Source organism: Cnephaeus nilssonii (genome assembly GCF_951640355.1).
Source record: "Cnephaeus nilssonii genome assembly, chromosome: 21".
In the NCBI taxonomy this organism is placed as follows: Eukaryota; Metazoa; Chordata; class Mammalia; order Chiroptera; family Vespertilionidae; genus Cnephaeus; species Cnephaeus nilssonii.
The window spans coordinates 257,983-398,192 of NC_137092.1; the positions used below are offsets into that span (position 1 = coordinate 257,983).

At 47.9% G+C, this 140,210-nt stretch overlaps 10 protein-coding genes and 1 long non-coding RNA gene across 13 annotated transcripts; 6 read left to right on the forward strand and 5 right to left on the reverse strand.

The window, feature by feature from the left end:
• The first annotated feature begins 22,003 nt into the window (after window positions 1-22,003).
• ZNF184 (zinc finger protein 184) lies at window positions 22,004-37,815 on the forward strand. 3 transcript variants are annotated; one of them, XM_079762145.1, is made up of 6 exons: window positions 22,004-22,386; window positions 22,562-22,777; window positions 27,330-27,397; window positions 28,229-28,355; window positions 28,720-28,815; window positions 33,418-37,815. In XM_079762145.1, exons 2-6 carry the CDS (start codon window positions 22,771-22,773, stop codon window positions 35,355-35,357), a joined length of 2,238 nt encoding a protein of 745 aa, XP_079618271.1. In that variant the 5' UTR covers window positions 22,004-22,386; window positions 22,562-22,770; the 3' UTR covers window positions 35,358-37,815. The 3 variants fall into 3 exon arrangements, with proteins under 3 accessions (XP_079618271.1, XP_079618272.1, XP_079618270.1); XM_079762146.1 differs by having other exon boundaries at window positions 22,635-22,777; XM_079762144.1 differs by lacking the exons at window positions 22,004-22,386; window positions 22,562-22,777 and having other exon boundaries at window positions 26,854-27,397.
• Window positions 37,816-41,130: 3,315 nt separating this feature from the next.
• Window positions 41,131-44,187, forward strand: POM121L2 (POM121 transmembrane nucleoporin like 2; the record flags this gene model as incomplete). The annotated part of the gene is made up of 1 exon (XM_079761833.1): window positions 41,131-44,187. One exon carries the CDS (start codon window positions 41,131-41,133, stop codon window positions 44,185-44,187), a length of 3,057 nt encoding a protein of 1,018 aa, XP_079617959.1.
• An 8,120-nt stretch (window positions 44,188-52,307) lies between these two features.
• Window positions 52,308-58,187, reverse strand: PRSS16 (serine protease 16; the record flags this gene model as incomplete). Its single annotated transcript, XM_079761871.1, has 12 exons — window positions 52,308-52,376; window positions 52,498-52,643; window positions 52,722-52,901; window positions 53,357-53,498; window positions 54,493-54,783; window positions 55,120-55,167; window positions 55,257-55,334; window positions 55,562-55,685; window positions 56,888-57,017; window positions 57,113-57,212; window positions 57,843-58,003; window positions 58,079-58,187. 12 exons carry the CDS (start codon window positions 58,185-58,187, stop codon window positions 52,308-52,310), a joined length of 1,578 nt encoding a protein of 525 aa, XP_079617997.1.
• A 15,156-nt stretch (window positions 58,188-73,343) lies between these two features.
• On the reverse strand, window positions 73,344-73,765 carry LOC307092837 (histone H2A type 1-D-like). The gene has a single exon (XM_079760333.1). The coding sequence runs from the start codon at window positions 73,745-73,747 to the stop codon at window positions 73,361-73,363; it is 387 nt and encodes a 128-aa protein (XP_079616459.1). The 5' UTR covers window positions 73,748-73,765; the 3' UTR covers window positions 73,344-73,360.
• Window positions 73,766-74,045: 280 nt separating this feature from the next.
• Window positions 74,046-74,487, forward strand: LOC307092882 (histone H2B type 1-C/E/F/G/I). Its single transcript, XM_079760435.1, has one exon. The coding sequence runs from the start codon at window positions 74,066-74,068 to the stop codon at window positions 74,444-74,446; it is 381 nt and encodes a 126-aa protein (XP_079616561.1). The 5' UTR covers window positions 74,046-74,065; the 3' UTR covers window positions 74,447-74,487.
• Window positions 74,488-76,298: 1,811 nt separating this feature from the next.
• Window positions 76,299-76,687, reverse strand: H4C9 (H4 clustered histone 9). The gene has a single exon (XM_079761683.1). The coding sequence runs from the start codon at window positions 76,659-76,661 to the stop codon at window positions 76,350-76,352; it is 312 nt and encodes a 103-aa protein (XP_079617809.1). The 5' UTR covers window positions 76,662-76,687; the 3' UTR covers window positions 76,299-76,349.
• Window positions 76,688-82,327: 5,640 nt separating this feature from the next.
• LOC307093495 (histone H2A type 1) lies at window positions 82,328-82,852 on the reverse strand. Its single transcript, XM_079761661.1, has one exon. It carries the CDS (start codon window positions 82,844-82,846, stop codon window positions 82,454-82,456), a length of 393 nt encoding a protein of 130 aa, XP_079617787.1. The 5' UTR covers window positions 82,847-82,852; the 3' UTR covers window positions 82,328-82,453.
• A 247-nt stretch (window positions 82,853-83,099) lies between these two features.
• On the forward strand, window positions 83,100-83,569 carry LOC307093537 (histone H2B type 1-C/E/F/G/I). Its single transcript, XM_079761707.1, has one exon. It carries the CDS (start codon window positions 83,168-83,170, stop codon window positions 83,546-83,548), a length of 381 nt encoding a protein of 126 aa, XP_079617833.1. The 5' UTR covers window positions 83,100-83,167; the 3' UTR covers window positions 83,549-83,569.
• Window positions 83,570-87,408: 3,839 nt separating this feature from the next.
• Window positions 87,409-95,132, forward strand: LOC307093113 (transmembrane protein 225B-like). Its single transcript, XM_079760868.1, has 6 exons — window positions 87,409-87,844; window positions 87,997-88,092; window positions 91,746-91,959; window positions 92,313-92,456; window positions 92,691-92,828; window positions 93,436-95,132. The coding sequence occupies exons 3-6, from the start codon at window positions 91,761-91,763 to the stop codon at window positions 93,576-93,578; spliced, it is 624 nt and encodes a 207-aa protein (XP_079616994.1). The 5' UTR covers window positions 87,409-87,844; window positions 87,997-88,092; window positions 91,746-91,760; the 3' UTR covers window positions 93,579-95,132.
• Window positions 95,133-108,361: 13,229 nt separating this feature from the next.
• LOC307092912 lies at window positions 108,362-119,027 on the forward strand. The gene is made up of 3 exons (XR_013812903.1): window positions 108,362-108,488; window positions 114,000-114,074; window positions 114,657-119,027. It is a non-coding gene; the product is annotated as an uncharacterized lncRNA (long non-coding RNA).
• A 1,617-nt stretch (window positions 119,028-120,644) lies between these two features.
• ABT1 (activator of basal transcription 1) lies at window positions 120,645-124,075 on the reverse strand. Its single transcript, XM_079761360.1, has 3 exons — window positions 123,829-124,075; window positions 122,410-122,615; window positions 120,645-122,261 (listed from the first exon to the last, which is right to left on the reverse strand). Exons 1-3 carry the CDS (start codon window positions 124,067-124,069, stop codon window positions 121,881-121,883), a joined length of 828 nt encoding a protein of 275 aa, XP_079617486.1. The 5' UTR covers window positions 124,070-124,075; the 3' UTR covers window positions 120,645-121,880.
• Between the last annotated feature and the right edge of the window lie 16,135 nt (window positions 124,076-140,210).

A 140,210-nucleotide genomic window follows, 5' to 3' on the forward strand; every position in this document is an offset into this window, starting at 1 on the left:
AACTAAAGGAAGATCAGCAGCAAAAAGTTCATGTAGAACAAGAGGAGAAGGGCGCCGATCTTGAAAATTTCACCCAGTGTGAAGTGGGCTGGAGCAGGAAGAATAATGAGAGAGTGTATATGTTCCTTCTTTGGGGGGCCACTCTGGTTTTCAGAGTCCCCAGCCCTGAGGTAGCACAGGAAATGTGTGTGGCCCAGAGGGAAATGGGGGTGAGCACTGAGGCTATGGCTCAGTGATAATTCACCCTTCCTTCCGGACCAGGACTTGCTCGACTTGTGTTTAAGCATCCAGCACAGCTTCCGTGCAGTCTGTGAAGAATGCACAGACGAGAACATTGGTGTCTCCAGGAGGTTCTATTTCTACTCAGGAAAAGAGGAGGAAAAATAACCCGACTAAGCTGGTGGGACAGAGTTTACTTATGAGGAGATGGTGAGAAGTAGGCTGATGGGGGAGAACGGAAAGAAAATTTTTCAATGTATCTGGGGTTTTTGGGTGTGTCTTTTTTAGTTCCTGCTTTTGGAAACTCATGAATGTATTAATTATGCAAAAAGGGTTTAAAATTTTTAAAAATTTAGTTATGTATTTTATTTTAGAATAAATGTGCAGAGTGTATAAAAGAAAGATCTTTGTCATTCTTACTATTTAAGTTTTAGAAATATTTTTCTTTCTTAGTTTTTAATCTTGTTTTCTCTTAGAGCGAGCTGGGGGATGCATGATATGACAGGTAAGTGATATGACATGTGAGCGATATATGATTAATACAATCTGTTTTCAGAAGAAGCAATAAAATAACTCGGGTTCTTTCTCCAAGAATGTTTCCTCAGAAGGGGGTGTGCAGAATGCAGCCAATCAATGATTCTCTTGCATCATTTGATGTTTCTATCTCTCTCTCTCTCTCTCCCTCTTCCTTCCTCTCTAATAAAGGTGAAGGGACTAAGAAGTACAAATTGGTAGTTACAAAATAGTCATGGGAATGTGAAGTACAACATAGGAAATCTACACTAAAAAAAGAGAAAGATGCAAATTGACAGACCATACCTTTGCAACGCCCACCAGCCAATCAGGAGTGGGCATGCAAATTAACCCAACAAAGATGGTGGGTTAATTTGCATACACAGGCACTGAGTGTGGGGGGCAGGTGGTGTCATCGCCATGGCAACAACACAGGCGTTCTGCACCACCCCAGCCACTCAGGGCCTCTGGGCAGCGTGGGAAGGCAGAAAGGTGGTGCAGCAGCCAGGGGAAGGAAGATTCATTCTTGCATGAATCTTCGTGCATCGGGCTTCTAGTATACTCAATAATATTGTAATAACTATGTATGGGGCCAGGCAGGTACTAGAAATATCAAGGAGGTCACTTTGTAAAGAATATGATTGTCTAACCACTATGCTGTACACCTGAAACTAATACAAAATAATATTTAATCTACACTATAATTGAAAAAATATATTAAAAGTTAAAACACTTGCCAAAACCAAGGGTTGAACCAGAGACCTTTAGACATGCAGTCTTACACGCTCCCAACTGAGCTATTTTCTTGTCAATAACTTTAAAAGTGTTTATTTTCTTCATTTCCCTTTTGGATGTCACATTTCAGAAAAAGTTAAATTATTTGTTGCTTGTTTCTGAAAATATAAAATTTTCCCAGGCATCTGTTTGTGGCAGCATGGTAAACAATTGATTTTGATGCTTGCTTTTTGAGTCTTTTAGTTTTGTTTTGTTGCTAGCTTTTGTTTAACCTTGGTATTATGAGTAACTCTAAATCTATACCTGAACCTCCTTCAAAAGCCCCCACCCTACCCCCATTAATGCTTTGGCACTGTGGTGACAATTCAGTTCATTACCTCCAAAAACAGCATAATTTAAACACTGGTACTATCTCTTTTAATCGTGTCCCTAATTTAAAATGGTTCCACCTGGCCGGTGTGCTCAGTGGTTGAGCATCAACATATAAATCAGGAGGTCACAGTTGGATTCCTGGTCAGGGCACATGCCCGGGTTCCAGGCTCTATCCCCAATAGGGGCCTACGGGAGACAACCAATCAATGATTCTCTCTCTCCCCCTTCCTCTCTGAAATCAATAAAAATACATTAAAGCCGTCCCACCTTAGAAACACTGTTTACTTTTTGAAATAGACTTATTTTCAGAGTATTTTTAGATTTACATAAACATTGTGCAGAAAGTACAGAGTTCCCATACACTTCCTTTCCCCCACTTTAGAATCTCTCCTATTATTAACATCTTGTATTAGTGTTGTGCCATGCTCAGCACTGTTAGGGATAAACCTGAGGGGGGATGGTGAAGGATTAAAGAAGACAGACAAGAGAATAAAGCTGGGGCTAGGTGGGACGCTGCTCTCTGATAGAGAGACAGTGCCATGGCCTATAAGCTGAGTCTTTATTTTATAGTAAGATTCCACAAGGCAAGGGGTATGGTCAAGATGTTTACAATGTTCTCATGTGTTTCGAATCTACAAATCTACTCAATTACATGCAACTGAACTCTATCAAGCTTTGTTGTGGCAGCACTTGCTGCACCTCCTGCAGCCCATATCATTCAGCCACGTGGGACCACAGGTTCGGACCATAAGGTCAAGCTTACAATATAGCCTTGGCCCTCCAAGCTGGGACTTGCACGTGGCTTTGCCACGAGAGGACTGTGCCCTGTCATTAGTCTGAGGCTTGAACCTGTCCAAACCCTGTAGCTGCTCTCCACATAGTGTGATACATTTTTCACAATGAATGAACCAATATTGGTGCATTATTGCTACCTAAAGTCCACATCAGGGTTCATTGTGCCACACAGGTTTATGGATTTAGACAAATGCATAATGTCATGTATCCGCCATTACAGTGCCTACAGTAGTGTCACTGCCCTAAAATCTCCTGTGCTCCATCTATTCGTCATCTATGCACCGCCCCAACCGTGGCAACCAGTGACTGTTTTACTGTCTGCATTTTTCATAATGTCAAGTCGTTGTAGACTTTTCAGAGGGGCTTCTTTCACATAGGAATCTAATCTAATAATAGACAAATATGCAAATTGACCACAACTTCGCTACGTCCAAGCCACGCCCACCAGCCAAGCCACGCCCACCAGCCAATCAGGACGAATATGCAAATTATCCGAACAAAGATGGTGGCTAATTTGCATATCGCGACAGCGTAGAAAGAAGCCAAGAGCTGCAGAAGGGAGCAAAGCTGCAGAGAAGCAAGCAAGCGGGGGGGGGGGGGGGGGGGGGGGGGGGGGAGGAGAAGGGAGGAGCAGAGGCGGGGCCGGGGGAGAAGGAAGGAGAGCGGGCTGGCGGAGAAGTTAGAAAAGCAGGGAGGCTGGCAGAGATCTCCGGGCGGGGGACAAGGGAGGAGAGCAGGCAGGGTGGGGTAGAGTGCAGCAGGAAACCCTATTGCAGGATTTTTCCTGCAGCGGGAACGCTAGTATGTATATAAAGTTCTTCCATGTTCTTTCATGGCTTGATAACTCATTTCTTTTTAGTGCTAAATAATACTTTATTGTCTGGATGTACCACAGTTTACTTATTCATTCTCCTATTGAAGGACATCTTGATTGGTTCCAAATTTTGACAATGATGAATAAAGCTTATGTAAACATCCAGGTGCAGGGTTTTGAGTAGACATAAGTTTTCATTTCATTTGGGCAAATACCAAAGCATGAAATTATTGAAGTACATGGTGAGACTACATTTAGCTTTGCAAAAAAACTGCAATATGTAAGGCCTGTATATAAACTATTTATAGATATATATATATACATATTTTTTAGCATGTGGATGTCTAGTTTCCCATACCAGTTGTTGAAAAAACTATTCTTTCTTTATTGAATTGCTTCCGCTCCTCGGTCAAAGATCAGTTGACTAGTGAAATTTCTCCTACCTCTTAATTTCCCCTTCTCTAACACACACTCGCTTCGTTCCCATTCTACTTCTTCAGTTTTATTCAATAAACCCTTCCTAACGATATTCTATTACTTTTTAATTTGAAAATATAACAACAGCCTTTAAGTTCCATTAGAGGGAGAAGGTCTGAACTTCCCGTTCTTAACTGTAGTGATCTTTGGTTGTTGGCTCAAACTGGAATGTTCACTCCGTGGGCGAGAGAATAAAATAGACTCCTGGCCCGTACGGGGGTCGAACCCGCGACCTTGGCGTTATTAGCACCACGCTCTAACCTACTGAGCTAACCGGCCACACGGTGGCACCATTGTCTTTCAATGAAATGATAACATTAAAAAGAAGTTTATGTTCTAAAACATAGGAATTTTTTTCTATACTTTCAACCCCATACTATTGAAATATGACTTTTTAGCCACTATTCCACGTTTACACATGACTGTTCATCAGCTCTCACGAAAAGGAGCAATAAATCTGCCGAAACCCGGGATCGAACCAGGGACCTTTAGATCTTCAGTCTAACGCTCTCCCAACTGAGCTATTTCGGCTCGTCCTGATGCTGATTTTCTTGTCAGTTACTTTTAAATAGTCTTTTTAATCTTAGGCTCCCTTTTGGATGCCACATCTCAGAAAACTTAAGGTTATTTTTTGCCTCGCTCCTGAAAATATAACGTTTTGCCCAGTAGAGTCAGAGAGATGGTGTAATCAAAGTAAATAATACAAAGAATGTGCATCTCCTTAGAGGAGAGGAAATCTGAGGACAAAGTGGGGGGAAATACACAAGATAGGATTAGACGCGGGAGGGACCGGGTGAAGACAGAGCAACAGACTTATTACTTCAGACACACAGAGTTCTCCAAACAAGGCCATTTATTTCTTTTCTGGTGAGATTAGGAAGAAATGCCCACCAGCTACCTATGCCTGGTGTTTCCCGGTCTGGTTTATGGGAAGCTGGCTGCGGAGCGCGCCCAGAGCTGGCTCAGACTTCCCAGGTGGCGCTAGCAATCTCCCTGCAGCCTGGAGGCCTCGAAGCGAGAACGCCTGGTGGCAGCTTCCGCGTGGCCGGGCACCCCGCGACCCCAGAGAGCAAGGTCCACTTTCCCGCTTCCTTACTCAGGCCCCAAGGAGCCAAGGAATCGTTTAAAGAAAACAACGGGAGCCAGGGAGGCAGGCTGACCTGCCCAGCCGCTGTGAGGTCTGCTGGTGGAGAAGCTGATCGCGGGGATCATTTCCATTGGCCACCTCTGGTTTGATTCCTTCCTGTTTGAAAACGACCAGACGTACTCCTTAATCCGGTGACTATCCGCGGTCTCACCATGGAAAATAGAAAAGCCGCTTTTTAGCCTTTTCTTTGGAGAGAAGGGAAAAAACGCATAAGAATGAGACGAGTTCCTGACACCGCAGAGGGAAGAAAACATGCTCCAGGTGAGGCTCGAACTCACAACCTCGGCATCACCCGCACGTATACCGCCGTATAAGTACCGCGCGCTAACCGATTGCGCCACTGGAGCATGCTTTCCCCGCGCGACCCGCGCGCGCTCTACGGAGCCGCAGACACACGCAGATGCTCGCTCCTCGGGAACCCGAGCGGGACGCCCACCATCCGCGGCCCCGCACAGGCACCTGCACCTGCACCTGCACCTGCACCTTCTCCTCCCGGGCCGGCCCGGCGGATACAACACGTTTGGGTCGCGGCGCTGTCAGCCCTCCGGGAAGATGCTTCCTCTGAGCCTCCGAGAAGCAGCATTTCCCAGGGATCCGGAGCGAGAGGCTGAGCGCGCCGCCCGCGCCTCCGGGCCGCCCTGCCCTGCCGCGCTCCGAGCCTCCGAGTCCTCCGGAGCCCCCGAATCCTCCCGAGCACCCGAGCCCTTCGGAGACCCCCGGAAAACGGCCTTCGAAGTCAGAGCCAGGCGGTCCGGCATCTCCTGCGGGAAAACGGCCAGAGCAGCGACCCCTCGCGCCTGACGTCACAGAGAAAGGCGGTGTCCCTCCACCCCGCACACCCACCCCGCCCCTGTCTGGGCTCCTGTAGCGGCTCATCGCAGAGTCTGCCTGTGGACAAAATGCCTCCCAACGTCCTCGCGTCCTCCCTGGCCTCTAATCATAGAGGTGTGTTGGTTGGTTAGCTTGCTTGCTTGTTTCTGGCCTGGGGACATGCCGCTACCAAACCGCACACAGGAGACATGCGCCTCCTGGGTTAGGGCATAACTCTGTGGGTGAGAGAGCGGAGCGAAGGGCCTATCTGAGCCTTGGGGGTCTGGGCCCCGGCAAGCCCAGGACTGCCCGTACTCCCCCCTGTCTCCAGTCTGGGGGGCAGGGGCTTCCCTGTGACCTCCCCTCTTATGGTTTCAGCAGAGTTGATGATGTTTTCAGTCTGTTCAGCTTTTTCATGATTGTTCAGGATGGAGAGGCGACTACCAAGCTCCCTACCTGAGGAACTTGAAATCCTGTGTTGCTTTTTTTTTAAAACATCACTGAACACAAGACCCTGGAATTAGCAGCTTTTTATCAACATGAGTTAAAAAGCACATTCCTGAATGCCAGTGGATGCACTGCAAATATTATAGACATTAACGCAGTAAACAGTGTTACAGAGATGGCTTTGGTTTCCCAGGTTGTTTTCTTCTGACCCCGGATTAAATAGCTTCCTGATCACCTCATCCTGCTGTGGAGCAGAGGCTTGGAAACGTGCGTTACCGAGCAGGGTCCCCTGCCGGATGGGCATGAAAGCCGGTCTATGGCACCTGGCTCTGAAAACACAGCTCTATTTTGAAATCCACTGTCAGGGAGACAAGCTGATAGCTGCCTTCCCATCCAGGGCTCCTAGCGAGGTGTGATGGGTTTCGGCACCAGGCCTTCCTGGACAGCGCACCCCTCGCCTCCTGCGTTCAGGCTCTGGTCACGTGGGGGCTTAATTTGCACTATTTGCTGCTCTGCACACCCTTTGGCTGCGTGGCTTGCAGTTTGGTTCTGCCTCTAAAAACAACTCAGTGTTTTGTAAGAGACAGGCTGGGGCCAGTCTGAAGCCGACTCTGCGGTGACAGGAGCATTCACTCATTTAAAAAAAAAAAAAAACATACTAATCACATATATTTGAATTCCGACTGGCTTGTGGTGATTCGGTCATTAGAAAAGCTTGGTTCCTGCTATGAAGTGTCATTTTAGCAAGAAAAAAGTGCATCGATTATTAGTTATCATGCAATCTCGGCTATAACATATCGGTGAACAAATGGTGTTCTTACCTAGACCGGAGATGAAGTGAAACACGAGCTGAATTCCGAGTGACCAGTGGGACTTCGTCAGAAGGACGGGGGGTATATTCTGAGCAGAGAGCAGCGTCGGTGAGGTCGTGACGCATAAAGAGAACCTGAAGACCCCGGGGACAGCCAGAGCCCCGGCTGAGTTCGGCGGGAGTGAATCACCTGTGACCACCGTAAGCCATCTTGAGTCTACCAACTTACAGTCAAATTTCAAACAAGGACAATGTGGAGTGTGTTGGGTTGTCAGGTATCTTTGGTTCAGGTGACACAGCAGAGAATTCATGTCAAGGGAACACTCCCCACAAAAACCAAGGGTCACAGGCTCCAGTGAGATTCGAACTCACGACCCCTGGTTTACGAGACCAGTGCTCTAACCCCTGAGCTATGGAGCCTTAGCTACTGCTCTGCTTCCTCCTTAAAGTGGGTCATTTGTTCAATTCTTCAGGTTTTTCTTGCTTTCCGGAAAATGTGACATTCTACCTTCAGCCCCTTTCCGATTCTCTGGGCTGTGGACAAAGAAGTCCTGTGTTCTCTGAGAGTCTCACCATCCCCCTCAGTTGTGAGGGTTTGGCTAGGATCAGGGCAGTGGCGGGGGCGGGGGCGGGGGGCGGGGGCTGGGGCTGGGGCTGGGGCTGGGGCTGGGGCCGGGGCCGGGGCTGGCGGTGCGGGAGGGAAGTGAGGAGGGAGGTGGGTCGCTTCCCTCTCCACCCGCCTGGTCGAGTCCAGACAGAGGAGCTCTGCTCTCGGGAGCCCTGGCAAAGACACCAGAAAACGGCCGCGATTCACCAGGTAAAGGGGCCGTTTGAAGACGGAGCTCGAAAACGCAGCAACCACAACGTGCGGAGATGGGGTACGGAGAACCAACCTCACTTATTCTCTCTCGCAGGCTTGTTGGTCAGGAATCTGGGGGAAGCGCATGGGTTCTGGAGAGTCCACTGGGAGACTCTGGGGCTGGGGCCGGAAACCCTCTGAAGGACCCTTGACTGTCGGACCTCAGCCGTCTAGGTGGGTCGAGAACAAGGGATAGGACCCTCTCGTCCAGATCAGTGGGTCACCCAGCTATTCACTGAGAGTCTCCCCGGACCCTGGAGCAGCATTGAGCTGGACCTGCCGGACCAGGGTTGGGTTACAAAGACCATAGTGACCCTGAAGTCCGGGTCACAGGTGGGGTCGGGGCAAGGGGCCTGGGCCGGGGGTGCTGTGGGCGGGGAGGCGAGGAGGGCGTCCCTCTGGGCCCAACATCCCGTCTTGGGACTGTTGACATTATCTAGGTCCTCACTGACACGCCTACTTTCCTGTCTTCCCGTTTCTTGGTGGGTTCAGAGTTCCATCCAGGTCGGACAAATTCCAAAAATAATTCCCCACCCTCTTCTTCTAGGATGCATCTGGGCGTTGACTGTCCGAGTCTATAGTTTAGCGCTTTGAAAAGCTCATATGTATGTGTCAGGATGGCCGAGTGGTCTAAGGCGCCAGACTCAAGCTTAGCTTCTCGCCTTTGGGGGTTCTGGTCTCCGCATGGAGGCGTGGGTTCGAATCCCACTTCTGACACGTCGTTATTTTACTTCTCGGAATTCCCTTTATAACACCTTGTGCTATTTTCCTTAGTAATCCAATTAGTATTTCCCTTAGTAATTCAATTAACCGGTCCTCTACACTTGTATCCTGTGTTTTGTGGGGGTTTTTTTCCTTGTAGAGAAAATTACTGAAATCTTCACTGCTTTTCCCACACATGGAAAGAATCTGTTACAAAGTTCTATAAAAAATTTGCCAGGTGCTCGCTTTGGCAGCATATATACTAAAATTGAAATGATACAGAGAAAATTAGCATGGCCTCTGCACAAGGATGACATGCAAATTCGTGAAGCATTCCATATTTTTTTTAAAAAATTGCCAGTTACCTTCCTGTGTCACCTCTAAACTCTAAGGAAAGCCCTTCGAGATTATGACACTGCTGAAAACATTTTAAAGTCATCGATAGCAAAGAAATGCTCCTGCTGTTAAGATAACTTAATCGCTCCCTCTGAGATTTCTCCTCAGAATGATGAAGGTAAAAAATGCAGTCTATGACATTCTACATAGACTAAGATCTTGGCCTTAAAATTAGGATCTTAAAATATCTGCAGCTTTGACATTAAATGAGTTTTTCTTCCTGTAGAACTTTTAAATTACTAGGCAGCAATTTCTCTCTTAGTAAGGCACCTCAGTGAAATTCCAACCCAGCTCCATGGTTGGTTTTGCCTGGTGCAGTCATTAGCATTTGGAGTACCAGGTTGTAGGAGGCAGCCTGCCTATGCACCAGTTGTATGTAGTGGCTGCATATGAATTTTGTGCCATGCAGCAGCTGCATATAGAAACAAATGTAAATATTGCAAGACAATAGATTTTTAAAACTGTCCAGTAGAAAAAACCAAAATCACGATCAATAGTGCCAACATTCCTGGGGGATGTGGCCAACATTCCTGGAAGACTCTAGTGGTTTCTAGAATAGCAGTATCCTGGGTAGGCCAATTGGTAGAGCATCAGATTTTTAATCTGAGGGTCCAGGGTTCAAGTAGTTTGTTTGTTTTATTTTAGTTAATAAGGCCTGGGTAACAGAGCACAATCAGGAATATCTCTAAGTGGGGAAACAATAACAGGCAAAGCCACTGCCCTGAAATAGTTTAAGTTCTAGCCCTTCATGAATTATCCTTTCCCACTATTAAGTGAAACACTTCCCCAAGTTTCTAAGAGAAATTGAAAAGGGGCACCATATAGAAATAAACTAGTGATAGCATTGTTGAGAAGTGTGCCACATGGAAATGTGGGTTCGAATCCCATTTCTGACAAGATGTTTTGTTCTTGCCCTGTTCACCGCAATTTATCTGATTGATTCAAATCCAGAGGGTGTTTTGGCCTGGTAAGATACTAAGCAAATCTTATCCTCCTCCCATTACCACCCATATTTCACCCTTAGGCCAGTACTGGCATCTGGTGGGAAGACGAGGAGATGCTGCTAAAAGGTCTACAATGCACAGGATAGACAACCTTTGCAACCAAGAATTATCTGGCCTGAAAAGTCAACGAGAGTCTGTCCTACTGTAAATTCCCAGGCTTAGCAGAAAACCATCTCACCCCAGAGCGTAATAACGCGTTCAGGAAGCCCCCCTCACCCACACCCCAGTGTGTAATGACAGTGCTTGAAAGGAACGTCTCCGGCCTCGACCTCTCAAGTCCACGTCGCATCCAGAAAGGACAATAATTCTGAAACCTGCAGGACAAAACACGACCTCTGAACCGACTGCAAAAACAGTTTGTTTTCTCCACTTTACCCCCCACCCCAGTGTGAGTCGTCATCACCCAAGTTTTTCTAATCAAAGAGAAACATTTCTTTTACTTGGCATGAGAGAAATGAATTCTCTAAATGTAGACTTTGATGTTGTTGAACTTTTCCTCAGCAACTTTTCCTTGATTTGGGCAACTGTCTTTTCCAATGCCTTTCACAATCATATGAGCCTTGGGTTTGTTCTTGACTAATTGATGCTAGTTAGAGGTTTGCGGAATCCATGGAGGCTTCTCTACCCCTCTCATCTGCTGACATTTAATTAGACCTTAAAAATTACTTTTGGTAAGTAACTATTTTATGGACTTTTATATTCATAACAACTTTTAAACAAATACATGTTTTAGGAGCTCTCATGACTGAGGTCTGCCCAAAAGATATTCTTACAGGAACAGGCAGAAAATAAAGATTTAAAATATGTTGGAAGATCTTTTAAAGTCAATGGTTTTGAATTTCCCAAAGACTGCCAATGGAAAAGCACATTAGAAATGCTCTGAACGTATGAATCACAGGGTGAGCGATGTGCTCTGACCTCCCATGACAACATTTCTTCTGCTCATCAGTCAGGGAACAGTTCATCTTTTCTGGATATAGACAAAAGGAAGTTGTTTTATTTTTAATTAGGATTCCCCCTGCAAAACGTTGCTACTTCTGGTTAAACATAATGTATTAAGTACAAGCAATTATCTAGGCTTTCTCAAGGTGCATCATGTTCACTAACTCTGGCCTCTCACCCATTAACAGTTTATTGGTCATAAAATGGGGCCTATCTTTGCATCCTAGAATCTGGCGTCCACATTTAACCATATTGTTCTGAATTATTTCTGTTCACCTGTCAGGGACCAGCCTGACAGGTTGAACCTGGCTGAGGTAGGGAGGTGGGAATTGAGAAAAGAAAGAAAGACAGGACAGCGGGATCGGGAGGAGTCTGCAGGTAGTCATCGATCGACTGCACCTCTGCAAGCCGTCGAGCTACTGCAGCTACTTTTATTGACTATGCAATGCCTTTTATACACAAATACTGAATAGGAGGTCAACAAAGAGGAATGTACTCTCTGTTCTTCTTAATCTCTAAGATAAAGCAGAAGGCCAAGTTCTCGGTAAATATTTACAGACTTTTGATAAACTATGAAAGGTCTCTCTATTCTGCTCATCTGCTGACAATAGGAATGTGCCATCAAAACAAGTTAGATCAAAACAAGTCAGGGGACACTGCATGGGAAGGGACTAATTCTTGTCGGTCCCTTCGGGTGCAAGGACTCTGTCAGCTTACACCCGGTGTCCAACATTCACCATCTGGGAATTCTGAGGAAAGAACCAGTGAGTTACAAACGTAAAAGGGGGAGTGAGGATTGTGCTCTGTATCTAAATTTAGAGAAAATGAGCCCAAAATTAAACCAGGCAATCTATTTTTTTTTTTTTTTTTAGAAAGAGAGAGGGTCTCACAGGAAATGAAACTCGCGGACCGGCAATACCTTCAAGTTTCTTCTTAGCACAATGAGATGAATACACTCGGTGTGAGCCCAGGTGCCTAGGGACGCAGGTAGGAGGTACAGGCACGGTTTTCCTCATCCTCATCATCTCTCTCCCTCCTCCTTGGACACTTGAATCCGCGGGAGCACTTCCTTCCCTGGAGCCCATGAAGCGCAGTGCTGTTCAGCCAGGGTCTGTCCTCTTGCGAGTCCTAGCAGAAGGGTTGGTCCCGTCCGTCCGCGCCTGAAACCAGGGCCACCCTCATTCCACTTCGGTGCTCAGTGAATTCGGCTCCATTTCGGAGAGTCCAGCACCCAGCAGAGCCCAGTTCACCCGCGAGGGGTCAGGCGCTGGTGGATGAACTGACCTGAACTCTGCCCCTGTGCGCTCAGCCTAGTGCCCCTAATGTCGGAGAGTGTGACCTCCCACCCCACATCTTATTCACCCGAGGACTTACCCAACTTGCTAACACTTGTCCACACAGAAGTCTTATCATCTCACGTATCGTATTCCCCTTCATAATATGAGCACATCTTTCTGCTACCATGGTTGTGCACCTGTAGTCGTGGCCGAGTGGTTAAGGCGATGGACTAGAAATCCATTGGGGTTTCCCCGCGCAGGTTCGAATCCTGCCGACTACGTCTGAGGGTCTACTTTATGCTCCACTACCCCTTAGCCAACCACGGCGACCAGTGGTCGCTTACCTTAAACGTGTCCAGTCGCGCAGCCCAAACCCCACACTCCCTTCCCTCCCACAAGACAGATGAGCAGGGTTGTTTCTTCAAAGTTTGCTCGAGGGGCAGGGTTTAGCAGGGGTCAAAGCTGTCTCCAAGTTTCTCTCTCCCAAACCTTGCTCAAATCAAACTAATTTATTTCAAAAAGAGACAGTTTGGTGGAGCATAGTAACTCTGTCCCAAAATGGGAGCTATTTATTTTAAAATGTATCATAGTGTTAAATTGGGAATAGGAACTTGGGAATTTTTTTTAATGATGATGAAGAGACCAAGATCTCTCAGAAGTAAAGAATATGATGAAGGAAAAAGCAGTTAATACATTATTGAAAGATAAAGTTTAGAGAAAAAAAAAAACACCTAGAAACACATCAAAGGTGGAAAATAGTAGTGAAAAGAAAGGCGAACCACTAGTTCAGGAGATTCAATGTCTTCTGCTGACTGGCAGTTCCAGAAGGAGACAGGAGAAAACCTGGAGGGGCATTTTATTTTTTCTAAATATATTTTATTGATTTTTTACAGAGAGGAAGGGAGAGGGATAGAGACTTAGAAATATCAATGAGAGAGAAACATGGATCAGCTGCCTCCTGCACACCCCCTACTGGGAATGTGCCCGCAACCAAGGTACATGCCCTTGACCAGAATCAACCTGGGACCCTTCAGTCCGAAGGCCGACACTCTATCCACTGAGCCAAACCAGTTAGGGCGGGCATTTTATTTTTTTAAAATACAAGAAAAATTCAGGACTGCAGGATTTGATGATCCAGATGGAAAGGAGACCCTTAGACATATTAGAAAATATTTCCCTACTTCAAAGTCATGAAGATATCCCCATGTGTTGTTTCTAGAAGCTTGCTTTATTTATCTATCTGTCTATCTTTCTATTTATCTAACTTCTACATTCAGATCCACAGACTATATGGAAGTGGCTTTGTAGATAATGTCGAAAGGGTCAATTTAATTTTCTGCATGGCTATACTCATTTGATCATTTCCCCACACCTTATATTCACAGTTTATGCAAATACTATTCATTCTCACTATTTCTAAAGTGCTCCCTTGGTCATAAGTTAGGGTATGGAGTGTAGGGGTCTCCGTCCAAATTCTATTTAGTGGCATTGTCTGTCCATGGACCATGGACCATTGTCTTAATTACGCTACATTTATGTCTTTAGTGTTTGGTAAAGTAAGTCCTCTAATTTTGCTTTCCTTTTTAAAGGTAACTTGGGCTACTTTGGCCCTTTTCACTTTAATATTATATTTTAGTCAATTTATAAATTTTTTTTAAAAAAAAGACACCTGATGGTATTGTTACTAAAAATGCACTGACTCTATAGACCAATGTGGGGTAGAGTTGAGATCTTTACAGTACGGAGTGCTCCAATCTAGGTTATTTCTAGGAACTTTATGTTTAATATAACATTTACTGGCATATTTATTTGAATTTTCTTACTGCATGTGGCTGCTTTAATTATATTTTTTACATTGATGGGAATGTAAAATGGCTTAAAGTAGAACCTGGTTGAATCCACTGGACCTGGCCTAGACCTGTCTAACTCTGGTCTCTCCAAACTGCCTGGTCAGGAACCCACATCTCATAACCACTTGGAGATGAGAGAGACAAGGACAACTGGTTTGACTGGAACCTCAGCTTCAGGTGTGGGTGCAACTTTGCCTCCGAATAGACAATATCAAGGTTAATGAATCATGCAGCCTGGATGTAAAGAGCATGCTTCTGTAGCAGCGTCATGCCTGATTTACCCGAGTGATTTCATCTCTTATTATCACTACAACTAGGCTACATGACAGAAGGAAGAAACGCAAACGTGGGGGGTTCTTTGGCTGCGGCAGAGCCTTCAATGAGTTTAAGAATTCCCTGGAATTGTTTGCTACCCCTGGGTTTATCTTGGGTAAGAGAGTGCATAAGTTTCCAGTCCATACGCCAGGGGGTGGTAAACCCACACAGGTTGTAGAAATCTACCCCAGCACCTTCACAGTCCATTAAAGGGACAAGGGAGAAATGGCCAGCTTTGTTTTCTTGTTTTGAGAAATGCCTAAAATGCCTTCCCATGGCCATGAGGCCCAGGCGCGTTCTTTTTAACTAGTGCAAGCAGCTTCCCTACGTGGGCTCAGCAGCTCACGACAGCCAGGGGTCGCCCCCATATTGAGGGCAGCCCCACCACAGGGCCTTTGTGGTGTTTTTTGTGTTCACTCGCCAACGCTGGCACACACCCCTTGAAGTCAATGCACAGATGCTTGTCTCATCCACAACTCTAAGTCCCTTCAGAACTTGCTCTTCGCTGAGTGGCGGGGTCGCTCCCACGGGGTTAAAGTCGTTACGCAGCCCAGAGAGATGCCTGCACACCCGCCGTGAACCCCACCAGCACAGACTCACACGCGCGGCTGTGGGCTGAGAGTTGCGCCGCGGAGTGTCCTGAGTGCGCACGGGAGCGGAGATCTGGGCGAAGGGGGCACTCTGCAGGGCTGGGGTCGCATGGACCCCGAAAATCCCGCCCCGGAAACTTGTTCTGTACCTGGGTCCAGGGGAAAGTCTCTGCGCAACAGCCGTGAGGACGGCTTCAGGGCCGGTGGGAGCGTGCACTGGGCACCTGCCTGCCGGTGGAGGTCCGCAGGATGACCTGGAAATGCCGCGGCTTGGTCACGCTCCTCACCCAGCGCTACAGGTGACACAATTCAGACTCTTTCAAGCACAGTTCTCTCATTTTCTCTCAAACACGCTCCTTTTGCAAGTTTTCCTCGGTGGATTTGCCAGAAACCGACCCATGAATGCTTGTTTTCTCACAGGAGACGGGCCTGATAAGTACGTAATCTAGGTGGAGAAAAATAGCTCAGGGCTGAAATCCAGCAGAGTTGCAGATAAGAGGTGTGAAACCTCTAAGTTATACTAGTTTATTTGTCTATTTAGGAACTAAAAATACGAATTTCACCAAGTTTTCAAGCATTAAATCATATAATCAACATAGCACCCCCGGTTTCACCACTCAGGGGTGCTATAGCTAAGAAATGCGCACGCATTTTTTCTTAATGAAGAAAGCAAGGACTAGGACCACCAAGTTTCCCAGTTAATTATGGGGGGAGGGTAGACTTCATTGTTCGGGTACTCAGCAAAAAATAAGATAAATAAAATCTCATGATTTTCTTTGAAAGAGCGTCGTGAGTGGATGTAGACAAAAAAAAACTTTAACAGATAATGCAGTCTGTAGAATGACGTGTCTCATCATAGACAATTACAGGAAAGGGAGATACAGGAGAGGTTCCATGGTGTAATGGTTAGCACTCTGGACTCTGAATCCAGCGATCCGAGTTCAAATCTCGGTGGAACCTGTCTACCATTTTTCTTTTTTTCCTCCAAGGAAAACACCACCTAAATGACCAAATTCAGGTTTGACCCTGACATAACCTGTGACTTCGTGAAGTCTCAACACATCTTGCATCTGTGAGAATACAGGAGCAGAATTCCACTCTGGGTTAATAAATTTTACTTTATAAGGAAAACGCATCATGACATCTGAATAAGAAACGTTGACAGCAAATACACTTTCTGGTAGAATATCTGGCCTCTTTTGAGGAGAGCTGAAGCTCAGTGCGGCTTCTTGAGCTTATGAGCCAGAGATCTTACGTGTCGTTGTGGCCGACTGGTTAAAACTACGAACTAGAACCCATTGGGGTCTCCCCGCACAGGTGTGAATCCTGCTGACGATAGAAGAGAAAACATCTCAATGTGTTACATATATGAGAACCAGCTGTCTGTGTCTCCCTGAAAGGAAAACTCACCAATCTGGTTCTTCCTGATGCTAGTGACTCATTACTTTTTTAAAAAGGAGTTAGACCACAATCCTAATGGTGTTTCCTTTCCCCCAAGGGAGCCCAGGCTTTGGTGATGCCTTCATGATTCCTGCAGTCTAAACCCTGCGTTGAAGGCAGCCTTTCCTAAAAAAAGCAGTGTTTGCTCTCCAAGGAGTCGGCCCCTGCGACAAGCACGTAGAAAAGAAAACCCCAGGAAATCTTGGACCATCTACGGTGAAAACCGAGACTCAGAGCTGTGGTCCCCAAGTTGTGAATCCAAACTGGTATTCATAAGCAAATCACTACACAATTCAGGAAGTAGGGAAAGGCACTTTACTTGTTTGTCATCCAAAAAGAGTCCATGAAGTCCTGCCAGGCTGGCTTTTCTTGGGGTCCAGGACGGTGGTGGAGAGGGACCAAAAATGAGGTGAGGTTTTTTACTTACTCTGGGCACAGAGTTCAGTCCCCAAACCCTACTGCATGATTAACAAGTATGGGTTAATGTGTTAAAGGAATACTAACCCCGGCGAGTTTCTTCCTAGGAATTCCCGGGAGGATTCGGTCTCTCTGCTGTGGCAGCTTGGCATTCAGCCTCTTCCTTTTCATGTTTGAAGTCTGCTAGGCACGTCATTCTCCTCCCCATTTCTGAGAGCAGCTGCATGCCTTCTTCCTTTATTAACGTGATCAGTTTGCCCAAGGGCTTAGACATTTAACTTTTTCCCACATAAAATTTCATCTTTGTAAGCAATCTCTATTTTATGTGTCTATTCTAAAGTATTAAACCAGCCATTTTCTTCACTCTTTCCTTCCCTAAGATTTTTTGGGGTAATATTTGCTGACCTTCCCCTGTCTCCTTCTTCCCCTCCCATCCTCTCCCTCCCCTCTCTGCTCCTCTTCCAGCATCTCCCAGTGGAACACTTTCTCCTCCGTTTTCCTTGCTCCAGGACAAGGTGAAATCACATCAGTCCACTATCTGCCTCCACCCGCACACGGAGATTTCCTTTATTCCAGGTTCTTCTCGGACCGCCCCCTTCACAGTGGACCCGGACTTTGTCCGCTTTAAGGACCAGACCGCCCAGCAGCGGAGGAATATGCCCGACCATGGCCATGGTCATTCACGGTCATGTTTCTCTGATTCATTCAGCAAACAGGCAGTTGAGACAGAAGATAGAGACTGGGGAGCATCTTCCTTTATTCTGTGAACTTTGAACTCAGTTGGAGGCCCCAAAACGAGGTCACCTTGTCTCCTTCCCTTTGACTGGGTCTCCGCGGGTCTTGGAAAAGCGTGGGGAGAAAAACCCAGCAGATGATGGTTTTGATCCATTGACCTCTGGGCTATGGGCCCAGCGCGCTTCTGCTGCACTGACTCTGCTCACACCTGCAAAACAGCTAGAATTTTACATCCTGATTCCTTCCAGTCTGATGGCCTCTGACCTCACGTTCGGAGAGGCCTCCCTTTCAGGTGGCCTTTGTCCGTGTCTCTGATTCTCCCTCTCCTTATAAGGACACTGTCACTAGATTTATAGACCAACCTAACCCAGCAGGACTTCACCTTGATTACGTAGGCAAAGACTTTTCAAATAAACTCACATCCAGTTTGAGTCATGATAAACAGTGCTGTCAAAACTATTCTTGTACATCATCCTAGGGTGTGACGTCTAGGAGGTTGGATGACTTCAACACCTACATGGGCTTCTTGACCTTGACCTTCTTGACATTTTGCCCAGTAGCTCTTTGTGCAAGTGCAAATGAGAGGCAGGTGCCAGACAACCAAATTCTAACTAATTCCCAATGCGTCTGCTAAGTCTCCTGCCTTTTATTTATTTTTTAAAAATATTTCAGAGAGGAGGAGAGAGAGAAACATCAATGATGCAAATCACTGATCAACTGCCTCCTGCAAGCCCCCCACTGCGGATTGAGCCCATAACCGTGTGCCCTTGACCAGAATCGTACCTGGGACCCTTCAGTCCACAGGCGGATACTCTTATCCATTGAGCCAAACCGGCCAAGGCGTATTCTGCCTTTTAAACCCAAGTTCTCCTCTGAGTCTTAACGGTTAAAGAAAGGTGGAATACAGTACTTGATCCTAAGGGGCATGATTGCTGGCAAGTGTGAAACCGTGACTGAACACACAAAACAGGTCCTGGGGGACGGAGCGGAGTCGCCTGCCTAGGGAAAAGGACCACGTAGTCGGCAGGATTCGAACCTGCGCGGGGAGACCCCAATGGATTTCTAGTCCATCGCCTTAACCACTCGGCCACGACTACAAGACTTTGAAAGCTTTTCTTCAGATAATAGACAACAAAGAACACAAACAAGAGTAACCACGTGCTTTTGTCGATTTTCATCCCATATACAAACAGGCTTTGTAAGATGAACGCAAACCTTTAGATGAAATGATTGTTGTCCATCATTTATACATATCAGTTTTTTGTTTTTGTTTTTAGTGCACACGTTTTTGTCAAACATAAATGATCCCCTTCCCCCAAGTCATTTGGAAACTTAGCTTTGCTTGAAGTTAGATACCAAAAAAATAAATAAAACTTTTGTATTTAATAAAACCTGCAAAATAGAAAGCAATTCGTGATGTGTTGGAACTAAAACTATTAACTGGTTGTTTGTTTTAGGGTAACAATTAACAAGGACTGGACATAGCTGCAACTCTGTTTTACTGGATGGGGAAATAAACATGGCAGAATGGATTTTGGTAAAGGAAGAGAGTCAGGCTTGAGTTTCAGGAAACAAAAATTAGTTATTATTTTAGCCCTAAACTGGAAACAAACCAAATGTCCATCAACAGTAGGGAAAATTGTGGGTTGGTTTTTTGTTTTTTTCATACAGTGGAATACACACCTCAAAGAGTGAAGAAACTATAAGTATACACAACCATATGGATGAAATCTCAAAAACTGATAAAAAGCCAGACACAGAAGAATACATACTATAGTGCATTCCATTTTTTGAAAGCTTGAAAACAGGTGAAACTAACCTATGGTATTAGAAATCAGAAGAATTATTACCCTTATAAGGTACAGACTGAGAGGCCCCACTACCCTTGGGATTCTGGTAACGATTTTGGTTCGCACATTGGGTGCCAGGTAGAAGGGTGTGTTTGCTTTGTGTAAATATATTGTCATTCACCTTCATATGCTTTTCTTTGTGTATCTGTTATACTTCAGTAAATATTTTCCTTTTTAAAAAATCCATCAGTAGGATGTAATACTTTTGCTGTCACTGAAAGGTACATTATACATGAACTAGAGGCCCGGTGCATGACATTCGTGCACTGGGGGGTGGTCCCTCAGCCTGGCCTGTGCCCTTTTCAGTCCAGGAGCCCTCAGGGGATGTCCAACTGATGGCTTAGGCCTGCTCCCACCACTGCTGCTGTGCTCCCCAGCCTTGAGCAGGCTTCTGGCTGAGCGGAGCTTCCCCTGTGGGAGCACACTGATCACCAGGGGCAGCTCCTGTGTTAAGCGTCTGCCCCCTGGTGGTCAGTGCACATCATAATGACTGGTCGTTCTGCTGTTAGGTTGATTTGCATATTACCCTTTAATTATATAGGATATCATATAAGATATTCATTATGCAATTTCAAGTTAAAAATTACTAAAATCTTACTCATTATGGAAATAACTAAGACAGGGTTAGATCTTAAATTATTAATTTATACATATTCTATAAATTTCCATCCTTTTCTTTTTAGTTTTGTAAGAAATTACCAAGCTGTCTTCCAAAGTGGCTATACCACTTTGCACGCCCACCAGCAAAGAATAAGAGATGTATTCTTTCTTCTTTATTTATTAATTTTAAAAAGAGAAACATCAATTTGTTGTTCCACTTATTTATGCATTCATTCATTGGTTGATTGATGTTTCTTAAACTCAGAAAATTGCTTACCTCTTTACGAGGGAGTCTAGTGTTAGAGACTGAAAGTGAGAGTTTGGGACCAAATTACTAAATTGAAGTCCTCCCTTCCCCATTTACTGGCTATGCGACCTTGGGCAGGTTATTCAACTTACCTGTGCCTCCATTTCCTTTGTTGTGAAGTAGAAACAATAATACAGAAATAACTTCATTAGGTTGTTTCGGGAATTAAATAAATAGATGGAATGCACTAAAACTCTGCCTGGCACACACAGAGAGTTAAATGATAGCTGACCTCACGTGGTCTCTTCCTGGTGGCCAGTTTCCACACCTTGACGTTCCTTCCTGTCCTTTATCATCCATCTTTTTCTTTCCAATCATGGAAGAGCTTTAAAAGACTATCCTACACACAACTGATTCACTTTGCCACAGCATCAGTTCTTCTCCAGTATAACTTTAATTATGTTGCTGCATTTTAAATGTTTGCTATATGTCTGTATTCCTTTTCACTTCGTGTCTTTTTATTTCAAGTGTTCTCTCACAGCTTTCTTTCGAGTTTCATTTATGCCATGTTTTCTTGCAATTTATTGAGAATACCAAATTGTTTCTTTACATTTTCTAGTTTCTACAGGTCCCCCCTTCCCCGGAGCTGGGCCCCGCCCCGCTGGGCCACCTTCCAGCTTTCTGTCCCCGCCCGGAAATCTACTCTTAAGAGACTTCTAGATACTGTTTCCTTTCCTTGACTGCAACTTTGTGTCCATTTACTATTAGGGTTTCCGAGTTAAGTTCTGTCAACCAACAGGTTGAGTCACTTGATTTTGGCCCCTGTCCAAGTGCTGTGAATACAAGAAATACACACTTTCACGCATATACTTTTAAAAAGCAAACATTTCGCCATGCATTAAGCACTGTTATGACCTGTCCTGCCCTCTATTCAGTGTTCTATTCCTTTGTTTAAAAATTCTGGTCCTGACCCACTCTTGCTTTTATGACTCCCAAATGTGTCGTAACCCATATTTTGTATTTTTCAACACGTGGCCTACTCATTTTACTGCGCGTGTCTGTAAAGCGCGTGTCTGTAAAGCAGACACGCGCAGTAAAATGAGTAGGCCACGTGTTGAAAAATACAAAAACCCACCGACGTCCCACTGCACTACAGTCGGGCAAAACATGGTGACGCCACCTCACGATTCCTTCAGCATTTAAAAAAATATGGATTACGACACATTTGGGAGTCATAAAAGCAAGAGTGGGTCAGGACCAGAATTTTTAAACAAAGGAATAGAACACTGAATAGAGGGCAGGACAGGTCATAACAGTGCTTAATGCATGGCGAAATGTTTGCTTTTTAAAAGTATATGCGTGAAAATGTGTATTTCTTATGAGCTGTTCGATCCACAAACTCGAGAGTCCGCGCTCCAATGCACACCTCCACCTGAGCGGTTCAGGGCAAATGATAGGCAGGCCCGCGGGACAGGGTCTTAACGGCGAGGCCACAGGGAAATGGGTCAGCGCGCGGAGCATCCTGGGAATCGTAGTCCTGCGCCAGCGCGTGGAGCATTCTGGAAATCGTAGTCCTGTGTGTCCACCAGCGCTTTAACGCACCCTCGATCGGGGGCGGGCTCTCTCCAGACGACCGGAAGTGGCCGTTGAAGCCCCTGTAGACCGGGACGGAGGTAGGCGCTGGGCAAATCTAGCCGCTCTGGGTTTGGGAATCCTCCCGGCGCTTCCGAACCAGCGATCGGAGCTTGTGGGATCGCTTTGGAGGAAAGCGCAGGTATCACCATGGCAACCGCCAGCTCTCCGGACGCGTGACGTCACCCTGCTCGCCCTGCTTGGAAAGGCCTCTGCGGAGGGAGCTGGGGAGTCCTGGAAGGGGGCGCCCCACGCCGCCTTCAGCTTCAGCGCGGGCGGTTCCGCCCGGATCCCGCGGACGGCTTTGTTCTTTTGTTCCGCCCCGGGAGGAAGCACGGAGCTGGGCCCCGCCCCGCTGGGCCACCTTCCAGCTTTCTGCCCCCGCAACAGGTGTGTGTCCCGAATCCCAGCCCGCGGGGCCCGAAGGGAAGGGGAAGTCCTGCGGGCGCCCCTGGCCCGACTCCAGGGGAGGCGCCGAGGGGTTTCTCAGTCCTGGGCTGAACCCGGAGCCGAGCTCCCTGCTTTGCTCAGCGGGAGTGCCGCTGCCGGCGCTTCTCTCTCCAAGGACCTCCTGGCCACTACGCAAAACTCGGAGGTTTGGCTGTGACGCCTGCTGCGGACCCACCCGTGTCCCCTAGGCCAGCCATGCTGAGCGCGTGTGAAGGTTCAGAGTTCTGTCTGGATATCTGAGCCCCAGACGGAGGACCCACTGGAGGGACGCTGCTTGGGAAACCCTGGCGACCGGGCTGCAGAGGAACGGGATGAGCTCCTGAGATGGAAGGTAGTGGGGACCACGGAGGTGGGGGCGGGGGGGGGCGTGATGATGGAGGCAAAAGAACAGTCATAACTTGAAGAGCAAATACTCGTACAGCACTTGTCAGCTGGAAGAGGTGGAAGGAGGAAACCTTATATTTAAGAATCAAGGGAAGAGACCGATTTACATTGCAGGGAGAGACTTAGAGGAAGAGTTGGGGATTGGGTAAGGTGACCAGATTTTAACATTGGTAAAGCGGGACACCATTGACCGGGGGGGAGGGGGGGTTCTTGATTAAAAATTTGGTCTATATGGAGCAACAAAAATTTTCATAGAACGCAAAAATAGTATTGTAATATATTTTTTAAAATTTCAACATACGTACAATTTACAAATATAATAAATAAATAAAATTATGTATAGTATTATTTTATTCTTTGGCATATTTCTAATTTGAGTGAATTTTTTTTAGTAGATTGCTGTCATTGTTTACATGGTCTCGCTCCAAATTCTTTTTCACAAGAATTTGTTAAATTATATTTCACACATAAAATGACTTTCAAAGTCTCAACACTTAATTGTGATTTTTCTGATGTCCACACTTTACCGTAGGAAAAACGCGTTCAGTCGCAGCATTAGTTCCTGGTAAGGACAGCGCGTATTCCACAATTTTTAGTGCATTATTTATCCTGGCTAAATAGCCACATGGCCGCCGAAAACCGTATATTCCCTTCCCGTTCTCCCGCCGTTCCCTAGCTTGTCGTGCATTCTTTCCAAAAATCGGGACTTTTTTAAAACGCCGCGGGACACGGGACAAATTATTAAAAATCGGGACTGTCCCGCCAAAAGCGGGACGTCTGGTCACCTTAGGATTGGGGAATGACAAGGAGGAATGATGCAGAATGTCTGTGATCCTCATATGACATATTTATTAAATACTGGAGGCCCGATGCACGAAATTTGTGTGAGAGTAGGCCTTCTCCCCCCCCCCCCCCCCCCGCCCCCCCCTTCCCTCGCAGTCCAGGCTTTGTCCAGAAAGTCCTCCGGAAGGACGTCAGGTCTAATTAGCATATTACGCTTTTATTATTATAGGTCAGAATGGTAATCTTGAAGTCAGAAAAAAAAAATCCTGGCAATCATTCTTTCAGTGCAAGAAACCATTTTTTTTTCCTTTTTTTTTTTTTTTTAAGGAGGAGAGGGGAGAGAGAGAGAGAGAGAGAGAGAGAGAGAGACATCAATTGGCTGCCTCGCATACATGCCCTAATCAGGGATTGAATTTGCTACCAAGTTTTGTGCCCTGACTGGGAATCGAACCCACAACCTTTTGGTGTATGGAACGATGCTCTAACTAACTGAGCCACACTGGCCAGGGCAAGAAACCATTTTTTAACATATGGTTGGGAGATGGCCATCCGGGCCGATACCTGTAGGAGTGTGGCATTAAACTCTCCATTTTGTGTGGACTTTATCCTCCTCTCTCTTTTTCAATCCCTTATGTTAGACAGAAGTGCCTATTCCTTCACTTCTGCATTCATCTTAGTTCTTGGAGTCCCCAAAGCAAAACTGTTTTCACTCTCATACTGCTGTCCTTCTCATATGTCAAATCAGCTATTAATTACAACTCCTATTCACAAATTATTTTCTAAGCAGAATAGCCTTCATTCCTTTGATGCTTGTTCATGTGGTACTAGAGGCCTGGTGCACAAAATTCGTGCACTGGGTGGGGGGGGGATATTGCCCCTCAGCCCAGCCTGCACCCTCTCCAATCTGGGACTCCTCGGGGGATGTCCGACTGCCAGTTTAGGCCTGATTCCAGGGATCGAGCCTAAACCGGCAGTCGGACATCCCTCTCACAATCTGGGACTGCTGGCTCCCAACTGCTCGCCTGCCTGCCAGCCTGATCACCCCTAACCACTCCCTTGCCGGCCTGATTGCCCCCGACTGCCCTCCCCTGCTGGCCTGATCACCCACAACTACCCTCCCCTACTGGCCATCTTGTGGCAGCCATCTTTGACCACAGGGGGTGGCCATCTTGTGTGATAGCGTGAGGGTCAATTTGCATGTTACCTTTTTATTATATAGGATATCGAGACCTCTTCTCTGAAACTCTACTGCAATGACAGCATGCTTCTTAAAAATGAAACATAGTTCAGTGGATGTGCTTTCAAAAATACTAAAAGTATAATGTACTACTTTCAATTTGAATTACACTTCTGTGGTTTAGTATCAGATTGTATTTGGATTTTAAAAATTAGCAATATTATGCTGTAAACCCTAGATTATTTTTATATAACTTGCAATGAACTTTGTGTAATAGAATTGTTTTTTTATCCCTAATGCCAGGACTTCACATTTATGATTATTTAATATTTTGGCCAACTGCTCCAGCTTGTCCAAATAGTTATAAGAATCTTAATGTAGTTACTTATTGTTTTAACTCTTTTTTCCAACTTTATGTAACTAGCAGATTTATTACATATTCCTTCTATTTCTTGCTACATGTCACCAAACAGGTCAGGGTAAGCAAAGAGCTCTGTGACATGTCCCTTTAGACTTCCCTCTGCATTGTCACTGTCTACATTCTTTAGGTATGGCTATGCAGTCAGGTTTGGTTTAACCCAGTGGTCGGCAAACTGCAACTCGCTAGTCACATGCGGCTCATGAGCTGTGGTTTGCCGCTCTGTTGACTAATGATTTGGCCGATCACTGATCTAGACTCTCGATTCCAATAATTACAGGCTGTTGTTGTTCCTTGTGATTAAGCCCCTATCTCAGTGGTGGGCAAACTCATTAGTCAACAGAGCGGCAAACCGCGGCTCGCGAGCTGCAGTTTGCCGACCACTGGTTTAACCTAACTATAATTATACAGTCATTTTCTTGATTTCTTTAATATCATTAGAAGTCTTAACATTAGTTATTTATGTAGGTTGAGCTATACCTTATATTTGTCTTAATTCTATATATATAATTTCAGAGAGGAAGGGAGAAGGAGAGAGAGAAACATCAATGATGAAAATCATTGAGCAGCTGCCTCCTGCACGCCCCCTACATAGAGCTGCTATGTCTCTCCGACTTGGCAGAGTGGCCTTGGTAGTAGGTGTCCTATAAGGGCCAGTAGTTCAGCCTCCTCAGTCACCTGAGCTGGGCACTCTAGGTGCTCCCCTGTGTGGGCTGTGTGTACAGTCTTGTAGTTGAGCCTTGATTGCTGTTGGTGTCACTGGGAGGAATTGACCTCCAGGCCAATTGGCTGTGAGGACCAGCTGTGACTACAGTGGGAGAGCTGCTGTGCAGGAAACACCCCTATGGAGCAGGACTTGCTTCAGTGGGGCTTTGGTGCTCACCGAGTCTGCCCCTTGAGGGTGTCGCTTGTGGACTTGTAGAGTTGTAATCTGCTATGGTCTGAAGCTGTCCACTGGCTCTGGGGCCGCCCTGGAGGTGCAAAGTCAGTCACTGCCTGGGGCCACCCAGCAGGAGCCACAAAGAGTTCACCAGGTGGGCTTGGAAGTGCCCAGGTGAGGCCCAGCTGTGAAGCAAGGCAGGCTGGTGCTTAGGCCTCTTATTGCTAGATTTGGGGCATGCTCATGCCAGCTGCTGCTTAAGAGATTTTTTAAAAGTCTGAAGCCTGAGCCAGGACAGGCCATTCATATGGAAAAGCCACTGCAAACAGCTTGGGTGGGACTGCAAATAGGATGGGGCAGGGTCTCAGGGAATCACCCGGGTAGAGTGAACAGTGTGCACCATGCTGATGGAAACTCAGATATGGCTGCCAGTCGCTCTGCAAAGGGGGAGGTCCCAGCACAGGAACAGTGACCCTGCGAGCACTGCCATCTGGGAGAAAGCCGCCCCCGAATTCCTGCCCTGATACAAGCAGTTGTATTGACCACGTCCATTTAACTTGAGACATTCTTGTAAGGAGTATAAGTAGTATACACTGCTCTGACATTTAATTTGCATTAATAGCAAAGTTTCAAAAGGCCTGTGAAGACTTTTGGAAAGTAGTCTGATATATTCATATATATATATATATTTTTAATATATATTTTATTGATTTTTTACAGAGAGGAAGGGAGAAGGATAGAGAGTTAGAAACATCGATGAGAGAGAAACATTGATCAGCTGCCTCCTGCACACCCCCTACTGGGGATGTGCCCGCAACCAAGGTACATGCCCTTGACCAGAATCGAACCCGGGACCCTTCAGTCCGCAGGCCGATGCTCTATCCACTGAGCCAAACCAGTCAGGGCTATTCATATTTTTTATGTAACAGAGGAAGCAGCAGAAATATTTTGTCTTACTTAATAGGAACATAGATTGAGTTGTATGATCCATGTGGCTGTAAGTATCTAGAGACAAAATTGTTAATCTTAAAGTAATGATTTACCTTCTCATGCTACCAATGAGAGTATCAGGTCCCTAGTCAGCAATTATATTGATTCTTCTTTGGATTCTGTGAATTTGAATTAAAGGAAATGGCATAATTCCTGTTATTTTCAAATAGAAAAATAAGTGGACTTTACAGATTGCTGGGGGCAGGCAGCTATGATGGACAGGATTCACTGGTTTCTTCTTCCTCACCTAGATCTGCCCTCTCCAGTATCTGCCCTTGTCCAAGGGGGACATACTATACTCCCATCAGCCAGTTTTCAGGTAAGTTGGGATTTCCTGAAATGCCATTTCAGCCCTTAGAGTGGGATCGTATATTCTTTTGCTGTGGGGGTATATTTATCCAAAAACAATTGTTGTTTTGGGCTCCCATCTGATGTTCTTCCTAGTTCTGCCTCTCCAGCTTATCTAATGCATTTACCACTTACTTCTTGTTTGTTAGTAGTTTGGCATGCTTCAATGTGGCAAGTAAGTATTTAAAAGGCAAAGTGAATGCTGTGGAAAATAGAGAATGAACAAGATGTAGGATGGATATTTGGACAAATAAGGTCGGAGAGTTGAGGTAGATTGTGAGTATGGATAAAGATTATGAACAAAAGTTAACAAATAAGAATTAGCTGGTGTTATACAGGATTCATAAAAAATTGGAGGAGATGATTTATTTTGGCAAACAGTAAGAGGTTGAACAAGGTTGGAATATGAAAGGTCGTGAATGTCTAGATAAGAAGTTGAAAGCTTTATTTTATAGATCATTTGTGAACCATTAGTTGTTGTTGTTGTTTTACCCTCACCAGAGGATATATTTTACTGATTTTAGGGAGAAAAAGAGGAACATCTATGTGAGAGAAACATCAATTGGTTCCTTCCGTACATGCCCCTACCAGGGATGGAATCTGCAATGTGGTTATGTGTCCTGACCGGGAATAAAACCCCAACCTTTTGGTTTATGTTTTCATATTCATTTTACAAAGGAGGAAATATCAGAATCATTTTTCAGATAGCCCATGGCTTGCCTTACTCTGTCAGTATTGCTAACTTTACCCCTTTCCTAGGTAAATGCTTTGTGGTCCAGCAGAAATGTGTTTGGTATTTCAGGAATCAGTGACCTTCAAGGATGTGGTGGTGGACTTTACCCAGGAAGAATGGAAACAGCTGGATCCTGTACAGAGAGATTTATTCAGGGATGTGACATTGGAAAATTACACACACCTGGTCTCTATAGGTAAGGATGATGTCTCTGAGTTAATATCTGGGGGTATAAAGGAGGAAGGGGGTTATCTTGTACTTAGGTGAATTTTGCCTTTAAGTTAAGGAACCAAGGATTCCTAATTTTGAAAGGCTTTAAACAGGTTTCTCTCTCCTAGCAAGTAGGACAGACTAATAATTTTTCTGAACCCAGATCAGTTCCCAAATTATACCATGTCAGGGAATTTGTAACACTGACGCTTGATATACTATTCATTCCCACTGGATCAGTCCTACACGTCCTTTCCTCTTGACACAAAGTGGTGAAAAGGAATTCTGACCTGGCACTTTGCCTTTACTGCAGACAGGTACCTGTCTTTTGTTTTCTTCCTCATGAGCAGGACTCCAAGTTTCCAAACCTGATGTGATTTCCCAGTTAGAGCAAGGGACAGAGCCGTGGAGTGTGGAGCCAGGCATTCCAGTGGGTGGCTTTGGAGGTAAGTAATGGGTCCCAGAGATGAATGTCATTAACCCAACCACCAGCCTGACAAGAGGATTTCATGTCTGAAATGTGGATGTACTTGCTTCTTGTGGAGAAATGGGATGCCACCTGGACTCCTTTATGCTTTGTCAAAACACTATCTCAACACATATTCTATTTTTATACTCCTCAGAGAAGGTACCCTTCCTGCCTTTTGTAACTAGTTCTGGATTCCATCTTTTCCCACCTCTTTTGGGAACCTCAGTTCATGATTATCACTTCACTTTTCAGCCCTTACAGATTTCTTTTGGGTTACTGGCTGTATCATTAGTACCTTCAAACAGAAGTAGGTAACCTTAATTTCCAAGTACTTTCATTCAACATGATTAATCTATTTGGCTACCATCCAGTCTGCCCCCCTGCTTTCCCATCCACACACTGCAATAGTGATTGCATACCTTTCTTAATATCAGTGTGATTCTTTTTTTTTTTTTGAATTTTAGTGAGTTTATTTGAGCCAAACTCTCGACATATGCCGGGAAGCAGAACCTCAATGAATTGAGATAATGCTCCCAGTGTGATTCTTAATATCAGCTTCTGATTCTGTCACTTTACCAGACTATCCTTGAAATTATACTTTGCAAAGCATTAATTCCCAAACTGCACAGAGACACCTCTTCAAAGACCAGATCCTGGAAAACGTACAAACTTAGTCACTCTAGGTAAGGGAGAACACTCCAGAGAGAATGAGGTGGGAGTGGGGGTTCTTTTTGTTGTTGTTGTTAATCTTTATTATTGAAAGTATTACAAATGTCCTCTTTCCCCTCATTCACTTGTCCCCCACCCCAGGCCTTTCCCACACTATTGTCTGTGTCCATGGGTTGTGCATATATGCATACAAGTTCTTTGGTTAATCTCTTCCCACCCACCCACCAGAGGTTCTTTTTTATGGAGGAAAAAAATCATGCCATGTTCAAATTTGGAAAGTGCTGATTAGCTTAAATTTTTGCAAGTTAATTATTGGAGGACCATTCATAGAGTTTTAAAATATGCAGCTGGGTATTATGAATTTTCAACAGAGTTGCATAGAATATAACATTTCTCCTCCCCCAGTCCTGAATCCTTTTTCACACTGCACCTTTATAACCTTTACATTAGAATATGGTTTCATGGAATGCAATTTAAAAAACTAATATATTTTTAAATAAGAGACTTATTAACTTTGTACTTACTAACTTTTGTGTTGTTGTTTTTTTGTCTTTGGTGTGTGTATTCAAAAAAATTTTTTTTCCCATCATTATGCTCCCTATACTCTCCTCCACTTCTACCCTGTCCCCTTCTTCCAAGTTTTATTATGAATTAAAAACAAAGTCTTTAGCCCTAGCTGGTTTGGCTCAGTGGATAGAGCATCAGGCCTGTGGACTGAAGGGTCCCAGGTTCGATTCTGGTCAAGGGCACATGCCCCGGTTGCAGGCTCGATCCCCATCCCTAATAGGGGGCGTGCAGGAGGCAGCCAATCAATGATTCCCTCTCATCATTGATGTTTCTATCTCACCCTCCTCACCTTCGCCCTTCCTCTCTGAAATCATTAAAAAAATATTTTTTAAAAAGTCTTTAAAAATCCCAAACTGAGCACATATAAAACAATTTTAAAATACTTAAAAAGGTATTGAAAAATAAATCCTAGTTTTTTTTAATGCTTTAGTCATTACCAAAAAGAGATTATATTTAGGTAAAAAAATAATACACCCATGTTGCACAGATAATGTAGATAATTCCGGTGGGCAGAAGACAATCCCTTGAAGTATTTAGTTCCAGTCTCTTGTTCACTTCTTGTTGCTGGAAGTGAGCCACTGACGACAGTCTTGGCAAGCTTGCCCCTGGTCCTGCCCTCTTCAGCATTTGGAGCAGATTTATCCTTAGCTGGTGACTTGGATGCTTCATGTCTATAACTTGATATATAGTTCTGCCGGCATCCGTACAGGTATTTGAAGTTGTGATGGTACCTACACTGAGGTGGGCACTGGTCCTGGGCCCTGTCTGCGTGATTTTTCTTACCTTCTTTCTTGACATCCTTTCTAGGCTGCCTTGTGAGCTGGCCCCTGCAGAGTCATGATCATATTCTGATGTGTCGTCTTTCTCACTGGCCCCTGGTGTTCCTTAGTTGCTGGTTGTCAACACCCCCAATTATCACTCAGTGCCCATAGGCTTTCCATGTGGTGAAGTGGAAATGGCTTTGTGCAATCCCTGTGGTGCTGTTCAGTCTGGCCTTCTGGAACTTTCTCCAGTCCTTCATTCCTTGCCCACCCCTGATATTCTGGTAACTGTTGCTCATGTAGAAGACATGGCAGTGTGGATAGCATAGGTCACAGTTTGTTGTCTTCAACTGGAATTCCAGCCTGGGCTGGAGATCAGCCGCTTCCTTCGCCTGGGCCTTTTCTCCTTTAATAGCATCAGATGCCATGCTCTCCAGTCCTCCACTGTGAGTACTTTTAGGAGCTGAGGTCATCTTCATGGCCATCTGCTGTACAAGTGTCTTTCTTAGTGTCACTTCTGTTGATGGATATTTCCCAAAGCCTGTGTTGCTGTGATTGTTTGGTCCCTGCTTGGGAAGCTGTTCTGAACCTGCTGTTCTCACACAGTGGCACCATGCCCCATGGTGCCAGGTGTGGTCTGCCTCACTGCTTGAGCTTGCAGGGATGACAGTGATAGTGGCTGGGCTGGCAGCTCAGGTTCATTCTGCTATACCCTCCTGTTAACAGATTTTTAAAACACAGCCTCTTTTTAAAATCTTCTTATTGGTATTAGAGAGAGAGGAAGGAAGAGAGGGAAACATGGGTGTGAGAATATTGATCGGCTGCTTCCTACACCCCTACTACTTGGGGTTGAGCCTGCAACCTGGGCATGTGCCCTGACTGGGATCAAACTGGTGACCTCTTGGTGCATGAGACAATGCTCGACCAACTGAGCCACTTGGGTCAGGGCAAACAGTCTTTTTTCTTGACTGAATCTGCTAACATTGACTACCCTGCTTCATTTAATTGTCATCTTTATTTTCTTGGGACTTGAAAAACACACCCTAACCCCCAGAGTAGAAAGTACAGTACTGTAACTCTACTTCCTGATAATGTACTTTTCTTTTTGTTTCATCTATTGTTTTCTTTTTTTCTTTTTTTTTAAAAATATTTTTATTGATTTTTTACAGAGAGGAAGGGAGAGGGATAGAGAGCTAGAAACATCGATGAGAGAGAAACATCAACCAGCTGCCTCCTGCACACCCCCACTGGGGATGTGCCCGCAACCAATGTACCTGCCCTTGACCAGAATTGAACCTGGGACCCTTTAGTCCGCAGACCGACGCTCTATCCACTGAGCCAAACCGGTTTCATCTATTGTTTTCTTTGCTAATAAACTGCCTTCTTTCATTAGGCAGTTGATTCATCCCATTACCCTACACACTCACCTGTGTTCTTTTCTTACATACATTCCTATGGCTTCAGCTGTTGTTTTCCTTTATTTTTTGAGTTGATATTTCCTAACCTATATTTCAAGATCTTGGTTATTCTGCTTCTTTTGGTGTCCACCCCCACAAATACTACTATAGTCTCCATTTCTGTTCCTAATTCTCAGAACACCTAGAGTCAAACTGTTGTCCTCCCCTCCCCCTTAAATTATTTCCGCTACTATTTACAACTTTCCCATTTTTAGCAGTGAAATGACTGTTACTTCAGTGTTCCAGGCCAGAATCCATGCAGCTTTAGCCAGGTCTTTTTTGTTTGTTCTGTCTTGACATCAGGGTTCTTAGTTTCTGTGTTGTTCATTGGTGAGAAATCTCAGTTCAGAGTACCTTCTCTTAGTCTATGTGTGTCTCCTCTTAGTTATCTCTCTGTCACTCTTTAAATTAATAATTTCCTTAAATGGAGTTTCCTTACGAGTTCTTAGAGATTATATATAAAACTGAATTACCCCTAGCTGGTTTGGCTCAGTGGATAGAGCTTTGGCCTGCAAACTGAAAGGTCCCAGGTTCGATGTGCCCAGGTTGTGGGCTCGGTCCCCAGTGGGGGACTTGCAGGAGGCAGCCAACCCATGATTCTCTCTCATCATGGATGTTTCTATCTCACTCTCCCTCTTCCTTCCTCTCTGATATCAATAAAAATATATTTTTAAAAAAAATGAATTAGAGCCGAAACCCGTTTGGCTCAGTGGACAGAGAGTCGGCCTGCGGACTGAAGGGTCCCGGGTTTGATTCCGGTCAAGGGCATGTACCTTGGTTGCGGGCATATCCCCAGTTGGTGGTGTGCAGAAGGCAGCTGATCGATGTTTGTCATTGATGTTTCTAACTCTCTATCCCTCTCCCTTCCACTCTGTAAAAAATCAATAAAATATATATTAAAAAAAAAAAGAATTAGATATTCTCTTACTATTTTTATCTTTTATTTATATATCACTCTCCTTAACTCCTTCCAAATTTTTCCTCAAATAATAGGGCTATTTTTGAAAATACTCAGAATATCCTGCGGGCTTTAATTTCATTAGGTCATTTCCAAAACAGCAGTTTATTTATTATTTGTTTTTTACCCCTCTATTCAGAGAATACTGGCATTATTTTTTCTTTCAGACTGGGAAACAAGTCCAGAAAATAACTTATTAGTCCCAGAGCCATCTCCAGAGGCAGTAGTAGAAAAACACAAAAGTGATGAGTCTTGGAGTTCTAACTCCTCAGAAGCATGGTTATCTAAAGAAAGTCTAGAGAGACATCAGGCAAATGAACAGACATTGCCAAAGGAAATAAAAATAACTGAGAAAACAATACCACATTTGGAGAGAGACCATGTAAATCATGACTTTGAAAAAAGCATCAATATTAGTTCAAACCTAGTACCACAACAGGACGTATCTCCAAAAGAGACTGCTACTAAAACAAGCACCAAACAGAATTTAAAACCAGTTAAAAAAGAGAAATCTTGTAAGTGCAATGAGTGTGGGAAAGCTTTTAGTTATTGTTCGGCGCTTATTCGCCATCAGAGAACACATACTGGAGAAAAACCTTACAAGTGCAATGAATGCGAGAAAGCTTTTAGCAGGAGCGAAAACCTTATAAACCATCAAAGAATTCATACTGGAGATAAACCATATAAATGTGATCAATGTGGAAAAGGCTTCATTGAGGGACCATCTCTTACTCAACATCAAAGAATTCATACGGGAGAAAAACCCTATAAATGTGAGGAATGTGGGAAAGCCTTTAGTCAGAGGACCCATCTTGTTCAGCATCATAGAATTCATACTGGTGAGAAGCCATATACTTGTAATGAATGTGGAAAAGCCTTTAGCCAGAGAGGCCACTTTATGGAACATCAGAAAATTCATACAGGAGAAAAACCATTTAAATGTGCTGAGTGTGATAAGACCTTCACAAGGAGCACTCACCTTACTCAACATCAAAAAATCCATACTGGAGAGAAAACCTATAAGTGTAATGAATGTGGGAAGGCCTTCAATGGGCCCTCAACATTTATCCGTCATCATATGATTCACACTGGTGAAAAACCGTATGAATGCAATGAATGCGGAAAAGCCTTCAGTCAGCACTCAAACCTCACTCAACATCAGAAAACGCACACTGGGGAGAAACCTTATGATTGTGCTGAATGTGGAAAGTCCTTTAGTTACTGGTCATCCCTGGCTCAACATCTGAAAATTCATACTGGAGAAAAACCTTACAAATGCAATGAATGTGGGAAGGCCTTCAGTTACTGCTCATCCCTTACACAGCACCGCCGAATCCACACCAGAGAAAAGCCCTTTGAATGCAGTGAATGTGGGAAGGCTTTCAGTTACCTCTCAAACCTTAATCAGCATCAGAAGACTCATACCCAAGAGAAAGCTTACGAATGTAAGGAATGTGGGAAAGCCTTTATTCGGAGTTCATCTCTTGCTAAACACGAAAGAATTCATACTGGTGAGAAACCCTATCAGTGTCATGAATGTGGGAAAACCTTTAGTTACGGCTCATCCCTTATTCAGCATAGGAAAATACATACTGGAGAAAGACCATACAAGTGCAATGAATGTGGGAGAGCCTTCAACCAGAACATACACCTTACACAACATAAGAGAATTCACACGGGAGCAAAGCCTTATGAGTGTGGTGAGTGTGGCAAAGCCTTTCGACATTGTTCATCTCTTGCTCAGCATCAAAAAACTCACACAGAAGAAAAGCCCTACCAGTGTAATAAATGTGAAAAGGCGTTTAGCCAGAGCTCCCATCTGACTCAGCATGAAAGAATCCACACTGGAGAGAAGCCGTATAAGTGTAACGAATGTGACAAAGCCTTCAGCCGGAGCACTCACCTGACTGAGCATCAGAACACTCACACTGGAGAGAAGCCATACAACTGTAATGAATGCAGGAAGACTTTCAGCCAGAGCACTTACCTCATTCAGCATCAGAGAGTTCATTCGGGAGAGAAACCTTTTGGATGTAATGATTGTGGAAAAGCCTTCAGGTATCGTTCTGCTCTCAACAAACATCAGAGGCTGCACCCTGGCATATGACTGACTTTGTAAGTACCGAAGAACCAGGATGGATTGAGAAACTGCTTAACTTGTTTTAACTTTTTACTGTCACACTGTGGAGTGGAAAGTGCATTGGGCTCAAGTAATCAATTATGTTAAGCTACTTTGTAACATTAGAAAATTCCACTGCTTCAAGCCTCATTTTCCTCTGTGAAATGAGGGATTTGGAGAAGATGATTTCAAAGGTTGGTTGGAGGTTTATATTCAGTCTACTCATAAAATATCTTGAATAGGATTACTATACAACAGGTTCTGCTGTGTTGCATCTAGAATATATTTGTGCATGTTTTGCTAAGAGAAAGCATTTACATTTCAGCAACTAGGGATCTATTGTGCTCCTGTTCTAATGCATTTAAATTGTTTGAGTAACTGGTTCCTATTTAATAAAAAGAATTATAAAATACCCTCATGTTAATAATTCAGTAGCGTGTAATGTCTTAGCACAAGTATTGAACTTTCCTATTGTTTTCTAGTATGTTTTAACATTCTAATTTATTACAACTCTAGAGATTCTCCTACAGCTCAAACCAGCGTTACCTGACCCTAGTGGCATAGTGGAATTGCTTCAGGAACTATACACTATTGCTAAATCATGCCTGGTATACAGCTTCATAGTTTAAATTACAAAGAAAAAAAATCAAATGTTGGGCCACAGATTATATTAAAGTTCTTTTTAAGTCCTCAAAAGGTATGGACTTCGTGTCTTGATGGCCCACCAGCCCCTTAAATTATTTCATTCTCTGATTGCCTTTCCTTTCCATCTCCATTTCCTTTCACAGGCAAATTTTAAAAGACAACATGTATTGGGAGAGTAAAGACAAAAGATGACCTTGATGGGATGTAAAAGTTAATCACCAGCTGCCCCTCTACCTCCCAAAACTGCATAAAAAGCCATCAACTAGGAATTGGGGCAAAGGACTATTCCTCAACAACTCCAAGCTCACGTTTACACTATTTCAGACACCTAGAGTTCATAACTATAGTCCTTTTTCTATCTTTCATTGTTACAAAATTTTAACGCAAGATGCTCTGATTAGTTTACAAGAACAACTAATTCAAACCAGGAAAGACAGAAAATCACTAGCAGAATTAAACACAAACCTTTGCATAAAAATGGGATTGGAAAATGAGTATCGTGGTTAGCAAGCATAGCCAACAATGCACTTTCTTCATTAAAACCAAGCACTAACCTGAACTTAGATCTCCAAACTGCTGTATCAGAAAGCATTAAACATTGTTAAAGATCAAGAGTGCATAATCACGTGTCTTGTGTCACAAACAGTTTCATTACAGAAGACATCAGCGCATCTGAAGCAGCCTCCTCCGGTGAAGGAAAAGCGCGCTCCCTGCTGCTCCCGCGGTCTCGGTGTGACGGGGCTCGCTCCTCCGCCGCCCCACTGGGTTCAGACCTCCTCAAGAAGTCTGTCCATAGCCAGAATCCACACGTTAACAAGTTAGTGAACTAATATTTGAAAAGGAAAAGAAGCACCGGCTTGTGGGTGGTGGGCAGGGCCCACTCACGGGGCAGATGCGCCCCAGGCGTTACTTCGGGGCGGAGCAGGCGGACCAGGAGAAGGGTGGGCGGCCCTGCATGTGGAGCCTCCCAGCCAGATGCCGCGCCCTCCGGGCTCTTTGGGGCATCTGGCTTCACAGTGGCCCCCAAACCTCACAAAGAATGGGGTTTGGGGGAGGCTGGTGGTTCGACCCCTCGACTCCTGGGAGCTACCACCCGTGAAAAGGGCACACACAAGGCGGCCTTGGCTAGGGGGCCCGAGAAGGGCCAGACGCGCCCTCAGCATGCGGGTCCAGCCCTGGTGCTCAGCCTTCCCCACCCACCGTGGGAGTCTCTCTCCCTCTTGCAGGGCCTCGCCAAGCGCCTGGCCTTGCGCTCCGGAGTCATCGTGGAGACATCAGGCAGCAGCAGCGGAGCCACAGTGAGATTTTCTTCTTAAAACAAAGCTGACAGACCACCCTCCCCATCTCTGATTCCTTCTGACCCCACCTAGTCACCTGAAATCATTATTATTAGGAGAGCATTACTTTTCTTTTTTAAAAAACACTTAAAAATTGATTTCTGAAAGGAAGTGAGAGAGAGAGAGAGAGAGAGAAGCATCAATGAGAGAGAATAGTGGATCAGCTGCCTCCTGCATGCCCCACACTGGGAATCGAGCCCATAACCCCCAGCATGTGCCCTGACGGAGAATCCAACTGTGACCTCTTGGTTCATAGGTCAATGCTCAACCCCTGAGCCAGTAGGCTGGCCATACTTTTCTTAAAAAATGGACATTCCCCTTTCAAATGCAATGTAGGCTCTTGCATCTCTACTGAGGAACCAGAGGGCAAACCACAACTCGTCCTGACCTTGATCTTCTAGCCCAGTGGTCAGCAAACTCATTAGTCAACAGAGCCAAATATCAACAGTACGATTGAAACTTCTTTTGAGAGCCAAATTTTTTATTTTTATTTATTTTTATTTTTTAAAATATATTTTATTGATTTTCCACAGAGAGGAAGGGAGAGGGATAGAGAGCCAGAAACATCAATGAGAGAGAAACATCGACCAGCTGCCTCCTGCACACCCCCCACCGCAACCAATGTACATGCCCCTGACCGGAATCGAACCTGGGACCCTTCAGTCCGCAGACCCCAAACTGGTTTCAGCGAGAGAGCCAAATTTTTTAAACTTAAACTATATAGGTAGGTACATTGTTATTAACTTAATTAGGGTACTCCTAAGCTGGCCTTTGCTAAAAACTCAAGAGGCCAAAGAACCACATGTGGCTTGCGAGCCGCAGTTTGCCAATCACTGTTCTAGCCAATTCCTCTGGTGCCCACGTGGACATTTCAGCTTGCCTATCTGATTGTCTCCTGCAAGTCCTCCTGACTCATATTTTTACACCCGACAATTATCCTATATAATAAAAGGCTAATATGCAAATCCACCAATCCGAGGAATGACTGGTCACTGTGACATGTACTGACCACCAGGGGGCAGACCAATGAAGAAGCTGGGCTCACAGCTGGTGACCTCAGTGGCGGTGGAGGGAGCCTCTCCTGCCTCCCCAGCAGCACTAAGGATGTCCAGCTGAGGCTCTGGGACTCAAGAGGGTGCAGGCCCGGTTGAGGGACCCCCAGAATGCACCACTGTGGTGGTGCTGTCTGTGTCCAGCTTTGCCAAGAACATGCATTTCAGCTGGAAATAGAGAACACCAGAATCCTACCACTGGGTTGACTGAGGAGTCAGAATTTCTAATCCTATCTAATAAAGAGGGAATATGCTAATTGACCCTCACAATGTTGCAAAGATGGCGGTGCCCACAGCCAATAAGGAGGAATATGCTAATTGCCACATCCTCAAAGATGGCAGCGCCCAGTCTCCTCAGCCCTGCAGCCACCCAGGGCTGGCCCGTAGCACAGGCAAGCCTTGGATGGCAGCTGTCCAGCCACCCAGGGCCGCCCGAGGCTCAGGTAACCAGGGCTGGCTGGGGCTTTTGTGGCTGGCAGTGGCAGCAGCAGATGTGTGATGGGGCGTTGCCTTCCCCTGGTGGCCGGGTCGCCTCCCACCCCTGAGGGCTCCCGGACTGTGAGAGGGGGCAGGACACCCCCTCCAGTGCATGACTTTTCATGTGCCAGGCCTCTAGTTTATTTAGAATCTTGCACTAAAATCCAGCTGCATAGTTTATGGGAACTTGTTTTCCTGCCAGGTTGGCTGACCTCTATTCTTGTAGCCCAGATCCTATGCTAATATATCACTAGAGCACTTCTCTCTTTATAACAGCAGTACCACCTCCTAGGGAGAGTTTTGGGAATTTGTGAGAGTTTTCTGGTTGTCATGCTGATTGAGGGCCAGGGATGGTGGACATTCCTGCAAAACAAAGAATGTCCCTTATTGGGCCAGACTTTCGAAAAAGCTGTTACCTGACACTACTTGACATGTAAATACAAGGTATTCTGCACAGCTTTGCTGTATATTGGGAAATCCAGGAAACATACTTCTTTTTCTTTGAATGTCCTCCGGGGAGTGAAGGCGGCGCCTCCACACGCAGTCAGTCTTCCGGGGACAAGGGAGGCGCTGCCTTTCCCCATGTCTCTCCTGTGGCCCTCCAGTCGCCCATGGACTGACTAGGAGAAAGAATTTTCAGCCCAAAGTAAAGGCCTTGGTGAGTCTGGGAGAGGCATCCGGGGAGACGGGGCCAGGACGGAGGGGGTCCTGCTCCCCGGCCAGATATTCCACCAAATCAAAAGGGGCGTCAGAGTCCAGTGCACCTGGAACCCCCGAGCTGCCCTCACTCTGCGGGATCCAGCTGCAAGCCGATGGGTGTCATTTATGGAATCAATCCACTTCAAGTTCACGCACATATTTCTGAAGAAGAAAATGGAATGAATCCATACAATCTATTTTAAGAAACAAAGTAAACTGATTTACAAAACTGGCTACAAACAAAAGGAAAAAAATAAAAACTGGCTACAAAAATATGCTGAATGAAGACTAGATTGTCTACAATCATTTACTATAAAAACAAAATACTCTTTTCTAAATCCTCCTTAAAATCAGAAAATAGATATTTTAAAGGGGAAAATAGGTGAACAACTTGGATACAATTATTGTAGAGAAACCAAATAACCGATTTTTATGCAAATACATAAGGTCTCATTGAATTTGAGGCTCAATTGCTCACTAAGCCAGGATCTACTAGGTGACTAACATTCTCGAAGTTTTAAAGCCAAATAACTTTTAAAGATGACAAAAGAAGTTCCTTCTAATAACAATACAATTGGCACGCATTGAATCCGACTCTTTCAAGGAAGGTCGTTGGGGAATGAGTTCCCTTTGAAACCCACTCAGTCCCAAAGCAGGTGTGGCCGCCTCCCGCGTCTTGGCTCCCACCCAGGCCCTCGGGCTGCTGCGCCAGGTGGGGCCGCGCATGGCGAAGGGCGAGGTGACCGAGCTCCGGACCGGCGGTGCCTTCGGGGGCTCAGGCTCTGGGTGGGGAGAGGAGGCCCCATCTGACTCAGAGGACCAGCCAGGAGCACTGGACCGATGGGCTGTGCCTCCTTTCCTCCGCACTGGCCTTCCTGCAACCAGCAGGTGCCAGTCCTCTGCCTGGAGGACAAGCTCCCGGCCTCACCCTGGGTCGCCTCCCAGCGGCTGCATCCCGGCCGACCTCCCACGGCGCGCCCTCTGAGTCGGGCAGGGCCTCCGGCGGCCTCCTCTCCCCACGGAGCCCCGGAAGGCACCGCCGGTCACGAGCTCAGCCACGTCGCCATCTCGCCACGCGCGGCCCCACCTGGCGCACTGCGCCACGCCCGTCATCCTGCTGCGCGGTGTCCAGTCCTGGTCTCCCGGCTCCGATTCAGGGACCCGCGCGGGATCGCGAGCCCGTCTGCCGTCAGCGCCTGGGGACCCGGCGCCTTGTACTCCAGACCCCACCTCCCCATGCACCGGCCCAGCCCTTCACTCCGCGCGCCCCCTCGGAACCCTCCTCTCCTTGTCCTAGCGTATAGCTCAGGCCCCCAAACCGCAGAGCCTGCGGGGCTGCCGCGGCCCTGCGCGCCCCGGTTCCCGCTGACGCTGATCGACTGGCGCGGGGCCCGCGGGTGCGGGGCGCCCCAACACCCTCGCGTTTTCCTCGCGCCGGGATCCCAACCGTCACCGAACCCTGCGCGCCGGGACTCGGTGGAGCCGGCGGATGTCGGAAACCTCGGAGGCCGACGCCGTCCTCAAAGTCGCCGAGTCGCCTCGCTGCTCCGCATGGGCGGTTACCTGGGCAAACAGGGGCCCCCGCCTCCCCCGGCCGAGGCGGGTGCAGACCTGCCGCAGAGGCCCGTGACCCGCCAGCCTTCCCAGGCCCTTCACCAGCTCCACCGGGTTCAGCACGTCCATCGCGCCCACCCTGCGCCGCGGCTCCGACCGGGGAAGAGGCCACGGGACTGGGACCCCGCCAACCCCGCCTCGTGGGTCGCGAACGAGGCCTGGAGGCGCTTCCCCATGCGGCGCCCCCAGAATTCCATCGTGGGGCCGCTCCCCTCGGACTGGTGGGAAAGCTACCTGAAGCGGACCATTTGGTCTCTCCGGCACCCCAGGGCTGTGTGGAGCCCCGTGACCATCAAGATCACTCCCCTGGCGCAGCGAGGGCTCCCCGCCAGGCCGCCGGCGCAGACCATCCGCCCAGCAGGGGCTTCAGCCTCGGAGAAGCCCCCAGACCCGCATGCAAAGGAGACCGTGCTGCGGGTCCTCAGAGAGTCCAAGCAAGTGAGGCTGCGGCTGGAGGAGCCGCCGTCCCAGGCCCCTGAGAGGCCGGACAGCAAGAGGGGGAGCCCCGAGGCCAGAGCATCTGCGTTTAAGCCTCTGGGGAAGAGTGGGAACCTCGCTTCCTTCGTGCCCAGCCTTGGGCCTCTGAGCTTGGGCCTCAGCTTGAACAGGAGGCCCAGTTCCTGCTCCCTGAGCTCCTTGGCCAGCTCACACCCAGCGGGCCCCCTCGGCTCCAAAAGAAACGCGATCACAAGCTCCTACAGCTCCGCCAGAGGCCTCTCCGAGCCTTGGAAGAGACACGCGCCCCTCCAGATGCCCAAGTGGCCGGTGAAAAGGAAAAGCGGTCCTCAGCGGCACTTGCCAGGCCCACTGGCCTCGGAGGAGCCCCCGGCATCGTCCGGCAGCCCCGGGCCGCGAAGTGAGGAGACTCCACGGCTGCGCGCTGGCCTTGCGCCTCCGCTGTCCCTGAGTCCACGCCCCCAGCTTGGTTATGCAGTCCCCGCTGAGGACCTGGCCTCGGGGACAGAAGCTGGGCTTCCGTGGAGCAACAAAACCAAGAAGGATGCAACGGATGCCACCGCAGACCCTGCACCTGACGCTCAGTCTACGGCTCTGCCTTCCCTGTCCCGCACCCTGTCTCCTGCAGGCACCGCTCCAGCCGAGGACACAGATCCTCAGGTGGCATCTCCAGGTCCACGGGCCTCCCCAATGTCTGCGGGAGAGGGAACCAGTGTGGTCCACTCGCCTCTGGAGACGCCCAGCCTGCTGGCCCCACTCAGGTGCTCCCGGCCAGAACCCCGTCCAGGCCCCTCTGCAGGCTCAGAGCCCACAGCTGCTGTCAGCCTTCTAACCCCGGTTCCTCCCACCTCATCTGCCACTGACACCACACGGCCACCTTCAACCTGTCAGGCTGACACGTCTCCCAGGCCCCCAGGCCCACCTGCCATCACCCCCACAGCACCCTCAACAGAAAGGACTGTGTTTGGCGTGGTGAGGGGACCAGCTCACCATCTTTCTGCCTCTGCACTGCCTGCTGCCGTGTCTGCGGACCCCACATCAAAGCCCAGTTGGAGGCCCCCCCCTAACAATGAGGCCGGAGTCTCCTTACCTTCCAGAATCTCAGCCACAACGGCAGCCCGATCCCCTCCAGGCCTCTCAATGCCCACCTTCAAGCCCGTCTTTGGCAGCATCGAACCATTTAAAACGAGGCCTTTCTCCTTCAAGCAGACCTCTCCTCCAGGTTCTCCTGCTGCTACCCACCTCTTCCACAACCTGGGCAAGACCAGCTCTATAGCCACCTCCACCACCCCAGTCAGCACACCCACAGACTCCCCTTTCAAGCCACCTCGGGATTTTGGTGGAGCAGGTGTTACCAGGACCGTAGGCAACACTTCCTCTGACGCTTCCCCTTCTCACACTCTCCTCCTTGGGGCTTCCCATGCCTTCAGGACCAACTTCTCGAACTCAGTCACGGGCTTCATTTTCCCAGCTCCCCAGCTTTCTACCATTCCCATGGTAAATGCAGTCAGCATCTTCAGCCAGGTCCTTCCCAGCACTGTCCAGATATCCCCTAGGAAAAGCACTGCCCATTTTAAGGTCAAGGGCAGCCCTCTGTCGGCCTCGGCCCTCCTAACCCCAAGCCAGCCCACATTGTCATCGGGCATCTGCAACCCAACCTCAGCACTCACAGTTTCTTTGGGTTCAAGCTCAAAGCCACTTTTCCCACTATCCCTGGGAGTCACGCCCCAGCCTGTGTTTGGGGCTTCAGGTGGGCAAAGGCAAGGGGCCCACCAACCAGCCCTTAGCCCAAGCTTCAAGAGCTCCTCTGTTTTAGGAAACTCAGCAGTGGTATCCCCAACCCCAACCCCAGCTCCAGCTCAGCCAGCCTTCAGCAGCCCCACACGGTCAGCATTCGGGGTGTGGACACCCTCTGCCTCCACCTTCCACGTCCCTGCCAGCATCCAGACCGGTGCAGGCAGCCCCCCAGCAGGTTTTCGCTTTGGTCCAGCTAGTGCCACTGGTTTTGGGGTTGTCTCCCAGACCCGCCAGAGTGGGGCTCAGACCTCAGTGTTTGGCAGCACAGCCCCACGACCTTTTGCCTTTGGGGGGTTAGTGACCCCTATGGACTGTGGGGAGTCTGGGGACAGCATGACTGTCCCAGACATGAGCTCCAACTCTGGAGTGTTCTCCATCGGAGCAATGCCCAGTGGAGTCACAAATACCATCACACCCTTTGGAAAAGGCTGGAGTCAGAACACCCAGGGCATGACCCCCCAGAACACCCCTTTTGCCTTAGGGAGGTCCAGTATTTCTACAAGAAAGATTATGTTTGGAGGCCCTCCCATGGCCCCCTTTGCTCACAGCCTCCCTGTCCCCAGACCAGTTAAGACGGGCAGTAGCTTTGGCTTAGGGATTCCCTCTCCGCCTGCCCAGGGCTCCCTTGGGAGAGGGTCTTTCAGATCAGCAGTCCCTTCATTTTCCATTGGTGCCAAACCCAAAACCCCAAAGAATCGGGAGCCAGGGCATTCCCGAAGGCATCATGCCCACAAGAAATAGCTTGTGTCCCTCACCCTCACCCTGACTCGGACCTCTGTGTTGTTGGGAAGAGCCTCCATATCCTCTAATTTTCTAATGGGAAAAATACCCAGATTTAAGGCTAGAGCTTTATGTTCACCTGTGGGTCCTCATCTATATCCTAGAAGGTGGAGCATCAGGATGTCTAGTGGTGACAGCAGAAAGAAACTGGGTGGGACCTCTGGACTCTTGCCCTCCTTCCCCCTGCCCATTCCTCTCTGTATCACCTGCTTTTCCCCTGGGAACCAACATGCCAGGAAGGTAGCGGGCACAGCCCCACCCTCTTGCATCTTTGGGAGTAGGAATGGATTTGAAGTCTTAGTTTTTATTTGCCTCTAAGAAGTGGGTCCCTTTCTCTGGTCCCTGGGGACGCTGAGTCCTCATTCTTGGAAGAAGAGCCCACTCCTCATTCCAGAAAAGGGAAGCTCTTAACCAGTGACCCTCCAGCCTTGGAGCAGGCAGGTGGGCCTTGCCTCTTTGTCCACCATTCTCCAGTCTATACACAAAGACCCTTCGTCACGGTCTCTAATAGGACTGCTATGTGTGCTTTCAGCTGAGTTTGGAGGACAAATGACCAGACCTACCTGTGGAACCTAAGTCTGGGGCCTACCTCACTAGAAGAGTCGAATCGCACCACATTGTGTCTACAAATGCCAATTTTCAAGTGTTTTTGGCTTTAAGGGATGACTTGTCAGGAAGAACTAGGGCCAGGCAGGGACAGGCAGGGTGGTGCAACCATTCTTCTCTCTACAACATCGGCCATGTTGCCTCCAGTAGGAGCAAGAAATGCAGTTAGGGAACCAAAGCTTACATCTCATTTTCCTTTTAATTTGTACCTCAAACCACTCCTCCATGTTCATGTCTCCAGGGGTGGGGGAGGGGAGTCTGGGGAGGACAGGAAGTCTCTTGGGTCTGAGAACAAAGGAAGAAAGCAAAAGAGAGCAGATATCTGGACTGGGCTCTGCTCTGTAACCAATGAGAGGCCTATGAATGAGCTGTGACATGTTCCTTAGCACTGCTTATCATCCCAAAGAAAAAAAAAGAGACAAGAATGACTGACTCCCTGTAGACATCTCTCTGCTGTTTTGTTTTATGGATACCTTGAAAGAGGCCTCATTAGAAAAATAAGCCATCTTAAATTGGTTGATAAAATAAAAATTGTCTAAATAAGTCAATGATGTAGAAATGACTGTGAAACTCATGTCAATTTGGAGGCAGAAAGATGTTAAGAAGCTTGCCCGCGCCCGCCTGTTAGTAGAGGGGAGGTACAGGATTTAAGCCCAAAAGGTTCCAAGGTCTAGACTTCTCCTCCCTCATATAGCAAATCACCAAGGTTAGAACTCGAGCCCAGGTCTCAGTATCCATGCTGGTTGCTTCAGCAAAGTAAATGGGTGATACTGTATAGAACTTATTCACATAATCATGAACACATACTCACTCCCTGTTACATTTATCATAGTCTGTGAGAAGAAAGCCATAGGTTAAGTCAGATCCTCCAGAGATGAGATCAAACAAGGGCATGACTGTGGGAACCCCTTTCATGTCCCGCGTGATTTAGGGTTCCGATTCAGGGTTCGGGTTCTGGAGAAGGCCGCACACAAATGAAAAGAGACTAAAAAAGCATTAATTTGGGAAATGGGGGCCAGGCAGTAGTCCAACTCTAGTGGGAGGACTACTCACTCTGGCTTTGCCATCCCTTTTATTAAGATTAAAGTTATAGGATATACCCATATGCCCTAGGCAGGAAACCCCAATAGAAGCCAATCAGTGAATTTAGGACTAACAGGTGGGGGCTGTTTCAACTACCAATATCTAGTAATTAGCTCTGACCCTTTAGAGCAATTAAGGTTGACCAGCTCTCCGAATTCCCTGTCCACAGCTCTCTCTTATTAAAACAATGATCGGCTTCTAGCACATGACCATGGGAGGTGGTGATGGGGACCATATTGAGAGTCTGCTTGTCCTGCTGGTCTTTGACCCGCTCATCTCCACCTGTGACACTTGTGTGTCATGTCCTATGGTGTCACATGATGAAAAATGAAAATAGAAAAAACTAAGCTTGGGTGGATGGGCATTGACCCTTCCAGAGAAGGCACCCAGAAAAGATTTGTTAAAATAATTTTATTTTACATGTATATGTATATATTACATATACATATTTTAATATATTTTTGTTTAATCTTATACTCATGCACTTGTTTCCATGACAACAAATACTCTTCGCAAATATAATTCTGAAAATTCCATGTATTTTAATGAATGGAGGACACTTAGGGACCATATGCTTTATGCCTATTTTGTGTCAATGATAGTGAATGCATTAGGCTCATATATATTTGTTACTTTAAACCAATTATACTTTATTTGTACATTCCAAATATTTTTCTTAATAATGCTGAATAAATATTTAATACATATCTGTATTAAAATCTTTATCTACATCCATATTTCCCAAGGATTGAAGCTTAGAAGTGGAACCATTGGGTAAATATGGATAAACACCTTCAGACTCTTGTTATATGTTTATTTCCAAATTTTTTTGTCCTTGTGTTTCTTCCCAGGGTTGTTATGAGGAGCAAATGTAATGTCCTTGACCAATGAAAGATCTTCTTCTGTCTGGGAAGCTCATCTTCTGTACATTTTCGTCTGACTTGTTTTTCTTTTTCTTATTGAGTTATGGAAGGTTTTTTTTTGTTTTTGTTTTTTTCTCACTGTGAGGCCTTTGTATTGCAATATTTTCTCCCACTTAGAAACGTGTATTTCACCCAAATAATGCTGTCTTTGGATGATCACAGTGTTTAGTTGTTGTTGTTTTGTTTTGGTGTGTGTGTTTTAAACTTTCTGCTGAAGAATAATATACAGTCAGAGCCTGAACATCGGGGTATGGCTCACTGAATTTTCTCATACGGAACACCATCAATGTAACCAGCATCCAAGAAACAAAATACTATGAATACTCCATAATCCCCTTTGTACAAAGATACTTATATTAACCAACATGTACTTTCAGATTTTTTCAGATACTCCTTTATTCCTTCAGTCGGTCACCCCAGGAGGGTCTTGGGGGGGGGGGCGGGCACACAGTTCTGGGCACCCTTGCTGGTGAGGAAAAAGTGAGGGGGGGGGGGAATAGAGAGACTACACTCAAGCTAACAAAACGACTTAAATCAGAAAGGGCTGCAACATGAGGATCGTTTTCATCTACTTTTAACTAACCTGAGGCCTTGAACTTTCTAGCTTTCCAGCTGTGCGTCAATGCCCAGACGGACATAAATCCTGTGGACAACCCTCTTAAGCGGGGCGGTGGTTTGACACGCGCTGGCACCGGGGACAGTGGAGGCGCTGCCTGCCCTATGGCCCCCAGAGAGGGATGTCACGGCGGGATGGTGGAGTAGGGGTTGCCAGGCGGGGCTGCGGGGCTGCGAGGCTGGGGGCACGAGCTCCGCAGGCCACCCTGAGGGACCCCACCCGTGCATGAATTCATGCACCCGGCCTCTAGTTTTACTATAAAAACGCTCAACATTTCTTTTTCTTCAAAACACTCTGAGTATCGCTTGGTAGTATTTCCAGAATTGCAGTTCGCTTAAGACCCTTGAATAAAACGTTATCATTTCATTCTAACGAAGCCCCTGGTTTGTTCACGCTCGGGGGAGACGAGGGGAGGTCGGAGCAGCGTCTGTGAATCGACTTTCTCTTGATTCCTGAACCAGAAAAGCGTGTGTAAACTCGGACCCGCAGGTCCCCTGACCGCTGACCATCGCTCTGGTCAACCCACTCGTATCTCCGAACGTGGGCTCCATCCCTGTGTGGTCTGGTCTGCGAACAGTTTTCTCCGCTGCAGTGACAGCCGACTCTCTCGGGCCCATTGTCCAGGGTAAATCCTTTTCTAACATCCCATCCCCACTCTTCTCCGTCTAGAGTCTAGACTATCAACAAACTTCCTCTCGCTCTGCTTGCCTGCCGCCTTTCCTTCCCTCTCCTCCATTCACGGGTTTTCTCTAGAGATTTCCAGTTCCAGCAAGCTTGGGTGCTTTCTGCGCGTATTTTCTTTTGAGATCCCGCCCCCCGTCCCCCCCGTCCCCGCCCCCCCCGCCCCCTGCCTCCCTACCCTCACCCCCAAGAAAGAAATTGCGCTCAGCAAGCGTAAAGTTGTCCTTTGGCTTGGTGACTGCAGACACCGGGCTCAGAAAGTGTGAGGTGGGAGTATCAGAAATAAACCTGGGTGCTGGGATTTGTACGAATAAGAGAGGGTTACAGAGAGGAAGTGGAGGTCAAATGAGGACCAAAATCAAGGTGAGGTCCCACCGAGATTTGAACTCGGATCGCTGGATTCAGAGTCCAGAGTGCTAACCATTACACCATGGGGCCCACATGTTTGGGAGCCTTCCTAAACTCTTTGGTGACATAATCCTTTCTCCCAAGCCCCTTGACCTAGGTATAAAGGTAAGTCTGTCTGCCTTTCCTTATCTAGGATTAAGTGGTGGGCGATTACTTGTCACGTGCCGGCCAACTCTTTTTACATCGGAATCTTCTGCAAAAAAACGCGTAGGGAGAGGACGCGTCCGAAACCTGGCCATCTTTCAAGGTGCTTCCTCCCAGGGCCACGTGGGCTGTTAGTAAAATCAGAGTCTTCAGAGACATGGAAGGAACAACCTTTTAAGAACTTCTCCTTACCTCGTATCTCTTGTTGGCTTTAAAAAGTAGATTAGTTGGTACTTTGGAAAGACCATTTAAAATCGAATAAACTTTTTAAAAAGTTGCCAACTATCGTTTCCACTTTTCTTTTTCCATGGGGGAGAGCTCCCACTTTTGAGTCCTCTGCCCCCGCGAACTACTGCTCCCGGAGGAAATAAAAGGAAACACTGTCGGGGAACGTGTCGAATTTATGCGCACTGAATTGGGTCATGAGTGGATTAAAGGATAACAAGAGCGATGGATTGGAACTTTGAGAACATGGCACCGTATAGGTTAGTCTCTGTTTTTTATCGGTTCAGAATCGAGTTTCTCTAAACATAAACACACCTGTGGCCTTTATGGGAACCAAACCCACATTCTCTCTCATCACTGATATTGCTATCGCTCCCTCTCCCTTTCTGAAAGCAATAAAAATCTATTTTAAAAAAGATTTATTGTGTGTCCTAGGCAATATATACTAGGGTTTCACTGACGAACAAAACTGGGCACTACATCTCTTGGAAATTATATTCTAGTGAGAGCGACAGAGGAATTGAGTCATCGTGCAAATTAACACAAAATTTGCAATGAGAAGAGTATATAGTGCTAAGAGAAATATGAAGATTTATCTAGAAAGTTTTGGGAAGTTCTTTCTAAAAAAGTGAAGATTGAAAAGACGCTAATCAGTATAGAAGAGTATTTAAGGAAGGACAACGACATGTGCACAAATCCATGGTAAATTAGAGAGATTGTAAACAGGACAGTGTGTTGGAGAGAAAGGGGCCGTGAAATGTGAAAATGAGGCTGAAGACAGACAGTGGTCTTGGAGAGGATTTCAGGCCATAATCTTAGGGTGACATAATAAATAAGCATAAAAACATGTAGGTAATTGATAGTCAGCTCTTTCATTAAACACACACACAACGGTGTCTGCCTCTTATCCCTTTGTCCTCTCAAAGTACACAGAATTTGAGACCTGGTCTGACCTAATCTCAGTATAGAAGCGCTACATTTCTCCCAAATGATTTGAGAAAACGCGCGGGAATTCGGATCATGTGAATCCCCTTTGGCGGTCTCGCTGGGCAGCCGGGAGACCTGGCCTCCCCAACTGGAACCGGGTTCCCTGCCCCCCGCGGTGCTGTGCTGGGCAAACGCAGGCGCACCAGCAGTCGGATGGTGAAGTATTTCCCCGATGGGGTATAGAGCCCGCTTTCCAGCCTGCATTCAATCAGCTAGAAACAATGTGTTCCGTATCTCAGGCTTTTATAAAAATAAAAATAATATATGTGAACTAAACACACACATCACAAAAAATAATAATAATAATAAAAATAAACACACACATCACCAACTCCATGTACCGTGAAACGATTTCCTCCCCTGCTTTCTCACTTCCCATAAAACCCTCACTCGACCCGGCAAATCCAGGGCGCGCTGTCCATGGTCCTGACTCCTGGAAGCGTGGGGCTCCCTCCTGGCAACCCAGGGGTCGTCACCTGCTGGGCGCGCACCTGGAACCGAGTCAGATACCAGTCCCTGGAAATGTCCGAGCGGAACCGCTGGCTGTCACCACACCCTACCTGCGAGGCCTAAACGCCGGGTCCCTGCGTGTCTGTCTCGCAGACTTACCTCAATCACACACCCAAGTCAACACACCCGCACCGTGTGGCAATCCCAGCCGGGACTGGTCTGTGCGAAATGGAACTGAAAGTTGAACCTATTGACGCCGAGCTTTTCGGTGCCCAGCTGACTTCTGGCCCTAGTGGCCGCAGCACCTGGAAGTCTGGGCCAGGCGACCGGTCAGGCTCAGGGAAGTCCAGGTGTGAAGACGCAGATTGGGCTCAGGTCCTCCCAGATCTGGAGACGCGGGTCGGACTCAAGTACTTGCACCCGGAAGCCCTGATTTGGAGTTGAGGGTTGGGCTCTGGTCCCCGCACCTGGAATGCCTCTGTCTGGTGACGGAGGTCGTTCTTAGGTCTTCCTTTCTTTCCTTTTTTCTTTATCTCCTATCTGTCGAACCTATTCATCATCAACTGTATCTAGGATCTATCCATCTGTTATCTATCATCCACTATCTGTCGCCCATCTACTCATCTATTATTTATCTATCAATCATCTGCCATCTATCCACATACCATAAAAGGTCTTGGATCCAGATGACAAAGAATTGCTAAAGTGCAATGCTAAGAGGGAAGGATCTAATTCTTAAATATAATTTGGTGGAGTTGGAGTTGTGATTCTTAGAAATTCTCTGCATAAATTCCCAGGTTGACAGCATGAATGAGGACGTGGGTCTCAGTGGTGCTCCTCTGAGGAGGACTTTTTGGAAACCTCAAAGGCTTAGGCATTTAGAGGAGAAATGCAAATACAAAAGACCTTAAGCAAGGGTTGTTTCCGCCCGGGACCTTCCTCGTGTCAGGCGAATGTGATAATCACTACACTATGGAAACACCATGCTGAATGCTTGCTTTACAAGGTATATCGGAGTCACATACTTATTTTCTGGGTGTCCCCAAAACTAATACTTTTGAATGATTTTTTCTTTTAGTACATTTTTATTCACAGTGCATTTTTCCTCACATTATTTGTTAAAATAAAAATATGGAAATTCTATGACTCATAATCAAATGTACCTCAAAACCTGAGTTCAAAATTCTCCAAAACTAGGCAGGGTGACATCCTAACCTTTTGAACTTTTAGGGGGTTTTGTTTTATTTGCTTGTAACTCAGTTGGGTGTAAAGTAGTACTGTGGTTTTAATTCACATTTCTCTAATGACTAAATAGGTTGGCATCTTTTTCATGTGCTGATTGACCATACATGTATTTTTTCTTTGTTTTTATACGGGTATTTTTTAAATTGAAGTGCTTATTCAAGTGCTTTGCGCATTTGTCATTCACTCATCTTTTTATTATTGGTTTCTGGGATTTCTTTAAATAATCTGGACCTAAGTCCTTTGTCAGATATATGTATTATGCATGTTTTCACTCACTCTTTCGCTTGTCTTTCCATTTCTTAAAGATGCCTTTTAATGAGCAGAGCAAGAAGCAGGCAGGGCAGGGCCTGAGGGCCAGACAGAGATGTGCAGAGGTGCCCACCTGGCAGCAGAGCAGAACGTGAGCCAGACTCTGATTAGTGGGGGGAGGGCACCAGCATGAACAGTGACATTTCTCTGACATTTGCCATTAAAATACCGACATCCACAATGAGAGTAATCACCCAGTTATATTTGCAGAACTTCTTGTCTGTAACAGAGCCATTTTAGCTGTGAGTGAGGATGGTTGCATACACAAGTCAGTTATATGCAGAACAGGTGCTGAATGCCAATTCCTGGGAATTTCCTCTTCTTAAACAAGCTGCTTTCTCCTGTCCAGTGAACAATATGTTCTGGTCCGAGGTCGGCAGCAGGGAGTGGCGAGGGTGCGGGGCTCAGACCCCACCCCTAACCAAGCTCTTCTTTGCCAGCTTGAGCCAGGTCTGCAGCTGCTGCAAGATGCTCTGTAAAGAGGTGGGAGAATTTTGAAAGTCAGATCCTAGTACTAGTGAGGGCATGCGCATGCAAATTAGTATGCAAATGAAAATGTAAATCACCCAGGGCTTTTTGTTGTTGTTGTCTTACCTGGCGCCCTAGGCGGAGGCTGGGGGTGTCTGAGGGCCGCTCAGGTGCCATATCCAAGCAGTGAGAGGCATTGGGGATGAGAAGGGCTGACATGGAGGGTCCCAAGGCCTGTGTTACACTCAGCACATGCCAGGGGTCCGAATCCCCTAGGAAGAAAGGGGAAATGGTGTGCCGAGCTGGGCCCTGGTGGAGACTTTGAGGTCAGGTTCTGGTGGCACACTCACCATTCACGAACAGCACCTGGGTGGCCACTGGGGTCTGGCCACCGTAGTAGGAGTTCGTCTGAGCCACAGCCTGGACTATGGACGAGGTTGAAAGCCCAAACACCTGCTCACACAGCTCCAGCTGGGAGGGCAGTGCTGGGAGTTTGGAGAAAGGACATGTGGGGTCCTCACAGGTGACATCTGTGGAGGGAGATATCTATAAGTGTGGGGTATAAACCCAACTCCCCAGCCTCCTTCAGTTAATTGTTGAGCTCTCCCCAACAATGACCAATGAATTCACAGCCCTGTCAGAGAGGCACCTCCCGCACCCCAGACAGTGATGGCCCAGAATGATAGGGCTGTGATGGGCTGAAAATTAAAACGTTGTTTAGAATGCTTATTTACTATGTCAGCTTATCTGTACCAATAGAAATAAATCCCTTCCTTTGGTTGATGTAATTGTTCCCTTTCCTTTTTTCATAAAAAGCCATTGCCTTTGTCTCTTAATTGGAAAACTATTTAAGTTTCTGCCTGAATCAGTGCTTCTCATATAGGTATTCTTATTGATCTCAAGTAAATGCTTATTGCCTATCACCTATCACTTCAATAATTTTTTTTTTTTAGGTTATCAGAGGAGGGTTGAGTCAGGTACTCACAGAAGCCGAACTCAGTACATGTCTGGTACAACCACTGCCGGTCACCCACGCCGGACACTTGGGGTTCTGTGACCCTCAGCTGTGCCAATGTCTCTGCTCGGGAGAAGCTTAAACACCTCTGGCCCAGGCTGTGCATGACAAGCTGGGGGACAACACACACACACACACACACACACACACACACACACACACACATTCATAAGTGTCTCCCCTCCCACCTGCAAGCCAGGGTCTGGCAGCAAAGGTCCCTAAAAGTCAAAGGTGAGAAGTCAGAAGGAGTGCCTGAGTTCTCCTGGGAGTCAGTGGTCAGAGGGGGTGGGCGCCTGGGTCCCTGTGGGTAAGAGGTTCAGGTCCTAGATGACTGGGACCTTATTACCTGTGAGACCTGGGGCAAGTGATAGATACTGTCTTGGACCTCAGTTTCCCCCTCTGTAAGTGGGGATCATAACAGTGCCTGTCTCCTAGAACTACTGTGAGAATTCATTGAAATAATTCATGCGAAACACTTCACACAGCTCTCCGTGCAGATAGCGCTGTATAAGTAACACCTGGATCGGTACTGTGGATTCCGAAGGTGGGGTTCTGGCTTCAGAAGAACTCTGTCCTCAGGACTACCTATGTTTTTTCATTCAGTCTAAATTCTAATTGACACTTGATGTGTGCCAGACCCTGTTGCAGGTTCTGAGAATAAGACAAAACAAGACAGACAAAATAGATAGCCTAGGTCCGTGGTCGGCAAACTGCGGCTCGCGAGCCATATGCGGCTCTTTGGCCCCTTGAGTGTGGCTCTTCCACAAAATACCACGGCCTGGGCAAGTCTATTTTGAAGTGGCGTTAGAAGAAGTTTAAGTTTAAAAAATTTGACTCTCAAAAGGAAATTCATTCGTTGTCCTGTTGCTTTTTGGCTCTGCTGACTAAGGAGTTTGCCGACCACGGGCCCAGGTGCTAATTTTGCATCGTGTGTGAGCCCATGACAGGCCCCCTTTATTTCACCTCCCCAGGGCCCTGTGCCATCCCCGTCTGACAGGCGAAGAAAATAAGGCTCAGAAGTGGTTCAAGGCTGCGCAAGATTGCACAGCGGAGGTGGGGCAGGGGCCCTGGTCTAGGACTTTCCCACTGTGCTGTGGGGAGCTCACCTGCACCGCCCGACGAAGCCCGTGGTAGGGCACAGGGCGGCTGCCATTGCGCCTGCCCTCGAGCAGGAGTCCGCAGAGCTGCCGCACGCTCAGCGGCGTCCCCGCCTGCCCGTTATACTGCACTGTGCCCCCCACCAGCGCCTGCAGCGCCCCCAGCAGCTCCGCCCGGTCCTCCGCGCGGCCCAGGGACGAGCAGGCGCCCAGCTCAGCCCTCAGAGCTGTACGGGCCTCGTCTCCCGCGCGCAACCGCCGCTCCACCTCCGCGAAGGCCGTGGACACCGCCGCCCGGCACTGCGGGGAAGAAAGGTTGCGTCGGCGGAGACCAGCTCCTGGGCCCGGCCTGTCCCTTCCAGGACCAGCATCCTCCTAAGCTCCCGAAAGCCCACACTGAGCCTCACCTCCTGATAGGTCCACTCTCCTGTGGCCCCGCCCACACCAGCCCCGCCCTCCTTGAAGCTCTTCCCTCCAGACGTCCTGGCCCATCTTCAGCTCCAGCCTCCTAGGGTCCGTGCATCTCTGGGGTCCCACCTCCCCAGACCCCGCCACCGAGCTGGCTGCACTTTTCCCTCTGGCCCCAATTTGAAGGCCGCCTCCCCTCTCCATGCCCCAGGACGGGCCCACTCCTACTTCCAGGGACCCGCCGATCGCCGTGTTCATGAGGCTCCTGGACACCACCTGTGGTCCGACCGCCGGAGGAGAAGAGGCGCATCAGGGACCCCGACGGCCGAGACCCCGCTCCTCCCGGGCCCCGCCCGCGTCCTCACCTCGTTGTACGCGGAGAAATCCAGCACGGCCCGCACTGGGGCCGAGGAGGCGACCGCGGCGAAGAGGAGATGCGGGAACTGCGGGGGAGAGGTTGTCAGGCGGGCGGGGGCTGGACCCCCAATCTCCCGCCCTGTGCCACGCACGCCTCGCGTGGCCCTAGGCGAGCCCCTCTCTCTGTGCACCGGGCCCTTGTGGAGCCGGCTATGGAAAGCCCTTCTGTAGGGGGAGGGTGTGGGGAGAGGGTGTTCCTATCCCCCGAGATGGGGACCCCGAGTCCACCCCACCCCCAGAGGGGTCCCGGGACCTTCAGCCGCGCCCAGACGGCCAGGGAGCCGGCATAGGAGCCTCCGAAGCAGACCCAGGGGCTGGAAGAGGAGACGTTGTGGAGGCGGGAGAGCGCGAGGCGGGCGGAGACCACGTCGGCCAGCCTGGGGTCAAGGAGAGGCCGGTCGGTCACCTCTGCAATCCCTGGGATACCCCTCTGTGCAGGCGGGGCCGGACGGGGCAGGGGGTGTCTGGCCAGAAGCCAGGGCTTCTTTCTCAGGAAGTATTTCTGAAGGCTTCATCCACACATCCGTTTCCGGAAGTGGCCAGGCCAGGGGAGACCCTTTGGAAAGCCTCCACCCTCCTCTCCTTCCAAATTACGTGGGAGAGGAAAAACCTCAAGGCAGTTTAGGCAGAAACCAGACAAATGGAGAAGAGTTCCTCAGGCAGAGGAGGGTCCTAGGCGGAGAGGTGAGAGTACTGGGGGCAGGGGAGACGAAGGAAAAGCGATGTTGGGACACGTCTAACATCCTCTTTTCTATTCTAAGTGTTTTCTTCCCTCCCTAACCTTCCCCAACCAGTTTGCAGCCAGGACCATCCCACTGCAGTTAGAAACCGGGTAAGTTTGTGGAAAGATTGGAAGATAGGGAGCAACACAGAGGCAAGACAGATAGAGACAAGAGTAAGATAAAGAAAGGCAAAGGAGAGGATTCCAGACAAGTGTGTGGAGACTAGAGCAGGTGAGGGGTTAGAGCAGGGGGGTTGCTAGTAGGAGTAGGGTGCCCTAAAGGAGGGGAGGGGGAATATGCAACATCTGGGGGGAGCCCAGGGGGCGGGTTCAGAGGCTCTCGACAGCTGAGCCTGTATGTCTGGGGAACAGCAAGGATGTCCATGCAGCTGGAGCCCTATGAGTGTGAGGAAGTGGAGGACAGAGAGTGACAGAGCCAGAGCCAGTCAAACCTCAGGGCCACTGTGAAGATAGGACTTTACTGTGATGAGATGACAGATGCGAGGGCTTTGAGGTAGGGAGCTTGGTGGTCCGGGTTACGCCCTACCAACCACTCTGGCTTCATCTGGAGAATGGACTGAAGAGGTCAAGGGCAGCAATGGAGACCAGTGAGGAGGCTGTGTCCTTCAGAGAGGAGACCAGGTCATGAGGACCAGTCATCATAGTGAGACAGGATGAGAGAAGACAGTGTATGAAAAAGAAAGAGATGGCGAGGGACAGAGACCCCGAGATGGAAAGAGAATAAGACACTGAAAGACAGAAAAACAACAACCATGACCCAAAGACTCAAGGTCAACTTCAGGCAGGGGAGACATCTCTAGTCCCATGACCCCAAACACTTTCCCTATCCCAACGTACGCATGGCGGCTGGACAAGAAGCGGAGTTGGGCCGTGTTCAGGCCCCCAGCAGGTATGCTCAGGCCATAAAACCTGTGTTCCAGGCCTATCACCAGGGCCCCCAAGGCTGGGGCCAGGGCTGCAGGGTGCCCTGTGAAGAGGGTGGAAGGGGAGTGTGAGGTGGGTGAAGCTCTCGCAGCCCTCCCCCGGCTCCCCAGCTACGTCTCTCCCACTCTTGCTTCTCACCTCTCATCACTGAGCCCGGCCAGAGGCTGCCCTCGCCGCCCAGATGCAGGAATACGGGTCCATCCCGGCTGGCCCAGTGCTGGTCGTTTATCCAGTACCGCTGGGAGGTGGGATGAGGAAGGAGAAATGGGGTTGTGAGCGTTCTGACCTCCCTTCTCTATTCCCTGTTCCTCCCGGTCTTTCTCCCTAGGGGATCGTTCTTCCTATACTTAGTAGTGTCGGAAACAGGCTTGTCTGTGGGTTCATTTCCCTCCTGTTGTCTTCTCACCTAGAATGTAAGACCTACAAGAGCAGGTATTTTGGTCAACCTTTTCTCTCTTATATCCCAGGCCCAAGTGTAGTGGCGAGCACATGGGAGGCACCTGCTCTATGTTTATCATTGTAGAATAAGTAACACGTGCAGGTGGATTGGGACTAGCACCGAGGTGAGAGGGCCTTTGGAGACTGCGTACAGAGTAGGTGTGAAAAAGGGTGAGTTTGTTCATTCATTCAGGAGATATCGTCAAGTTGTGAGCCAGGGCTGGTTCCAAAGTCAGTCCAAGTCTCTGCTACACATCCAGACTGGTGGTGGTTTTAGCGTTTATTCTGAAGGACATGGAGGTGGGTGGGGTGGGGCTGGGCTGAGGAAGAGAGAGGTAGAAAGGGAGAGAGGACGCAGAGGCTGAGGGACAGAGTAGGGAGGGAAGGAGAGGGCAGGGTAGACAGTGGGCTCCCCCGCTGCCGACCTCACCTGTAGGAAGGTCCTCCTGTCAGACGCATTGAAGGGGTCCAGGGGCTGCTCCAGCCACCCCTCTCTAGGGAGGGCCGCCACCCCCGGGTCCAGACTCAGGCCCAGGACAGAGCTCTCCTGAAAACGCTGAATGTGCTCGCTGAGGCGCCTAAGGAGAGAGGCTGCGGGGCCCAGAGGGGACAGCGTTCAGCCGAGCTCCCTTCGGAGCCCCTGCCTGAACCCCAGGCTTCTCCTACCTGGAGTTGAGGACCCCCCGAGGGAAGCCAAGAGCAGAGGGCCCAGCCACAGGGCAGGGCCCAGGGCCATGCTGCCCAGTCCTCTGCGAGAGGCGCTCGGCATCTTCATCCGGTCCCCAGAGCTGGCCGGGAGGTTTATAGCCGCAGGAGCTCGGGCTTCTTTGCAGACGCCTTTCCCCGGACAGGTCAAGCGTCGGTAGGATCCACCTACGCGGGGCAGGGACGCCCGAGTCTGTGTCCAGAGGCTGGGGAAGCCGCACCTGGATATCCAGTGTCTTCCCTCTGTTCCCGGTTTTCTCCCCTCTCGTCCCCTGGTCTCCCTTGCCCTGTCCCTCAGTTTCCCCTCGCTGAGCTTCAGTTTCCCCTCCTTGCCCTTCAGTCGTCGTTAAAACGAGCTAAACAAGAAAGTCTGCTTTGAAAAGAGGAAAGAGACATCCTTTAGTTGTAGACGCGCAAGAATGTCAGCAAACTTTTTATTCCCTTAAATAAAAGGGGTTCTTCTCACAGTTGGCCGGTTAGCTCAGTTGGTTAGAGCGTGGTGCTAATAACGCCAAGGTCGCGGGTTCGACCCCCGTACGGGCCACGAGAGCTGTTTTTCTCTTCCTCAACATAATTAATTTTGCTGCAGTCACTTCACACGCGGGGAAATAGCCTCCCCGATGTAAGATTGGGATTAAATGTTGGCTTCATTTCTTAATCTTCAGCAGTGACACCAACGTTCTTTGTCCCCCTCTTCAAAGGAAGGGGGTGGGGGACAAAAAGAAAAAAACGACTTGAGGAAAAGTGGCATAAAGCCTTCACATAGAAATTTTAGTAAAGAGGATGCGGATACACGAGTAGGGGTAGTCCCGGAGGTGCGATGTGTGTATGGCGGCGTCGGACTCTGAGCGCCACGAGTCTCCGCGAGTCGCTTATGCTTCATCCACCTGCTGTCTCCTCACCTGCTGCCTTTTCAGCTCTGTCGACAGCGGTACTTCTTATGGTTAAAACCATCACAATCAGACACATCCATATTTCTTTCCCTTTTATCCTTCCCTTCTCTTCCCTTCCCTCCTCTCTCTCTCTCTCTCTCTCTCTCTCTCTCTCTCTCTCTCTTTCTTCTTTCTTATCCAAGTAATGTTGGAGTTAAGGACAGGCTGAGGGGTGGGTCATGGCACGGGTAATGTGGCACAGTTGGAGAAAGGCCCTGGAATGTATGAAGTTCATAACTGGGTAATAAAACATAAAACATGATTTTTATTTTGAACTTTGTGCATCAATTCAGAGATGATTAGTTATGCGTGATGAGCTCTATATTAAAACTTGCCATGTAGAGTGTCTTCACTGTAAAATTCCAGAAAAGGTGAACAATCTGTTTCCGCCCGGTTTCGAACCGGGGACCTTTCGCGTGTTAGGCGAACGTGATAACCACTACACTACGGAAACCGGCCTACTGGCACCTTTTTGCATTTCAGAATAAGTAAGAATTAACTTTGACTTTATCCTTTCCATGAAATTGTTTGTTTGTTTTGTCGTGTGTGTGTGTGTGTATGTGTGTGTGTGTGTGTGTGTGTGTGTGTGTGTGTGTGTGTGTGTGTAAAGACACTGATTTCCTTTCACACCCAGATCCTTGGCATCCACAGCGTCGGAGCTGATCTCTCAGCGACGGTCCGCGCACCGGCCTGGGGAGCTCAGGCGCCTGGGAAATTTCAAGAATAATCTCGGCATGTTCTGCGCTCATTCCCCTGACCCCATCTCTTGGTGACTGTAATTATCTTGTAGAAGCTGGCCGAGCTCAGAGGACAAGGCCAGGACCTGGGGAGGGGGGTGGCCGGGACCCGGTGTGCCTGCGAGGAGTGGAGGGAGGGGCCTCGAGTCAGTCCATCCGCCGTCACACTTTTCTGTTCTGTTCTCTGTCTCATGTCACCGACCTGGGACGTGTGCACTCGTGTCTTATGTCCCGCAACGTCCCACGGCAGGAAGGTGACCTCTGTGGCTCACGTGACTCTTCTTGGTGAAACACCCCATCTCCAGAGCCCCAAGTCACCGTCCTTCCCAGGGACAGGCCACCTGCCTCCCACTAGGGTCTAAGGCTGACCGCCCCCCCGCCCCCCCCCCCCCCCCCCCCCGAGGCACTGAGTAGAGAAAAAGTGCTTGTCCCCAAAGTCGCCATGCTGATTGTCATGGTAACTTTGTATGTCGTGACTTAGTTACAACCAGGTTGGTGCACGGAATGAAAGTCACAGGGATTTCTCACAGAAGCCGGGCGTCCCTTCCAGTCTTCTTGGGCAGGAAATACTTGCTGGGGGAAGTGATGTGACGTAAACACACCTGAGGTGACTGAAGGGCCGCAGAATGGAGGGCAGGTGCCTGCACTGGGGCGAACCTAGCGCGGAGCGGGAGCGGGTCTGAGAGCGCCCAATCTAGCGGTGAACCAGAGCTTGGCTTCCTCCCTTCCTTCCCCTCGCGGAAATCCAGGTCACGGAGAATCAGTAACATGCATGGGCCGGGGCAGGGGGCTCAGGGAGACCCTCCACTGTAGGAACTTAGATTTAACCTGAAGGTGATGGGTGGGGAAGAATCAACTGTTCCAAGACGAACATGACAATTTCCACTTCCATCCCAAGGCCTCTTGGCTTCGGTGTCAATGAATAAAAAGGGCCGATATTGTGTGAAGAATTTTTCAAGCATCCTTACAGTTTGAAAGAAGTCCACAGTAGTCACCACGTGTACTTGTGCTGTTGGAGACTGCTCCTCAGCCGACCTCTCCTGCGCCTGGGGTGAACCGGTTCCTCCAGGGCCATCTTTCCAGAGCAGGTTGGGCTCTTTCTTTTGACCACCTGGGGGATGCAGGGCACCGAATGATGTTCTCTGTTGCCTAAGCGGCAAATAGCTTTACAAACTTATTATTCACAATCTTCCAGGAATTTGCAGTTCTAATTAGTACTAACTTGGTAATACTGAACACAAAAGCCCCCTTCTGTCACCGGGATGGCCGAGTGGTTAAGGCGTTGGACTTAAGATCCAATGGACGCATGTCCGCGTGGGTTCGAACCCCACTCCCGGTAGGCTGATTGTAATAGGCATTTTATGTGGGGGAGGCATTTTATGTGGGGAGAGGTTGAATTCCTTGTGCAATACTAGGCCAGTTTCCAGTTGAAACTAGGAGGACTTAGTCCTTCCAATGGCTGTCTATAATTGATGGGTTTAGGTAATTGATATACAGTATAACATAGTTACTGACATCTCTGTACTAAAATTTAAGTTGTTTTCTGTGTCCTTTTGTTTCTTTTTAAATCTTTTCTCCTGTTTTTGAAATATATGAGCACTTTTCATGATTTGGATTTTTTTTTCTCCACTATTGCTTTAACATTTATGTCTTTTAAAACAATTTACAGTGCTTTCCCTAGGATTTCTTAATATACAGCTACAAATAATGTCTTCTTTTAAATAAGATCATGCTGGTCCTGTGTAGGTGAGGAGTTTACTCCTATGTTTTGTGTTATTGTCATAGTTTGCTTTCATGTGCACTATAACTGTACAGCATGTTTAAACTACTTTTGCATTATGCAATGTTATTTTTAGAGTGATTAAAATTTGGAAACTTTTTATTGATGTAATTATGTTCTTAATTGTAATTAAAATATAATTATTTTAATTATAGCCAATTAATTAAGAATTGGTTATAATTCTTAATTAATAAAAACTTAGAGATGTCCCCAGGCTCTTGAGTTAAAATATTAAATCAAGTATCTCTGCCTACTAAGACCACGTCAATGAATTTGATTTGATTCAACTTTATATTCTTTCCACTTTGATTCTATACACGTAAGATCCATTCCTACTCAAACTTGCCCGGCTTCTTTCAGTATAAGTTGGCCAAATCATGCAATTCTTATGTGTAGCTCACCTCCTCATGGGTCACACTTTGTCCTTGAACCCTGGATCACTTATACAGTGCTATGTGTAGATTATAGCTTAGTAAAACTGGGGCGGAGGGGGGGGGGGGGGGGGGAGATATCATTAATCCACACGCAAAAATTCTCCAGGATGCTTTCTTAGCTTTTAGTGCCTGGAATTTGTGTAATATTCGGAGCCCTGGGTCAAGCCTTTGCTTGGTTATAAGTTTTTGTCTTTATAAATTTGAAATAAAAAAATTAAAAAAAAGGGGAAATCCACAACAATGTGCATTTTCTATACAAGGTCGTGGCAAACCCAGGCCACTCAGGCAGTCTCCTCTATTCTGGATGGGAGGGGCACCACCGCTAGCAGCCAGTTGTTTCCGTAGTGTAGTGGTTATCACGTTCGCCTCACACGCGAAAGGTCCCCGGTTCGAAACCGGGCGGAAACATAATTTTCCTGAAATGCTATTTCGATATTTATAAGTTACAGAGCTCAGAGTTCGTACACTTTCTCCTTTTTGGAAAGCAAGCGTTATCCTAAGACACCCGCGGAGTCACTGGGGTTCCGCACAAATCTCCAGAATTACGCAAAGCCAGCCAGGGAGATTTCAACCCAGGAGGTTCCGAGTAAGCGGAGGTGAAGTTACACGCCCCCTAGGGAAGCTCTCCTTGGTCCTTAGTGTCAGTGCCTAAGATCGCCCAGCACGTAGACAGCTGCATGTAGCGGGTCCATTCACTGCAGACGCAACGAAGGGTAGAAAAGCAGAGAGGAAATGGGAGCCTCGTAGGGTCCAACAGAGAAGAGGGAGCAGAGGCGACGCAGGGATGAGGGCTGCGCGGCCCCTCCCCCGTGGACACCTGTCAGGCCCCGTTGGGAGGGGCATCTCCCCTGCGATCTCGGCGTTTCTCCCGGTTCAGACAACAGCCCTGACCCTGGACGCCGATGGTCGTGGGTTTGGGGGTCCTTGTTCCTGGGAACCGGATGGGGTCGCGGGGTCTGAGACATGGTCGCGCGGTCTTTCGGCCCCGTGGACCCCCGCCGCACTCGGGCGCCACCGCGTGTCGGACGCTCCGCACTGCAGCGCCGGACCCGCGCCTCCGCGAGTTTTCTCGGTCAGTTAGAGCCATTCTGTTTCCCGGGAGGAGCACGTTCCTCCGCGCCCGCATCTCGATGACTCTTTTATCTTTGTAGGAAAGAGAACATTTCCTAACCTTTTGTAAAAGAAGAACACGCTGACTTGAGTCTACCATGACTTTACAAAGGCTAAGAGAGGAGACTTTTACTGTGCGGCCGGTTAGCTCAGTTGGTTAGAGCGTGGTGCTAATAACGCCAAGGTCGCGGGTTCGATCCCCGTACGGGCCAGCCCTGGGTTCTTTTTCCTACTTTTTTATTTTTTAAATTTTTATATCTGCCTCGTCGTGGACTCTGCTCACATCCGATTACAGACATTGCTCAGATCACCACCGCTGGGCGATAAGGTGCGTCAGGTTCTTTTTGTTTTGTTTTTGTCTGAGAGATAACGCAGGGGCGTTAGGATGGAGAGGTGGAGAGAACACATAGGGACGAGGGGAACAGGGGACCGCTCTGTACGAAGCTTGGCGCGCGGGGTGTGACAGAGCTCGAGGAAGCCCTACCCGAATGCCCGCGGTGTGCGGGCTGCAGGTTCCAGCCGCGCGGCCCCGGAGGCGGGGTTTCGTGTTTTGTTCTTCTGGACCCCAAGGCGGAGCTCCGCCCGCAGTGACCTCGGAGCCTTCCCTCCCGGGATCTGAGAGACAAAGCTGGGCGCGCGATGGGGACCGGACGACCCGGCTGCTCCGCCCGCTGCCCTCCTCGCCCGCTGCCAGCCGGCCCTCCCGCCCCTCGGGCTCCCGGCACCATTTCACTCCGTCTGGTTTACTAGCGCGGGGCGCTGCGGGCACAACACCGAGATACCGAACCCCACAGGGACGTCCCTAGGGCTCAGCCGGGAACCCGGGAGCTCCGCACACCCGGGAGGCGGGGCTCGCGTTGCTGGCGGGGTGCTGCCTCCGCCAGGCGCGGGACAAAGACCAGCTCAGAGGCAGCGCCGGGGAAACATCCAGATGGGAATGCAGGGTCCCTGGTCCTCCATTGCACGTTACACTGTGCACTGCCCGAGGTCAAGGGCGGAAGGACCCGGCAGGCCAGGCCCCCGGGGCCCTGGGCCCAGGAGCAGCTGCCGGGACGCTTTTCCGGGGCGCGTTCAGCCCTGTGTTCGCGGCACATGCCCTCAGGGAAGCTGGGAAGTAAAATAACTGTACAGATGACACAAGGTTTTTTAATTTTATTTTTTAATAATTATTTATTGTTGAAAATATTACATACGTCCCCTTCCCCCCCCCCCCATCGACCCCCTCCGCCCCCGCCCCCGCCCTCACTGCCCCATTGTCTGTGTCCATGGGCCCAGATGACAAGATTTTAAACGATTGTCATTAATTTATTGCCCATAATTCTCTAAAGCGCAAGAGCTGATGGGAGTCAGACTTGCAGGACAAACATAACGCTGCTAACAAGGAACCTGGGTTGTTTCTGGGGCACGAAAACCGGGAAAACAGCCAACCCAAAGTACGTTTTCGACAAAGCACCTGCAGACATAATGAGGATTGCTCTTGAGGTACAATCCTGCTTGATAAAAAATGTTCTACTAGTTCTAGAATGTAAATAAATAGATAAGTCAGTAAAAACCACATTTCTGTCGCCTTCAATAACAAGGCAACTTAATAAACTGCCATATGTTTTTTATTTTTAAACTAGTGGCCTTGTGCACAAAATTCGTGCACATTAAAAGGGGATTAATTAGAGGAAATAATTTAATATTGCTATTTGCCCTTTCTCTATAATAGAAGTGTCAGAGATGAAAGAAAATTAGTAAAATGTATATGAAAACCTTCCTCCTGTCAGTCTGGGGTGCACCATGGGACCCAGAGTCAAGTCCCTGCCCACCTACATGCACCTCAAAATTGCGTGAGACCCAGACCCAGCCCCCCCCCCCCCAATTGGGCTAGATCCAGACCAGGCCAGTCCCACCCTTGTCAAGTCCTACTCAGGGCAGGGGGCGCAGCCTCAGGTCCCCTGGCCCGGTGCCAGGACGGGGGGCATGGCCTGATGTCCCCCAGCCCAGACCAGGGCGGGGGCATGCCTTGAGGTCCCCCTTCAAGACCCACTGGCAGAGGGGCGTGGCCTGAGGTCCCCTGTCAAGCCCCACGGGGGTGGAGGAGGGTGTAGCCTCAGGTCCCTGCTGATTGCTCGTTAAGGCTCCTTATGGGAACTTGGCCTCAGCTGTGGGTGCAGCCATCTTTGTGACGGAGTGATGGTCAATTAGCACATTCCCTCTTTATTAGATAGGACGGTTAACCTTTTGCTTGAAGCCTTTTTGTTTGTTTCATTGTTTGTTTATGTTGACGAAAGAAATTCCAAACCTAAAGAATGTTTTAAAGAGTTTATTTGAGCCAAAGCTGAGGGCTGGACCTGGAAGCAAAATCTCAAAGGATTGAGAAAATGCTCTAGCTAATAGTAGTTTTGCCATTCGGTTTATAATTAGAATCAGAGGAGAAAACCTAAGGAAGGTACATAAAATCCACTGGTGGCAGATTAAGGGGTGGTGGGTGGGAAGAGATTAACCAAAGACCTTGTATGCATATATGCATAACCCATGGACATAGACAATAGGGTGGTGAAGGCCTAGGGTTGGGGGGAGGGGCGGAATAGACAGAGTCAATGGGGGAAAAGGGAGACATATATAATACTTTCAATAAAGATTTAATTAAAAAAAGAATGTGATGACCTATTTGTGATTTATTTCCTCAAAATGTCTAATTAGACAAAATACCTGTAGACATAATGAGGATTCCTCATTGTTATCTTGTTCCCCCACATGCCTCTGTAAGCTGTGCATGTGAAATGTTAACTATCCAGTGCCCACAAACACAACTTGAGCTTTAATTTCCCCCTTGCACTCAGAAATATGACCCCAAATGGCGAGAGTTTAAATTTCACCAGTGTTCTCTTACTTGTTCTCAAGATAAAATCGAGACTGACTCCACACCCAATGTTATATGTAGCTTATTAATTCTTTGCACACCAACAACCAGACTCCATCACTGGCCTGTGTTAAAAAAGAACAACAGGCCCTAAATGGAGCCCCTTGTGCTGAGCCCCATCAAGGCTTAATGCCTGTCGGCAGTTCGGCCTCTCCCAGGAGAGGGGTTTCGTACCAATCAGCCTGGAGTCTCCTGGTCAGCACTAGTGAGGTCATCTGCCTTCCCCTAGGCAAGGTGACATGGCTTGAAATGACCCACTCTTTTCATTTCCTTGTCCCACCCTCATTCTGCCTACAAAACCTTCCATTTTGTACAACTTGAAGCACCTTTCTATGTACTGGATGGGATGCTGCCCTGATTCAATAAAGCCAGTTAAATCTTTAAGTGTACTGGGTTGACTTTTCATTTTTTAGTAGCTAACAATGTTGGTTGTCCCAGGTTAAGAGACCCAAGACTGAACTTCCAAGACAGAACTTTAAATGATTATTGCTTAGTTCATATTCCAGTTTTGCCAATCATCAGAGAACCCATTACTTTCTTGTTTTCATTTTTAAATGAAATTAAATATACTGGGGTGATATTGGTTAATACATTATATAAGTCTCAGGTGTACAATTCTATATCACATGCACATTGCATTGTATACGCACCACTCAAAGTCTAGTCTCCTTCCATCACCATATATTTGACCTCCTTACCCTCTTTATCCTACCCCAGGCCCCTCCCCTCTGGCAACCACCATTCTGTTGTCTTTGTCTATGAGTTTGTTTTGTTTGTCCGTGTGTTGCTTTATGTTTTCTATGACACATATGAGTGAAAGCTATGGTCTTTGTCCTTTTCTGGCTGACTTATTTTGCTTAGCTTGATAATCTCAATGATTAATGTTTCTCTCTTTCTCCCTCTCCCTTCCTCTCTCTCTCAAATTAAAAATACACACCCATGTTGTTACAAAAGGCAGTATTTTATCCTTTCTTTGGCATATATGTACCACATCTTCTTTATCCAACCATCCATCGAAGGATACTTCAGTTTCTATGTCTTGGCCACCGTGAACAATGCTTCAACGAACATAGGGACATATACATCTTTACGAATAAATGTTTTTAATTTTTTTATGTGGATACCCAGAAGAGGGGTATGAGTTCCTCATATATTTTGGATATTAGCCTATCATCTGAGGAATTATTTGCAAATATCGTCTCCCATTTAGTTGTTTGCCTTTATGCTTTGCTTTGTTGATGGTTTATTTTTCTGTGCAGAAGTGGTTTAGTTTGAGGTACTCCCATCATTTATTTTTGCCGTTACTTTCCTTGCCTTTGAAAGGCATCGTTTTCTATCAACTACAGAAACCTCATTCATTTTTCTCTTCATGCCAGTCCCTCATACGGTGATGCAATTATCTGTTAAGAGACCTTTTGCAGTTGAAATAACAATTCAATACAGGCCCTATCAGCTATATAAATGCCTCAATGCCTCTGTACCTTATTTAGTGGTATGTACACTATTGAAAATACAAAACCAAATGAGAAGGCCCCGCTGGGATTCGAACCCAGGATCTCCTGTTTACTAGACAGGCGCTTTGACCAGCTAAGCCACAGGGCCCCCTTTTAGGTAAATGTTCAGTTATATCATATTTGTAACTTTTTCTGTGAAATGTAACGATTTGCCAGACCTACCTGATTTTATGACAGAGATTTTATGACTGTCAGTATTTCTGAATTCGTTCTAAAGCAGAAACATCAACATTTTTTTTAAAAAAATGCATTCTGTACTGCAATGTTTTTTAAAAAAATTATTTAAAATGGAAATGAAATTCCTATTTCATGGAGTCTATCGCCATCTAGAGGAAATACTGGAGATTGCAGCACATTTTAAATTTGAGTCTTTGTTAATGACGTAAATCGTTTTGTCCACAGATGTGGAGCCACTCCTGCATTTCAGGGACTTTTCTAGGTGCTGGAGCTAGAACAGCAAACAAAACAGAAACTTCTTCTGTAGAATCTGTATTCTAGAGGAAGGTCAAGAAAGCAAGTGTTTACTATTTGGTTTCCAAACCGCAAACAAACGAGTGACGCCCAAACCGATTCCGCTGTGGTCAGGTGACTGAGCCCACGGTGCTACCTTCTGAGCGAACTCGCTGCCCACGGCCAGGCCGTCCTGCGCCTTCTGCTTCCACAGAAAAGCAGGCGAAGCTGGTGACCCAGGGATGCGGAGGGGACCCGCAGCCGCCTGCTCCCGCCTCGCCCGATCCCAGCCTGGGCCTCTGCGGACCTGCCGCTCCGCGCGGGGTTCGGTGAAACGTTGGGGGCACAGGTTTGTTCTGCTCACGGTGCCGACTTGTCCTCAGACTGAAAAACTGGGCGGAGGGTTTGGACCGACGGTGTCCTGCTCCGCAGACCCTGCCTCTCCCCAGAAGCAAGCATCCTCGCTCCTTGGTTGACTGCGCACCTTGTTGATCACGTTTGGTTTGTTTTTTTACAAAGTTGACATTTTTGTTTTGTGTACACATATGATACATTTGCTATATATCTATTCTTATGTCTTTCAGAAAAACATTGTGGCTTTAACATCCATCCGAGTTGCCCTGTGGACACCGAGTCGTTGCTTGTGGCGCTGCGCGCAGGCCGGTGGCCCACGGCCTTTCCTGCCCGCTGTCCAGGGATGGACTCACAGGGGCCTCCAGTCCCAATGCTGCAGGTAACCCCCCCCCCCCCACCACACACACACCCCGCCAGCCCTCTTTACGTACTTGTGTGAGGACTGCATTGTGATGTGCAGGCGGGAGCAGGAGGCTAGTCAGTTCCTGTGTGTTCTCGGGCTGACTACCCTCCCCTCCGCCAGCTCTAGCCGGCCCGGCTCCAGGTACCCAGCTCCCCGCTTCGTAGTCCAGGGTGTGGGAGGGAGGGTGTGTGGAGGCTGATGTTTTTTCATGGTGGTGTACAGGCGTGTACTGCAGACTATAGTTATCAGTCTGCTGGGAGTTTTAGACCTTGCAATAGTGTCTGCCGTTATGTCCTGTCAACTTTGTCGGTGGAGAAACTTAATGGCAGGAACCTAATTTTGTTAATAATTTGTCTTCCCTCCCACTTAGGACTTGTATTTTTTGTTGTTGTTGTTGTTCTTGTGATCAGAACTTTTTTAAAAAAAAAATGTTATTGACTTCAGAGAGGAAGGGAGAGGGAGAGAGAGCTAGAAACATCAATGATGTGAGAGAATCATTGATTGGCTGCCTCTTGCAGGTCCCCTGCTGGGGATGGAGCCAGCAACCCAGGCATGTGCCCTTGACCGGAATCAAACCTGTGACAGGCCCACGCTCTATCCACTGAGCCAAGCCCGCTAGGGCAGGACTTGTATTTTTGAAGTTAGGCTTAACAGGTCTTTCTCTGTTACTAGGTTATGAATATTCTCTCAAAAAAATGTATAGGTTTTCGGACAGAGAATTCGGAGGGCTGGTCAACCTTAATTGCTCTAAAGCAATGGTTGGCAAACTCATTAGTCAACAGAGCCAAATATCAACAGTACAATGATTGAAATTTCTTTTGAGAGCCAAATTTTTTAAACTTCTTCTAACGCCACTTCTTCAAAATAGACTCGCCCAGGCCATGGTATTTTGTGGGAGAGCCACACTCAAGGGGCCAAAGAGCCGCATGTGGCTCGCGAGCCGCAGTTTGCCGACCATGGCTCTAAAGGGTCAGAGCTAATGACTAGATATTGGTAGTTGAAGCAGCCCCCACCCGTTAGCCCTAAATTCACTGTTTGGCTTCTATTGGGGTTTCCTGCCTAGGGCATATGGGTGTATCCTGTAACTTTAATCTTAATAAAAGGGATGGCAAAGCCAGAGCGAGTAGTCCTCCCACTAGAGTTGGGCTACCGCCTGGCCCCCATATCCCAAATTAATGCTTTTTTAGTCTCTTTTCATTTGTGTGCGGCCTTCTCCAGAACCCGAACCCTGAACTGGAACCCTGAATCGTGCGAGATGTGAAAGGGGTTCCCACAGTTTTCTTTTTCACATTTGAGACATTGATCCCTCTGGAGACCTAGATACACGTCCGGTTCATATGTGACATTCTGTTGGAGTTGTGTCTTCTAGTGCCCAAAGTTTTGGTTCAGTGAGGGTGTCCAGGACATGTGGGTGCTCATGTAGCACCCCACACCTTGTTATCTAAGCCTCCTCAGTTTTATGTAATTGCAAAGGATGCCTTTTTAAAAAAAATCTGTTGTTTTCAAGTGCTTTGCATTCAAAATAATCAAAATGCCAGAGGCACATGTATTTTGGGGTGGCATCCTCTATTTAATTCCCTCCCATCTTTCTCTCTCTCTCTTTTAATATCTTTTTATTGATTTAAGAGAGGAAGGGGGAGGGAGGGAGGGAGGGAGAGAGAGAGAGAGAGAGAGAGAGAGAGAGAGAGAGAGAGAGAGAGAAACATCAATGATGAATTATCCTGCACGACCCTACTTGAGGATCAAGCCCGCAATCGGGGCATGTGCCCTGACTGAGAATCGAACTTGACCTCCTGGCTCATAGGCCGATGCTCAACCACTGAGCAACCCGGCCGGGCTCCCTCGCGTCTTAATGCACAAATATCTTACGCAGAACTCAGTGAGCGGTCCTCAGTCGGCCGGTGCTGACCAGCCGCATGAAGGCCGGTCCCGGGAGCGGTGGCTTCCGCTTAGGGGACCTCTGACCCCGCGCCTGGTGTCTGCTTCGGGTTGTGCAGGCCCCGCTACGTAAGAGGTGGCCCCGCCGTGGGCAGCGCCTTGACAGGTGCGTGGCACGTGGCATGGTGGACGCTCAGAATACGTAACCCTGGACAGAGACGTGATCACAGGGTCAAGAATGTGGTTTTAGATCATTTTTTCCTCGTGAGTTTACAATGACCCTATTTGAAGATATTTCAAACTTACGCAAGTGAGATGCACAGGAAATGGAATTTAGCACCAAAAAAACCCAAACACCCACCAAATTTAGCTTTGAGTGAATTATAAACATTTCTTTGACTCACAAACACCCTGAGTGAGTGGTTCCATAGTGCAGTGGTTAGCTCGTCTGCTTTACACGCAGAAGGTCCTAAGTTTGATGACCAGTGACCACAGGGTTCCCTTCCCCCCATCGAAGGCCAACTGGGGGGTCCTTTTGTTTTGCGAATCGCCTGCATGGCTCAGTGATCTTTGAACCAGGAGGGAGATCACAGTTCGATTCCCGGTCAGGGCACATTCCCAGGTTGTGGGCTTGATCCCCAGTGTGGGGCATGCAGGAGGCAGCCGATCCATGATTCTCTCATTATTATGTTTTTCTCTCTCCCTCTCTGAAATCAATAAAAAAATATTTTTTAAAAAAGGAAAGGGCCAATATAGACATTGCTCCATGTTGATCTTTAATATATATATATTTTATTGACTTCAGAGAGTTAGGAAGAGAGATAGAAATATCAATGATGAGAGAGAATCATGGATCAGCTGCCTCCTGCACGCCCCCTACTGGGGATTGACCCCACAAATCAGGCACGCAATCGAACCGCTACCTTTCCAGTCCGCAGGTGGAAGAGCTACCCACTGAGCCAAACCGGCTAGGGCACCACGCTGATCTTTCTACTCATGTTACTAGTAAGGTTTCAGGGATGCGAATGCAGTGCCCAGACTCCCCGGCCAAGTGCAGACGGCTCCTTCCCTCCGTCCTTCCCACATCCAGTGACGGGCAATGGGGGGATGCTAGGGCTGCTCCAGGGACACTGAGCTAATGTGGGAGCACCTCTTAACAGACAATACCGGCTCCAGAGCTCCCCACGTTTACCTGGCCGGTGACACTCTCCTCCCTTCAGAATTGGGGACCTGATCATCATTTTCCACTTCAAACTCCATCTCAGCACCTGCTCCCACAGAGCCCAACGTGCCTCATTACATCGCCGAGTTTTTGTGTGTGGAGGGGTCTGTTGTATGTTATTATTTTACTCAACATGCTTTCTGCAAAGACAAGCAACAAACAAATCTATGTATTGAATTACAGACCATTTCCTCTCAAGTCTTTCAGGTTGTAAACCACATGCTAACATTAATACTATATTTCTATGGTGTCTCTTTAAAAAAGCAGGTTGCATTCCATAGTTAATTTATATTATCAAATGTATTATGTCAGATCAGGATTGATGTTGTTTTTATTTTATTCCATATTTATTGGTTTCAGAGAGGAAGGGAAAGACAGAAGCATCCATGATGAGAGAGAATCATGGATCGGCTGCCTCCTGCACGCCCCCCACTGGGGATGGAGCCCACAACCTGGGCATGTGACCTGGTCTGGAATAGAACCGTGACCTCCTGGTTCATAGGTCGATGCTCTACCACAGAGCCACACTGACCGGGCTAAATACTTGTGCATAATTTACAAAACCACAAAGTTCTATATTTATGGTCCCATTTCACCCCCACACCCACCTTTTACTTCATAGCCTCATGGTGAAGCATAGTAATCCCTCTGTTGGAAAACTGCTGTTTGAACTACTGTTATTCTTAGACAGTCTCTTCTTCTGTGGGTCAACTCTTGTTATTTTTAGACTGTAAAATAGCTTTGTTTTTTGCTTGAATAGAAAAGATAAACTTAATTGTCTGACCTTGCAAGCTAGCCATCTAATTGATACGCTGACATTGATGCCAGGTGCCTGTAGATATGATACTCAAGGTTACAGGTGTTTGTTAGGTATGATATGTACTCACGGTTACAAATTGTCTATAAAAATAACTTACACAAGGACCTAAAAAAGATGAAAAAAAAGAGAATGCTTCCTCCTTTGGGGGTTCAGAATTTGACAGAGGAAAACTGCTCTGAACCTGCGTGCAATAAAGATGACTCCTAACTAATTAGCTCATTAAGCATCTAGTCCAGCTCGCTGATTTGCATTATAATGGACTGTTCCCTGAAGGGCCACACACATTTCCTCTTAAGGCCTTTGCATTTTCACTCTCTTTGGAGTCCTCTTCCCCTAACATCTGCTGGGCTCATTCCTTTTCTCAATTTAGGTAGGACTCTGGTCATGTAGCTCCTTTACTTAAAGCATTTACCTCCACTTATTCTCCATCTAAATAGCCGCTTTATGCCTGTTTGTCTTCCCTCACCTGGCTTCCCATGCAGGCGATTCCTAAGGGTGCATTACGGATTTACCAACATGGGTTCCAGGAACTCCCGCCTATTTTAAATGATCAGATCAAACTGTCACTCCCATTGGAGCCAAACGCTAAAATGGAAACGTCTGCGGAGAGAATAGGACAAGTCACCCGCTCAGCTTTTTCCGAAAGTGTAAGTGGCTCTGAAAAGAGCCTTTGTTGTCCAGGTTCCTAGCCTGCTTTCTCCTTACTTGGCCTTGTGATGGCTCTCGGTCTTCTTGGGCAACAGCACGGCCTGGATGTTGGGCAGCACGCCGCCCTGCGCGATGGTCACCTTGCCCAGCAGTTTGTTGAGCTCCTCGTCGTTGCGGATGGCCAGCTGCAGGTGGCGCGGGATGATGCGCGTCTTCTTGTTGTCGCGGGCCGCGTTGCCCGCCAGCTCCAGGATCTCGGCCGTCAGGTACTCCAGCACGGCCGCCAGGTACACGGGCGCGCCCGTCCCGACCCGCTCGGAGTAGTTGCCCTTGCGGAGCAGGCGGTGCACGCGGCCCACGGGGAACTGCAGCCCGGCCCGCGACGACCGCGTCTTGGCCTTGGCGCGCGCCTTGCCGCCCTGCTTCCCGCGGCCGGACATTCTGACTATAAATTTCTCTGCAAGTGGCTGCAAAAGTGAAAGTGCTCGGGCGGCACTTTTTATAAACGTTTGTGGCGCGAAAAAGCAGATGTGTCATTGGTTCAGGTTTCAGCTTCGTCTTAACCAGTGAAAGTGCCATTTGGGATTCTGGCGCTCTGATTGGGCAGAGCTAAGTTTTCGAGATTGCTCGCCAATAACCAACAGGCACAGGACTTTGGTTCATCACCTTATTTGCATGCGAGGTTGTATATAAATAGGACACAGCGTGCCCCGTCCTTACTATTCCTCCCACCGACCGTGTCCACTGAGCTCCCGACCATGCCCGAGCCCGCCAAGTCGGCGCCCGCCCCGAAGAAGGGCTCCAAGAAGGCGGTGACCAAGGCGCAGAAGAAGGACGGCAAGAAGCGCAAGCGCAGCCGCAAGGAGAGCTACTCGGTGTACGTGTACAAGGTGCTCAAGCAGGTGCACCCCGACACTGGCATCTCGTCCAAGGCCATGGGCATCATGAACTCCTTCGTCAACGACATCTTCGAGCGCATCGCGGGCGAGGCGTCGCGCCTGGCGCATTACAACAAGCGCTCGACCATCACGTCCCGCGAGATCCAGACGGCCGTGCGCCTGCTGCTGCCCGGCGAGCTGGCCAAGCACGCCGTGTCCGAGGGCACCAAGGCCGTCACCAAGTATACCAGCTCCAAGTAGACGCGCGAGGAAGCGGCCTGACTCATCACCCCAAAGGCTCTTTTCAGAGCCACTCAATTGTCAATTTAGAGCTGGAAGCACATGCTTCAAATCTGGGGGGTGGGGAGAGTACAGGCGAGGTACACAAATGTTTAATAAGTACAGGCACAAAATACTTTTAAGGGGCATACTTTAAGACGGAGGGTCCCCACAGACGTACAGTAAGGGGGGCTGCGGGCAGGGTGGCTCACCCAGGCGAACCCCCGAACCTATCTTCCTGGCCCCCTCTCCTGACTTTCCAGGGAGCTAAAGCCAGCCCCAATGGCTCATTTCTTTCCTAAAATAGTTTTAGAACCTTTCACTGGCCCCAGCTTTAACAAATGTGCCCTCAAAACCCAAAAGCACCAAAAAACAAAATGGAGATGGAGCTACTTATACCTCAAACCTTGAAGGATTACCGCAAAGTTACCTTTGGACCTAACCTAGGGCAACATTGTATCCCAAATAACTGTTTGAAAGGAAAAGAAAGCAAATATGGTTAAGTCCGGAGCGGATGGGCGCCAGATTGAAGAGAGAAAGTGTTTGGAACTAGCGTTACTATGTTCCCTTTCCTGTGCGGAGAGCGCCGCCTTCCTGCGGGGGGTGTACCCCCCCCCCTTTCCCTGGCCCATCAGTCCCTCCTGTTTGTCTCCTTATCGGGACCCTATCTGGGCTCCTGCCCAATTGGTCTCCGGTAAATGTTCGCTGCCTCTCACTCTGAAAGGCCCTTTCATCTTTAGATTAAATGTTGAGAAAGAGAAAGACGCAGGTTTTCCAAGACCCACAGTAGAGCCCTCGGCCACCCCTTGTGAAACAAAACTCCAGGAAACCAGCGACGCATTCCTCCGCTCAAACCCCTCCGCGAGGCACGAATACCTTTAGGGGAGATTAGCGATGGGCAGGGCCGCCTGGACCCCAGGCCTCGGGCTCGGGTTAATCCGGCCCCAGGCAGTTCCAGCCCGAAGGCAGAAAACCCCGGTGGAGCGGGGTGGGGTAGGTAAGAGGCCCGGGGAGACTCCGAGGCCCCACCCTCAGGTCCAAAGCTCGTGGCCGGGCGCCGAGTCCTGCCCCTGCCCGCGTTCCCCGCAGCCTGCACCGAGGTCTTGTTTGCCAGTCCTCACTTTTCTCCACGAACATCTGGCCTGAGAAGGGCCTTTGGTTTCGCTACACAATGCGAGTTTGAGTTAAATCTGAAGACGTTTCAAAAGCTTAGCTTTATAGCCACATTGTAGTGTTTGAATGGCCCCATGAAAACTAAAACGCCACAAACCCGTCTCATGCTGCACAGCTGGGCGTTAGGAAGACGAAGCGGGAGGCGGGAGGCAACACCTTCCAATGCAAACTGAGGCCTGAGGTCTCGGAATTAACACCCTGGGTTAGAACCCTGACCCCGAGCTAATAGCAACACCAACTGCTTAGCCTGGGGCGCAGGGCGGGGCCTGATCGGAGCCTGTACCGCTGTAAGGCAGTTAGACCTGGACCCAAACCAGGCCGGGGAGACAGGGCTTTAACTTCCCACTTTCCTGACGCCCGAGGCAAGCAGGTGAACAGTCCGCCCTTCGGTGACAATGTGCAGCTTTAATGCACTTTCCAGGGGCGTCAGGGACACCGTTACAGATCCTTTCCCAAGACACCCCCCCCCCCCCAGGTGGGACTTACGGGCTTGTTGGCGGAGCCTGTGCTGGCACCTTTCCTGGGGCCCCGGGTAGTGGGGTTCCCACAACAACCTTCCACGTCCCTGTGCTGCTGGGACCCTGAGGATGTAGAAGCTGGTTCCTCCCGCCCCATTTCCCATGAAAACAGGACAGCGCTCAGCCCTTCCGAGAGGGGGTGGGCGGCCCTGAAAAGGGCCTTTGGTTTTGGGGCGGGAGCCAGTCGGTGGGGCTCAGCCGCCGAAGCCGTAGAGGGTGCGGCCCTGGCGCTTGAGCGCGTACACCACGTCCATGGCCGTGACCGTCTTGCGCTTGGCGTGCTCCGTGTAGGTGACGGCGTCGCGGATCACGTTCTCCAGGAACACCTTGAGCACCCCGCGCGTCTCCTCGTAGATGAGCCCGGAGATGCGCTTGACGCCGCCGCGCCGCGCCAGGCGCCGGATGGCGGGCTTGGTGATGCCCTGGATGTTGTCGCGCAGCACCTTGCGGTGGCGCTTGGCGCCGCCCTTGCCCAGGCCCTTCCCGCCTTTGCCGCGACCGGACATCGTCAGTGGATCCGAGACCCGCAATGCGCCCGCGGCGTCAGCAACGCCTTCTTATAGGGCCGCGGGCGGACCAGAGGGAAACCCAGGCGCTGGGGGGGGCGGGGCCTAAGAGCTGAAACCCGGGGCTGTGACCTCTCCCCCCTCCCCCCAGGCAATTCTTTTTAATGCTCACACCGGCCTGCTTTTCTCCTCGTTTTATTTCACGTGCCTCCTGCTCCGTCCAAATTAAGCCACAAAACCTTAGCATTGTAGAGCAGCGATTTTTAACCTTCTCCCCTCATGGTACATACAAGCTGAGGCCAAATTCGCTGTTGTAGAAGATGCATAAGAAAGCAGCGAGGAAGGTATTTTCCACATGTACACCTGTTTTCCTTCTCTAACACTGTTGGCACGGGGCTATGCCAGTTTGGAACGTTCCCCTCCTCAGCTTCCAGGGGAGATACACTCCACAGAACGTGATGGTAACAAAGTAGAGACTTTTAGGGTCTTGCAGGTACATTGTTCAATTCTCTTCCACCCAAGGCACCAATTTATTTTCATTTTTAACAGCAGAGCCTATTATGTCTTACTAATATTGGGTGGAATTACTTAAAGAATCCCAACGATCCAGAGAGGGAATTAACTTTGAAAAACAACCAGCTGGTTAATCAGTACAACACATCAAATATGTCCCCACTGATTTGAGCAACTCATCATCTATTGAATATTTCACTTAAAATTAATTCTTCAGTTCTTATTGTAATGATGGGAGTATTACAGTGGTTTGTCGTGTTGAAAAATATTTTAGTATTTGGCAGTGAATTCCCACCCCAGTTATTTTTTTAAAAAAAAATTCTGTTATCACCACTTTTTTCTTAAAATTACAAATGATGTTGTCTACTTGCAACAAAGAATTTCTCTAAGTAGTCTGATCAAAACTGTGCTAAAGCTATGCATTTTTAGGGTAAATTTATCTTTGAAATGCTGTGTCCTCCTAACCTGAAAAATACGATTACCAATCCACATATGTACCTCAGTAGGGTTTTCTAGAATATATCGCCAGCCCCCTGGCCGGGGCCAAGGGGAAACTTACTGGGTTGATTTTGATCTGATAAATGCAGGTAATATATATTTTTTAAAATTAAAAAAAAATCCCACACACGATTGTAAACAGACAACAAACGAGCCCAGGCTGGCTGTCACTACTTCAGCCAATTCAGCAGGGACGGGATTGAATCACATGAGCGTTTATTCCAATAACGTCGGAAGCGTGGGAGAGCAGCAGGTCATCCACAAAAATCTGCTCTGCCCCACCCATGAGCCAGCTGACTGCTTATATTGGGCAGAAGGACAAAGATTACGTGGGAACGTAGGAATTGCAGGGCTGGGAAAGTGGGCACGGGGCGCTCATTACAGGTTACAAGTCATTTGGGCTGGGGGGTGGGTCGTAGAGGGCAGGCGCCTCTGGACACCCAGGACCAGTTTACAGGAAATAGGATGGGGGTTGTAAAGAACTGGTGCCTCAGGGACTAGATGGTCTCAGCCACGAGGTTGTCAATCTTTCCATGGTAGGCAGTTCTTGGGATGGGAGGATGGCTATATTCCGCCGTGAGCTCCCCTGTCCCAGGGCGTACAGCTCCCTGCCAGGTAGAAGGTGCTTTCTCCAACTAGAACAGAACCATCACGGTGAACAGAGCAGGATTAATAGTTCTTACAATTGTAGATGTTGTCCCTAATATTCTATGTCTGCCCCTAACACTTTTACTGATTACAAGAGCAATTAACTCATTGGTGAATATGCAGAAAGTTCAGATGAAGGGGGAAAGTATGTTTCTTTTACTATATCCAACCTTAATTACTAATATACATTTTATAGACCCTTCTTTAACATTTTTTTAAAAAATTGATTTTAGAGAGGAAGGGAGAGAGAGAAACATCAATGATGGGAGGGAATCATTGATTGGCTGCCTCCTGCACGCCCCCTCCTGGGGTCCCTTCAATCCGAAGGCGATGCTGTATCCACTGAGCCAAACCGGCTAGGGCCCTTCTTTACTTAAAAAATTAATACAATTCCCGCCAACCAGTAGTCTCCTTCCCTCTCTAATTTCATGAGCTTTTTTTTTTTTTTTTTTTTTTTTTTTTTTCTCATAGAAACCAGTGATAAGGTCAGCCATGGATGGCTGTATTTTGTAAGGCTCTTTGTAGTTCGGGAAATTATAATAGCCAAAGGTGTTTATGCTTCGATACACACATCATTTTATAAAATGTAAGGCAACTCGGGCTGCTTTCGAACATACCAAAAACCTTCCTATATGAAGGCAAACTTGGCTACAACCCAGGTCTTGTTCTTTAGTCTTCCTCCATAGAAAGGGAGGAGAATAAGCCCCCCCCCCCTCACCCCCATTGGGCCTCTTTGGCAAGAGCATTAATTTGACCTGATTATTTCTGAGAACCAGCCAACAGGAGAGAATCTTGGAAGAAAGCAGAAGTTCCCTTTCCGTAAGGGACGTTTACTTTTACAAAGGAAATCTCACCAGCCATCTCCCTCCTGGTACTAGAAACCACACCTCTCACCCGAGGGGAAAGCTTGTACTTAATTTGCATCAGAAAACATGTCCTCCTCCAGGTAATCTCTCCTAACTGCCCTCCCCTCCCCTGGCTTTTGTCTTTAACTGAAGAAGGTGGCTTGGGGCCTTTTGGGGAGTTTACTCAGTTTCCCCGAGTATCTGTCCCATAGACATTGGTAAAATTGATAAAATTCCGGTTTTTCTCTCTGGCTAACTCGTCTTTATTACAGGGATCTCACCTAAACACTCAGAATGGTTCAGAGGAATTTATTGTCTCCTCTCCCACAAAGTACACATCAAATCCGGCAACACGCTTTGTTAGTTACAGCTGCAAAGTCCCTAACTATTGGTCTGCTGCTCCCAATGAGATCAAGCCAGGGTCATCTCTCAAAGACAAAGTTCTGTCCTGAAGTTTGTGTTCACCAGTCAGCTGTCTTAATGACTTTCCAAGAAACCTATGCCATTTCTGTCTTCAAAACTGTCCCAAGTAGATCCCGTAAAGGATCTGGGTGGTTTATCTATGGTGTCCCTTGAGATGAACTTTAACCGTGCAGATGTCGGGACATTGAAGTAGTTGCTAGCGAAGAGACTACTCTATGAAAGCAAGACCAAGGGCAGGCCTAGGACCGAAAAGACCAGACACTTTAACTTCAGTTTTAAGCGAACGCAAAATGATTCAATTAACTGCCGGAGGAATTACACCACACGGCACAGATGCAGTTGATGCAGTTGCAGATCACACAGCACTTTGTTACTCACACACGTTCCTGATGCTGCGGGTGCAGGCTTAACGGGATCCCGGTGGTGCTGTTCTCTGGGGTCCGGCAGCTGGACTGGTCCGGTCCGGATGCAGGGGGCCAGCGTTCCTCACCCTAGAGCTCGGTCTCGTCTTGATCGGGAGGTACTAGCCATTCTTCTGTTGTCTGGGAAGGAGAGAGGAGCGTGGAGCGGTGTCGCTAGCTGAGCTGGCAAAAGGACATGCCTTTGTGGCGGTCTCAACAGGCGAGCACTGTTGGCTGGTCAGGAACCGTTTTTAAAGCCTGCTCGTACCTACAGAAGTTCAGGTGGCTATCAATGAATTACATCAATGCACAGATTAATTTTAAACAGGGCGAGGAGCTACATGTGGTTATCTAGGGAGAGTACATCACTCACACAAATGGGTATCTTAGCAAGTCCCTCTGAGTCAGTAACTGAGGTTCAAATCCTTATCTGTGGGGTACACACGCTTCAGGGCAGTGGGGAATGTGTCCTTAATATCACACTTTAAGTATCAGGAAAGTTAACTCAAACATTTTAAAACCTTTTTAACATTTTTTAGACATTTTTAAACTTTTAAAAACATTTCTATATTCTACTACAACCAAAACTCATAGAATGGAGATTTGGAATCATTTGCCAAATGTAGCATGGCCTATAAAACGCCCTACACCAGTGGTCGGCAAACTGCGGCTCGCGAGCCACATGCGGCTCTTTGGCCCCTTGAGTTTTTAGCAAAGGCCAGCTTAGGAGTACCCTAATTAAGTTAATAACAATGTACCTACCTATATAGTTTAAGTTTAAAAAATTTGGCTCTCAAAAGAAGTTTCAATCGTTGTACTGTTGATATTTGGCTCTGTTGACTAATGAGTTTGCCGACCACTGCCTTACACGATCCTACAGCTCTATATGACCTAACCTCTGTCTCTGAATTCACTTTCGATACCTGCACCCTGACCTCTGGATCTTGCTAAACATTCCACATACATGACAGCCAAAACATGACGGTTTGGGGAGTATCTTCTTTGCTTAGAACATTACCCAAAAGAGCAACATAATTGACTACCCGGTTTTAAATAAATCTCTGCTCAAATACAATCTAGTCAGAATGCTTCCCCAGTCATCGGAGTGGGTTGAAGAGTGTCTCTCCCCGCCCCCGCCCCTCCCCCCAATTCCTGCCTTACCTGGACTGTCGCCATACCACCTTGTTTAGAAACAGGGCCTCTGCAGATGTGATGGTTAAGAATCTCAAGGTGAAAACGTCTTGGATTTAGAGTGGGCTGTAGGTCTAACCATTGCTGTGATCAAGAGGAGAGGACAGACACTCAGGCGAGGAGGGTGTGAAGGAGGCAGAGGCTGGAGGGATGGTAAGTCAAGGAACCCCGAGAACTGCTGGCCATCAATGTTCCAGCATCTGGAAGAGTCCCCTGGAGGTGCCGCCCTCAAAGGCCCTGGGATGAACCAGGCCTGGCAGCAGCTTGGTTTCGGACCTCTGGCCCCTGGAACTGTGAGGGTGTCTATGGTGAACAAGTGACCTAAAAGGAGACACCCCCAGCTCTCCTGCCACTCAGCCACAGGACCTGCTGTTCGCTTCATGGTCCTATTCACAACCCAAAATTTACCTTTAAAAAAACAAACACTTCTGGGGGTCATTTGAGCGTCTTTCATTGTGACACATTGTTGCCAACATTTTCTTTTTTTTTTTTAAATTTCTTTATTGATTAAGGTGTCACATATTTGTCCTCATCCTCCCATTCCCATCCCACACCCCTCCCAACATTTTCTATTGTAAGAATCTGTATCAGGATGGAAAGGTGTTTTTTTTAAATTCATGAAGACGCCCTGACCGGTTTAGCTCAGTGGATAGAGCATCAGCCTGCAGACTAAAGGGTCCCAGGTTCAATTCTGGTCAAAGGCACGTACCTTGGTTGTGCGCACATCCCCAGTGTGTGTGTGTGTGTGTGGGGGGGGGTGCAGAAGGCAACTCTCATTGATGTTTCTAGCTCTCTATCTCTCTCCCTTCCTCTCAGTAAAAAAATCAATAAAATATTTTAAAAAATAAAATTCACTAACACAATATAGATACATGTGGATGGATACACATTTCTAAATGCATTTTTTGACTATGTTTTCCTTTGAACGGGAAACTGACTCCGTTACAAATTCAAGTGCTAAGCTCTTTACCAGGAGAGTGGCTCTGACCAGGGGCTGACTGCTGAGCGCTTCCCTTTCCATCCGGAGGCACTTAAGCCCCAGGGCAATTGCCTTAATTACCTGATACAAACCACTTCCTTTTACTCAGCTGATGGAAACATTGTTTTCAATGAATGGTTAGAGTTTCCTTTCTGGGGTGTTTACCTACTGCAATCTCGAATCAGCAAAGGGGATTCTCAAGTAGCTGCTACAACATGGCAATTGCAAGCTCTTTAGTGAAAGCGTGGGTGGCTCTGAAAAGAGCCTTTGGTTTTGAACGCTGCGACTCGCTCCTTATTTGCCCTTGGCCTTGTGGTGGCTCTCGGTCTTCTTGGGCAGCAGCACGGCCTGGATGTTGGGCAGCACGCCGCCCTGCGCGATGGTCACCTTGCCCAGCAGCTTGTTGAGCTCCTCGTCGTTGCGGATGGCCAGCTGCAGGTGGCGCGGGATGATGCGCGTCTTCTTGTTGTCGCGGGCCGCGTTGCCCGCCAGCTCCAGGATCTCGGCCGTCAGGTACTCCAGCACGGCCGCCAGGTACACGGGCGCGCCCGCCCCGACCCGCTCGGCGTAGTTGCCCTTGCGCAGCAGGCGGTGCACGCGCCCCACGGGGAACTGCAGCCCGGCCCGCGAGGACCGCGTCTTGGCCTTGGCGCGCGCCTTCCCTCCTTGCTTCCCGCGTCCGGACATGACGAACAGAAAACCTCCGCTCAGACCTGGGTCCGAGTTCAATCCCCGGAGCTGCCCTCTTTATAGTCGCGCCAGGAAGCGAAAGTGAGTCTGTGCCATTGGCGGCAAGTTACAGCCCTTTCACTGAACCAATGGGATCCTGGGGCTGAAATAAACTTGTTTTCAGTGGATAACATCCCTGTGACGTTTCCGGGACTCGCCACCGGCCGGACACGCCTTCACTCCCCGCCTCCTTTAAGGAGCCCGGACCCAGAGGACACTCGCAGCCTCACACTCGTCCTTCCAGTCGTTCCCCAGCCTCTTCGGCGCTTCCTCCCGACCATGCCCGAGCCCGCCAAGTCGGCGCCCGCCCCGAAGAAGGGCTCCAAGAAGGCGGTGACCAAGGCGCAGAAGAAGGACGGCAAGAAGCGCAAGCGCAGCCGCAAGGAGAGCTACTCGGTGTACGTGTACAAGGTGCTCAAGCAGGTGCACCCCGACACCGGCATCTCGTCCAAGGCCATGGGCATCATGAACTCGTTCGTCAACGACATCTTCGAGCGCATCGCGGGCGAGGCGTCGCGCCTGGCGCATTACAACAAGCGCTCGACCATCACGTCCCGGGAGATCCAGACGGCCGTGCGCCTGCTGCTGCCCGGCGAGCTGGCCAAGCACGCCGTGTCCGAGGGCACCAAGGCCGTCACCAAGTACACCAGCTCCAAGTGAGGCGCCAAGGCCCCTCTTGAACCCAAAGGCTCTTTTCAGAGCCACCTATATTCTCAGAGCGAAAGAGCTGGTGCGAAGTCGGGCAACAACCTGTCGATCCACTAACGACAAAAATACTTGCTTGATTCTCAAGGGTCTGGGACTCGGTGTCATTTAGTGATTTCCTACATTTAAAAGGGCTCTCTACCGCTTCCCAGGGTGAAGGGGCGTGGGCTAGGGAAATGCTAAGGTCCAAGCACGGCCGGCCCCGGGCCAGGGATAACGTCGGACTCGTTCCTGGGCCGAGGCTGAGCCGGGTTTGAATTTGCCCGGGAGCGCGCGCCCTGCATCGGTCTAGCCATCCAGCCAGCTGCCCGGGAGGGACCCAGCCCCCCTCCCCGCAACCTGATAAGCACTGTGGGGTAGTCCACCTGCTTCCCTCCCCTTCCCCTCCCCTCCCCTTCCCCTCCTCCCTCCTCCCCTTCCCTTCCGCCTTTCTCGTTGTTCCCTATTCAGGAGTGAGACTTCCTCTTGAAATCTTCGTTGAGAGAAACCCTTGCCCTAGTCATATCGTGTTTACACCGCAATTCTTAGACACTCGGGGAGTTAGGCACTTTTCTCCGGGTCTCCTATGTACACACGGGGCAGACAGGGTCATAAATATCGGCTTGTTTTCTCTTGTGACTGTCCTTTATGGCAGGGCTCTCGGCTTAGAACTCAGGAGGGTAGAGGGGAAATAATTTTTCTTCCCAGAACCCTGATCTGCCTAGAAAGCTAAACCCTCAGGGCCAGGCACGGTGAATTCTATCCTGGGCACAAGCAAGGCCTTGAGCCAGAAAGGAAAGTGACGTGTGTGTCTCAGAAGCTGGTCTGGTTTCGGATCAGAGCTTTGCAACTTTAGGAAGGTGGAGGGTGAGGGACTTAAAAAAGGGAAATGCTGATAGGGAAACTGGACGAGTTCATGTTCTCCCTCACATCCTTCCTATTAATAGAATGAAAACCCTGACTAAGAACATTTCTGAGGCACACAACTGTAACTGCGGAGGGAGAGGGGAAGTGGCCCTTCGGGCACTGAGGTTCTTCAGAGGGGTCCCTCCTCCCCGGCAGGTGAAGTCTCGGTGACAGCCAGGAGTGCCTCAAACCCGGACGGTGCAAAGAAGGCTTAAGGGGCCTCAGCCGCCAGAAGGGGTAACAAAGAACTTGACCGCAGAGCAAGTACCAGGGTGAGTTCACCAGTGACGCGGCCATTCCTGCATCACTCGCTCGCTGCGCACATAAAACCGTTCCTTCCAAAGCCGGGGCCTTGCTTCTCTCTGACTCACCCCAGGACTTCACCAGAGGGACCTGTCAGCCTGAGGACCTTGACTCTCACTCTGATATCCTGAGAGAGTGTCTCTGGGGCCAGAAAGAGGATGGGGACCAGCTTCCGCCTATATCACCCCAGAATGCTTGAGTATTTCTCCCCTGAGATCAGAAGCCGGAACCACAGAAAACTCTGGGGTGGCTTCTTGAGACCCCCACTTTCTCGTGTGCAGAAATCAGACTCTGAAGGGCACCTTGAGTTCCCTTTGTCACTTTTTGGAATTTGTCAGGAACAGAATCAAGGGCATATTACTGGGATTTAACTTTTTGGCAAAATAGAAACTTTGATCATAGCCATAGTTCTATACAAATGTCTTAGGTTATTTCTGATTAAAGTATTTTTAGAAAATGATACAAAACAATAACAAGAAAGTAAGCATCTTTGTATCTAGTGTAAGAACAAAAAAATTCCTTACCAGCATCTTATTTTAAATACAGCAAAAGAGTCAGTAGAGAAAAAGTAAAGTCATATTAGGGCCTGAAAAGACTGGTGAGCAGCCAGGACTGATGAAGAGGGAATCCATCCTGCTGGCAACCAGGTTGGGAGAACATACTGAGAGAGCTGGCTATGACGTTACCTGGATTGTTTCTCCAAGGTTATTTACAGCAGTCATCTCCTTTAGGGATTTCTTGTTTCTTACCATAGATGCCTCAACCCACTTTGCTGTACCCCACCATTATTGGGGGGGGGGGTGCTAATTCATAAACCACCCATGTCTCCTGACAGCACCCAATCCTACTCGGCTCCTCCTAGTCCCCTTGGGAAACCCGGGACTGATCTGGGCTTCCTCCAGAGTCTCCTCAGAGGAAAGCCAGACAATGATAAGTAGTGAACTCACTGGAAAAAAACTTGTGCTTTTAAAGACAACTCTGGGAATATTGAGATGTGTGTGTCATAGATATAAAAATTGGAAACAGATGGGCAAACCAGGAAACTGTTATACTAATAAGATGAGATATGTAATGGATGCTAAACGTGAGAATTCTAATTACGAGTTGGTTGAAAATAAAAGCCCCCTCAAGCAAACAATGTTACATCAGGTAAAACTGAGGGATATTCCCAAAAACCTGTTCTAACAGAATGCAAGAATGACCACTTATGAAAGGGTCAGGGAAGTGCTCAGATCATAGTGACTGAGGATTAGTGTTGCTCAGGTCAAGGTCAGGGGGCAAATATATCCAAGAGACTTTTGAAAGTACTTTTTAGGAGATTTACACATTAAAAACCACACAGTCGACGAGGGTGGGATTCGAACCCACGCGTGCAGAGCACAATGGATTAGCAGTCCATCGCCTTAACCACTCGGCCACCTCGTCTCCACAGGCCAAGCCCCTGGAGCATGTCACTCCCAGATGGAGAAGCTCTCGGATGGAGAGGCTCTGGGATGGGGCCTGGAGATGTCCGGGAGGTGGGGACTTGGAGACAGCTTCATTCCCTTCGCATAACAGACAAGAACCCCAGGGGGAAGCAAGGACAAATCAGCTGGGATGCGATGGAAACACATGTGCGAGGCCTTAGCACCTTCCCCGAGTTCAAGAATGTTCTCTGATGATAAAATTAAATTAAAATCAGCAACAGAAGGAATATTGAATCAACAATCCATGAGTATAAAAGAAACCAGAAGGAGAATGTAAAAAGAGCGTTTTGGGTTGAATAAAAGAACCTATAATACATCAAAATTGTGGCCTTTCATTAAAGCAGTACTTACACAGTATTTATATCCTTAAATACCTGCATTAGAGAAGAAAGAACTCAATTGAGTAACCTAAGATTCTATCTTTAAGAACTAGAAAAAGATGAGCAAACTAAACCCAAAGCCAGTACAAAAAAAGAAAGAATAAAGATTAGAGTACAATCAATGAAATGGAAAACAGAAAAATAATGATGAAAGCCAATTAAATGAAGAGATGGGTCTTTTGAAAAGCCAGCAAGATGAACAAAGTTTCAGTTAGACTCAACCAGAAAAAAGAGAGAGACAATGAGAAATCAGGAAGGAAACAGAGAGCATCACCACTGATCTCAAAAAAAAAAAAAAAATTGAAAACATCATAAAGGGATAAACAGTATGGATGTCACGCTAACAAATTAGACAACTTCGATGAAATGAAAAATTTCCCAGAGCTAGGGGCTGAGAGGAGGGGAGGAAAGGGGGAGGGAGGTGGGAGATACCTGTAATACTATCAATAATAAAAAAAATATTTAAAATTTTCTCAGAGGATGTAAATTATGGCAATGAACACAAGAAAAAAATAGAAAATCTGGACAGACATATAATACGTTTTTAAGATGGAGTCGGTAATTAATATTTCAAAAAAAAAAAAAAAAGAAAAGCTCAAGCCCGGAGGAAAGCACTGGGGAAGGGTTGCGCGCTCCGGTGGGAAAAGATGCTCCAGGTGAGGCTCGAACTCACAATCTCAGCATCACCCGCGCACGCACGCCCCGTAAATACCGCGCGCTGACCGATTGCGCCACTGGAGTGCCCGCCCCCACTTCCGGTCACTGGTTACTCAGTCCGGCGTTGGCTCGGGTGGCTGTGGCCCCGGAGCCTGGGGACTGGGTCCAGCCGCGGGGCCCCCGGGCCACTCCCCCTGCCGGCACGGAGCCGCACTGCCGCCCGAACGAGGAGAGGACACTTCCAAGGCGACCGGGAGGCCCCGGTGCGGGCCAGCCTCCTGGGGCTGCGCGGGTCCCGGAACCCTGTTGTCCGGGGCTCCAAGCGCCCGGGGGAACCGGAAGTTGGCGACGGGCTCGCGCACTTTCGTTATTTTTCCCTCCGGAAGTTAAGAGGCCCTCTGCTCCCAGGGGTTCTGGTTGCGACCTGTGACCCCGGGTCCGGGAGGAACCAGGGGTGGAACGGACAGGGCCTCCCCAAGCCTCTCCCCAACGGCGGGAGGCGCCGAATTCCCCGCGGACCCGGGAGAAGGGCCAAGGTCTTGTCTGCTCTTGGGGCTCAGGTGAGGGGTCAGCAACCGGGGGCCGGAAGTGCTGTTCCGGGCCAGGCGTCCCTCCTGCGGGTGGGCCGCGGTCCGGACTAACCGGCGTCCCTGGGCGGGCCTGCCCCCTCCGCCCACCCGCTTTGTTTTTCATTTCAATCTGCTTCGTGTAGGCTTCCCGCCAGCCCCGGGGGTCGTGTTCGAGACACGAGAATCCAGCAAGTAGTCCCCTCAGAGACCGTGTAGTCCAGCGTTTCTCGTCCCGACCTGTACGTTAGCACAGCCTGGGGGGCTTTTAAAAAGAATAGTAACCGATGTTTGAAAAGACGTGGCTGAAACCAGCCCGCGGATTCAGATTTAATCGGTTAGAAGTCAGTGGTTCCTGTTTGTTTGTTTGTTTGTTTGTTTGTTTGTTTGTTTTAAATGATGGTTACATTTTATCATGGCTTGACCATTTTAGCCAAGAAGTTAACAAGCAGTGACACACACGGCTGGAGCAGAGTGGCTCCGCCGGACGCGAAGATAAAGCTGCTCTGTCACCAGTTCCGTAAACCTGCCCAGTCGCAGTGAGCGAGCTCAGATCTGGGACTTGGGTCAGTTCAGACAGTTAACGCTGTTCACCTTCAGTCGGGGACCCAGAGTATGTAGGTGTCCCTATGAGCAGCTTATGCAAGGACAGTGTCGAAGGGGCACCCGTGGCAAACCCTTGGCCACGCCACGGTGCTCGAAACAGGGACAATAGTAGCACGAAGTAGCTGATCACAGATCGTAACGATGACATACTGCAGGAATGACTCAAATGTGACACTGACGTGAAGGAGCAAATGCTGTTGGGAAAATAGTGCCAATGGACTGGCTCCAGGCTGGATTGCCACAAACCTTCCTTGTATAAAAGAGGCAACAAGCTATCCAGTCTTGTGCTGCACTTTATTATGCTTTGCAGATGTTACGTTCTGATGTTGCTTTCACTCCTGCTAACACAGCATCCATCCTGCAGCTTTTGTAACAAGAAGTAATTTCAAGGGGGGAAAATAATTTCAACTTTCAAGTCTTATTACGTAAATGTTTTTGTAATCCTATAGCTGTTAGAGAGCAGGCAGCATTTTCAATCATGTGAGCAGTGTGTTTGCAAAAGAAAGGCGTTAGTTTCTAGCCCTTTAGGATCTGAAATGTCAAATTTTATTACATATTTTAAACTATATGTTTTGAAAATTTTCAAACATATGGGCATTGACATAATTAGATCATGAAATCCCCTGTAACCAATCTTAGAATCATCAACATTTTGCCAGTCTTGTTTCCTCTCTTTTCACTATGTTTTTTGTGGAGTGGGAAGGTGGGGGTGGGAAAGGGAATAATTTAAAGTTAAACCTAGAGCTATCGTATCATCCTAAATTCTTCAGTTTGTATGTCTTAGAGATAAGAACTTTATAGTATATAATCCTCTCTAATAAAGAGGGAATATGCTACTTGGCCCTCACAAAGATGGCGGCACCCACAGCCAATGAGAGAATATGCTAATTGACTCACACCCTCAAAGATGGTGGAGTCCAGTCCCCTTAGCCCCGCCAGGGCAGCAGGCACACCTGCCTCTGGAGTCCCCCAGTCCCCTCAGCCCCCCAGCCACCCAGGGCTGCCCGAGGCTCAGGCAACCAGGGCTGGCTGAGGCTTGTGCTGCCGACAGTGGCAGCAGCTGAGGTGTGATGGGGGCATAACCTTCCCCTGATCACCAGGTCACCTCCTGCCCCTGAGGGCTCCCAGACTGTGAGAGGGGGCAGGCCAGGCTGAGGGACACCCCCCTCCAGTGCATGAATGTTCATGCACCGGGCCTCTAGTATTTATATAAGTGCAACACCACTACCACATTCAGCAAATGAAACAGTAATTTCTCCCTCCCTCCCTCTTTCTCTCTCTCTTACTATAAGAAGTTACTTGGCCAAAAAGTAATTGGCAAAACTAGTATTTAAATGAAGGTTTCCTGTCTCCAATTTCTCCTTGACTCCTTTCCCAAGCCATTTTAAAGAAAACAAAACAAAACAAAACAAAAAAACAGTCGTATCATTTTAAGGGGCAACTTAAAGTTGATGTGGAGTAAGTAATTATGTTTTTAATGTGTGGATTGAGAAGTTGTAAATAAGAGTAAGGGACCAATGTTGACAGTTGAGAGTTTGCTTTTAAATATGTTTATAGTTTCCATCTGTTCCTTTTTTGACATCAGCAAAAATCAGTTTGTCCACTTGCTTTGTTTTTCTGGGTCAGTTCAAAGTTCAGGAGAAAATAAGGGTTCCCACCAACCTAGAGATTTAAACATATTGCCTTGAAATGTTGACTCTCCCTGAGTCTCCTGGCTGGGTTTCTGTGTGCACATGATTGTCAAAAGTACTCTCTACCTTGTTGAGTTATTTCTTATTTCCTGCTGTGAATATTCCTTGTCTCCCCAGCCAATGCCATTGCCACGCTGTCGTCATTCAGTAGTACAACTGATCAACACATAAACCTATAGTGCTCAGCTGGCACTGCACTGCTGTTGCACACGCCAACATCCTAGTCAATCCTGGAAATGCGAGGGCAAAGTATATACCCAGTGGAGGAACCTAACTGTTCCTGGATCATTCACTCATTCCACAGATATTTTTGCAACACCTGCCTCTTGCCAGTGAAGTTGCAGGTGCTTAGACTTCATACGTGAATAGAATAGACAAAGTTAATCCTTGCCTTCCCACAGCCTACATTTAAGAAACACCTAAACAGAGGTTCTTAGCAACCCTCTGCTTCTTGGTCTCTATTTTTATTCATTTATTAATTCTTTCATCAACAAACATGCCAAGTGTTCACCCTTGGTCAACCAGTGTGCGAGACAATAAGGCTGGGTCAGAGGGCATCCCATGTCTTGACACCTTCTAGTGAAGGACGTAGTATGATCCGCTGTGCCCTTCACATAAAATCTGTTTCTACTTACACCTTCCCAGTTACTTCCTGATTAGCCTGTATTCTCTCTCACGTGCCCTTCGGTCTTGTACAGGAATAGGGTGAATGGGCCCATTTGGTATTAGAAGCTAGCGCTAAGGACACAAGCCATAACTTGTGAAGTGTACATGTGCCGAGGAACACAAAGGCATTACTAGGCGGAGGGGCATGGGACATGACTCATTTTTTAAAAAAACAGGGGCTACAGGGTAGGAGCTCACATTTTTTAGGAGGCAGGTCACATATTTATGATGTCACTAAACGTTCCTGCCAATGGAACCCATGAAACAGGAAGAGACCACAGTGTTCTGTGGAGAAGGCCAGGATGGGCCTCCCCATAAAAAGGCGCTGCTACAGAAAACAGGGCATCAAAGGATGGAAGCTGAAACCAAGAGGGTCAAAACAGAACTAAGACAAAAGGTTCCCTGGAGTCAGGACCAGCAGGAGAAAAGCATGGCTGTGATTTGAGGGGAATGACAAGGAGGAGGCATGCTGAGGCTGCATCCAAAACTTTTACTTCGCTTGACATCACCAAGGGATGTACTTGGAATGTGCTGTGGTTTTCCCCCCTTTTCTGTTAAGAAATACTTACGGGGCTCCTCCTACATGTAAGGACTGTGCCAAACGTGGGAGATGATGGAGTCGGACCCAAGGGACATCTAGTCTAGGTGGTGGGACAGGGCCTGTGGGGAAGCACAGCAGCAGGGCAGGCTGTGGAGGAATGTGTGCGAGGGGTGTGCCAGACGAGATGCAGAGACCAAAAGAAGGAGCTTTCCATCCCGCTGGCGAGGGACCCAGGTCAGCCGGCGGCCTGGAGAGGATCTGGTTAGGGGACAAGGAGGAGGGGAGCCTGGGAGCCGAGTATGAGAAAGGACCAGAGGGTTGGACTTGTCTGGGGAGAAATCCCAAAGGGAAACGAACTCATATACTGTCCCCCCCCCCTTTTTTTTTCTAGTCAGCACCCTTCTGTATGAGATGTGGGATAACTAAGCCGTACCGCATTCTGGTCCTCACCTGCACGGTCACGGGGTCGGCCCTCCTGTGGTGGGCCTTCAGCCTGTCCACCTGGGCGAGGGTGGACATCCCTGACGGCCCCCGGGTCCTGTTCAGCGCGCTGTTTGCCATCTGCAGTGATGAGGTCAGGTGCTGGGTTCCTCCATCCAAGTCATGTAAGTGCCGGCATTGAAAGGGAGGGCCCTGCTCCAACCTGTCCCTTCCAGGAAGTTCCAGCCTCTTTTTCTGCCCTGGTCTCATGGGTGGAGCAGTTATACTCCGCTCAGTAACAGTGGCTCATTTCCAGATGGGCCAGGGGGTCAGGCCTCTGGGGTGACCAGCTCGGCCAGAATCGCTGTCCTGGACCTTCTGGCACGTCCCTCAAGCCCTATGCTTCCCACCTGCTGCCACCGGTTTCTTCATCAAAGTCCCTGCACTGCTTCCTTTGTATTGTGGGGATTCAGACCCAGGAAGGAGGGAACCCTAGAGGGAGCTGCTGGCCTTTCTCCCCTCTCCCTCCCTAATTCAGACTGCTTCATATTTGGTCGAATTTTCATGATCAGCGCCCTTCTTCTCTCCTTCTTCCTGAACATCACACTCCTGGCCTTCCCTAATTCCCTTCCTGACACCTGGAAACAGTACTTTGTCTTCACCATCACGTGCTTCATCATAGGTGAGAGATGGGAGGAAGTGGGTTCCCTCAGTGGGCCTTGTGCTGGGCTGGGGTCACGTTCCAGGGGCACAGCTCCTTAGAATCTGCCCAAGCTCTGCTAAGGTCACAGAGCGCCCCATGGCAATAAGGAAACAGGGCAGAGGAGCTGAGATGGCAGCTTTGGGTCTTGGGAATTCGCCTGAAGGCCACACACTAACTAACCGGGCTGCTCTCTGCCCCTTTCCTGAGGAGCAGGTGTCTGTGTGTTCCTTGCGTTGCTGCTGCACTCTCTGTATATTTGGAGAGTAACTGACGTATTCAAGGAAGCGAAAGTCACCTTTCTCTACCCCTCTTTCATCCTCTCAGTCAGCATCGCGCTGTTTTTCCTGTCTGGTGAGTGTTTTGGGGGCTTTGTGAGCACTTGGGCTAGGTCAGTGACGGGCAACCTTTTGAGCTTGGTGTGTCAAACTTCGCCAAAAAACTGAGCATAACTCGGGTAGTGTGTCCCTTTGAGGAAAAAACATTATTTCGCAAATGTTTCATCCTCAGGAGCAGCAAATGTTTCATCCTCGGCATGCGGCCGCCTCAGTGGCCGCGTGTCATCAGAAATGGCTACGCGTGTCAGTGCTGACACGCATGTCATAGGTTCGCCATCACTGGGCTAGGTCCTAAATCCAGAACAGTCACGCCCACGGGCTCCAGCTCTCCGCCCTGAGTACTGTTAGTTTCTATTTGCTTGTTGCAGTTGCTCCTACTCTATGTTAGAATTTTGCCTTTATAGAAAAACAGCATCCATTTCTCCTGTACATTCAGTAAGAACCATGGCTGGGATGTGAGAGTTTATAGGATAGATGGTAGGAGGGCGAGGGGTAGGTGGGGTAGAGAAATGGGATGACAGGTCCCTCGACCCCACACTCATTTGTTAAACCTGTTTAAAAACTGAATTTCTTTAAAAACATCAAATGTTGTCATTGTCAACATCATCACTTTTTTTCCTCAGGAATTCTCTGTTTTGTCAGCGCCCACCACTGTTGGTTTCGGTGGGTCCTGCAGCGGCCGATTCAAGTGGAACCCATGCAAACACCCATGGCCAATCATTGCCCCGTAACTGACACCGAGAGTAAACCGAGTGCAGACAGCTAGTCTACCCTCCGTGGCGAGCAGGCTAACCGTGGGAACCTCCTGTCTAGCCTGCACCTCGAGACTTCCCAGCTCCACGCTCTCGTTTAATTGCTGTGGAAGACGAAAGAGTTGTCCCGCTTCTGACCATCGTTCCGATGAGGATTAGGATTCCAGGGACTTGGGTTTTCACAAGAGAGAAGACACGGTCGGGGGTGGGGAGTGATGAGTCTGCTTTGGGTCTCTGAGACTTGGAATGTAAAGCTCCTCTCACCTTGAACCTGACCAAGGCCCACCCTCTCATCTCAGTGTTTCCTGTGTCCTGCAAGGCGTGTTCTAATAGCAACGAAGCTCTTTCTCCACCTGTGTGGCCTGAGTTTTGATATAAATTCTCTGCCCTCTGATAATTCCGTGAGAGTGATCTTTTCACTGTCATATAACTCAGGGCTCTGTTGCAGGCAAAAAAACCTCATCTAAACTCACTTAAATGACAACAAGAGAGTGAACTCACTGGACAGACGCAGGGATAGTCCATCGACCCAACAGAAGTCGTGGTAGGATCAGGGCTACACAAGACTTGGGTGGAACCTGGAGCTCTTTCCTCCAGAACACTACTTTTTTTAAACTATTTGGTGAAGTTTAATGGAATTTCCTGACCCCTAAATGCAAACAGTCTCCTAAGTTCCCCTTCTCATCACTTCCAAAGCCTGTCCCTCCCCTTCAGCCAGACCTCTGCTCCCCTCTGAGCTCTGCACACACTGCGCCTGGGCCACCCCTGCCAGGCCAGGGGCTCCGAGTGGCCTCCCCACTGCGGTCTGTCTCCACCATGCGACCAACCCCTCTTCTTAGAGCACAGAGCTGAGACTGTGCTCCTTAAAAACCACTGTGCCTTGTTCTTACCTTCAGGATAAATTCCTTATCTTGATAAATAAAGATCTTTATAAGTTGATGCCAACCTATCTTTCAAAATGTTTTACTATTTTTATTGTGATTCATGCCATACATGCGAAGAAAGTACAGCTGGAAGGATCAGAAAGGAACCACCTTATCTAGAGAAAACATTGCCAGTATACCCGAGGCTCCAGGTGAACCCCTCCAGCCCGTTCTGCTCCCCAGTCCTCTCACCCCAGTTCACACCGTTCAACCTCCTGGAACTGCTTTTCCTAAAATCTGCCAGCAACTGCATTTCCTTCTCCACAGGGTCAGCTTGTTCTCCGTGGCAAGATGAAGCTCAAGTGTGACATCTCGAGAGCGCCCCTGACGTCCCTCCCACGTGAATTGATGTTTGTTCCCAGCACGTTTTCTTTATTCCTGTTTTAGTGTAGCTATGAGTTTAGATTTGTCTCTGACTAGATGTTAGTTCCCTGAGGAATGAGGAGTGAGCTTTACCTTTGCAGCCTCAGGGTTTCACATTTTGCTGATAAATACCCTTTGAGTTACTAAGGTGACGCTTTAGAAGATTGCCACGTACTGAATACAAGTACTGAATACAAGCTATAGGTCAAATCAGTTCTTTGGTGGTTAGATCTGTCAACAGTGGCCACGCTTTACCGACACGATGTGTCCAGCACTGTGTCCTATAATCTCACAACAAACCTGCCAAGTGAGTATCGTCCCCATTTTGCAGATAAGGTAACGGTCTGACTCAAAAGTGATTCATCCAAATTCAGATATCTGGTGAGTCAAGACTTTAGTATGGGTCTCTCTAAGCCTGCTCTTTCAGATCAAATTTCTATGTGAACAATGACAAGAATCAAGAGCAAAAGTTAAGGCAGACAGTGTTTAGGGTTATGCTGGAGGTGAACAGATTGTGAGGATGAAACAAAAATCAATAGTTATTCAAGAGGCTACAAAAGTAAGTCTGGGAGCGAATGAGAGTTACGGTATATATTTGATAGACAAATTGAGGCAGCGTAAATTACCAATTTCCAGAATAAATAAAACCACTCCTGTCCTCTCCGGGGAGGCAGATGGAGGTGGCGGTTTTGGGCGGAGCTTCAGGTCTCTGCCCTGTGATGCCACATTAGCCCCCGAATCCAGATTGAGAAACGAAGTGTCCTTTTGCCACGGAGTCATAAGGACCTGTGACGTATGGCATTACTAATAGCCAACTTGTACGATTCTGATTTATAGGTCAATGTATAAGCATGTACAAGTCATGCCATGTCCTGAGTACAAGCACTGAATACAAGCTGTAGGTCAAATCAGTTCTATGACGGTTAGATCTGGAACTCTGGCTATGGTCTAATGCTGGTTAATGTAAGGAACAGAGCTCTCAGCTTTCAAAATGCTTAAAAGTACTTATTTCCTCTTATTTTAAACTAGAGGCCCGGTGCACAAAATTCATGCATGGGGTGGGGGGGGGTTGTCCCTCAGCCCAGCCTGCACCCTTGCCAATCTGGGACCCCTCGAGGGATGTCCGACTGCCCTATGGGATCAGGCCTAAGCGGGCAGTCAGACATCCCTCTCAGAATCCAGGACTGCTGGCTCCCAACCGCTCGCCTGCATGCCTGCCTGATTGCCCCTAACCACTGCCCTGCCAGGCTGATCACCCTAACCACTGCCCTGCCAGGCTGATCTATGCCTAACTGCTCCCCTGCTGGCCCAATTGCCCCTAACTGCCCTCCCCTGCTGGCCTGGTAGCCCCTAACTGCCCTCCCCTGCTGGTGTGGTAGCCCCTAACTGCCTTTCCCTGCCAACCTGGTTGCCCCTAATTGCTCTCCCCTGAAGGCCTGGTTCCCCCCAACTGCCCTCCCCTGCAGGCCTGGTTGTCCCCAACTGAGGGTAACCCTCCCCTGCTGGCCTGGTCACCCTCAACTGCCCTCTCCTGCTGGCCTGGTTGCCCCTAACTGTTCTCCCCTGCTGGCTGGTCCCCCGCCCAATTGCCCTCCCCTGCTGGCCTGATCGCCCACAACTGCCCTCCCTTGCCTGCCATTTTGTGGTGGCCATCTTGTGTCCATATGGGGACGGCCATCTTGTGTGTTGGAGTGATGGTCAATTTGCATATTACCTCTTTATTATATAGAATATGGGGGTGGACCTGGGTATAGCAGCTAATACAGCTTGCCTCTATCACCTCCACACACCAACACCACACCCGCATTCCTCCTTCCCAACAGGAACATGATTCTATTCACAGACCCTCTGTATCCCGCTTTGGCTTTGAAGGAGGTGGGTCCCCCTCTCAGCTCTAGAGGCAGAATGAGGATTATTGACCTTGTTTTTAAAAGGTATTTTTATTGGTTTCAGAAAGGGAGGGAGAGGGAGAGCTAGAAACATCAATGATGAGAGAATCATGACTCGGCTGCCTCCTTCATGCCCCCTACTGGGGATCGAGCCCATTACCCGAGCGTGTGCCCTGATGAGGAGTTGAACTGTGACCTCCTGGTTCATAGATCCAGGCTGAACCACTGGGCAACACAGGCCGCAGGCCGGGCTGATCGACCTCCTTCATCACAGTGGTCCCAGGCTGGGCAGGATTGGGTTAGGGGAGAGTATGTGAGGGGAAACCTCACCGTGGGAGAGGAGCATGGAGGAGAAGTTCCCCTCAACAAGCACACTGGTCTGTGTGCTTTTCTTCTGGACTTTGTCTCAAGACTGTAAGAGTGTGAGGTTCCTCTGGGGACCAGCTGAGCTGTGAGATGGGAGGCCGAGAATGACAGCCTGCAGAGGGTCTAGCTAAAGCCTGGTTCTGGGGCTCCCGAGAGGCCCTGAGGCAACCAGACGTCAGCCTCCCCACACCCTGGACGTGTCAGATGTGACCATCAATCCCCTGTGTAAGCCCGTGAGCTGCGTGTTGTTGCGATTGTTGTGGAGCTATTGCCTAACGCCTCCTGTCCCTGCAGAGGGACCCTTGGCGGAGGTATTACAGGTTTCACATCACTGTGTTCTAAAGCCTCCCGTCCGGCATCAGGAGAAAACTCAGAAGCAAAAGTGTGAATGCAATGGAAAGCGGCTTGGTGTGCGCTTGTTTCCCTGAGCCTCCTCCCTCCCTCCCTCCCTCCCTCCCTCCCTCCCTCCCTCCCTCCCTCCCTCTCTCCCTCCCTTCCTTCCTTCCCTTTAATTTTCCATTTTTGCTCTTTTCTTTCTCCTTTCCTTTCCTTTCCCCCTTTTTCTTCCTCCCTAGCCTTTCTTTTCTTTCCTGTCAGCAGACTAGACGTTCTCTTCACCTGGGAGGCCCACTTCTCAGCCCGGCTCCAGCCCAGCCCCGCTCTGCTGCTGGCGGTCACCGGCTGGAGACTTGGCGGACACGTGCTCAGCCCCGCCCCGCCGCGAGCCGAGCTGTGCTCAGCGCCCCACTTGTGGTGGATGCAACCACAGGCCTGTCATCCTACCTGCACCACAGGCCAAACGAGACTAGAAAAGAGAGAGAAATCGATCTTCTCTGCCAGCCCATTTTGAAAAAAATAAGTCTTGATTGTTGAAAGTATGACATGTGTCTCCTTTTCCCCCATCGACCCCCGCCCCAGCCCGCCCCGACCCCGCCCAGGCCCTCACCGTCCCGCTGCCTCGTCCGGGGCCACGCATCTACGCAAAGTCCTGGGTTGACCACCTCCCGCCCACCCGCCCTCCCCCGCCTTCCCTCCGTTCCACGCTTCCGTGTCTCTTCTGCTGGCCCATTTTGCATGAAAAAGTCTCCGTCTGAGAGCGCCCGCCTCCTTGTTCATGTTCCCTAGAGAATTAACAGGCCCTCGGGGAATCCTGCTCCATGTTCTCCCACGTCCAGCGGCCCAAGCCCGCGCCGGAACAGAACCAGAGCTGTCAGGATCGACGCAGGAGGGAAGTTTGGGGAGCGCAGAGCGCACGGGGGTCCCGGTCAGGTTTCCAGCTCCGCGAGTGAGGAAACGCGGCTCGCGGGCGACGAGACCTTCCCTCGGTGACCAGGACCATCGGACCCAAAGGCGCGGAGGTCTGGCGGCATCAGCGCTTCCCACGGAGACGTCCTCCTCCTTCCTCCTTCCCGGCTGAGGCTGAGGCGGAGGTGGCCGCTGCGCCCTCACCCGTCGTCCTGGAGAGCGCGCGCCCTTAATCCCGGGTTCGCGCTAACGGTCCTGACTTTACGTCCTGAGTCACCAGAAATGTGGATAATGGAGACCCGCTCATAAAAGAAAAGTTATTGGGCCGGGGAGGCTGTAGGTGGGGGGTGGCCTCAAGCGGTAGGGCGCTCGCGTAGCATGTGAGAGGTAGCGGGATCGATGTCCACATTCCCCAAGTTTTACCAAACCGACCTCCATTCTCTATCAAACCTTCTGACCCTTTGAGGAAAAAGACAAAATGTGGTGTGTTTTTGAACGCAGCAGCCATTTGGCCATTTCTTCTGATTTTGACCCGTGGACATGGACAACACGGGGCCGATGATGACCCCAATTCCGGTACAGAGAGATCTGTCCGTTTGTAATTCATTTTGTGTTTCTTGAGGAGCTGTGATCCCACAAGGGTGAGGTCTAAGTTGTATTTTTCTACTTGCAACGTGGCCCTGAATTGGACACAGTCCTGGAGAGGGCAACACGCATAACCCGGATGGAAGAAGCTCAGCAAAGCTTCAGCAGGAGAAACCCACAGAAACACCCAAGACTCACCACCCACCGTCTGAAAACTAAAGAAAAGAAACTCCTGGAAGCTGCCAGAGGAAAAGGAAAGGGAAACTGCAGTTTGTATGTCTGGGGATTTCCTACCAGAAACTATAGACCAGTGATGGGCAACCTTCTGAGCTTGGTGTGTCAAACTTCGCCAAAAAACTGAGCATAACTCGGGTAGTGTGTCCCTTTGAGGAAAAAACATTATTTCGCAAATGTTTCATCCTCAGGATCAGCAAATGTTTCATCCTCGGCATGCGGCTGCCTCAGCGGCCGCGTGTCATCAGAAATGGCTACGTGTGTCAGTGTCAGTGCTGACACGCGTGTCATAGGTTCGCCATCACTGCTATAGACACTGGAAGGAGATGGAAGCATGTTTTTGAAATGCTGAAAGAAAATACGCCCAGGCTCATGTCTGGTCTCTGATCTGTTCCGTGGGTCGGTATGCCTGTTGGTGCCGAAAACTTCTCTCAGGGCTCCACACACAATGGCACATGTGGACGCTCTCTTTAAGCCTCTCCAGAATCTTTCTCTTCCTGCCCTTCATCTACCTCTTCATTCACTCCGCAGTGTTTATGGGGCGCTATTCTGTGCCAGGCAGCACAGTGGGGGCAGGAGCTGGAGACAGACTTGGCCTCAGGGGCTGGCAGGAGACATGTGAATAGATCTCAATACTTTAATAACTTTATAACTCATTTCCCTTTCTCTCCAATTCCAGTTCCCATTCCTAAGGTCTTTGACATTCAACATTAAGACCCCTTTTCTAGCATGTAAAATTGATTACATAAGGTGTCTGCCTGGACTCCCCCCCACCACCCCCATGGGTTTTAAGCCTTAACAATGTGTTTCTGGCCGTATCTCCCAATGTCAAGGCTCTTTAATCACTACTTCCCTTCATGTATATTTAAGGCCGGTTTACATACGCACCCAGGCACCATGCAATCCAAGGAGACGGGTACCGTTCCTGTCTGGCATCCTCAATGGTCTCTCCCACCCTGGGTGCCTCCCTCCTAATTTGCTCCCTCAATTCCAATTTTTAAATCCTTCGCTCTACTGTGATCTTGTCTCCTAACCCCCATGATTTTTTGTCTGTAAAACTTTTGTGATTTTTGCTGACTTTCATGTGGGGTGGACGTGTGCGTTCTACAGGTTACCCCTGAGTAGGAATCAATGCATGTGTCAGATAAAAGCAAAAAAGGGCTCGTGTGAGGGTCCTGGAGAGGCTTTTCTGCTGACCTCGCGGGTGAAAGGTCCTGCTTCAAGACCAAATGGAAACAGCGGTTGGTGTTTTTGTTTGTTTGGTTTTGCCTCCAGAACCTGGGAGAAGCCGCCCCACTACCTCCTCCCAGGCAGACCCAGCTGCAAGGAACAGGGGTACTCTCACTCCTTTGAAAGGCCGGGTATCCTCCCGAGGGAGCTGGGCCACCTTAGCTGTTTGGGGCGGGTCCGTCCACCTGGGACCTGCTATCTTCTGTTCCGAAAAAAAATATGAAACGTGAAGTTCCGTCGGCGCCACTTTACCTGCGGAGAATCCTTCTTCCTTCTCCCCGTCCTTCCCCAGCCAAGGAGCAGGTGACCCGCGCGCTCACCCGTCGTCCTCGAGAACATGCGCTCTTAGTTCTGGTTCCGCGTTCACGGCCTTGGTTTCCCTTGGGTCCTGAGCGACCAGAAATAGTTAATAACAGAGACCCACACATTTGCTTATAAAGGAAAAAAAATTGATATGGGGAGAGTGGCAGGTGGGGAATTAGCTCAAGTGGTAGAGCGCTCGCTTAGCATGCGAGAGGTAGTGGGATCGATGCCCACATTCTCCAAGTTTTACTGGGTGTACCGGTTTAATAAAGCGGATTTTTTCCCCCCATAGATGGAGTTACACATATGTTGATATACATGCGATTTGATATGTATGCTATTTTGTTGTATTGACAACAAGCTTCAAAACTTCATAGGTCAAATTTCCTGGTGTTAACATCATACATATTTTTACGCTTAAAAATGTCAAATTTCGTGCCAAAAAAAGAGCGTTAAAAAAAAAAAAGAGCGTTTGCGGGAAGTTTTAATTCATTGCTTAATTTTGAAGAAAAGTGCTGCTGAAAGTTATCCTATACTTTGGGAAGCTTATGGTGAACATGCTCCATCCATCTCAAGATACTCAAGGAAAGTTGTATTGGGACGGTATCTACAAATTACCTGAAAGATGGAGGAAATGTGTAGCTAGTGATGGACATTACTTTAAATAAAGCACTTTTGATGTTTCTCTTGAAATTATCGTGTTTTATTCTATTGCAAAATCTGCACTTTTAACCGGTAGCAGTTAATAATATGGATTGACCCTTTACTGGTTAAAAATGTGTATACCGGTTAAAAATGCAGATTGACCCTTTACTGGTCAAAAATCTGGATACCAGTTAAAAATGTGGATTTTGCAATAGAAGAAAACACGATAATTTCAAGAGAAACATCAAAAGTGCTTTATTTAAAGTAATGTCCATCACTAGCTACACATTTCCCCCATCTTTCAGGTAATTTGTGGACACTGTCCCAATACAACTTTCCTTGTTTTGAGGCAGACCATTCAGAGACCCAATTTTCCACTTCTTCATACATTTTGAAGTGCTGCTCAGAAAGTACATATGCCATCGATCAGAACGTAATCTGAAGGAGCAAGGCCTGGTGAATACAGAGGGTGGATTAATACTTCCTAGGCAAGATCTTTTAACGTGTCTTTAACTGGTTTTGAAGTGTGTGATGGTGTGTCATCATGAAGCAAAATTACTTTGCTGTGTCTTCTGGCCCATTCTGGTGGTTTTTTGATCAAGGCGTGGTTCAAATTGATTATTTGTTGTTGGTAGTGACCAGTATTAATGGTTTCACCTGGTTTTAGAAGCTCATAATACACCACACCTTCCTGATCCCACCAAATGCAGAGCATTGTCTTCTTTCCGAAGCGATTTGGCCTTGCAGTTGATGTTGATGGTTGACCTGGATCAACCCATGATTTTGGGATTCTCAAAATAAATCCAATTTTCATCGCCAGTCACAACTGGATGCAAAAAAAGACTTACTTTCATGCCATTGAAGCAACATTTTACTGATGACTTCAGTTTTCCATTTGTCTTAAGTTCAGCTGATGTGGCACCCATTTTCCTTCCTTTAAAATCTTTCCCATTGCTTGTAAATGATTGGAAATTGTTTGCTGAGCAACGTTTAATCTTTCTGCAAATTGTTTTTTAGTTTGACACACATCTTCATTCAATAATGCTTGTCATTGTTGGTCTTCAAACTTTTTTGGTTGACCTGGAGGTTCTTTGTCTTTCACATTGAAATTGTCACTTTTAAAGTGTTTAAACCAGCATTCGCAAGTATCTTGAGATGGATGGAGCATGTTCACCATAAGCTTCCCGAAGTATAGGATAACTTTCAGCAGCACTTTTCTTCAAAATTAAGCAATGAATTAAAACTTCCCGCAAACGCTCTTTTTTTTTTTTTTTTGGCACGAAATTTGACATTTTTAAGCGTAAAAATATGTATGATGTTAACACCAGGAAATTTGACCTATGAAGTTTTGAAGCTTGTTGTCAATACAACAAAATAGCATACATATCAAATCGCATGTATATCAACATATGTGTAACTCCATCTATTGAAAAAAAATCCACATTATTAACTGGTACACCTAGTACTCAACTGACCTTGTTTCTCTATCAAATCTTCTGCCCATTGAAGAAAAAAAACCAAAATGTGCACTGTTTTGAACTTAGTGGTCATTTGGCCATTTTTCGGATTTTGACCTTTGGAGGAAATACACAGCATGTGGGGAATTAGCTCAAATGGTAGAGCGCTCGCTTAGCATGCGAGAGGTAGTGGGATCGATGCCCACATTCTCCAGTTTTTACTACCCCAGCATCAGTTCTGATGTTAACCCTAAATCCAGTACATATAGATCTTCCAATTTAGAACTCGCCTGTTTCTCATGAGGAGCTGTGATCCTACAAGTGTGAGGTCTACTTCATTGCTATTTTTCTCCATGTGTCCTGCAACTTGGCCCTGAATTCGACACAGTCCTGGAAAGTGCAAAACGCATAAACCCAGGTTGAAGAAGCTCAGCAAAACACCAGCAGGAGAAACTCAAAGAAATCCACACCCAGGCATATCGCAATCAAACGTCTGAAAACTAAAGAAAAAAATATTTTCCAAAAAACGGCCAGAGGAAAATGAAAGGGAAATGACACTGGCTCATTAGGAATAATTGTCAACCAGGATGGATTGTGCTCTTTAAAAGATGGGATGTGATTTGCCACGGTGCTTGAAAAGTAATCTTTCCTACTGTATTTACAATGCAGCAAATCTTGCCAAGTTGCCCTCTTAGCGCAGTAGGCAGCGCGTCAGTCTCATAATCTGAAGGTCCTGAGTTCGAGCCTCAGAGAGGGCACAGGTTCTTTTTTTTACAGCATGTTCCTTGCACCATAAATCACAACACAAAGAAAAAGTCACAAATGGTCATAAATAACCATTTCAAAACAGATCCCACATCTTCCCCCACCCCCTACCCTTAAAGGAAAATCACTATTTTACTTTCTTTGGCTTCCCAGGGTTTTGATTCAAATGATTGTGGAACAAATTCACTTTATACCAGACACCTTTTCAGGCTCTTCCTGTCCCTCTCATGGAAAGAAGCAGGGAAATTGCTCTTCCAACTTCGTGCTCTGAAGGTGGCCCAACCGCACTGAACGGGTGGGCCAGTATGAAATCATTCATCCCTTTATCACTCAACAAATATTTCTGGTGCAAACATCTTATTAAGGGTACAGTGATTAGAGAGTAAATAAAACACAAAAATTCCCTCCCTCGTGGGCTTCCATCCCAGATACTCCTTAGGTGCTTAAGGAATAGGTTTAGAGAGTTAGGTTCTCTTCCTGTCCCTCTGAGGTTCTCCATGGTCCCTGGGTACAATGTTGCCTTTCCTTTCAGGAGAGGAAAGAGCCTTTTTCAATTATTTTAGACTCAAAATACTCAGAGATAATGACAATGGGATGAGATTCGGACAAGTTCTCCTTGTCAACCTTCCCTTTATTACAGTCTGTGAGGAAAAGTCCGGATTTCTACAAAAGCCAAAGTCTATTAGACTTCTCCTGCCCTCTTTAGTTTTTCCTAGAGTTTCCTTCCCTGATTCTGTCTTCCAGGAAGACAGGAAGAGGGATGAAATTCCACTCAGCAACCTAAGCCACATTGGGAGGAGGCACCGCGGAGGCTGCCCCACCTAACAGAAAACCCCTCAGCTTTTGTATACCTGGAAATGTCTTCGTTTCTCCCTCACTCTTGAAGGACAGATTTGCCAGCTATAGAATTCATGTTTGACCCCCGTCTCCTTATAGCACTTCTTCTGGTCTCCGAAGTTTCTAATGAGAAATCTTGCAGAGGGTCCCTTGTATGTGATAACTCACTTCTCTCTTGCTTCCTTCAAGATTCTCTCTTTGCCTTTGTCTTTTAAAATTTTTATTATAATGTGTCTCAGTGTGGGTCTCTTTGAGTTCATCTTCCTTAGAATTCATTGAGGTTTTTGAATGTTTATATGTATGCCTTTCTTCAAGTTTGGGAAGTTTTCAGCCATTATGTCTTCAAATATTCTACCTGCCCCTTTCCCTCCTTTCTTCCTCAGGCACTCTCACAATGCATATGCTGGCTTGTTTGGTAGTGTTACAGGCTCTGTTCACTTTTCTTCAATCTTTTTTGCTTCCTGTTCTTCAGCCTCAATGATTTCCATTGCCATACCTTCAGGTTCACCCATTCTTTCTTCTATCTGGTCAAATCTGCCTTTAAATCCTTCAAGTGTAATTTCTCATTTCAGTAATAGTACATTCAGATCCATAATTTTTGTTTCTTTTTAGGTTTTCTACCTTTTTAAAAAATATTTTTTCATTTTGTTTGCACATTTTATTGAGTTTCTCCATATTTTCCTTTAGTTATTTGAACCTCTTTAAAACAGTTGTTTTAATGTCTTTGTCTAATATATCTGACATTAGATCTTCTACAGGGACAGCTTCTATTGATATATTTCTTTCATTTGAAGGCCATGCTTTCCTGTTTCCTTGTATGCCTTGTAATTTTTGTTGTTGAGCACAGTACATTTGAATCTAATAATGTGGTAATGTTGGCAATCAGATTCTCCTTTCTCAGGTTTTGGTTGTTGTTTTTCTTATTCTTTTAAAATAAATCATTGTAGGCTCTCCCTGTGTTGAGGATCAGCCTAAAGTGTAAATTTGAGGTCTTCTTGGGTCTTTTCTGAGCCTTTTCCTTGGCACACACAGTTGCTTTCTAATATTCCCCATATATGTGTTGTTTTTTAATGTCCTAGTTGTTAATGTCTAGTTCCCAAAGGGGGTAAAAAAGAGAGAGAGAGAGAGAGAGAGAAAGAAAGAAAGAAAGAAAGAAAGAAAGAAAGGAAGAGGGGAAGGAAGGAAGGAAGGAAGGAAGGAAGGAAGGAAGGAAGGAAGGAAGGAAGGAAGACACTGAGGGGAGAGCTCTGGGAAGGCAGCCAGCCAGAGAGAGAGGATTTGCAGCAACGAGGGAGCTACAGGGACAGTGGCTGCCTGTCTCCTCGTCTGCACTTCCCGAATCCAACACAGCCATCAGCTACTAGCAATCCTATCTAATAAAGAGGGAATATGCTAATTGACCATCACTCCGTCACAAAGATGGCTGCACCCACAGCTGAGGCCAAGTTCCCATAAGGAGCCTTAACGAGCAATCGGCAGGGATCTGAGGCTATGCCCTCCCTCACCCCTGTGGGGCTTGACAGGGGACCTCAGGCCACACCCCCTGCCCCAGTGCCAGGCCAGGGGACCTCAGGCCATGCCCTTGACCCAGCAGGGCTTGACAGGGGATCTCAGGCCGAGTTCCCCACCTGGCGGGGCTTGATTGAGGACCTCAAGGCATGCCCCCCACCCCGGTCTGGGCTGGGGAACCTCAGGCCACACCCCCCATCCTGCCACTGGGCCAGGGGACCTGAGGCTACACCCCCTGCCCAGCAGGGCTTGACAAGGGTGGGACTGGATGGGTCTGGATCTAGCCCAATTCGGGGGGGGGGATCTAGCCCAATGGGGGGGGCAGCCAGGTCTGGGTCTCTCGTGATTTTGAGGTGCATGTGGGTGGGCAGGGACTTGATTTTGGGTCCTGTGGTGTGCCCCAGACTCTGAAAGGAGGAAGGTTTTCATATACATTTTACTAATTTTCTTTCACCTTTGACACTTCTATTATAGAGAAAGGGCAAATAGCAATATTAAATTATTTCCTCTAATTAATCCCCTTTTAATGTGCACAAATTTCGTGCACTGGGTCACAAGTGTTTAAATAAGCCCCAAAAGGTAGGAAGAGGAACAAAGAAGACTGAAAAGCAAAGGGAATAAACGATCAATAAGTTATCGATTCGTAAACCTATATGCAAATGTATCCATACTAACATTAAGTATACACAATCTAAACACATTAATTAAAAATCAGAGATTGCCAGGATGTATTAAAAATAAATGTGCTGACTATAAGAAACTCAATATATAGTTATATATGTGAGATTAAGTTATATACAAGACAGAGTAAAACAGAAAAGACAAATTCGAGGACGATTTATTTGCTCATTTACTCAGTCAGTTGGTCAGTGAACTAATATCTACTGGGCACCTCCTACTTTTTTTCTTTTTCTTTTTTAAAGAAGACCATGAAAGGTGAAAGATGGACTGAGATCTCTGTGGGCAGGAAAAACCACATCACTGGAACACAAGAGCAGCCGAGGACAGCACAGCTGTCTCTGGTCCCACAGCTCAGAGGGCCTCAGTGTTGGGTGAAACTGGAAAGGCGTGCACCCCACCCTGCCTGGCCGAATCTTTCGGGTGCAGTTCTGGTTCGTGATTTTCAGGGAGCGTCTGTTGTGCTCTTTGAAAACTGAAAACTGACAATACGACGGTGCTTGGAAAGTAAAATTTGTCATTTTATTTGAAGTGTGGAGATAAAGTGCCAGCTGCCCTCTTAGCGCAGTAGGCAGCGCGTCAGTCTCATAATCTGAAGGTCCTGAGTTCGAGCCTCAGAGAGGGCACGGCTTTTGTCATTTTCCAGTCCCTCGGGATGCGGCGCAAAGAAGAAATAACGAATGTTTTCAAACTGCCTCTGCAAAACCCACCGTATGTTCCCTTGAATGGGGAAGTTACTTTTGGACTTCCTTCAGCTTCCCAGGGCCTTGATTCAAATGAGTGGGGGACAAATCACTTTACACCGGAAACCACGAGCTGCACCTGCGCGAGGCCTTCTCCCCCTCGTGGAGGAGGCAGCGACATTGCTCTTCCAGCCCCGAGCTCTGACGGTCGCCCAACAGCACTGAGCGGGTGGGCCCGGTGTAAAATCATTCGTTCTTTTTGTCATCCAACACATGTTTCTGGAGCACACACACCTCACTCGGAGACTGTTCCGGGTGCAGTGATTAGAGAGGGAATGAAACACCGTTCCCTCCTTGGAGCTGCTTCTCAGCTGGCGGGGGGGGGGGGGGGGGGGGGGGGGGGAGGAACAAAGAAGAAAATGCATAGTAAGCTGCTTCTCTCTGTCTTCCCCCCTCTCTCTTACTCTCTCTAAAAATCAATGGAAAAATATCCTCGGGTGAGGGTTAACAACAAAGGTAATAATAATAAATGTTTTTATTGATTTTAGAGAGAGAGGAAGGGCCTAGGGATAGAGAGACAGGAACATGGATGAGAGGGACATCCACAGGCTGCCGCCTGCACGCCCCCCACTGGGGATGGCGCCCGCCACCCGGGAATGTGCCCTGACGGGGAATCGAACCGGGACCTCCTGACTCACGGGTCGATGTTCACCTCCGAGCCACGCCAGCGGGGCTACATGTTGACATTGAACAAGAATGGCATTTAGTGAGAACCGCCCAACCTTGAGACCCTCCTCCCATCTAACACGCTGGGGTCTTCCACTCCTTGCTGGTCCGTCGGGGTGCTTTTCTCAGGGTTGGCAGAATCCATTGCTGCGACTCCACTCCGGCGCCCAATGCCCTCGGCACCGCCGTGAAGGGAGGAAACCGACGTCAGGAACTGCAATAGGACCTCCTACATCCGGGCCCTCGGCCGCTGGGCTGGCGCCCGCGCCCTCGGGCCCCGCCCCTTCCGGAGGCTCGGCCCGATTGGCGCAGAGGCGGGCGGGGCGCGCTGTCGCCGGGGGCGTGCCCACGTGACCCTGGGGGCGGGGCTGCGCCGCCGCCTCCGGCCTGTCGGAGAGGGCTCGCGGACCGGCCCGGTTGGCGTGGAGGCCCCTGCCCCCGGCCCTGCGCGCAGAGGGCGCTGCTCCCGGCTCTCGTCGGCCCCAGGTTTGCTTCCCCTCCTCGCCCGCGGGTGGGCCCTGCGGCCCGTGGCCGCCAGGAAACCGGACCTAGTGTCCCCGAGTCACCGGAAGTGCGGCCGAGGGGCGGCGCGGGGGCCGCGGGGCGAACGGGCCTCGGGCCTCGGGCCTCGGGGGGCCGGGCCTGCGGGGCCGGGGCGGGTCGCAGCGGACCGGAACCCCGTGGCCGCGGCCTCGGCCTGGGAGCGGCCCAGGTCCGTGCGCCCCCGCGGCTCGGGGACCCTGGACCCCGGACGGAAAGGCGATCAATGAAAAGTTGAAAGAAGAGCCGCTGGGCGCGGCGGTTCCTGCGGAGCGTGGCCGTGGGCCCTGCCAGGCGCGTTTCTGAGCGACCTGGGCCTTTCGTGCAGGGAAAACCCGCGGGCGGTCAGTGGAGCCCCGGGCCCCCCACCCCGTCTTTCATGCAGAGATGAGTTACGTTGCATTCGGGTCTGCATGCGGGAGGCTCTGGTTGTTTGCATCGCGCCATGGCCATTTTTGGAAACTTGCATTCTATGTCACTTTGTTATATGCACTTAGCAGTGGTAGGAGAATGGGTTCTTGACCTTGGAGGTTGACGGAATAAAAACCTTTAGCAGAAGGACAGACATTAAACAAGCGAACGACTCGGGGCTTTGTTACGAAGTTCGTTATTATCCAGAGGGATTCCTGAGATTCTGTCTTGAGCTGTTTGGGAGGGAACCATGGCTACCAGTGGCAGGTACTTCTTGCAGGAAAAACAATGAAGCAAAGGCGGGGAGAGGTCAGATATGGGTGAAAGATGCTGACCAGACTGGGGAGAACATGGGACTAATGTGTAGATGCCCAGCTCCAGAAAAGTTACACGTAATTGTGTGTGTGTGTGTGTGTGTGTGTGTGTGTGTGTGTGTGTTTTCTCTAGGAGAAGGAAGAGTTGTGTGTGGTGAATAGTTATGGACTAAAGACCTTTTGGAGCCAAAAGGAAGACAGTCTTGAGTCTTTGTTGTTGGAGCGAGGGGCATACCACGCTGTATGTTTCTATATAAATCGGTGGATTTGGAGGAGGAGGAGGAAAGGGGGAGTGGGAGGACAGGTGGGAATGGGAGAAGGTACGTGGTCAAGGGGAATGAGCCTTTTTTAGCTTGTGGGGTAGCAGAGTGATATAATCAGGTCCTGTCCTACCAGTTTAAGTGTATTTTATACTCCATTTCAGCGTGCATTTTCGCAATAGGCTTATAGTAATTGCTTCTTGATTAATTGGCAGCCATCCAAAAGGCAGTGTGCCCAATGCTCAGGCAGGCTCAGCAGTCAGAAGACGGCAGTTTAAATCCTGGCTCTACTACTTACTAGCTGTGACATCTTGGGTAATTTTTTAACTGCTCTGTGCATCAGGCTTTTATCTGTAAGGTGCAAACATTGGTATTCACACCAGCTTTACAGAGTTTTGGGAAGATTAAATGAGACAGTCCGTGTAATCAATGAAAAATAGGTATAATAATCCCTAACCTAGGCCTTGATAGAGAAGAATTATCGGACTTTTAGATAAAGCTTTACAGACTCTGTGTGCTTGTCCCATATAACCTTTAACTGTAAGGATAACCTTGAGCTTCAGAGTTCTCTGCTCAGCTGGTGTGCTTGTGCTTTTATTGCTTGCTGTTCTTTCTGTGCATCTGACCCTCCTGGTGGAAGAGAGAGCCGGTGTCTTCCTAGAGGAGGGCTCCCTGAAGCTAAGACTTGAAGGATACATGTAGGTTTGCCAGAGCTCCTGGGGTGATGGCTCTTTTTTTGTTCTGGTATTCATTCATCCATCCATCCCTCCATCCATGTTTTTCATTCATTCAACTAATGTATTCCAGATGCTAGGGTTACTGCAGTGAACAAAAGACTAAGTCCTAATGGGAGTTATAGTCTAGTAGGAGAGAGAAACAAATTAACAAACATAAAGTATACAACACAAAGTTGGGATAAGTGCTCTGTAGAGAAATAACGCAGAATGAGGGGGTATGGTTATGTGAGACAAAGTCGTCAGAGTGTGCTTCTTTCTGAGGAAGTAATTTTCAATCAGACACTTGAATCAAATAAAGGAGCAGGCTGCCTGGGGGAAGAGCGTTCCAGGCAGAAGGAAGAAGTGAGGCTGGAGATGGGTGGAGGTACCACATTGCATACCGCTGTGAAAAGTTTGTGTTGATTCCGTGTGATAAGAGACAATTATAGTATTTTGAACTAGGAAAGTGTTATGGTCTACTTAGAGTTTTGACCAAATTATTTCCTTATTTAACAATTATTTTTTTCTTCTTAGTGCCCCACAGTTGTTGGCTACTTAGGGCAAATATAATACTCTGGGCTGGTAACTTTAGGAAATACTTTGATTCACTTTTACAGGCTATGACCAAGCTCAGAATCCTTTATTTCTTTTTTTATTAATCCTCATCTCAGGATATTTTTTTCACTGATTTTTAGAGAGAGTGGAAGGGAGGGGGAGAGACAGAGAGAGAAACGTTTTGGCTGCCTCTGGCACATGCCCTGACTGGGCCCTGGGCAGGAATCAAACCCAGGACCTTTCAGTCCTCAAGCTGAAGCTTGATCCACTGAGCCAGACCCAACAGGGCAGCATCCTTTATTTCTACTCTATTCTCTGTTTGAGCTTAACAGTAATACACATTTTAAAAGGCAGAACTCCGTAAACACATCTTATATTAGCTCTTTGTCTAGATCCTGCATATCTTTATTTAGTTGTGATTCTGGATTCTCCCTTTTCCTCGTGACATTTCTCCATAACTGTTTTGCACAATCTTTCTATTAATCATTAACTTGCTGAGTTATTTTATTATTTAGTTAATTATTTTAAATGGATTTTCAACAAGGCTTTACAGAAGAGGCAGGCACAGAGGATGGGCTCTATGAATGTTAGGGTTTTTTGTGCATGTGAAGGAGGAATCAAGAAAACAACAGGACCTGTCATTTATCGAGCACCTGTGGAGACCCAGACATTGAGCTGAGTCCTTAACTGACACTGTCTCAGTTCTCACAGCAGCTCCTTGAGGCGTGTAATCGTAGCTTCCCTACTTTATTAAAGGGGAAACTAAAGCCAAAGGACCTTAAGTCAGTACCCAGGTTCTCACAGCTACAGAGGAGTGTAGTGGGAACTTGAACCAAAATCTGATTTCAGAGCTTGAACATTTAATTTTAACTAGCACAGTGTGCCAACTCCCAGCTACCATGTTCTTTAAAATTTTTTAAATAAAAATAACTTTTAATTTGGAAATAATTTGAGGCTTACAAAAATGTTGTAAAATAGTACAAAGAATGCCCATACACTCTTTTCCTGTATCCCTAAATGTTAACATTTTACTATGTTTGCTTTATGATTCTGTCTACTTGTTTCTCTGCTCACGTAGGTATGCATTTACATCTGGTTCAGCAACCCCTTTTCTAGAAATTGACTCTGAAGATACACCTCCAACAATATGAAAATACACATCCATAAGGGTATTCATCATAATGCTTATAATTTGAAAATATTTAAAACAACTGAAGTGCCCATATGTATGAAAGTGGTTGAATAAACTTGGTATATCCACATATAATGGGGTATTATGCAGCTGTGACAATGAATAAAGAAAATCTTTACCAATAGATGTGGAGTGATTTCCAGGATAAATGGTAATTTTTTTTTTTTTTTTTTCATATAGAACGGTTCACGAATTTGCATGTCATCCTTGCACAGGGGCCATGCTAATCTTCTCTGTATCGTTCTAATTTTAGTGCTGCCAAAGCGAGCACTAAATCGTAAATTTAAAAAAGCAACAGTATAAAAGAGCATGCTACATTTTGTGTAAGAATGTGTTGGATTTTGCTAGTAATTTTCACATTGATACTGATACTGGGCTGTAAAATTGTTTTATGCTCTCTTCATCAGGTTTGTTATGTAATATTTGTCCTGTGTTGTTGTTTTTCCCCCCTACATGATGTGTTTTCATTGCTCTTTCATTAAAACGTATTTTTAGAAAGTTTGATTTTTGTTACAGTGGCTACCTTTGTACTTAGATCTTTTTAAATGCCTTTAGTCCCATTTTCTTATTTTACCTTTAATTATCTGGTTTCCCAGTTCTTAATAGTATTCTTAACTCTTGCCTGCCATAATAATTAATGCAGTAGTCAGTGAGGTTATTTCACTGTTTTCTTCATCTTCTCCCAGTTCTTAGTTGAGTTATTTTCATTTTATTAGAGCATATTTTACAAGGTTGCTAATTTAGCAGCACATTACCATTTGCCATTGTGGTAAAGCTTCGCCTTTGTTTTAAGCCCGGATGTCATTTTAGAAGACGCCAGGGGGACAGATTGTGGATTTAAACATTTTCTCCATGTGAAGGACCTTACATTTTCCTTTGCTCGTTTTCTCCGGGGCCTCTGAGTCCACAGGATTCCTCCTCTTCCTTTCTGCTCTTTCCCACGAGTTGTTCCAGGGCCACCTCTTCTGTGTGCACACTTCGTCTCTTCCTTGTATTCTGCTGTTATCAGAAGTCTTTAAAATTTTTTTTTGTACGTAGAGTGGGTTTTCTCTTTTTGACAGTGACCTTTAGATTGATTCTGCCACAGGCTGCCGCACTCTGTTTTCTGTCCACTGGCTGAAGTCAGTTTTAAATCATTGGCATGGGAGCCCATAGATTTTCCAAAAAATCCCAACTGAATTACATTTTCCAGTTTCTCTGACTTCTGTGATTCAACCTGCATTGAGTTCAGGCCAGGGGATACAGAAGGGGACAAAAAAATAGTGAACTCGCTGCAGGTCGGGTTGTGTTCCGTGACCTGGTGCGGAGTTCAGAGTTGCGTTTCATGGGAGAACCAGCTGGCATGCCTCCGTCTTTCCTGGAACCAGAACCATGAACCCTGTCACGTTATTACTGGTGGCCATGGGCTACGTGTATGTTCCCTGTGCTGTCTGGTCCTCAATAGCAGAAAATTGCTGAGGGAACAAATGCAAGTCTTGTGACCTGGAGCAGGCAGGTTAGAGCTGTGAGGGGAGAAATCAGTGGACAGGTCTGGCTGTCTAACTGCTCAATGCCCCCAGTTGACTGTGTCCTGAGTTGTTTGTGGCTGAAATATAAATCAGCCAAGTCTGTTGTAAATTGTGGATGACCAGAATGGTGGCAATGGCAGGCCGGCAGGGAGGTGGGGTGTCGTCCCCAGGGACATGTGTTCCCTGATGTACTTCAGACCCGGGCAGCTTGCACTCCTGGGGAAGGTGATGCCTTAGTGTTTCAAGGATGTTAGTGTTATGGGCCCTTTCCTGCAATGCTGTCATACTCCCAAGGATGGTTATAGATTCCTTATTGTCCTTTTTCTTCAGAGTCAAATGGGATGACAGGGATTGTATAAGAAAACCCATTTTCTCAACCTCCCCCCACCCCCATTTTGTCTTGTTAATGAAAGTTTCCGTTTTCAAATTGAGCGACATGATCTAGTGCTAAATCCTCTCATTCATGACTATTTATCCTTTTCTTGTCCTTGTGTTTTACAGAATGCAATCTTCCTTGAGAAATCACATTCTCAGGACCAGAAAGTAAATGCTGCTTTTCCTCCATTTACATTCTAGGTGAGCTCCATTTCCTCAGTCTTTTGAAATGTCCCTTCTTTCTTCTAAAAGGCATCTCCTCAGACGCTCCCATGGCATTCAGCCTTTGTCCTTTACCAGATAAGGACACTCGTAGAACTGTAATAAGCTGCTTATGAAGCACCAACTCTATGGCTGAACTGCTCTGTATACTAGGGAAAGAGCAGCAATCAAACAGACATCATATCATGTTCTAACTGTAGACAGCAAATCAGTGAATTACTTATGCACTATATTGGGTAATAAGTGCCATGGAGAAAAACAGCAGCAAAGGGGACAGAGAATGCCAGGGCAGGCACTACTCAGCCAGAGTGATGGAAGAGGAAGAACCTGGGTTTGAGATCACCCAGATCATGAAATAAATAATAATCCATAGTACTTTCCATATATATTGCTGATTGGTTGATATTGGCAAAGAGAGAAACTAACTGATTTCAGCCCCTGAAAAACCAATGGCATTATGTACCCTGATGCAGAATTTCTGTCTTTTCTACAGTGATGTTAATTTTGAGCATTCTTTTCTTAGTTATAGGAATAAAAATAATATTTCTCTCTGTCTCACAGTGTTGGAAATACCGAGTAAGAAATTAGTGTATATGATGCTGGAAACTTGTAGAGACAAACAGCTCATGACTCAAAGGCCTAAAACAAGTGTGTCATTCAAGTTCTTGTCAGGAAAATGACAATGAAGAAGATGATGGGTCAAGACGACCAATGGAAAACTCCCTAGGAGAGAGCCATAGAAATGTGCACTTCAGAAGAGAGAGCTAATCAGAGAACTCAGAGAAGGAAATTATATCATGCGTGCCCTCAGAAGGGTCAAAAGATTTTCATTCATGTGCATGAGATTACTCAAATAGATGATCAGATATACCAGTGCCTTGAACGGGAGCAAAACTTCTGTGAGAACTTAGCTCTTATTATGTGTGAGAGAACCCACTCTGGGGAGAAACCTTATCGATGTGATATGTGTGAGAAAACATTTGTCCAGCGCTCAGATCTCATTTCACACCAGAGGATCCACAATTATGAGAAACCTTATAAATGTAGCAAATGTGAGAAGAGCTTCTGGCACCACTTAGCCCTTTCAGGACACCAGAGAACACATGCAGGTAAAAAATTCTATACATGTGACATTTGTGGCAAGAATTTTGGACAGAGCTCTGATCTGCTTGTCCACCAGCGAAGCCACACAGGTGAGAAACCATATCTGTGCAGTGAGTGTGATAAATGCTTCAGTCGAAGTACAAACCTCATTCGGCACCGAAGAACTCACACCGGTGAGAAACCATTTAAGTGTCTGGAGTGTGAAAAAGCTTTTAGTGGGAAATCGGATCTCATTAGCCACCAGAGAACTCACACTGGCGAAAGGCCCTACAAATGTAATAAGTGTGAGAAAAGTTATCGACACCGATCAGCCTTCATTGTTCATAAAAGAGTTCATACTGGGGAGAAGCCCTATAAGTGTGGTGCCTGTGAGAAATGCTTTGGCCAGAAATCAGACCTCATTGTTCACCAGAGAGTCCACACAGGGGAGAAGCCCTATAAATGCTTGGAATGTATGAGAAGTTTTACTCGGAGTGCCAACCTAATCAGGCATCAGGCAACTCACACGCACACTTTTAAATGCCTTGAATATGAGAAAAGTTTCAGCTGTGGCTCGGACCTTATTGTGCATCAGAGAATTCACATGGAAGAGAAACCACGCCAGTGGTCTGCGTGCGAGAGTGGCTTCCTCCTAGGCATGGGCTTTGTTGCCCAACCCAAAATGAGAACTCAGACAGAGGAGCTGCATTATCAATACAGTGTGTGTGATAAAGGCTTCCGCCAGAGCTCAGCCCTCCTTCAACATCAGACAGTCCACATCAGTGAAAAACCATATATCTGTAATGTGGGTGAGGAAGGGATTGAGCTCAGCCCTCCCCACCCATCAGAAACCTCACAGACGTCTTGGCCAGACAAGAAGTTATAACACCACAAAAAAACATACTTCGAGTCAGAGAACTCATTAAGATGAAAAATTGTAGGCAGATCTTAGACCTTTGGAAGAGCTCAGACTTCAGTGGAGACCAGAGAATCTGCAGTTTTAGGAAGTTGGGAAATGGTTTGCCCAGAGAGCCACCCTAACAGAACACCTATTAGTCACTCCAACAAGAAACCTTCAAAGGCCTTCAGGTTTGGAAAACCTTTAGTCTGAGCTCATAGCTGATCCCCGTAAGAGGACTCGTACCGGTGGGGAACCTTGGAGATGCAGAGAGTGAGAGAGGTTCCTAGCAATGCTCACTCTTCTCTTTCTGAGGGAATTCGCACCAAAAGAAAATGCACTTGGTGTGAACAGTGCTTCACACACTGTGTACAGCTCACTGGATGTCAGAAAACCCACACTTGGGAGAAACCCTAGCAAGTGTGGAAAAAGCTTCCAACAGAACTATGACTTTCTTACCCATCAAAGAAGCCATATTGGTGAAAATTTAGGTATTTGGAATGTGGCGAAAGCATTAGATGGAGAATATTCTTGGGTTTGCAACAACACACACACACACAGAAAACAATCTGAGAAGAGACTTTATGAAGTCTGAGAAAAGCTGTTAATGATCAGCTCCTTTGGTATACCAGGGAACTCACATGAGTGAAAAACCCCATAAATATGTCGAGTGTGAAAAAATTCTTGCTAGAAACCTCTACCTTTGGGCCCCAAAGAACCTACTCTGCAGAGAATTTTGCTCTAGTGAGAGATCTAGTTGTGGACCTTGTACATATAATAGATATGAGGATAACCATGCTCATAGTTAGCTGACCCATGGGGTGGAGGTGACTTTAATGAATCAGTATGTAAAAGTTGTTAGGTACCCAGAAGCTTGTCGTGGGAGGAGCTTGGGCTGTTCAGAGCAGACTGATGGGAAACTCAGGTGAAGATGCTTTTATCTGAACCACTTAGTTGATGATTGCTTTAATTTTTCTTTTTTTAAAAATTGGAAAGCCAATAAAGGAAAGGACTGTGCCCTTGTGACAGATGGTGTGGCATGTGTTACTGTTGGGGAAAGCAGAATACTTACTTTCCCTTTTGATCACTCTTCTTTTTCTTTTTTAAAAATTCTTGGCCAGATTGGTTACTGGTGTTTTGGGAAACTTGCTGGTGGTGAAAAGAACTATGCAGTGGGGAGGAGTTATCCTGGATTAGAACTCCCAAATGTTTCTCCTTTGGAGGGCCAATCTCATATAGAAGCAAAACACCCAATGTTTTACATGGTGTGAGTTGAGGCACACCCTCGAAATTTCCTTTCTCTAAAATGTCAGAGTATCACTGGTATTTGAAGTTTCCACTTTAGAGATTCATCTCTTTTCAACTCAGAAATGCAGATTCCAGGGTAACAGTTATGATGTTGCTAGTATACACATTTTTTTGACTTCATGTATCATCTCTTCAAATGATAGTACATCCTCATCAGCTCCGTGCAGAATGGCTGACAGAAGACTTGTGCAGGCAAGTAACACATGATGACGCGGTTAATGGAGGAGCCATGCTGCATGGTTTAACTATCCTGACTCCAAAGCAGTGTTCTTTTCACTCCATTATCCTGCTGTTTATAGCAGATTCAGTTCCATAATGATATGTCTTTCATTTGCTTCAGTTCTGCCAAAAAAGAGAGAATACTGTTTATTCCCATGCAATCACAATATAAGATATTTATTTGGCTTGGAATGTAGGATGCTAAATGCTTGAGAGAAAAAGTAGTTGCCAAATTCATCAGAGGTTTGAGGATAAGCACTTATTTCCAGTTTAACAGAATAATTATTATATTTAATATTCTCTAGATGTACTGTAATTAATCCAGGAATCTATACATGGACACTTCTGAGGGTATTGTCCCCTCAGATTAAAAGACATTTAGTAAAAATACTTAAGATTTCTGCAGTGTTTGGGCCTAGACTGGTGAATAAATACTTTGTTGCTAGTCTGTCTGGTTGATCTGGTCAATCATAGAGAATCCTTGAACTCAGGAGCGTTGGCCTCAGACTCATGGAGGTGGCCAGCGGCTGCTTTGTGTGTGGCTTTAAGCTATGATCCTGATGACTGGCTGCTCATCTTGATAATCCTAGGGTCAGTGGGTATAGCTCATAGTGATAGAAGGAATCTGATTCTAAGGTGTTTTTTCTTTTAGTAAACAGATCCTGGGAGGTGAGTCAAGCTGATATGTTTGTTTTCATAAATAGTTCTTATACCATGAAAGGTTGCCCAGTGTGGTAAAACACACAACATGTATTTGTTTTTCTTTTGAAAATCATGCCTATCTCTAGTATATGTTTGATTATCGTAACACTAAAATAGTATGGGTGTATGGCATGTGGTGATGAAATTAGTCCTGTGGCTAATTGTTAGTCATTAGAACTTGCAGAAGGGGACAGCGTTGGTATCACTGACAGGATGACTTGACCCTTTTTTCAGCGAATCTCGTGATAACTGTCTAGTCTTCAAGTAAATTAAAGATGGACCATCCCTCGAACACAGAACTTTGTGGGTATGAAACAAATCCAAGGCGTTTTAACCATAGGGGAAAAGGTATTGTTACTGTTCCTATAGCATAACCTGAGGTTGGGGAGGACCACTTGGGAGCCTGTAACCAAAACTGGGAGGTAACTTCTGGGATGGATGGAGGTTCTCTTGAAACAGTGCCAACCTAGATCTACCTCAGGTAAGTAGTTAGAGTAACTTCCACGATTTCAGACCAAACAAGACACTTGTATTCAATGTATTCCTATGTTTTAATGTTTTTGTTTTCCCTTAATTCTTAAATAAACATTTGTTTTGAAAAGCTGCATTTTGTCTCTACTATACTAAGAACAAGCTTTCTCCCTATACTTGTATTAGAATAAAGCAAATATTCAGGAATCCTTTCACAATATATATCAATTCATCATGGTGTACACTTTAAATATCTTACAATTTTTATCTGTCAGTTATACTCCAATAAAGCTGGAAAAAGAGTAAGGTGGATATTCATGTGGCTGGCCCTGAGTCCTGGTGGTGGTGGTAGTCACTGGACCATAGAATTCTGGTGCTAAGGCTGAGAGTGAAACTGGGAAGGAGTGTGCTCTGTGCTCTTCTCTGGACAGTGGGTCCTTTCAGAGCCTTCCCACTGCATGACATACAGCACAGGGAGGAGTAACAGCTTTATCTGACCATGTTGGCTAACATTCAGTAACAGCCAATGCACCATCAGTGACTCGTGGAGTCCAGTGCCCTTGTTACCCAAATGTTAAACTCATCAGGCTCCCAGAGAAAGACACCTGGGAGAATATTGTCCTCTAGAGCAGCTCAATTCCGTTCAACTACTTTTCCCTGCTCCACCGCTGGGCAGGGAAGTGCCAGTGCTAATGCATCATGAGAACATGAACACACCCATGGTGAGAGGTCTAGGTGTGAGTGGGGAAAGGGTTAAATGTCCTTTTCAATGTAATTAGTGAAGGACAATAGATCCTGCCAAGAAACACTTCCTTCTAGAGATGTTAAGTGGACAGGTTAATCCAGACTGGCTCTAACTTATCAGGAAACATTTCCTCATCCTGGTTTATAGGGTTCCTTACCATGAGAGGTAAATGTGTAGGGTTGAGGTTTGTGGGTGAACATGACAAGTAAGAGCTCTTGAGACCCCCCTCAGTCAACATTTTGTGTATGTCAGTTATACCCATCATACAGGCTAGCCTACCTCAGTTGAACATCGACTTACATACCCATACCCATACCCCCCTTTTTTTGTTCTTGATAATCCTACCCATGCCCTTTTGATAGAAATGTGGGTTGACCTGTCAATACAATTACAGTAGGTCCTCGGGTTACGTCGCAGATCCATTCCTACGGCTTAAGGTAACGCGATTTTCGCCATTAAGTTGGAACCCACCTACATAAGCACCTATGTCACTCACTTAGAGCACATTCACAGCAGTAATGAAGTGAAACAGTAAAAAAAAATAATAATAAATTAACAATTCCTGACCATTACTTATGGTAAATAATAAAAAACAAAGGACATGTATCTACATACGTCAAAATGATAGAACTTTTTTTATATAAATGGGAGATGACGTAACCACGAAATGACGTTCATGGAGTCCTGAGGACTGCCTGTACAGTGAATACTTACCCATCCCTGTAGTCGAGTGCTGTCTTAGTCCTGGTAGAACCTTTTATACACTCATTGCCCACGTGTGTTCCTACTTAAGTGCACTTTTATATCTGTGGCATCCTTATCTAGTGTTATCGGGCAGAATGCTATCTACTTTTATGTACAGTACTAGAGGCCCAGTGCGCACCAAATTGTGCGTGAGTAGCTCGCTTCCACTTGCCTCAGCTGGCCACCCTGCCCAATGCTCGTGCCCTGCCCTCTGCCACTAGTAACTTGCACCCCGCCCTCCAGTGCTCGTAGCTCTTCGCACAAGTAGCTCACACCTACAGCGTCACAACCTCAGGCCTTTTATGATATAGATTATGCTCAAACCGGCAATACCAATTTTCTGGAGGCTTATGTTGAAATGATGATACAATAATGTCAATTTTCTTTTTTAAAAAAATATTTTTATTGATTATTAGAGAGGAAGGCAGAGGGAGAAACACTGAGCGCAGAAACATGGATTGGCTGCCTTCTGCATGACCCCTACCAGGGACCAAGCATGGGCCTTGACTGGGACTGGAACCGGCAACCTTTCAGTGCACAGGACAGTGCTCCAACCAACTGAACCACACCAACCAGGGCAATTTTATCCTTTTTTCCACTTTGTCTCTGTATCACCTGGATTTCTTGGACAGCATATGAATAGTAGTGGTAATAGGAAGTATCTTCATTCATTCTTGATTTTAATTCAAATATTTTAAATGTTTCACAATTAATTCTGAGATTTGTAGTAAGATCTCCCTGAATGGCCCTTAAAGAAACTTTTGTATTATTGGACTGTAAGGGTTTTCATTATAGAGTATTAAAGTTAGCTAAACTTCGATCTACTCTATTTGCCCAGCTTTGATACTGGATTCTGACCAGTTTCCATCTCTGTGAGGCTGTGTGGAGACTTCTCAGTCATGGTGACACGTTTTCAGTCCTTAGTGGTTTACACCCAGTGCCTCTGGGGCTGCTCTGCATGTTGTCTGTGACCTTCCCGTCTGAGCCCCAACACGAGGTGCACCTGAGTGGAATCACTGTGCCACTACCTCCTAGGCTTCGCCCCACTTTGCACTGCTTTCAACCCAACACTCCATCCTGGGAGTTCTGTCTGTGATTGTAGTTCACCAGGCTCTTCCAGACTTCTGTTCATTTTTTAGGAACGATCTGGAAACGTTGGTGAAAAAACAACCCCATCTCTGAAGGCTGTTATCAGGAATCATACCTTCCCACGGCCCCTTACACACCACACATCCACCATGATGCCTCTGAAAATTTATTCCTTAAATAGCTCCCCTTTCCTAGTGGTCTATGCAATTCTTAATGCCAAGGAGCATGTGTTGGTATGTACTGTCATTCACATCCTCATATGGTGACTTGGTAAATCCCAAATTAGACAACTCGTCAGATGAGACAAAACAGGCATCTGCAGTTGTCATAATCATCTACTAGCATGAATTAGGTGCTTCAGCCAGGCATGTGCAATAGTTGGAGAGGGGAGCAGAGGCCCACAAAACTACATCTGGACACTCACCAGAAACTCCTGGTCTGAGAAACAAACTGTCTGCCTGAGTAGTCATTATCAGGTAGACAGAACTGTGGGCTGGGCTAGGAGATGGAGGGGACTCCCTGCCCCTCAAGAGTCCTTGACCACCACGGGGTCCCCCATGCTCTCTGAGGGTGGTTGGGCTCCAAAGATCCTGGCGAGGAGCCCTCGGTTGGAGCGGGCCTGGTCCTGAGCATTTGCCAGGCGAGCCCGTTCACGACCCCCTGGACGAGCTGCCTTCCGGGCCCTCAGCTCCTGCTCAGTAGGTCGCTGGGCAAAGGTCCAGGAGCCATTTGGGCGGGTAGCGTCCCCATCAGCAGCAAGGAAGCGCTTCCCGCGCTCCACACTTCGAAGGTAGAAGTCAGTCTCACGTTTAGCCTGGGCAACCTCGGCTCTCAGGCGCTGCCTGCGCACCTGGCGCTCAAAGGCAAGATGCTCACTGAGGTGGGACCAGGTGAAACGGTGCAGGTACTGTGGACAGGAAAACAAAACAAGATCTGGGTAGGACAGGTCAGGGTTGGAGAGAAAACAGGAGGGGGCAGGGCCAACAAGAGGTCACAGAGGTGCTGGGGCTGGGAAGGTAGGATGGGAGATGGGGCAGACAAGCTTGTCCCCTCACCTTGAGGTTCCAGAGGTCATAACGGAAGGGGCTGCGCCTGCGGGCACCCATGGGCGTGTTGTGCAGACTGGCGGCCACGCGCTTGGCTACTCGCTTGTCCCGGAACTCCACCCAGCCCTCTGTGTAGTCCTTGCTGTACTTGGACCGCTTTTTCCCTCCCGTGGCGGAGGCTGCCGCTGCCTTCTTCTTGCGCCGCACGAACCCACCTGTGTGCCAGAGAGAGAGCAGTGGTCACGGAGACAGACGCAGCAGCCACTCACTGTATCGCCCACTTCTGAGTTCTCAAAACCTGCCCGCAGACCAGGATCCTACTTCAAGTTCTTTGAAGGGAAGGGAGTTGAGAACTGCAAAGCCCACCCTTTATCCCTATGTCTAACTCATTCCTCCCTCAATGTTAACTCCTGTCAAAATATAAATGGAGCCAGTTTAAACTGGAACCAGAGCTGCTATCCCCAAAGAACTGCTTTATATGTGTAGGCCTCAAACCTTTGGATGTTTAAACAGGGCAAAATAACCTTTGGATTGGGCCTAAAACAACTTTGTGCCCCAGAGAACTCTTTGCAAAGATATCAAGAAAGCAGATAATGACTAATGGACTGATAATTACCAGGCTGAAAATTCAAAACACTGTTTAGAATTAGCATCCCGATGTTATCTGCACCAATAGCAACGCCTTCCTTCTACTGATGCAATTGTCCCCTTCCTTTTTTCATAAATACCCTTTGTGCTTGTCTCAAAATCAGAACTATTTGGGCTTCTTTTTAAAAAAAGTATATTTTTATTTACTTCAGAGAGGAAGGGAGAGGGCAAGAGAGAAAAAGAAACATCAATGATGAGAGAATCACTGATGGGCCTGCACACCCGCAACCCGGGCACGCACCCTTGACCGGATCGAACCCTGGACGCTTCAGTCCTCAGGTCGGCGCTCTATCCACTGAATTAAACCAGCTGGAGCTACTGGGGCTTCTGCCAGAATCAGTACTTCCCGAATAGCTGTTCTTATTGATCTCAAACAAATGCTTGCTGCTTCTCACTTTGAAAAGCCTTTAATTTTGGTGTTAACAGTCCTTAATTAGGTCTGCCCTAAATGTTCTATTTAAAACCGCACAGCCCCCGACTCCAATTCCAATTAGTGCCTGCCGGGCAGTTGGGGGCGGCTGATCACAGACTGTCTCTTCACCTCGGCCGAAATGACAAAGGGATGTCTTCCATTTTGAGAAAAAGCACTGCGATTTTATTCAGGCTGCACACATATAATAACCTGGTAAATTCAGGCCAAGACAGGAGTGGGCGGAGGCGAGATTAAAATCCACATCAGGTCTCCGAGGATAGGCCTCCAGAGCTACGCCCCACCCCGGCCCCTACGAATCCCGCACACACGACGGACTCATCCCCCGCTCCTCGGACCCGCGCACTTACCCTCGGGCTGGAAGAAGACTCGCCCCACCTCGCCATAGGCGCTGAGAAGGTTCCGTACATGCAGAGGCCGAAAGCGGGGCGGGATGTGGCCCAGGTACACAATGCCCGGCACCACCCGCTTCTTGGCGCTGCCAGCCGCCTCTTCGGCTTCCTCCTGCTCCTCCTCCGCCTCTAATTCCAGGTCTCTCCCTTCTAAAGGCTCCAGCTCAGCTACTTCCTTCTCCGACTCCCCTGCCGCCATGCTTGCCGAGACGTAAAGCGCCGCGCCGTCCGACGTGCGCTGCGTGCGACGCCTGCGCCGAGGGGGTGGGGCCTATGAGGTTTCTGACCAATGGAAGGCCCAGGCTTAGTGCAGAGGTCGGAAGTGGGCCCCAGGTCAGCGGGAAATTCAAACCCAGAGAGCTGTTCCAAGACTCAGGAAAGAGGAAGTAGTCTGACTTCCGGGCTGGGGACGGTCCCCGGAAAAGGCTGATCCGGAATTGTAATACGCCCAGCTGAACGCCTTGTGAGGCGTGAAATGGCAGGATGCAGCCGGCTTCTCGGGGATTTGGGAAGCGGCTGGAGTGTCAGGTGGTGGCAGTATGAGGCACGGCTGCATGAGTCGGAGGTCCCACCTTACTCAGTTCTCTACGGTGCACCGTCGTTCTCCAGCAGCCGTGCGGCTTTCTTACCCGCCATATTGGCTTGTAAAGGGGCCGAGTGCAGGGCGCACCAGTGGCCACAGGAGGGCGCTCTCGACCAGCTTCCCGTTTCCCTGTGTCCTTACGGTAACCGGTATTGCCTGTCACCCACCCGCCCTGGAGGTGAACGAATGGGCTCCCCGTCGGCACGGCCTCTCAGCACTGACTTGGTTACTCGTATTTGAAGGAAGTTTGCTAAGTCGGCCGTTGTAAAATGTCAATGCCCAGTGTGTTCTCCGGGAATAGGGAGTGAAGACCTCATCCTGGGGGACCGCGAGCAAACCCATCACCCCCAGTTCCCTGTCAGCCATGATAAAGCTCCTTGGAGCTCTAGCCGGTTTTACTCAGCGGAGAGAGCGTCGGCCTGCGGACTGAAGGGTCCCGGGTTCCATTCCCGGTCGGGGCACAGGCTCGGGTTGCGGGCTCGATCCCCAGTGGGGGGCATGCAGGAAGCAGCCGATCCGTGATTCCCTCTCATCACTGATGTTTCTCTCGCCCTTCCTATCTGAAATTAATAAAAGTATATATTTTTAAAAAATTGATAGAATACAATTAATTCCCCCCCCCCAAAAAAAAAAAAAAGCTGCATGGATCTGAGCGATGGGCTGGTGCGGGTATCTTTCTTCCATTCCAGTTCTACACCCGCACGCCTAACAGAAGCATGGAAAACAAACAGGCAGAAATACATGAGTGGAGGCCAAACAGTTCTGCGGCTGGGTACATTCTGTCCAGGGAAGAGTATGGAGACTGCAGGTGGTGGTGAGAATCAAGGCAAGGCTGACAGTAAGCCTCTCTGCCATGAATGGTGGGTTTCCACAAACACGGAGAACACGAGGTTCTGAACTCTCTTGTCTAAGGGGGGAGGGGGGAGCGGTGGGTTCCTTTCCACAGGAAGTTATCCACTTTTGTCAGCCCTGATTGCAATAATAATAATAATAATAATAATAATAATGCAGAAGGAAGAACAAGCATTAGGACATTGTCAGGATCTGGGAAGGTCCATCCTGCATGTCCTGCAGAACTCAGAGACAGAGTCACTTCCTTAAATAAGATGTTCCACCTTCTCCATTTTAATTTTTATCCTCTTGCCCCAATCTAATTAGATTAAAAATAACATTAAACCTCAGGGAGGAAGTTTCTAATGCTGCAGCGGGAGGCGAAGCAGTGTTTGAAGGTGCAGCTGTTGGGTGAGGGCCTTCACATTGCCTGAGACACTGCATTTTCTCTCCTGGATGGTCCTGCTCTTCCCTTCCGGTTCCCTGCTTCCGCGGGTGGATTCCAGTGTTAAATAAACCGGAGTCCAGTTTCCGCTGACTCCGCGCTTAGTCCACCTGCGCTCTGCGAGTGTCTCCACACCGGACCCAGCTCTGCGCAGCCCGTTGCGGGTGGCGCTGGCAGCCTGAATTCTCCCTGTGGCTGTTGGATCTCCTTTGACCTGCAGTCCACTCAGTCTCATTGGCTGATGGGTCAACTACAGCTAGTATCAGAAAAATTCTAAATTCTTTCCAAATATTAAAGTGGGCCAGGGAAGGACAAGAACAAGGCAGGGCGGGGAATTAGCTCAAATGGTAGAGCGCTCGCTTAGCATGCGAGAGGTAGCGGGATCGATGCCCGCATTCTCCAACTTTTACACGAAATAACTTTGCTCGAACGTTCTCACTAACAGACGCCCCCGCCCAGGGTTCCGGACTCCTCACGGCCCCTTTTCAGGACCGGGATGGTCGTCGCACCAAGAGCTGCAATACCGGTGGTCCCCTCATCCTCATGGTGTGATAGGCAGGCGTCACCGTTTTGGGATTTCTCTCACGTTTTCAGGTTTGAATAAAAAGTTCTGAAGCATGAGGATGAGGATACAAGACAGTGCCAGGCACACAACCCCAGGCAGCCCTTTCTTCCCTGGATCTCCTATCTTTGTAGGCGAGGACTCTTCAATGGGTTTTCGGGATCACATTTTTGAGACAGGGTAGAAATGAGATGGACACATTACGAGATGCTTTCTATTGTTAAGAAAGATCTCTACCTTGTATCTAACCAAGCGGACAGAAAATCGTACTGATTTTCCTTTTTTTTTTCCTTCTAAAATATTTGTTTATCCTGTAGCAGCGGTTCTCAAACCTCGCAGCACGTTCAGATCACCTGGGAGCTTTGGAAACTACCAGCGCAAGCGGCCTCCCTGCAGTGGCCCGAGCCGGGGCGCTTTGTACAACCTCCCCCGGCGATGCTGACGTCCGCCGACCCTTCCCGGCCGAGGCTGGGAACCGCCGCTGCCCAATTAAAGGGCGGAGCGGGCGGAGTGCCGGGGGGTCCTCCGCGGGCGGGGCTGCGGGCGGCCCCTGAGGAAATCCTCCCGGAGGCTCCTGACTCTCTGGCCACCAGGGGGCGCGCGTGCTCCACCTGGTCCCCGCGGCCGGCGGGTCAGCCAGGCGGTCCTCCCCACCATCCCGCCCCTCCCGCTCCGGGTCCCTCGGGGGCGGATTCGCGGCTCTGGACGCCGGGCCGGGGTGCCGGGCTCCCCTGTGGCACCGGCTGTGTGCGAATGAGGGGGCTGACATCTGATCGCGCGTATTGGTCACGGTGACGGAGAATAAAGATATGAAAACATAGATTCATTGCACCACGAACATAGTCAAATGGATGCCCACCCAGGAATTAAAGGACTGGAGATAGAAAAGAAAAAAAAAGACGCAAAACATTGGTTCCTTCGAGCCGGATTCGAACCAGCGACCTAAGGATGCCTGGGAGCCACCACTACAGTCCTCCGCTCTACCAACTGAGCTATCGAAGGAAGCGCGACGCTGGTCCCCCCTCCGCGGATGCCAACTCTGCGCGCTCAGCTCCGGTGCCCGCCATCCGGTGCGTCCGTGTCCGGGACTAGTGGGCCCTGACCCCCAAAGGCCCACCGCTGCGGACCAAGGCCGTGGGAACCCCTTTCACGTCCCGCGCGAGTCAGGGTTCTGGAGAAGGCCGCGCACACATGAAAAGAGACTAGAAAGCATTAATTTGGGAAATGGGGGCCAGGCGGTAGCCCAACTCTAGTGGGAGGACTACTCGCTCTGGCTTTGCCATCCCTTTTATTAAGATTAAAGTTATAGGATACACCCATATGCCCTGGGCAGGAAACCCCAATAGAAGCCAATCAGTGAATTTAGGACTAACAAGTGGGGGCTGCTTCAACTACCAACATCTAGTCATTAGCTCTGGCCCTTTAGAGCAGTTAAGGTTGACCAGCCCTCCGGATTCCCTGCCCACAGCTCTCTCTTATGAAAACAATGATCTATAGAGGAAAAAAAAAAACACAAACAAACAATGATAGGCTTCCGGCACAAGGCGAACATGGGAGCCTGTCAAAAGGAGATCGACACCTCGGAGCGAAGGCCAGCCTCCTGACACTCTCCTTACCCACTCCCTCCCCGCCCCTTTTCGTATGTGCACGCATTCCTGGAGCTGTAACGTTTGAAAACAAGTTGCAGAAATCATGACTTTCTTCAGACACGTCGGCGTGCACACCTGTGGGAGGGCATTCTACCCATGCCATCGGTATCCCCCTTAAAACATGGGTTCCAATCCATCCCAGGTCCAGACTGACCATGTGTGAGACAGAGCCCAGAAATGTGAAGTTTTAGAAATCCCCCAGGGGAGTCACACGAGCAGCCAGACTGGGATACCCACGCGCAGGCGTGTGCGCTGCGTTGTCCCGAGGCCTGAGAGGACGTGAGGACAGCGCTGGTGAAGTCAGGGAGGTGTGTGGTTAATCTGGCTTTTAGAATCAATGGAAAGGGTGTTGTGTCCACTTTCTCTTCTCATTTTTCCTGGGTGTTTTGGTGAAACCCATACCAGTGAACGTACGAAAGCTTCCAAGGAATAATAAAGGAAGACGTATGCAGTGGGATTTTCACAGAGAGACGGGAAATCTCAAAAAGTCTCGGCCAATTTGACCAAGGGACTGATTTTCAACCCACTCTCTAGTAATAGCCAAATTCGCTCCCATCTGGGATAATATTGGCGAAGTTACGCGGCTGAATTGACCTGCTCCACAACCAGCATGTATTTGTATGAGCAAAAACGGTGCATGGTGTGGAAGGAAGTGAGCACACATCAGTGGCTGGACACTGGGAGTTGGGGGTAGAAATGCAGTTTGGATTCTCAAAAACTCGAGCAAACCTTTCGATTTTATTTTGTAGGCAAGTACAGCCTGTCGTGGCTTAGGTGGTTCTTTTACTTGCCACAGGAAAGGAAGAAAGGTGGGAAACAGCATTATCTGTTGGGTCCATTGTGCTGCGTGGGTGTGAGTGACCAGGATCCCCCCGAAAAGGTGTGGGAGGCCGTGGTAATAAAACATGCGTCTTCCATGTTTCCATAAGGACACGTGCTCAAGACTCTCCATGGACTTTGCCGCCTCTGAGCCTCTGCCTGTCAAACTGTTCCCTGTGGATCATTTTGTGCACCTTCAGACTTCACCTTTTCCAAACACCTCTGCACCTTCTTTCTGCATCCAAGACTTTGTTGGTATGGATCATCCAAGGAGCTTAACTATATAGAGTAAACGCCCTACCTGACCAAGTAATACACCAGAGAAGGGCATTCCCCGAGCCAGGAACCGAGTTGGGCTCTAAACTTTCTCATTCCACAGCAGTGAAAGACGTCTTTTAAAAGCGTAGAAAGTAAACTAAAAGAACTCGCCCAACGTGGGGCTCGAACCCACGACCCTGAGATTAAGAGTCTCATGCTCTACCGACTGAGCTAGCCGGGCACCCATAGAGGAGGTCTCCAAGGGACTATTAGACGCAATCAAGCAGAAAAAAATGTTGGAAGTAAATTAAAAGAATGCGCCCAACGTGGGGCTCGAACCCACGACCCTGAGATTAAGAGTCTCATGCTCTACCGACTGAGCTAGCCGGGCACTTGCAAAGGTAGCTATTAATATATGAAACTACTAAGATTCTTTTGTGAGAGACATTAAATATAAAATTCTGAATTTTTTTTTTTTTGAAATGTAAGCGCCAGGGCCTATGTCTTTTAGGTTCTGGATTTTTGTTGGATGATTTGTTTTTGTTTTATAGGTAAAATAACATGAAATTCAAATAATGTAAGCATCCAATGAAATTATTAGCATGCATTACATGCACTTTGTCCACATCTTCCCACTTCCCCCCATTCTCCCTAACCCGTATTGACAGATCACAAAATGTAGTGACAGAAAAAAAGCAACAAAAACCTGGGCTCGTCCGGGATTTGAACCCGGGACCTCTCGCACCCTAAGCGAGAATCATACCCCTAGACCAACGAGCCGCACGTGCTGCCTGCGCTCCTGAATACATTAAATACATAATGAATTTCTCTCTCTTTGTTTTAGTATTTCATGCATAAATGAGTACAACTATAACCCACATTTTCTTTTGCTCCTCCTCCCCGTCCCTCGCTCTTTTTTTTTTTTTTCTCCTATTTTGAAAACCAGGTCAACGCTGCTCTCAGAACTTCCCGGGGTTTCCCGCAACCCAACTCTCTCAAGATCGTATGAAGCCTTATTTCTCAGAAGCCCTTGACCCATCCTTTGTAATAAACCGTGGCGTTTGTTAGAAACGAGGAACCTGTGCCGGTTCTCCGGGGCGAGGTCCCACAGGCTGCACTTTGACCAGGCCCCTAAGGCTCTGGCAGCGGTCAGCGCGGGGCTGACGTGGCTCCGCGCGTTCCCAAACCCACCTGCAGCTGCTGATTCGGTCTCAGCATTTCCCACGGAAAATAAATAGTGAAAACAGGTGAAAAATTTCTCAGCAGGATGTGAAGCTGTGGGATCGTAATAAGTCAAGTAATGGGCTGCACAGGACAACAAGGAGATGGAGATGCGTAACTGAGGCGCTAGAAGTCTGTTTTGGTGAAAAATGAAGCCGATTTGACAGGCGTCACATCAGGAAATGACCGAGCAGAGTGAGAAGTCGGTGACCGAGGGCGAGGTGGATCCTGGAAAAGGGCTCAGGGCGGGATCCTCTGATGATCCACCGGAGGGAAACCCTTCGGTGAGCATCGGCGACACTGAGACCCGCCTGCGCACACGGGCCCCTCGTGCCGGCCGCTCAAGACATATCTGGGTCGGAGTATTTCGAGGAAAGTGCTTGGCCGGGAACATGGTGACACTCTTTTATTTCTGATGAATTTAATAACTGCTTAGGTGTCCTGCAGCTTTTCCGCTGATCCAGACAGAGCAAAAGCAGACGGGTGCTCTGGGGCAGCAGGCGACCTTGTGTTTGATCTTTTCTGGAAAACGACCCCAGTGTCTGAAACATCCTGAGCTGAGCTGCTTAACCGTGGCAACGGCAAAAGAGGAAAAAAGCCACTGGCCCGTACGGGGATCGAACCCGCGACCTTGGCGTTATTAGCACCACGCTCTAACCAACTGAGCTAACCGGCCAACCGACATGAAGTGTCCTGAAAGGTTAGCCTAAGGGACTTCCAGGCTCCAAGTTGCTTGCTTTGCTGCGAATGCAGTGCGTCCCGGCAGGTGAACTCTCCTTTTCCCAACGCTGCTCCTATTTTTTCCGGGGCGCGACGCAGCAGCCAGCGGATAACAGAAGGCCTCCTTCCCTTTCTGTGTTCGCAGGACAAGATTATTTCTGTCCTAAAGGCCAGCCAGGCACCAAAGGCGGCCGTTAATTTAATGAGTCCTGGGCAATTCTCCAGGTTGCTCCTCTTCGGCCTCTCAAGTGGCGGTGTTTTTATCTCTTTCGATTTCAGGTAAAGATACCCTTAAAGACTTTTCAGCAATTTAATTTCCTTTTCTACATAAACAGTTCTCGTGGCTAAGAGAACACCGTAAGAAATTTATGAAGAGGAGGATACAGCATAGAATCATTGGACATTTTTAAAATGTAACTTCCAAAAAAATGTAACTTCTGATTGTGTCTAAGTACAAAATGAGCTTGGAGATGCCGGGGATCGAACCCGGGGCCTCATACATGCGAAGCATGCGCTCTACCACTGAGCTACATCATAGAATCATTGGACATTTTTAAAATGTAACTTCCAAAAAAATGTAACTTCTGATTGTGTCTAAGTACAAAATGAGCTTGGAGATGCCGGGGATCGAACCCGGGGCCTCATACATGCGAAGCATGCGCTCTACCACTGAGCTACATCCCCTACCCTGTTAGCACCCCCTTTATTGTTCTCCCCAACTTTTAAAATTTGATTTTTTTTCCCCTCAGCAATTCTAGGATTCTCTAAATGTTAAAGCTAAATTATTCTTCATTTATTCATAAAATCCTTGAAATGGTTGATGAGACATTTATCATAGGACTTTCGTCAGCGTTTAACCTAGACACACAGGGACAGAGCGAAGTGCCTGAAATCTGACCAGGAAAAGGAGAGGGGGGCTCTCTCTAAAAGCTTACTTTTTTTCTTTAATCTTTTCTCCAAAGACAGCTGAGGCCCAGCACGAAATCAAACCGTTTCTTCTGTCCCTTTTTAGGTGTCCAAAGTGCCATGAAAAAAGTGATTTAATCAACCCGTTAAAGCACAGCATCGGATCGGCTCCCCTTTGAAAGTTCTCTGCTGGGGCCCAAGGGTAGAATATTTGAGCTATTTCTCCGGGAAACCCAGGAACTGGCAGTCCTTGATGCACTGAATTCTCTGCAGTCCAGTAAGAATCTATAAGCACTATGTATATATCTATCTTATATATAAACATATATCACATATATATAAAGATATATATGTAAAGATAGAATTTGAGGGACATCGTTATTAATGTAATAGGGTTGACTTCGGTCTTAAAGAAAATCCTCGTTGTAGCTGAGTTTCTGTGGTTCATAATATTAAGAAGCGTTTTCAGAATGGCTAGCTCTGAACAGGAATCATAGATTAAAATTCTAAAATGACTTTGTCCTTCGAGTTTATCGTTATATTAAATATAGTCGATTTGAGCACCTTCCCTACAGGAGCCCGGATAGCTCAGTCGGTAGAGCATCAGACTTTTAATCTGAGGGTCCAGGGTTCAAGTCCCTGTTCGGGCGTCTTTATTTTTCTCATTCCTTTATACAATTTTATTCCAGTAAATAGTAGGAAAGTCTTCTCAAACCACAGGCTGATGTCTCTAAAAAATGAGAGGATATCCTGAGCTCGGTATTGAAATAATAAGCTAGGGCCTTTTCGGAAAGTAAATACTTGTTGCTTCTCACGTTGGCCTTTTATTTTTAGGTGAATATATCTGAATTAGTGGGCTGAATTGTAATTTATCTTTGTCTCAACTCAGTACTTACTTCATGTGATTAACTCCATCGTGACACCTAAATTTGAACAGGCGCAAAAAAAGTAAGAATAAAATTACCAATATCTGCATTGTGTGTGTGTGTGTTGCGGGGCGGGGGGAAAGCGGGGGGAGCGGGGGGAATGAGGAGGGGAGACTTTCCGTGTCATAGGCACTGTATTAAGCATTTTTGCTGGGTTTTATTTGGGGACTGGTGAACTTGGATGAGAAAAAAAAATCTTTAAAATCTCTAACCTTTAACTGAAATTGAGCATATTCTTCACTTATGAATGTAAGCAACAAATTACAGTAGGAAGATAAGTAGCTGTGGCTTTGTCGCCAAGAAAAATCGCAGATATTTTCCTGTTACAATACAGTTGTTACCAATATCTCCTACTTAAGTATCTTAAGACAACAGTTGTCGGGGACTCTCTCCCCCTCCCCCGTGGGAGTCTGCTGTGATTCTTTCCCCTTCCCCGCCTGGAGTGGTTGTTCTTCAATAAATCTCCTGGAAGATTTATAAATCTTATTTATAAAGATAATAAATCTCCACCTTTGCTATACAAAAAGAAAAAAAGAAAAGAAAAAAACTACAGTTGTCAAGAGAGGGGTCTTCCTGTTTAATATTCAATGCATTGAATTAATGAAGAAGCACACAGATTTCAATTGTGTGGGTAACTATTTCGTAGTATAACTGGTTTTCTTTGTTACCTATGTTTCGGGTTTTGGGGGCTTTTAAATAATCTGGAGAAGGGCTCCAGGGCCGCCATCAGGCACCTAAGGGGGAAGCAGCCCCGCGTGAGCCGACCTCCAGGTGCTGACCGTCCCCTTCCGCCCGAACTTCACTCAAGGAGCCCGGGACGGAGCACAAGCCGGGTCCGCGAGGGGCCGGAGCGGCAGTCCGGAGGGAACTTCCGGCTCCCGCCGCCCGGCCGCCTGGGAATCACCGCACAATCCGCCTGGCTAGCGAGCGGGGTAACCGAGAAGGCGGCCCTCCGAACGGCCTAGAGGGGACCCGGAAGTGAGTCCGCGCGGTGCGGCCGTGCCCTCCGGAAGTTCCGGTAGCGCTTCCGGTCGTCATTCCTGAGACCCGGCCGGGGAGCCATTGGAGGGTCTTGGCGAGGAGGGGTGTTTCTTTTGCATGGTCGCCGTGACCGCAGTTGAGACCTGGACGGATTCAGGGAAATGAGTGTCCCTCCGTCCCCTTCCCCACCCTTCCAGGACCAGTGCTTCCGTTTTTTAGAGTTATAAATGTGATTATGAAAACTCTGGGCTTCAAGCCAGACACCAAATTCCCAAAGGTGTATAAACCTGGACGTTAGTTTATGCCTTTTCAGATAGAAATGTAAGTGCCTAATGGATCGGAAAAGTGGTTTAAAGGCGGATGTACGTTTTCCTAATTTGCCCTTTCCCACTTCAGGAATCTTTCTGTCTACAAAATTAGCGTCCTTGTACAGAAACCATGTTCCTTCTAGCTTTATGTTGTTGAAGACATGCTAGCGCTCTGAGTTCCATGGCCACTTCCCCTGCAATGTATTGTCCTTTCATTACTACCCTTCTTTATTGCAAATTACAACTTGCTTCGCTTGCAGAATATTTTCATTACTTGCATTTGAAGTGAAATGGGGATAGTAATATTATTGAATTCATAGTCATGGAAATAAAAGCATGCTTATAAATCATTGGGCAGACACAGTCCTTGGCAAACAATAAACAAATTTCCACTTCAAATTTATCCGTTTGCAAATCAAATTCACCTTTTGCAATGCAAATTCATCTTTTGCAAAGCAAATTCACCCTTTGCAAAGCAAATTTTTTTCACTAAAATAATTTCAAAAGCTTTGTAGCAAAAATCGAATGCAAAGTTGTTAAAATTAAATATTTTATTGCATGTATATAGTAATAAACATAAAATAGTTTTTAAACATCAGAAATACTTGTTTACTTATAATTTCCCTTATAGTGGTGCTCCCACCCCCACTTGTGGCAATTTCATATACATATTCATAAAGTAATTGTGACAATCCTCAGGCGTAATAGTTGCTACAGAATGATTAATAACATCTGTTAAATATTCATGGTTTGAATGAAGTGCCAAAATATTTCTTGTGCAGAACTTAACATTTGAAAAAAACTTCTTCAATGGGATTCATCATTGGAGAATACGGTGGCAGAAATTATAAGGTATGCCTCATCTGACCAACAAGATCACGTATTTCCTGGGTTTGTGGAGGTTTACATCGTCCCAAACCAACCACACATCCTCCAAAGGATCTTCCTCCAATTTCCGCAGTAACCTGCGGAGAAATTCGCAAGAAAAATATTTGAAGTAACAGGATTTTGCAAAAGGGTGAATTTGAAGTGGGAAACCTGTATTTATCTGGTCTTTCTCCTTTAACTCTTCCCCCCTTGAACACACACAGCTCATGCATCAGCCACAAACACACCTTAGATTGTGTCCTTTCTCTGTTCAAAATTCTAATGGCATCCTATCACGGAGGAAAATCACAGCCTGGAGTCATCCATGTCCTTGGCTCCTGGCCATCTCTGCAATCATATCAACTGTCACTCTTCCCCTCACTCCAATTCAGCCACTCCTGCCTCCCAGTTCTTTCTCAGCATGTCTAGTTCCACCTCACCTCTGCATTTGCTATTCTTTCCCCTCATAGTCACACCTCTTGCTGTCTTATTTCATTAAGTGCTCTATTACAGAATTTACCAGGCAACCAGAAAATACACAAGGAGTACTCAGAGATTCAGGGGAAAAAAACGTTTATGTTCAGATGTACTAGTATAGTGACTCAGGGGAGTCAGTCTCCAAACCCTGAGTGATGAATATGGAGGAGGCTTTCCCTTTATACACTTTGGTATTTTTGTTTCCCAAATGTGGCAGGCTTCTGGACCTTTCGCAGGCTTTGCGAAAAGCCCGGTGTTTGGGGTGGGGGACATGAGATTACACCCACAGGCCTGGCCTGGCATCAGCGCTGATAACCCCCTCCAGGGGTTGGTATGGTTCATAGTGTATGGCCTCTGTAAAATGGGAGTGTTCTGGGAAACAGGTTCTGCAAGGCAGGACAGGCATCAATGGAGTTAATTATCAGCCAGCAAGAGTGTGCGCTAGAAGGCAGGTTACTGGCACAGATTCAGATTGCTAGCCACCCCCCCCCCCCCCGGCCCAAATGTCTTACATTCCCCTTCATTCTACTGGAATATCACCTAACCACCCTATCAAAGTAGTACCCACTTACACAAAGTAGTGCCCGCTCACATAATTGTGTGTATTTTCTATCTCACTCACCCCCACTAGAATATAAGCTTGGTAGAAGCAGAAACTATTTTGTTCACTGTTGTACTTCTTACCCACTCCCTGGGCACCTAGACAATATCTAGCATTAGTAAAAGGAAAAACGGTATATGGTGGTAAAGAAACAAAATTGTTTGCATATACAGAATAAATCCATGATTGTCTATGTAGAAAACCCAAAAGAATATATGTAATAATAAAAGGGTAATATGCTAATTAGACTGGACATCTTCCGGATGTCATTCCAGCCATCCTTCCTGACAAAGCCGGGGCCGGAGGGAAGCTGGAGCCAGCAGCTGGGGGAAGGAAGGCTTACTTTGCATGAATTTTCATGCATCAGGCCTCTACTACAAATATAAGAATTAATGAGAGGTTAGCAAGGTTGCTGGATACAAAAATCAACTTTTGCTAAAAACAAAATGTAGTTAACTAAAAATGTACCATATAAAATAGAATAAAAAAGTATGTATAAAGTCCCTAGGAAATATTAAGAAAAGAAGATATTCATGGAGAAAATTATAGAACTTTATTGAAAGACATTTAGAGATTCTAAATAAATGGAGCTATACTAGGTTCATAGATTGAAAGAATCAACACTATAATTTACAAATTCAATACAAATCCAATAAAATTCCAACACATTTTTGTTTGTTTGACTTAGAACTTGTCTAGCTAAATGTAGCCAAGACAATGCCAAGGAAGAAAAATTTGGTGGAGGTGCTGGATGGAGATGGAGGTTGGATTTGTCCTGAGATAGCAAGATTTTTTTCTAAAGTTGTAGTACTCAGGATTGTATAGCTCTGCCACAGGTTAGACAAACTGACCCGTCAGTTAGACTAGAAACCACCATCAGATCCCACTCTCCCCCTCCACACACACAGAAACTTGATTTATGAAAGAGTCAGTGTTACAGATCAGTGGAGGAATGGATAAGCTTTTCAAAAAATGGTGCTGGGAGAACCACTTATTCATATGAGAAAAATATCATATTGAACATCTATCATGTATGTGTCACAAAAATCAGTCCAGGAAAGACTAAGGATAAATGGGAAAAGCAAAACTATACAACTTTTACAAGGCATCTCTATGGATTTGGGTTGGAAATGACCCCTCTCCCACTGCCAATTTGCTTTCCGCTTTTTCAGATATTTAAAGAAAACACACACAAATGAACAACGACAACAAGCAAAACAAACAAAAAACCCTGGTACTTCCAGCAGAATATGGGTAACAATCTATAAAATTCTACAACTTCCACACACACAAATTTTACAACTTCCAAAATCCTCTCCACAAAGCGTCAATCAAATCTTCCATTGCTGCTTTGAACAGGAAAAGTCTTCAGAAGGGAGGGACATTTTATATGACGCATGTAAGAGCTGTTCACAGGTCAAGTCTGACACGGAGAAAAACCCTAAAAGCTGCAGGATTCTCCGTGGGACGACCCACAGCCTAGAAACAGAAACGCTGGCTCTTTTGAGCAAAGCCATATCGTCCTCGTCGCCAGAAAGCCTGGGCCTGGCGACCCGACACGGCCGACGTGAGGGGTGCGGAGGCCACATCCTGAGCTGTGGCTTCAGAAAGTCGTCTCTATGCGGTGGCATCAGGAAAGCAGACAGGATGCTGGGCTTCCCCACACTGTACATCTTCTGAGCCAAAGCGGCCGGCGTGTGAATGGAACCAAGAATGATCTTCAAAAGCCAGGACAGAAAATCCCATTTCCCCCCGTTTTTATCCAGCTGCTGAACACTCTATTCGTGGTCTTCGGCCTTCCCACAAAAGACAACAACAAAGTGTCTTCATGCTAACATTAAAAACAACAACAACCCTGCATTTTTATAAAATTTGATTTTAAAAAATAGTATTTCAAATAGTAGAGTATTAGCAGCACAGAGCTGTGAGGAAAGTCCACTTCACGGGGCATCGCCGCTGCCTCCCGCTCGCCGTGACTGGGCTTTCGAAGGGCTGCGCCCCTCCTGGGCAGCGTCTGCTTTCCCCTTCCTGCCTTTGGGCAGCTTCTCCCCCTTCTCTGCAGCGGCCTTTTTAGGCCGGGGCCCTGGCTTCGCAGCAGCAGGCTTAGCAGACAACCGAGCCGACTTCCTCTGCGGCTCCTCCTTCCCCTTCACTTTGTCGCCTTTAGCATCTCCTTTTGCCTTCCTCTTGGGCATGGTGGCGGCGGTGCCTGGCAGGTGGCTCTTCCAGTGCAGGGTTCTACTCTCTTCCTCACGCTGCCCCTAGAAAGGTTTATTGAACAAGACACAAAAAGTGTAAGCCATAAAGGGAAAGATGGACGGATTTCATGACATTAAAACTCAAATTTGATTATATTAAAATTAATGATCTGTGTATAGCATAAAAATACAAAAAGATAAGTTACAAGCTGGGCAAAGATATTCATGACACATATAACTGACAATTAGATTCCAAAATTTATAAAGAATTCCTAAAGACCAATGAGAAAAGGACAAAGTGAAAATTTGAAAACAATGGGCAGTTAACAAAGCACTTCTTAGAAGAAACATGAATGGTGAATAAGCACATAAAAATATGTTTTTTTCTCTTTCTTCATGAGTCTGTCTCCACTGTCCATGGACCAAATCCCACTTCACCGAATATGCGCCCACCCCCAAAGAAAACAACAGAAAAAGGAAACCCAAACAATTCTCACTCCCACTCCAGCACGCACAGGCAGGCACATGGCAGCCGCATCCTCTGGGTCCCCTGACTGCCACTGACCCGGGTTTTGAAAGGAAGTTCTAAGGTGGGTGCGGGTCTCGGTCCCCCTCAAAGTCACACGGCCCCCTCCTCCCTCTGCCTCTCACTTATGGCGAGAGAGGGCCTTGGGGCTGGAGGAAAGGCCTGGAGGAAGGTTAGTGACGCCATGCTTAGGAGAGCGAGCATGAAGTATGTTTCTATGTATATAAAAGCCTAAGCCACCGTTACCACCAAATGGAACCGAGGGTCACGATGACGTGCACTGACCACCAGGGGGCAGAAGCGGGTCGCAGGCAAGCAGGTGGGTGGCGGCGGGAGCCTCTGCCGCAGTGTTAAGGCTGTTCCACTCAGACTTAGGGGGCTCCCCGACATTCTGGAGGGCTCCCAGACTGCTAATGGGGGCAGGCCAGGCTGAGGGGACCCCCGGGGACCCCCTCCCCCGCAGTGCATGAATGTGTGCACGGGCCTCCGGTGTAATATAAAAGTACAAGTAAAGCGTGTGCAAGGCCAGGGAGCTACAGGGGCAAGAGGACATGGTGTCAGCTACTCCCCCCCGACCCCACCTCCCCAAGGAAATGGGGGCAAGGCCGGAGCCTGCTTTCCATTTGGGGTTAAGGAGGGTGTGCGAACCCCAGTGACCCTGCTCTCCACCTGGCCCCGGGGTCCTGGGCACCGCGCCGTCATGGAACCCCGTGAGTTGTCTCCGCAGCGGCGCCTGGACGTGTCCCCGACGAGCTGGACGCAGACCCGGCGCCGGCCCCTCCGAGCGCCCCGTTCCCCTCCCCGCGTGTCGGGGGGCCGCGCAGATCCCTCCGACCCCACCCCCACCCCCGGGCTGCGTTTCTGCCCCGAGTCTCCTATTAACCGACCCGCCGGACTCTGCCTCGCCCTTCGGTCTCTCGGCTCCTTCGGCTTTGGGGGGCCGCTTTGCATTCACGGAGTTTAGGAAACGGGGGGCGGGGGGCTGGGGCCCGGGAAGGAGGGACAGGACGGGGTCCCCCGAGCGCTGAGCCGCGGGCGTCGAACACACAGTCGCCACGTGCATGCGGATGGCGGGGGCTCCCGGCCTCCAAGCGGCCTCACTGCAGTCCCCGGATGCAGGGGAAAGCGGGGGACAGCCCTGCCCCCCACCCCCCGCCTGGCCCCGGGGCCCCGGCCTCCCGGGCGGTGCAGACGGGGCTGAAAATAAAAGCGTCTTCGGTCCATAGGAGCGGAGGGCAGCCCCCCGCTGGGGCCGAAGGGGGGAGGGGGAGGGCGCCGGCACCGGTTTAAAGACAGAGACCGGCCCTCCAGGGAAGGGGTGCCCCCTCCTCGTCGCCACAACACGTCACAGGCGCCCCGTTCCTGGGGCGCCGAGGGCACCTGAGCGAGTGCTGCTGACCCTCAGACACCGGGGTGGGCACCGGCGACGAGAACGTCTGAGCGGGGCCCGAGGCGAGCGGCG

Coding starts and splice junctions, on each gene's coding strand:
- ZNF184 (XM_079762144.1), top strand. CDS start 27,290: ATGATGGACAGGATTCACTGGTTTCTTCTTCCTCACCTAGATCTGCCC. Junction 27,398..28,228: donor TCCCATCAGCCAGTTTTCAG/GTAAGTTGGGAT, acceptor TTGGTATTTCAG/GAATCAGTGACCTTCAAGGA. Junction 28,816..33,417: donor TCCAGTGGGTGGCTTTGGAG/GTAAGTAATGGG, acceptor TTTTTCTTTCAG/ACTGGGAAACAAGTCCAGAA.
- LOC307092837 (XM_079760333.1), bottom strand. CDS start 73,747: ATGTCCGGCCGCGGGAAGCAGGGCGGCAAGGCGCGCGCCAAGGCCAAG.
- LOC307092882 (XM_079760435.1), top strand. CDS start 74,066: ATGCCCGAGCCCGCCAAGTCGGCGCCCGCCCCGAAGAAGGGCTCCAAG.
- H4C9 (XM_079761683.1), bottom strand. CDS start 76,661: ATGTCCGGTCGCGGCAAAGGCGGGAAGGGCCTGGGCAAGGGCGGCGCC.
- LOC307093495 (XM_079761661.1), bottom strand. CDS start 82,846: ATGTCCGGACGCGGGAAGCAAGGAGGGAAGGCGCGCGCCAAGGCCAAG.
- LOC307093537 (XM_079761707.1), top strand. CDS start 83,168: ATGCCCGAGCCCGCCAAGTCGGCGCCCGCCCCGAAGAAGGGCTCCAAG.
- LOC307093113 (XM_079760868.1), top strand. CDS start 91,761: ATGAGATGTGGGATAACTAAGCCGTACCGCATTCTGGTCCTCACCTGC. Junction 91,960..92,312: donor GGTTCCTCCATCCAAGTCAT/GTAAGTGCCGGC, acceptor TCCCTAATTCAG/ACTGCTTCATATTTGGTCGA. Junction 92,457..92,690: donor CATCACGTGCTTCATCATAG/GTGAGAGATGGG, acceptor CCTGAGGAGCAG/GTGTCTGTGTGTTCCTTGCG.
- ABT1 (XM_079761360.1), bottom strand. CDS start 124,069: ATGGCGGCAGGGGAGTCGGAGAAGGAAGTAGCTGAGCTGGAGCCTTTA. Junction 122,616..123,828: donor AGTCTTCTTCCAGCCCGAGG/GTAAGTGCGCGG, acceptor TCTGGCACACAG/GTGGGTTCGTGCGGCGCAAG. Junction 122,262..122,409: donor ATGACCTCTGGAACCTCAAG/GTGAGGGGACAA, acceptor TCCTGTCCACAG/TACCTGCACCGTTTCACCTG.